Source organism: Limanda limanda, chromosome 21 (genome assembly GCF_963576545.1).
Source record: "Limanda limanda chromosome 21, fLimLim1.1, whole genome shotgun sequence".
NCBI classification, from domain to species: domain Eukaryota; kingdom Metazoa; phylum Chordata; class Actinopteri; order Pleuronectiformes; family Pleuronectidae; genus Limanda; species Limanda limanda.
Genome location: NC_083656.1, coordinates 5,061,853 through 5,205,262, shown reverse-complemented (window position 1 = coordinate 5,205,262; position 143,410 = coordinate 5,061,853). Strand labels below are relative to the sequence as shown.

General features: G+C 43.5%; 6 protein-coding genes and 1 non-coding gene across 7 annotated transcripts in view; 5 read left to right on the top strand and 2 right to left on the bottom strand.

Moving 5' to 3' along the window:
- gngt2b (guanine nucleotide binding protein (G protein), gamma transducing activity polypeptide 2b) overlaps nucleotides 1-293 on the top strand; it is a 383-nt gene extending 90 nt beyond the window's left edge. Inside the window, exon 2 of the mRNA XM_061095572.1 lies at nucleotides 165-293. Within this exon, the coding sequence (XP_060951555.1) occupies nucleotides 165-293 (129 nt within the window). The remainder of the gene's footprint in view (nucleotides 1-164) is intronic.
- A 1,863-nt stretch (nucleotides 294-2,156) lies between these two features.
- si:ch1073-13h15.3 (inactive all-trans-retinol 13,14-reductase) lies at nucleotides 2,157-12,062 on the top strand. Its single transcript, XM_061095385.1, has 12 exons — nucleotides 2,157-2,313; nucleotides 3,340-3,522; nucleotides 4,020-4,261; nucleotides 4,359-4,554; nucleotides 4,961-5,158; nucleotides 5,250-5,369; nucleotides 5,470-5,608; nucleotides 5,954-6,063; nucleotides 6,249-6,415; nucleotides 6,574-6,733; nucleotides 7,025-7,175; nucleotides 11,948-12,062. The coding sequence occupies exons 1-12, from the start codon at nucleotides 2,157-2,159 to the stop codon at nucleotides 12,060-12,062; spliced, it is 1,938 nt and encodes a 645-aa protein (XP_060951368.1).
- Nucleotides 12,063-32,171: 20,109 nt separating this feature from the next.
- Nucleotides 32,172-47,145, top strand: col1a1b (collagen, type I, alpha 1b). Its single transcript, XM_061094509.1, has 51 exons — nucleotides 32,172-32,366; nucleotides 33,782-33,970; nucleotides 34,557-34,585; nucleotides 34,809-34,844; nucleotides 35,420-35,512; nucleotides 35,946-36,017; nucleotides 36,165-36,209; nucleotides 36,423-36,476; nucleotides 36,752-36,805; nucleotides 37,057-37,110; nucleotides 37,321-37,374; nucleotides 37,464-37,517; nucleotides 37,627-37,671; nucleotides 37,785-37,838; nucleotides 37,965-38,009; nucleotides 38,151-38,204; nucleotides 38,821-38,919; nucleotides 39,037-39,081; nucleotides 39,167-39,265; nucleotides 39,379-39,432; nucleotides 39,519-39,626; nucleotides 39,933-39,986; nucleotides 40,090-40,188; nucleotides 40,287-40,340; nucleotides 40,442-40,540; nucleotides 40,703-40,756; nucleotides 40,850-40,903; nucleotides 41,037-41,090; nucleotides 41,198-41,251; nucleotides 41,542-41,586; nucleotides 41,677-41,775; nucleotides 41,930-42,037; nucleotides 42,446-42,553; nucleotides 42,687-42,740; nucleotides 42,865-42,918; nucleotides 43,056-43,163; nucleotides 43,290-43,343; nucleotides 43,432-43,485; nucleotides 43,597-43,758; nucleotides 43,850-43,957; nucleotides 44,179-44,286; nucleotides 44,417-44,470; nucleotides 44,585-44,692; nucleotides 44,783-44,836; nucleotides 44,943-45,050; nucleotides 45,148-45,201; nucleotides 45,402-45,509; nucleotides 45,608-45,887; nucleotides 45,970-46,160; nucleotides 46,284-46,526; nucleotides 46,623-47,145. Exons 1-51 carry the CDS (start codon nucleotides 32,285-32,287, stop codon nucleotides 46,767-46,769), a joined length of 4,350 nt encoding a protein of 1,449 aa, XP_060950492.1. The 5' UTR covers nucleotides 32,172-32,284; the 3' UTR covers nucleotides 46,770-47,145.
- A 2,664-nt stretch (nucleotides 47,146-49,809) lies between these two features.
- sgca (sarcoglycan, alpha) lies at nucleotides 49,810-53,960 on the bottom strand. The gene is made up of 10 exons (XM_061095235.1): nucleotides 53,909-53,960; nucleotides 53,529-53,657; nucleotides 53,239-53,390; nucleotides 51,984-52,050; nucleotides 51,693-51,891; nucleotides 51,443-51,611; nucleotides 50,812-51,020; nucleotides 50,675-50,701; nucleotides 49,953-50,135; nucleotides 49,810-49,840 (listed from the first exon to the last, which is right to left on the bottom strand). Exons 1-10 carry the CDS (start codon nucleotides 53,943-53,945, stop codon nucleotides 49,810-49,812), a joined length of 1,203 nt encoding a protein of 400 aa, XP_060951218.1. The 5' UTR covers nucleotides 53,946-53,960.
- Nucleotides 53,961-56,037: 2,077 nt separating this feature from the next.
- Nucleotides 56,038-75,943, top strand: ppp1r9bb (protein phosphatase 1, regulatory subunit 9Bb). The gene is made up of 11 exons (XM_061095234.1): nucleotides 56,038-56,052; nucleotides 56,166-57,538; nucleotides 67,558-67,690; nucleotides 68,842-68,962; nucleotides 69,416-69,520; nucleotides 70,763-70,895; nucleotides 71,924-72,076; nucleotides 72,189-72,242; nucleotides 72,351-72,580; nucleotides 72,666-72,771; nucleotides 74,306-75,943. The coding sequence occupies exons 2-11, from the start codon at nucleotides 56,216-56,218 to the stop codon at nucleotides 74,354-74,356; spliced, it is 2,409 nt and encodes an 802-aa protein (XP_060951217.1). The 5' UTR covers nucleotides 56,038-56,052; nucleotides 56,166-56,215; the 3' UTR covers nucleotides 74,357-75,943.
- Nucleotides 75,854-81,024, bottom strand: LOC133028040 (histone-lysine N-methyltransferase PRDM9-like). The gene is made up of 7 exons (XM_061095233.1): nucleotides 80,914-81,024; nucleotides 80,565-80,702; nucleotides 80,378-80,470; nucleotides 78,873-79,150; nucleotides 78,713-78,780; nucleotides 78,323-78,513; nucleotides 75,854-78,156 (listed from the first exon to the last, which is right to left on the bottom strand). Exons 2-7 carry the CDS (start codon nucleotides 80,665-80,667, stop codon nucleotides 76,085-76,087), a joined length of 2,805 nt encoding a protein of 934 aa, XP_060951216.1. The 5' UTR covers nucleotides 80,668-80,702; nucleotides 80,914-81,024; the 3' UTR covers nucleotides 75,854-76,084.
- A 242-nt stretch (nucleotides 81,025-81,266) lies between these two features.
- Nucleotides 81,267-81,337, top strand: trnag-ccc (transfer RNA glycine (anticodon CCC)). Its single transcript has one exon. It is a non-coding gene; the product is annotated as a tRNA-Gly (tRNA).
- The last annotated feature ends 62,073 nt before the right edge of the window (nucleotides 81,338-143,410 follow it).

The window sequence follows — 143,410 nt, the reverse complement described above, 5'->3', positions numbered from 1 at the left end:
CAACACAAGAGAATTTCATATTTTCCTTGAAATCAGTTGTGGGGAGAAAAAAAACTTTTTCTGTGTTTTAAGGCATCAAAAACAAAGCATGCACGTTTAAATGTTTCCTGCCTTGTAATGATAATAATAATGATAATTTCTTGCTTTGGTTTCCATCCCTCCAGGTGACTTCAAACTGTGCAGAGACGATTGAGTTCGTGGAGGGACTGCTACCCAACGACCCGCTGATCAAGGGCGTTTCGGACGACAAGAACCCGTACAAGGGAGACAAGGGAGGCTGCATAATAACATAGCACACAATGCAACCAGGGAAACGTCACACGGTTTTTATACGGGAGCTGGTTGCATTGCTCTATTTTCCCCTGTAGAGGAGTTATTGTGGATAAAGATGTACAGTAGAGAGCAAACTAAGAGAATACTGCCAGAAGAGAAATCCATCACTGGATTACTGTCTGTATCTGTCGATGTGAAAAATGTTCATGTGTCAATTTGTAATTAAAGCTTTGACCTGACCCGGCTGCTCTGATTATTGATGCACATTAGTAGATCTCACTTTTATTTCTCTTGTTTTATGGAATCGATTCAGGGTGCATGAAACTCACGGGTGTCACAGCACAGGGCAAAGTCAAAGGAGTCGTGCAGCTGCCGCTTAGTCTAATTCTTAATAGGATTTCTTTATCTGCAGCAGTCGGTGACACGGGAGCTGCTTCCTGTATCAGAGTCCTTAAGCTCCTTGCCTTTCGAGCTCTGCATCCAATTAGTGTCACTTTCAATCTGGTGCAACAACAAAATACGCCCTCGAAGAATATAGCGACCTACTTACGGGTCACTTATCATTTAGAGGTCGAAGGTGATATATCAGTGTTTTACCACTGGGTTAAAGTTTGAGCTGGTGAGGACAGATTACACATCAGAGAGCAGTAATCTGAGATTCAACACACACACAATAAAATACTTATTCCACAATACATGAAGATAAAAACCACTGGTCAGGAGGTTTTGTGTGATCCTGCAAACTAAGAAAAGACACACAGAAGAAAACATAACCACCTTGATGGAGGTAAAAATGATCTGAATGGGTTCAAATAAGATAATATTCTTGTTTATATTTATATTTAATTACTTTTGTGAACATTTTAAAGGAAATTAAAAATGAACAAACTTCTGCAGACCTCTCTATTCCCTTTAAACACACATACTTAACTTACTTAACCTTAGAATAACAGGACCCTGGCCTGGTTACAACTAAGTGAGACGAATCCATCATTAAAGAAAATGATCAGTTACAGCAACTTCCGCCCAGTTTGACAGGTTTTAATATTCACTGTTTCCGACATAACAGCTTCTTCTGGGCTTCATGTTATCTGTGGCTCAAAGTCAACTGATGAAGTGTTTCACCTGAACGCAAAGTCCATGCAGAGATTACACAAAACAAGTGTGTTCGGAAAACAAAGTTACAACAGAGATCACATGAGCTTCGATTCACGCTTATTATTCTTTTTCACAAGAAACTGTTTCAAGATGTGTCTGATTATTGCTTTCTGTGTAATTGTATAAATATTTTAAAAAGGAGAACCTGAATTTCTTGTTGTAATAACGTCTGAAATGTTGAAACTCTCGTTCAGGTTTATGTCTCTTGTAAAGTTATAAAACCGGACACAGTGTTAACGCCTCGGACATTTAGTTCATAGTTTATTCTTTATCTTAATTGTCTTATCTGATAAGAGCATTGGTGGATATCTCTAATCTATTGAAGTAATAAGCTCCTTGGAATCAATGAATACTATTCATACAACATACGGGAGGAAAATCATATTTCATAACCTTAGTGGGGATGTGCCCATTTACTTAAAATTTCAAATATTAGTAAGCAGATTCCTTACACAATTGTTTTTCTATAACTGTACATATCCTGGTAAACAAGTGAAAGGTTAAGTAATGTTTAAGGCGGACGGCAGTTAGCAGCCTTCATCTATGCAGTTTCATAACAAGAGAAAATGGGTCTTTATCTTTATTACTCATCTGAACATTAAATCCCTCCTGTCCTGCAGACCTTTGGCTCTGGGCATTATAAAAGGAGCCTTGTGAGGACAGTACAGTTCTGAATCTGCTGTGTTCACTCTGCTCTGCAGCTGTAGCAGAGATCTTCCTCCACAATGTGGCTGCTGGTTTTCTTGGTGTGGTTGGTGATATGGGCCGGCGGGACGTACTGGTACCTGTTCGGGACACCGAGCCCGTTCTCCCTGGAGTCGCTGAGACCGCCAGGACCTCGAGAGTTTGATCAGAAGAAGCGGGACAAAGTCATCAAGCAAGGTAAAAGGATCCCAGTCAAACACATCCCAGTGGAAGTGATGTAATGATTTGATATATGTTGTTCTACAAGTTAAGCCTGGTGAGCTCTGTGGGAACTGAATTTAACACAAAATAACATAAAATACGTCAAATATAGTATAAATATGTTGTGATATAAATTCACAACGATAATCTCAAAAATCTTAAATGCTTTCACACTTAAACTTGAGAAAAATATCATATCTACTAATTGTTTAACAGTTAAAATTCTTATAGTTATCTGTAGTTATAGTCATAGCAAGAGTTTTAGTTTGAGAAGGAAACATTTCATGGAACAAAAACCTGATATATTTTGAGCCCTTCATTAAAAAAAGCTATAGAAATCACCGGTGTGTTTGAAATCTCATCATAATTTTTTTTATATGTAGCAGCTGTAAAAGTGTCTATGAAATCAAATGTAAGACTTCATTTCTGTCATTAGTTACACTTCAGTCAAACATGTGAGCTGTGGGAAAAATATTTCAGATAAAATTCCTGAGGTTTCGTGTCTGTTTCAAAGTGCAGCTCGACCAAATGAAACAAATCAGATATAACATACTAAGAGGTGAAATTTACAAATAATGAAAGTGTATGAATGTGTTTCCAACTATCTTAAAACTTAAATTTGGTTAAAAAAATTATACTTTTATAGAAAAACTAACTCACTCTCGCTCTTACAACAGATCTGCGCTGATACGGTTTTATCTAAATTACCCTGTTAGCTGCACCATACGAGCAAACAGGTCATTTAGATAAGCAGAAGAACAGTAATTGCTTTTCATGTGTGTTTATCTTAATTGGATTATGACTTGAAGATTAATTTAGCATACTAATATACTTTTTACAGCCGGCATGGAAACACAGGTGTGCAGAGCAACCTTCAGACCGAATTGTGTCACCCAATTATGCAACACATCTAATAATTATAATCTTATTTATAATACTTTATTTGAAGATATCTGGATCAGTTTGACCATGTTTACATCAGTTCTTTTTGTTTCCGTCCAGGTTTCAGCCTTGACAAGGTTCCTGAGGGTCTGGACGTCATCGTCATCGGCAGTGGGATCGGCGGACTGACGGCCGGCGCCACGCTCGCCAAAGCCGGGAAGAAAGTTCTGGTGCTGGAGCAACACGACCAGGCCGGCGGCTGCTGCCACACCTACATCGAGAAAGGCTTCGAGTTTGATGTTGGTAAGAAAACCTGGGATGTGATACAGGAAGCAGCTCTTCATCTTTCTTAGGCTGCACCAAATTTCACACACTAATAGATAGAATTTCCCTAAATGTGCCTCTTTATTTCATCAAGACCTATGAAGACCTTTTTTTAATTAATGGGTTCTTCCGTGACCTTTATCACAACCTTCCTCCAGGTTTCATGACAATCCCTTAAGTTTTTACATAATTTTGCTTACAATCACACAAACCAACAAACAAATGGACAGGGGTGAAAACATAACCTCCTAAAGGTTAAAAAGAAAGAAAGAAAGGAACTGCAGGTAAAGAATTGAGAGGATGCATTTACAAGAGGTTTTTAAAAACACAAATACATTTAAACATCATCTTAATGAGACATTCTTGCTCACATATGTAATCATGGGTTTGATATGTCAGTTGTAAAGACTATTTCTCTCCCTTGTTTGATTGAGATAAGAAACACCTTCATCCCTTTCTGCCTGTCTCTCCTCCAGGGCTTCACTACATCGGCCAGGTCCATGAGAACAGTCTGCTGCGTATCGCCTTTGACCAGATCTCTGAGGGTCAGCTGGAGTTCACACAGCTGAACCCCCACTTCGACACCATCAAGATCGGCCTGGGCGAGGACAAGCGCGAGTACACCATGGTGTCTGGTAAGACGGAGATGAAGGAACATCTGAAGAAGCAGTTTCCAGATGAAACCGAGGCCATCGAGACCTTCTTCAAAATCATGAAGGTACAACGCTTGATGAAAATTGGTCTGACGTCCGCCACCAAAGGACAAACCACAGATTTGAAACCTCCCTTTTCAAACTGCCTCCATGTTCCCACAGATCTCAGCGAAGAAGACTCACTACCTGGCGACGCTGAAGCTGATCCCTCAGTGGGTCGCTCTATTCCTGCTGAAGTCGGGCATCGCAGACCTCTTCTCCGAGGTCTTCCGCCTCTCTGGCACAGGCGCCACCGGTTTAGTGAACACACTGACGAAAAACAAGGACCTCCACATCATGTTCTCCTACCTCTTCTACGGTGGGTTCCACAAACAAGCTGCTATGGCAGAAAGTACAGTGCAGACGGAAAGTAGGACAGTGACAGATTTGTGCTTGAACTCACTGAAATTGAGATGAAACAGTTGACTATGGGCCAATAAGGTGTTGTCTTATAGTTTTGATTTGGGGATACTATAGACCATTTTTATATACAGTCAGGTACATAAGTATTTGGATAGTGACTACATTTTTGTAAATATTCCTCTGTACACCACCACAATGTATTTGATTGTGGATTTTATTTTGGATATAAAATCACATAGAAGAGTGGAGGGATAACCTAGATTTCCATTTTATTCAATCAGTTTCAAAAAAGTTGTTGGAGTTTATTGAGCAACTTAAACCTATGCTAAATGAATAATTAAGTATTTACTCTCTGTACTCAGGCGTTCCTCCGAAGGACTCCAGCGTTCTGATCAACGCCCTCCTGATTCATCACTACAAGCGAGGGGCCTACTACCCCAAAGGTGGTGCCAGTGAAATCGCCTTCCACATCGTCCGCACCATCCAGAAATACGGAGGGAACTGCCTGGTCCGAGCTCCTGTCTCCCAGATCCTGGTGAATGAGAAGGGGACAGCGTATGGTGAGAACCATAGCCACTTAATTAACAAACAAGTTAGAGGTAGAGAGATGTCGTCCAGGGAACTGACCCGATGGCTTCATCTCTGTGACAGGCGTGAAGGTGAGGAAAGGTCAGGAGGAGCTGGAGGTTCACGCACCTGTGGTCGTCTCCAACTGCGGAATCTTCACCACCTTCGAGAAACTTCTTCCACCCGAGATTCGGGTCAAACACGGTAAGAGACAGAAATCCCCTAAATGGATAAATTCTCAAAAATAACATAGATTCAAAACAAATCAAGATGCAGTAGTTTGATTTATTTTTCTACATTTTAGATATTCAGGAGCGACTGAACATGATGAAACACGCCCGGGGGTCGTTCTTGGTCTTCAGCGGCTTCGATGGGACTGAGGAGGAGTGTGGCCTCGAGTCCACAAACTTCTGGCTGTTCAAGAACAATGATATGGACAAGTCGTAAGTATCCAGAGCAGTGATCTCCCTGGCGTTTAGTAACCACAAGGGGGCGCTATTGTGTAAGCAGAAGCGATACATCTGACTCCTCAATGAAGACCAGGGGCATTGAACATAATTAGCATTTCTGATAGGGGCCACATTTAATGTATCAGTAGAGAAACAAAACATTGTAACTTACGATTTAATGTAAATATTAAATAAAGGAACATGTTGTATTTGAAGTAGTTTAATCAATGAGGGAGTTAAAAATCCCCTTTTCATCCTCTAGATGGAGTCGAGGATCAGATGATGATGATGATGTTCTGACTTTGGCATTTTCATGTTTAATTTTACATTTGTTTTTAGGATGGACGACTTCTTTGCACTGAGCAAAGAGGAAGCACCAGATAACATCCCCATGATGTTCATCACGATGCCGTCCGCTAAAGACCCAGAGGCCCAAATCAGAAACCCAGGTACAAACAACACCCATCATAATAACATAATTCATCATAATTCCCTAATTAAACATGCTTTAAAGCTGCACTGCAATTAGAATATGTCCTCACCTTATGTATTTTGATATGATCTGACATGAAAACAACACATCTGAGAGTCTACATGGATTAAATGTGACGCCTTGTGTGTTTCGTGTTCACAGGAAAATGTTGCATGACAATTCTGACCATGGTGAAGTACGAGTGGTTCGAGGAGTGGAAGGACACGACCGTGCGGAAACGAGGCGACGACTACCACGACTACAAAATGCGGTTTGCGAAGAACCTTTTCAACTGGGCCTGCACGCTGTTCCCGAAAATCAGAGACAAGGTAGATGAGGCAAAATCTCAAAACTAAGCTCTGCTGTCTGTGCCTGAACATGACAATGATTTAAAACATCTCATGTACTTACACTAATCTTTTCATTAGCTGTGAGAGATTTGTTTGTGTTTGAATATGAACTGCATTGTAACTTTTGTTCTCTCCAGCTGGTTTTCCAGGATGTGGCGACCCCCTTGACCAACATGCACTACCTGGGTGCCCAACGTGGAGCCATGTATTCTGCAGAGCATAACCTCGAGCGTTTCTATGCCGAGGCCGTGGCGAGAAACAGGTGCAACACCCCCGTCAAAAACCTCTACATGTCAGGTATGGAGATCTCACACTACTGCACATGCATTTGTGTTTTGTTACTGAAGGTGTCCGAGGCATAGAGACGTCTCAATGAGGCCTCAGATTGATTTGCTTGAGTTGGGACGGTTGATAACTTTATGAAATGCAGGAATTTTCAAACTAAACATTAAGGAAATTGAATTGTTTTTTGAGTTTGTGAAGAAACATCATGAGCTAAAGGGAAACACAGACAAGAACCTGGGTCCAGGTCCAGATATACATGTATCTTCTCTCATCCAGTAAATTGTATGTGTCCCTCTGTTCCAGGTCAAGACGTGTTCAGCTGTGGGATAGCAGGAGCTCTTCATGGCGGACTCCTCTGCGCCTCGACCGTGTTAGACCACATCGTCTACCTCGACTTGTTGCTTCTTAAGAAGAAGCTGAAGAGGAGGAAAGCCAACGAACTGAAGAAACTGCAGTGAGTTGGCTCTGTGCTTCCCCTGCAGGACATTAGTGAAACTGCACAAACCTGATGCAGTAGGACCCTTGGTTATGATGGGAACACACTTCCGCTGTGTCCTAGTTCTATACGACCTATACGTCTGTGCATACTTTTCTCCAAAGACACTTTTCAAACAGGGAACAGATGTGATGATGAACACTTTGGACATGACAGCTCCCAAAAGTGAAGCCGAATCATCTTGATCGCCCCCTAGTGGCTGGCTGCAGTGTTGATCACAAACCTAATTGTGACTAATTGGAAATGGACCAAACGAAAAGTTCTGTTAAGTTAAGTAAAGTTCTTATCACACTGATGTTTGTTCGAATGTCACGTTTCCCTTAAGGTTTGGTTCTTATTAGTTATTTGACGATATGACAACGGGGGAAACACTTTGATTGACAGCTGAGACTGACTCGTGATTGGTCGAGAGCCTGCAACTTCAGGAAGTGGAGACATGTTGTCCATCTTTATTTTTAGCCTATTAACACTGTGCCACTTTCTATGCTTACTACCTGATATGTTTATCCTCTGTTTACGTTCCTTTAAATATTGTTTTTGTAATCATGTGCACATAAATACAAAAATTATGTGGAAAAACATTTTTCTTTATTTTACTGACCTATGTAAGTTTTATTTTCTTAATGTACAGTAAATCATTTTGCTTTATTTTTGTTTTGTGCAAAATACATTTGCATTCTTGCTCAATAAACTTTAAAACATTATAATGTCTAAATGTTGAGACTATTTTTCTGTGATAAAACTAATCATATTGTAGCTTCAGGGGTAATAGGTGAGTATTTTTTTACTAATTGTTTATGTATCAGCTACTGGTTCAGTGACATTTTAAGCTCCTCAGGATTTAGTTCCCACCTATGTTGTTCTGACCCTGCCTCTAACCCTGCTGTTGTTTGGGTAACTTCTGGAATCAAACGTTCGGGGGAAACCTCAGACTTCCTGCACTAAGTGAACATTTCCTCAGTAAACGGCGAGTAGATTTGCCGACAAACTGTGGTGTGTCGGAGACGACCAGGGGGATCCGAAGATATGAATGCCCCCTCTGTCCAGGCTGCCGGTGGGACGCCAGTACCTCTCTCGCTCTGCTAACCTCCATCCCTCTGCTGTGCAAACCCAGGGAAGGCTCTCTCTGCCTCAGATGCTGGTTGCACACGTTCGCCACCAGAGCCTGAGAAGGAAAAGTTAAAGCGCCGAGGATCAAAATGGGAGAGAGAAGTTAATTATACTGACTTTGCCTGGCTGGAACTTCTAGCCGACCAAACCGTATAATTACCATTGCATGATAAAGTGCACAGCTCCACCAGAAATAAACGTGACATCCATCCACAGTAACTCACTTTCCTGCGCTGTGCCTCTGACTGACTCTCAAAGCAGTAAACAGACGCACCTAAACCCGGTAAAACCAGCTTTTAAGAAAAGAATAAAGTCAAACCCAAACCATAGAAGTCATGGTAGCCCTATTCGGAAATATCTACCTAACTATTGGATTCAGTGCAACAGGAATTTAACAGGTTATCTCCTGTCTTCACCTCGACAACCATGAGGTTTTTATTTTTATTTTGATCACCGTTGTCTGTGTATCTGCAAAATAACTCAACAATGATTGGACAGATTTTCACTAATCTGGGTAGAAACATTACTTCGGGAGGATATCTCCAGATGATTAACTGTTGGAGCAGAACAAGTTCAACGTCAACAAAACTATTGTAATTAAGACAATTCATTTATTTTCTTCACATTCTCCACAAACAATAGTGTTAGACAGACAATATGAAGGTTATATATGATCTATTTTGATAAGTTGTAATGGTGTTTTTTAAATCCTTCTAATAATCACTGACTGAAGGAATCTGTTGATTACTGGTTGTTGTTTCTTTCAGGGAAATTGTACAAAGTAAGAACAGAGACAATGAACTGAAGAGGAAATCAGTGATTTCACAAAGAAAGACGTCAAGGTTGAGGAGGAAAAGTTTTTCTTGACCAGCACAGGCACAAACTCAACGCCCCCCTTCCTTCTTTCTCCTTTTACAGGCGGCTCCCACATGTTTAGACACGCTGTTACATCGAGAGAGGCCCATAGGGTCGGATCTCAACAACAGCAGCCCACTCTTTCCATTGGGTTTTACTCTCTCTCTCTCTCAAACAGACAAACGCTTTTTAAATCAACTTCACACACTTCATCGGTTCAATGCTCATCCGAAAACACCGGCATCTGAAACCTTTAATTCACCTAAAGTGAAGTTGCAAACACTCTGGCAGCAGCAGTGGCTCAGAGAGCAAAACCATGTCGCTGCGCTCTCGTCTCTGAGTCTCCGCCAGCTTTCCTTCTTTTCCAGATGTTGAGGCTCCTCCCTGCTGGCCGGCTGCAGCCTCCCACAGCAGGAACCCAGCCAACAGCCACAGCTGCAATCAATCTGAACACTCTCAGAAGAAAGTTTCAGACAATCCAGATGAGAGGAAGACCCAGTTTAAAGAAAGCAGCCGGGCTCAGACTGGGTTTACAGGCCCTGAGCAGGTGATGGAAAACAACTAGATACTCAATGCCCTTGATTGGTAAAAACCTATCAAGGGTATGGAAAATGAACGAGAGAATTCTTCATGTCAAACTGGAGATGTTTTCCTGCTCTGCACAGATAGCCTCGTCTCCGATGTCGGCTGGAAGCTGCAGCTCCAGGCCAACTTTCTGTTGAGCTCGATGGAAAATCTAAGAAAAATGTCAGCTTCCCCGATTCTCTGCTCTTCTTTGGACAGTCTGAGCACAACTGCTGGTCTCAAAGATCAGACAGCAGCTGTGCACTTTGTGTGGGTTAGATCTTTATTATCTGCTCTACAGTTCAGTCTGTCATGTTGTTGTTAAATGTACATAAATGAGCATTTGGACTGAGCTGAAACAATGAGCTGATTAGTCTATTGGCAGAAAAACAAGAGCCAAATATGCAAATTTTAGTGAGAATCACTTTTTCAAGCTAAAATGGGAAATATTCAATTTCCCAGCTTGTCAATTGAGGAGACTTACCACTTTTCTTTGGTCTTAATAATTTGTTTTTAGAGTTTTTTATTTATTATATTGTATATTTATTATATTGTCAAAACAGTTATCTTCTGTAGCAAAAAACAGGGCTAGCAGGAACAAGCTAAAACAATGCAGTGAAACAATCAACTGTATATATACCTACCATATAACTAAACCAATCTTAAGTCAGTTTCAGCTGTAGATCATAAAGTTTCATCCTGTTTGTATAGCACCAAATAAATAATTAAAAGCAAACATATGAACTATTAAATATGACAGAAATAATGTATTTGATGTTTGCTTGAACTTTTTTAGTCTAGTCCATGTGCCCCATCCATTAACGTGGAGGAGGAGGAGCTTTCAGGGAGTTTGTCACGTCGTCCATGTTTATGAGGAGCCTGTGGCAGAATCTCACTGTGAAGCTGCAGGTGATAATTCTACCCTTTTAAAGTGTCACGTTGTTTTCACATTGTCATTCTTTAAATTTATTTAATGGCTCTGCAGCTGAGGCTAAAGGGAGACACACGTTGTTATAGAGACAACAAAAGTAATCACCACCCACTGAACCACAAAGCTACAACACTGTATTATGTGATCTTCATAGTTCATTGTGTTTCACAGAAGCTTTCATCCAGTGTGAGGGAAAAGAATAAAACTGAAATAATTGTGCTTTTATTTACCTCGCATATTAAAAAAGGAAGAAACCCACATTGAACCAATAAGAACCCGAATGAAAGAGTTAATCTCTTTGTTTTTTCACACCCATCTGCACTATGTGAGTGCAGCTCCTCCTTCCAGCTTCAGACATGATCCAGAGGCTCACATTTCACCTTCTCCCATCCACCTCCCCCCTCCACGTTCTCCCCATGGAATAAGCCCACCCTTCCACTGAGTAATCCTCATCACAGGAGACGCATCCGCATTCGTCATCGCCGCTCTTTGCTGTGTTTACATGGCGAGCCAGCTTGTGGAGATGGGGTCGAGCCTAACTCCGGGACGTTGTTCGCTAGAGGGGGCTCTTCTGTGGGTGCAGCTCCAGGCCAACGCTCACAGGGAGATGACTCCTCAACACATGGCTCAGATACAGACAGAATACCGTAGTTCTTTACGTGGCGTTTTTCTTTCCCGACCCGAGACTGTGGTGTTAAATGCGTTACAGGTTTTTGAAACATCTCTGGGACAATGGGGCTGTACAGATTTCAGATTTAAAAACAAGGGATGCAGCTCAAAACATGAAGGAATTCAATTTCTGGGAAGAAACTTTCAATTGAAGCAAAAATGTAGAATTTAGAGTAATTTCTTTTTTATTAGCTTTTGTCTCTTCAAGCGCAGTTTTCTGCTCTGTCCACATGTTGCAGTGTTTCACAGTTTGCTGACACATGCTTGGGTCCTGATCTTCACACACTAACTGTTTACTTTTCCTCTTTGCACCGATATGAGAAGCGCTTGGACACAACGTGGCAAACCCACATGTACTTTGTGAGCGTAATGTCAAAGTGCTGCAGCTAAACCTGACTTTTGAACAGGAGACACTTCACCTTCCTTGGATTTCCCACTTTTGCAACTTTAACACAACTAACAAACATACAGACACTGTTTCTTTTTGGGGTGGATCTGATCTGTTGCCCCCTGAGCTCCAGTCTCCAGCCGACTGATGTAAAATCCTTGGTCCTGATCTCCTGTGAAATCTCAAGTGTCGGTTCTGCTCTCCCATTGGCAGATGCTGTTTTCCTGTGGGCCTCTGCTCTCTGGCCCCAGGTCTCAGGACAAGGCCTCACAGGGCGATGATCTCACAGGGGTCGTTTGACTTCAACACTGAGACGTTGGTGAAGTGACCTTTCACTTGAGACAACATGTGAGGTTTTCCAGGTGTCAAATATAAGGTTTACAGGTTTATGAACATTTATATTAAAAAAAACTTTCCTCTCTACTGCAGACAGAACGTGAAAGAGGAGAGACGGCCGGTGATTCATCCTCTGAACTCAAATGTCTGGTCTTCCATCTGGCTGCATGGTACTGTCCCAGTGAGACGACTGTACCAAAGACAAAGATATTAATTGGACCACAATGAGAATTTCAGCTTGACCTTAAATTGTCAAGAATCCACTTAATAAGATACAAAGATGAATTACCAATAGAGACAATATTCGCAAAATAGAGAGAAAGCCGTCTGTGCATCTATAGCTGAGCTGAGTGTGAGTGGGTGAAGTATTCATGGCTACAGGTGACAGGTGAGGAGGGAGACTACTTGTTATGGCTTGCACTGCCTTAAAGGTACTGAAGCAATAAACAGAGACTGCAGGAATCACACTCTCTCTTTCTCTCTCTCTCTCTCTCTCTCTCTGTCTCTCTCTCTCTCTCTCTCTCTCTCTCTCTCTCTCTCTCTCTCTCTCTCTCTCTCTCTCTCTCTCTCTCTCTCACACACACACACACTCACATGATGCATCTCCACTTCTCCCTTGGTACAGAAATTAAGCTAATGAACCCAGATACCGGTGCCACCATAAAGCCAGTTCCCACCTATACATTTGCTCGACCAATCACTGGTCAGTCTCCGCTGTCAATCATGACGTTTCATTCAGTTTTGAAGGCATCAAGTCATTAATTCAAACTGTAAAATTCACATTTGAAAAAACATCAGTGTGATAGAACTTCGTGAAAGGACAGAAACCATCTGAGGAAAAAGCTGAATCATTTGGAAACAATGACGTAATCTCTGTCCTTTCCTTCCTGATTGGTTCTTATCAGTCATGGTCATGGACAAAAACATCCACTGTGATATTTAAACCTCATCATTGTTTTAGGTTAGTTAGATTACTGGCTATTCGCACAAAGACATTTGCCCTGCATAGTTTTATTGGGTCTGTTTTCAACTTGTTCATTTATAAGTAATGTTGGGATAGTTGGGATCAATCACTGCACAGTTTTGAGCTATTATGTGTCTGTTAGTCACAATAAAGATAAAATAAGAGGCATATACCGACCATACACTTTATTTTGTTAGTACCTGAAAAACCTTTTACCCTCCAGAGTGACTGTTTCAGGAGTGTTTTCATTTTTCCTCCTTAAGGTTTTGGTTGAGAAGCTGAAGTCACAGAGCAGAGCTGAGCGTGATGCAGCCAGCACTGCAGCTCTGAGTGATTCCAGATGCTGAAAGAATTGAACTCATGTGCAGAGACAGAACAAAAAGATGTCCGTCCCCCCCCCACACCCCTATCCAAACGATTCTCTGTAACTTTCATCTTTTCCTTTCCAGCTTCCAAACAAACCCACACACACAGACAAAGATGTTACCTGCGTTTTAGGGGGTGCACACAACTTACAGTCTTCCCTCAAGCTGGGATATCAGATTTCAAGAATATAGAACAAAAAAAAAGTTTGGAAAATGTGGAACAAAGGCAATCCTGCTTGGAAGTGGGCGGAGTGTCACAGGGCTGTAATCTTTTCTGAAACTTTACTGCTGTGAAGGAGAAGGAGAATCACAACCAACGCTGCATCTACTTTGCATAAACAACCTCTGTGAATTTGAGTGGCAAAAAGAAAAAGGTTGAAAAACATATGGATAGGTAAAGCTGAGAGAAGCTGGGTGGGGCTGGGGCTGGGTTCAGCCGACGTGGGAGAAGGTGGAGTCTGACACTCTCATGTCCCCCCGGGGTGGCAAGTCTTTTTAAGACTGGGTGCTTCTCCCCCTCCCACTGCATGAGGGACGTTTAATAGGGAGAAGAGGGAGGCAAGGGGCGGGTGGGTGGGTGGGTGAGGGGAAGAAGAAGAACTGAAGAGAGAGGAAGAACTTCAGAAATGCACAAAGGCAGGTAGAGACAGGAGAATTAAAGGAGAGAGAGAGAGAGAGAGAGAGAGAGAGAAGGAGAGGGAGAGAGAGAGAGAGAGAGAAGTCAAAATGTGTTGCAGAGGTGGAGAAGGAAGATGTGGCCGACAAAGAGAAACAGATGAAACACGAAGAATCAAATATGAACCAACTCGAAGACTGTTTTCCGTCAAATTGCTGGAAAACGAGCAAATAAAAGTGCACATACACACAAACACACAAACACACAAACACGGCCTCATCCCAACAGATAGGACCGGACATTCGATATGAATCTACACATCTCCTGTCGCACATGATGGGATCAGCAGATTTAGTTCTGTAACGGTGTCTTGTTAAGCGACGGCTGAGCTCCAGGAAAAAAGTTGGAGTAGGAATGCAGACTGTTGAGTGTCTCGACATGTTGAGGGAGAGGCGGTGGGCCGAGAGAGGGAGAGAGAGAGTCCGGTTCAGGAGGGTTTACATCCTCCACTATCTCAAGGGTAACGGGCTTTCAGCATTAGAACGACCCGGCACCTTAAGAAAACATGATGCACGTGAAAATGCAATTAAACAATAATCCTTAAAAGCTCATTCTGTCACTGAGCCGAACCAAGAGCCAGGTGGGCCCTGCAGCCCGAGTGCAGTCGTTAGAGTCGGGGGGGCTGGAAGGGGCAGGAAGTGTCTTAACTGTGGGTGGCCACTGTCATTATCAGGTTAAGTATAACCGTTAAAGATAATGAAGAGTCTCGCCTCGGTAACTGCCAGTCGCACACTGAAGTGGTTCTGACACAACTTCAGGCGCGTGTGTGATCGGGACAAAACACATATAATATATAGATTATTATATTCTATCATAGGACAATCAAATTCTTCTCCTGAGCTACAGAAAGTGTTTGAACTGAGACCATCTGTTTCACATGAAGTCAGATATTTGGTGCACTGCCATGAGATGAGTCATCCTGCTAAGACCTTGCCTCACAAAAATGTTTCCTTCATCAGGAGCATATTTCATATACAGGATCAAGCTCTGCTCTTCTCTTCTCATCAGATTATTTTATTTCATGTACATTTTCAAATATCCAGAATTGAAAGAAGTTCTATGTCTGCATCTTGGTGCAGGAGCAGTGGCAGCATCACCAGCAGACACTGGGTCCATGTGTAGGTTGAATTGTGTCACGGGGTTAAAGTATTCCTCCACCCTCACCATACAATCTCAGTTTTACCCAATTGAACTGCTCCTCCCTCCTTCTCTCCCCCCCCGACCCCCTTGTGGTGGATTCGTACATTTTTCGTCTCGATGCTGTTTTTGTTCCTCCTCTCTCCTCTGCACTTCGGCCAAGTGCACTCCCTTTGTTGATGTGGCAGGCCTGGGAAATGAAAAGTTGATGCTTCATGTCAGGCTCAGAAGAGCACCTCCTCCTCCTCCTCCTTCTCCTCCTCTTCTTCTTCTTTTGTTTTTTTTACTCTTTTGCTTGCAAACGTGGACAGATAATTTGGGAAAGCAAGAACAGTGACACAGAATGTCGAGGTTTGATGAATGGCTGGTGGCGGCCTGCAAACACGGGCCGCGGCCAGGCCTGTCTGTTCTTGGTTTGTTTAGTTTATTTTTGACATATTTCTATCTATAACACGGTGATTTTTGGAAAGTAAAAGTGGAAATGGGGATGAGAGAGGGGGGTTGAGTCTTTCATCCCTGTACAAACACATCAGAGCTGGTAATCCCTAGTAACCCAGACTTCCTCTTATCATTTAACTCTGTGTGGCTACAAGGACAAACAGATCATTTAAGTGTTAGAGATTTATTTATTTGCTTTGTATCTACATCAACAATCGCAAGCCAGGAAAGAGAGGAGTAAAACACCCATGGCTTTTCCTCCTCCGACATTCAGATCTGTCCAGGGAGAAGTCCACTAATAAAAGACAGAGCAGAGTGAGTCTCAGAGCCAGTGAACGAGCTCCCAGTGAGTTTCCATGATGTGATGTGGAGCGAGAGAGCAACCAGACATCTTGCCTCTCATTCCTAAAGCACAGCTGAACACAGACCAGGGAGGGACGCTGATCTAAATATGGGCAACTGGTTCTGTCCAATCGGGAGCTGAGCATCCACTACCTCCCGCCCACTCCCCAACTCGCCCTAAACTCTCTACTGGTGCTTATTGTAGTTAAATGTGTGACGTGGAGGCCTTTCTGCTGCTGTTTGGCCTGTTCTCTTCTTTTCTGTTTGTCGTCCATGGTATTTCCTCTGAGGAGTCAGTCTTAAAGTCTGTAACGCGGTTGAAACACTGAGGCAAGGACAGTTTACAACGATGTCTGCAGATTGCTTTGTGCTGTATCGCGACATCTTGCTCCGAAATGTATTTAAATTCACTTATGCATCAATCAAAATCTATATCTGACTTTCTCCAGGCTCAGAAATGCTAACTGCTGAACAAACAACCAAACATTTACAGTCAGTGTCCTGGACGCTTCTACTGGGCCGACCTGACTGGAGCTATCAAGTTAAATTCTTGTCGTGGGTATTTAGCCTTTAAGGTGTTGTCCCATCTAATCACAGCACCCCCCCCCCACCCCGAAACGTGATCAGCTGCCAGCTTCACATAAATTGTTTTTCCTCTCATTACCTACAGAAGGTGTTTAGACCTCGGGCTTCTAACGTGGTTTGATTTGGACACAATCTGAAGGTGCTGGACACCAGAGCTGCTTTATAGTCTCAGAGTTTGTCTTACACAACAAGTAGTGACAGAAGCTACCTGGTCGTGAGGATGCAGTCACGTCAGAATCTCATAAAGCTTTATCACCAGCTGTCTATGCTCCACATATGGACCTGCAGCCCCCCGCCCACCCACTAGAGGTTTCTGAAAATTAGGGGGAAGGGGTTGTGTGAAACTGTGTTTAAAACCTGTACACCCATCTTGTGTACCCCTTGTCTCTCTACCTGCTGTATGCTCCCCATTAGCTGAGTGGAGGACGGCAGGTTTATGGGACTCCATCACCAGGGGGGCCTGATCCTCACTTAACTCAAACTGCTGAATAACCACCGAAAGCCCGGTGGCAACAATCAGCACTTCTGGCTCAGGTATAGAAACTCTAAACATTATTTTTGTTAGATTTAATATCCGTCAATTAGTCAGAGTGCTGCTCTCTTGGTTTGAGGCTAAAACATGGATGTCAATTAACTCTTATGTTCAATTAAAAAAGGGTTGGAATGAACTATTATTTTCAATATCTTCCATGATCATTTTCTGCTGCTTAACAGTCCTTAATAAGAAAACCCAAAGATATTAAATGTATACCTACGTGAGGTGAGGAGGAAGCAGAGAAGACTCATATTTGAGAACGTGAAACAAATTAAAGTTTGGTATTTTTCACTAGAAAAATTAATGAAACCATTTATCTATTATCAAAAGAGTCTTTAATGTATTTTCTTTTCATCGACTAATTGTTGCTCCTCTCAATTTAGCCTCATTTGTCTTGACAACTGTGTCCCAACAAATGAAACCTCATTCTACAAATATCTGGTGACATGATTTAAACAAAAAATTTCAAAATAATTATATCATGTGAAAGCCGTTGCTTGAAGTGAACCCAGTGAACCCACAGAGAACCATCACGTCACTCAGCTCAGTGTTTTGATGCACTGCACTCCACCTGAAGTGTTTTAGCTCAGCACTCTTTTAGTGTTGAGCAGCAGGATGCAGGGATTTTTTCTTTCCTCGACAATAAACCAACCGCAAAGTTGATGAACGCAGTCGAGCATTTAGCTACTGGAACTAATTATATTAAGTAGAAAGGCTCTTTCATCAGGAGCTGGAGGAGAGTTAACTAGGGAGCAAACATTAGACTTGTATTAATCAGGGAGACACAAACATGGCTCTGGAAATGTTAACGTGTGGCTACTGCTGGTTTGGTGAATACCATGACAACAAACTTTAGATCTGAAATGATTTGATGATGCCTGTTCTTGAAAATAATGCACTAAATGGCTATTGCCACTTTATTATTGCAAAGTGGATGGTATATTTATCATAAAGCATCAAAGATACAGTATATGAACAGTCGTCGAAGAAGAGAGGATATTTTTCCATATGAGTTTTCCGTGAACATTAAATTAAGCTCTATAATAGCTCTCAGTCGGGGCCTTTAAGACCATCACCCCTGCTAGTGTACAATTTGCAAGGGCCACAAACTGGTTTCTGGCTCCTAGTTAAACAACAGAAGCACTATAGCTACTGTAAAACACCCAGAAGTGCTGAAACAACTCAAGTAAAAAACCCTCAATCTTCTCAGTTAGTAAATAATGAAGGCAGCGGAGAGCCTCTTTTAAATGTGGACTGTGAGGGCAGATATGACAACAGGATTTGCAAATTTTGGCAAAACTGAACGGCACAGGATGTATATTGCAGTTAAGTTTTTACTGAGGAAGATTTCCAGCAGGCCACTTGTTTGACTCTGAGTGTCACACAGATGTCTGCTGCAGGGACAATGTTCGCTCAGGTTGCAGCAGCAGCGTCCAACAACATCTGGCTTTGTCACTCTTGGAAACATTCGTGGCTCAGCCGTAAGAAAAAGAATTTGATGGAAGAGAAATCCTGCAGAGGATACGGTGTTTGGAAAAAGATCGATAACATCCAGCACTGGATGGAACAAAACTATGTTTGTGTGAGTGAGGAACATGAAAACAGTTTCTGTTTAGTTTGTCGTATTTCCAGCCTGTCAATGGACTTCAAGTCCATGTGATCGATGATAAATCCCGACTAATACCTACAGCAACTAAGAGAAGGGAGCCCACAGATTCCAACCTGGATTCTATGACTCTTCAGGTGATGTTGCCGACCTCTGACCTCCGACAGAGAAGCATGAAGTAAAAGCTGTTGGTCGGACACAGCTAATAAGCTAAACTATCTTTCTCCATTTTCAACTTTCCAACAAGCTGAGTTCAGCACAAATAATCCACTTAAAATGGAAATTCCTCTGATATGAATCGATTTTGCTTCAAAATGTCCTGTCCGCGAGTCAGAATGAACTATTTTGGATGTTTGGTATATTGCCTGGTTTTGCTAAAGAACTGTTCCTACACAAGCGCTTGATATGCGAACTGAGTTTTTATGTACACTTTCTAAATGTTAGTGTGGATTGAAACCAGTGTTCTAACAAAATGGCTGCACTTGAACACCTCCCAAGTTTTCCACATTACTCTGTCATTCAAACCTTGTTGTTTAAACACTGAAGGAGGCAGTACAGCCGCTCGGTCCCTTCCCTTCCTCCTCTCCCTGTCATTTTCTCTGTCTTCATCGTTGTCTGTCTATCCCTGTCTCACCTCCCTTCAGATTCTCTCCTTCTCTCCTGTCTTGTGTCTCTCAGACGTTTTCTCTCTTGTCTCATCCAGGCAGCAGACCAGGAATAATAGGAGACAGGAAAGAAAGTGCAGAAACTTCTTGTGCGTGGGGCCAAGAACCCAGCCCAGTGGCCTTTTTTCCTCCACTCTATAACCCTGTAATTTTGTGTGTATTTTAGGATGAGAGTTTATTGAACTCAAGTCACATAGTGCAATGCAAAAAGCCTGGGAGAGATATTCACTCACTGTCCTCTCGTGGCATTTGTGACTTTCTCGTGAGGACAATGATTTTCAGAGCAGTTTATTTCAAGTTGTGATGTTGACGATCAATGTCTGGTAGGATAAGAGAAAATGAAAACATTGGCTCAAAGACAATGCTTATTTAGTCTAAATCTATCGCCACACAAAACCGTTAAGGGACGACTGAATAACTTGAAATTGTTACCTGTGAATCGAACCATGTTAGAAACTGGGTGCGAAAGGAGAGAGTCTTTTCTCTTTATGTGACCTTTTAACAGATGCAGTTAAATGCAGAATTGCAGACTCACGCTACAGTAAAAATGGCCGAACCTGTACGGAGATCATCCAGCTCCCCTGGTTTCAGCACTATCCAGGTGTCCGTGCATCAGAAGTGCATGTGCAGGTGCACAGAGCACAGCAAAAAAATTATAGTGGGGTGTTTTAATGACAGCACAGGGCTTCAGTGGGAATGGCCCGAGCCCTTACTGTCACTGGGGAAGAATAATGGGAAGAAGCATCATGTGAGCTGTCATCAAGTCATCACTTAACTTTGACAGACACCCGGGCAAAGCTCAGTGTTACTTGATTGCTTTTTATAAAGATATAGAACAGAATCCCTGCTCGTTAGAATGCAAACTAAAGCAATTTACAGTCCTGCTCTGCTGGAGAGTCTTTCCTATTTCTATTTTTAAAGAATGTAGTTAACTAATATGTTTACTGCAAATGGGACAAAGACATACAAAATAGAATTTCAAGACAAAATACTGTTTTCACAAGTAACATCTCTAATTTTGTTCACAATGACCATAAAGGCATTTATTCTATTCTATTCTGTTCTATTCTCTATGGAGACAACACTGACACAACTACAAAGTTCAGCTTAGAATATTATGCACATTGTTGTTGTTCCATCAAAGAAAGGGAACTGTAGTCTCAACAAAAACTTATGTGATATTTAAATCTATCAATAAGCAAACATGACACATGAAAGAATAAAATGTTGTTAAATGAAATGAAAACCGAAACTTTATATGATACAATATAAGTCTGAAGGTTTATCACAGCCGCCACACTTCACTCCAGACTCTGCTGCCCTGCTGCCATACTTCTGCTTGTCATACTATGAATCATCCAAATTTAAATACCTACATTAAAACAGATAATTAGTTAACTTTGCGAAGCACAATCCAAACACACACATCCCTCTAATCCCAGCTCCACCATCCTCCATACTTCCTCGGCAACACACATCTGAAAGCTGTTAGTCCTGCATTTTCAGGGTGACACAGGAGGCAAGCATAAATCTAAACTCCTCCTCCTCCTCCAGCAGCAGCAGCAGCAGCGGGCTGTGAACATGTGGCTGCCTGGCACCAGGACACCTCAGCAGGCATGAAACCTCTCCTCCTGAGGCCTCCACGGTAGAATCTCAACATGACACTATCAGAGACACTAACACCACAAAAGCAATTAGGATGAGATTCAGTTTTTGTTGAGGCCTTAGGTTGCAAAAATGTCAAATGGTAGGATTTATACCATCCTGTGTGTCTCTCTTATTAGTTGAATACGGCTATATTGTGATTTATTGAACTGTACTGTAAATGAGTAAATATCTGTTACAATACATGTTCTCTTCTTTTAAACTTTCCCGTGTTCCCATTCCTGTAAAACCCAAAAGTAAACAGGCTAAACAGGCGAGGAGGAAGATTATCAAGGATCATTTTCACTATTGCAAGCACTAATTATGCACAAACCCTGAAAAAAAGGGAAGGCGAGGCGAAAGGAAGTTAACGAGAACTGCTATCAGGACGTGTGATCAGAATCTGTTTACTTGACCGAATGAGTTGGTATTTCCAAACCCTCTGCTGAGACTGAACATATCAACAGAGCTTGAGAGTAGGCAGAGCGTCTGCCATACGTTGGTGTGACCTACAAAGACGAAGCAATAATAGCTTGTGTCTGAGTGTGTGTGTGTGTATGTGTGTGTGTGACAACAACATGGGAGCTTTGTCTTTTAAAAAAAACTCTTTGTAGCCTACAGAGAACAATCGCAGAAAGGAAGAGAAAGAGAGAAAGCCTTTAACGTGGCAACTTTACTCGCATCCTCCCCATGAAAAGAGGAGGTGAAAATAAGGGAGGAAGAGGAGAGAGGAGGGAGACGCAGGCGGCTATGTGGCCATTTAAACGTCTCAGTCCGTATACACTCCCTCTGCTAAACAGTGGGTTGAGAGAAGGCTTTTTTGGATGTTAGGGGAGGGAGAACCGACCACATTGCATTCTTCTGTACTGAGGTCACTTTTTTTCTTCTCAACCATTCTGAAGTACTCAGCAAACGTCGGGCCGGACTCAGAGCTCGATCTCATGGAGCCGTGAGGGATCTGCTGCACATGCTCAGAGGCAACGTCTGCCGGCTGCTGTTTCCTATTTTTCCGAGCAGACACAGATTCCAGAAGCATTCAGAAGAATAATCAATAAAGAAGCTGAACTTGGTGCTAGAATTATCCTGAGAAAAACTTATTAGAGACTCAATTCATCCTTCATCATTTCAGAACAGTAGCTTTTGAGAATTAGGGTCAAACTGCTTCAAGCACCACTTTGAGTGTTTTTCAGGATATTTTCTATTTTTCCTACTTATTTCAGAAAAACATATTCCTCAGGTTTGCTGGATGGTGACAACACTTTGCTCAAATCCTTTACTAGATGTCTACACGGGATCAGTTCCTCTGAAAATACTCAAGAAACTTATTCTGAGGCTGAATTTATCAATATGAGGCCGATGCCAAAATTAGGACGTAAAAAATGTCCAATATCGTTACAAAAATTAACAATAGTTCCCACGGTTGTCCTTATCAAAACCTTGTGAGAAACAAATGTGAATGAGGGTATCAATTTTAAAGTTTAAGCAATGTGTTTATCCTGCTCACTGAATAATGAGGAAACCCATTACAGTTTTGGGACAGTGATTAGTGAGGGATAACTTAATTTGCTCACCAGCCACGACACTGCAACCATAAACACACAACTTTTTCTCCCACAAATAACACAAACAAACACACCGAGGGTCGTTTACCTCCGCACATCATTCCTGTGGTTTCCTGCTCGGCCCTAGAGGGAGTCCAAGCCGAGGGGCATCGTTTCATCCTTTGCTGCCATGTGCTGTTGTGATGTCAAGTGTTAGGACCTCGGGGGCCTTGGGCAAACAAAGTGGGGAGAATGTGAGGCGAGGGTTCCATCAGGTAACACTGATTCACAGCCTTGTCATAAGATGAGAGACATGTTCCCATGAGAAACAAGGACATGTTCAGATCTTAATTCATTAATATACTTTCCTAGTTGAGCATTTTCAGCATTTCGCCTCATTTTTTCATCTCCTTACAGTTATACTCACATTTGTAATCATCACATATGGCGCACAGATGAATGTCATTGGTAGACATCGATAGACACTTTAGAAACTTAGTCTGTGCATTTAGTAAAGTTAAAGTAAGGAGACTCGTGTAGGAATATGTTACCGAGGCTGCAGCAAGCGAAAATAAAAGGTTACACTTAATCTTTAGCTGTCACTCACTCCTTAAGCTTATACACCCAGTTTATTTCAGTGATTTATTCTGTTTTATTCCTGTAGCTACTGAAATATGTACCCACCTGCATTTAATCTAAATAAATAATACACTTTATCCACTGCTTTTATCACTATAATCATTGCACTGTATATTTAAACGATGTGCATGTAGTTGTTGATGACAGTTTTATATCGCACTTTACATTTGACCCGTCTGAATGAATGTATTTACCACTGGGTCAGTCAAGTTGACCTTATCTGTCTCCTTCACTGAAAGCAGGAATTTAGCCTTGTTTACAAGACTTCCACAAACCAGACACAGGTGGGAGCTGATGGGAAGCTAACTATGCTAACTGCTCCTAGTTGCTGAGTTAAGCTAGCACAGCTAACACATGCTAACAATGTGAACGACCTCCTGGTCCAGCTCCCGGTGAGAATTTACACCTACACATTAATACAGTTTGTGAAACAGTATTTAAAAAATATGGGGTGGTGTAAACTTTATATATATATATATAGCTTCTTTCAGATATGAAATGCAGCCCCAGTGCTTTTGTAACAATTAATTTAAATAAAATACAGTAAAACAGGCAGTTAATGTAAAAACAGTTGTGGAAGATTAATGGAAAATAAAACCCTATCAGAGTTTGAAAAGTCTGAAGAATAAAAAACAGATTGATAAGGATGAGATGAACATGGCATATAAATGAAGTTGCAAACAGTACATAAGCTCTTTATGTTGAATTCAATAGAGGTTAAAGACTTTATGGTGTCTGTAAGCAATGTAGTAAATAAAGTTAAATGAGTGAAGAGGCCTCTTATATCTCAATATGATTTATTCTTGCACCTTCCTGCCCCAGATTCAAATTAAACAACTGTCTAGTTGAGTACATGATGGAGCAGTGTCGGTCGATTTGAGCCTCTCACAGACATTTTAGTGCGTTTGTGTTTGCCAATGTTTTAAAGCTTTTATTTAAACCCTGCAGAAAAGACGTGTAAGGAGTCAGTGGTTAAACTGCAAAACATCAACGCTCACATAAATGGTAAATGGATATGTAAAAGTCACCTTTATACAGTGCTTCTATATGCAAAGCTACCAGAATATCAGAATTTGCAATTAAAAATCATATGAATGTTACGATCTTTAAGTATCTTTCCTTCTCCTCTCTGCAGCTAGTAGAAAACACCAGAGATCCAGTGTGTGGACGGCGTCTGAGCCAGGTAGACTAATGATTTCACCTTCTGCTCGTCTGAATGGGAAAAAGTGACTGAGAGGGAAAATCTTACATGATGCACATCGCCAAGACTGAGATTACATGACAGCTTGTATTTTACTGTCCTGCTGTATAAAACCTGGGACAGGTAACACAGGCCGGACATTTTCTTATCATACAATCAGAAGTATTAACAGGTTTTTATTGATATGAACTCATCTTAACCCCAAAATACAAACACCCACATTCCATCTGAAGTCTTTAGGGTAACACACACTACAGATGGAAAGTGCTTCTAAACTTTAAGTTGTAAAGATGAAGAAATATTTTAGTTTACATTCGTATTCTTAAAATATTTGTCCAGAATATCATTGTCCGAGCAGAGAGGAAACTGGGAGCTAGTTAATTTTCGTTTCTGTGGCCGAGGGGAGAGAATGAGTCATCCAACAGATGGGATTTTTTCCCCCACATAGTTACAGGCTTCTCTATTTTCATCTCCAGTCTTCTTTAGTTTGAGGTTACCTGCTGTCTGCCCTGTCTTTCTTTCTATCTATCCCTTCTTCTCCTCCTTCTTCTACTTCTTATCCTGCTCTTCTCTATGTGTTAGTTCTGTAGAAGTAATGGAGTTTTATTATAGAGAGTAAAACTCCCATTTTCGCTTTGAATCCCCGGCCTCCTCCCACTTAATTTTCCTCTCTTTGCCTCTCTCTGTTTCTCTCTCTCCCTCTGTCTTTCTCCTTCTCCACTCTCAGCTGAACCTCCTACTTTCCCCACCGTGTTTCCTCACATGTGAACATCTCTGTAGGCTGCAGTATTTATGAGTTCTTGCAGAGGGAGGCAGGGCAGCTGGAGTAACGGCAGCATTTCCAGACGGGATCTCTGAGCTCATTCCCCCCCCCCCAAATCATTCCATGCAAACTCACGTTGGGACAGAGTCTGACTTTTGCCTCAAATTATGCTTCTGAGACACTGTTTATAAAGCAGAACTTCACACATTAAACATTAAAGTGCTCAGCAAGACTCAGAGATTCACAAAACACAGAGAAAAGTGGATTATTCCGAAACTTATGCTTTTATCAACCATTTGATTTGCTGTGCAGATAAAGCAAAACGAGGAAAATTTAGGACAAAAGGACAAGACAGCGAGGTTTAAACACTGGCTAACTTTCCCAGATGCTTGGAAAAACTGGCGTGAAATCATCCTGAAGAAACTGCAGGTCATCTGGAATCTACATTCAGAGAGGAAAAGGGGCGGAGACTTTGCCTTTCGACTCCAAATAGTTGTTTGTCGTGAACACGTCAGTGAAAGCTTCAGTAATAGCAGACATTTCTTAAGTTTTAACTAAGATTTGATGATTCAAAATAGTGAGCATAGGTATCCTGTTTCACACACACACACACACACACACACACACACACACACACACACACACACACACACACACATACACACACACACACACAAACACTCAGATGAAAGCTTGTATCACTTTTTCCTTTTCCTCTGTGTGTGTGTCTCCCATCCAGAATTTAATATTCCATCCCGACATCATTGTTTTAACTCGCATGCGCCGCCTGCGTTGCAGAAGCTCCTCCCACAGCTCGAGCTCTTGTGGCAGGGAAACATGACACCCACAGGCCCAGCGGGGGTCTCTGGGGTCTGTGCTGGGGCCTCTGACGCTGCGCTAACGTGTAAATAATCAACATAAAGCGTCGTCGCATGAAGGGTCACTCGGAGGGTTTATCCTCTGATTCTCCAAAATAATACAATGTCAGTGTTGCATTTATAGGGACAAGTTGTTCTGGAGCTTTTGCACGTTAATAACCAGGTGGTAACAAAGAGATTCTATTTGAGTTTGAGACGTTTAACCAGGAGAAAGTGGAAACTCTCTTCTTTACTTTATGAGATACTAAGAGAAACATCTCAGAGTCCGTCCTGCTCTTTTCCTCTCAGAGCTCCCCCTGTTTTTAGTGGTGCCACGCTCGCCAGCAGCCTCGCACATTATCTGAAGCCAGGGAAGGATCCAGTCATATTTTCCATCCGCTCTCTGTGTCTGACTGGATGTCTGCACTGGTGGTGGAGTGGAGGGATGGGAGAAAATAGAGCAGGCTGGGAGGGAGCGAAAGAGGGAGGGATGGTGGAGAGCTGGAGTTTGGACGGGGTAGGAGGGGGTGCTGGGTCAGTGGAGAAAGCCAGATGAGCAGACAAGAAGAAAAGCAAACCAGGACATGGAGAGAAAAATGGGCTTTTGCTCGTATTCTAGTTGTTTGAGAGAAGCGAAGCCAACAGATAACTGTGCAGCACGCCTCAAATCAGAACCTGTGTCATCTGCGTATAATAAAAACCAGTAGTCTCACCTTTTTAACATTTAACAGTTTATTTTTAGAGTAAGGAAGGACGTGGTGCCACGATGGGGGTTATGGGTTTGTGGGTTTGGGTTCTCTCACGCCCCAAAAGGGAGGTGATGTGTCATGATGGGTGGAGTTCATGAACCACTGGGTACGTTCAGAAGCTAAACTACTTAAATACTCTGGCATCCATTTACCCTTTACCTTAATTTAAGGAGGCTGGGCTATCTGTAAACCATATAAAGAATTACATTTGATATAAAGCTGTCCAGTAGCTCTGATAATACTTCCTGGCCACTTATGATTATAATAGTGATAATATCCAGCGATACCAAATAAACTGTGTATTTCAAAAAGTCTATAGCATCTTCTATCTGATCTATACAGTGTCATACAGTTGCATTCCAACTGTGCATTCCCTGCTGGTGCAGAAAACTACTGTCTTCACAGTAAATAAGTGAAGACAGTGGTGAGCTTGGTCCTCAGCCAGCGAGCGAGAACGCCAGCCTGGAGACTGAAGAGACAAATGTCAGGCCTCCATGAGATGATTGCAGTTCACATAGGGATCTGCTTGAAGTAACAGTCAGAAGTGGGCTCAAGGCTTCACCCTGTAATTGAGCGTTTTACCCATAATGCCGCGTGGAAGTTCCTCTTTTTTCATTTTCTTTTTCAATGGATGCTGCTGCTTTGAATGAACTTGCAGAGTCTGGAAAGTTGACTTTCATGCAGGCGACTGTTGGAGTCACACTAGTTATTTGCTCGTCTGTACACGAACACGGCAGAGTCTCACTGTCCTGACTGTGAATGAGGAAATTATTATGAGATGCTGAGAGTGGAGTCTGTAGACTAATGTCTGTAATAGCTTTTTTGCTTTTGGACAAATGACCATAAACTGTAAATTTGAGATGTGTTGGGTAACAAAACAGTAGTTGTTATCACTTCCATTAACAACATGTACTTTTACAAACATGAAGCAACTCTTTTTTTAAGATTCTTTGTTTCACTTTTTATAAAGATGGATTATATGTGTCCACTTCCTCCCACCATCCAGAATTTAACCAAACCATCCCAGATTCCAATCCTGCCATCTTAAGCATTTGGAGCTGGAGCCTGCGCTGTAGTGATGGGGGGGGGCTGGATCCCACCAGTACACCGATGGCGAGTCAGTCTCAGCTGTCAATCATGATACAACTCTGTTATTAAAGCATCAAATAACTACTTAAAGCAAAACTGGAAAAGTTAGCACTTCAACAAACATCAGTGTGATAAGAATTATCAAGAAACCATCTTTAAGAACAGTTTATTTGAATTCAGAGTATTGTCATGAGCAAACACATGATTTGGGGAAACTGTCCTGATAAACAGTATTACGGTTTGTTGGTACACTTGAAAACAGCCATTTAAATTTTAAAGATACACCGTACAGTTAATGATTTTATTTGCGATACTGTACAATTTACCTCATCATACCCTGTAATTTGTCTGAAGCAGGTGGGCCTCCAACGGGCTTCTACCTAAACAAAGAGTGAAATGTCTGTGCAATAACCCATCATTGAAAACAATTAACAAACATCATAAACGCCCCGAGAAATGGTTTTAAAGCAAGTAATGGTGGCCCTATCGCAAAAGGAGAGGTTGGAGCTAGAGCGAGACCCAAGCTACCGACAGATAAATGCCCCCATGGCACCTTTACGTTGGGCGGAGGAGAACCATGGCTACAGGCAGAGAGAGAGAGGGACACGGAGAGAGAGGCTTCGGCTTTGCAGAGGCTGCAGAGTCTTACAAGTAGAAACACGTGGACAGAGCCAGGCAGATGCTACGTGTTGCTGGCTATAGCTCAGAGGCTTGCTGGGGAATGCACAGTTTAGACCCTTTCAGTTTCAGTGTAAGCTCCGGTGCTGCACGTCGGCATACTTACGCAAAGCTAGGCAGAGTTGGTAAGTTGTTTCTAAAAACACATCCTCCTCGTGGCCTGAAATCCATCAATAAACAGATATGTCTGAGTTTGTTTGTTCTTTCAAGTGCAAAGACATGCAGATTTGGTTTAGATTAATTGGAGACTCTTAGTTGACAGATATGACGATATGCTGGAGACCAAATCTCGCCCGGTATCAGCGAGATTTGGCGCTAGCATCCTCTGCAACTCTCAAAGGACAAGCGCTAACGGATTGATGCTGATTTACTGATTTGTCTTGAGTGTTTCTGTAGCTCCACTTGCACCAATACAGGACCCACATGAGTTGACCCCTCCTCAGGGGGCTCCACCTCTTTTTACCAAAGATGTGTTCTTCCTCCGCCATGAAACAGCTTCAGTTTCTGCTCCTGCAATGAGATGCCTGTCAACAGAAAAAGAAAGTCGTGGCAAAAGCTGTAGCAGTGGGTGTGGAGACACCTTTTTCCCACAACCTGTTACATCTTGGGCTCGTCTACGTCCACAAGCTGCCAGTGACAAACATGGAATTTCCTCCCCCGAGCTCGTGGCTCTAATTCAGTTATTTTCCTTCTCCTTCTGCTGTTGTTACACACTCACTGTCTGACAAGGATGGATTTCTAGATCTAACCTGCACGCGCTGACAAAACATTAGAGTTGGAGAATGTCTTGACAGTAATATCTCATCTGCTCTGTGCTAAATATCTTATCCACCAGTCAGGAAACTCTGAGCTTCAAGGAGAGTCAAAGCATATTTGAATACAGCTAAGCTCCTTTTGAGCACTTCCACCCAAACCACCAGTTTGAACACAGAGAGAGTCGCCACAGAAAAAAATATATTATAGATTGCAGCAAGTTGAGTCCAAAGCAAACACCAGAAAATTACCGGTTCTATTTAAACACCGTCCTGAGCGCTTCGGCTTCATTTCACTCATGGAAAGTCTTTCTGAATGTGTGAGCTACTGCCTGAAAGACTTAAACTGCAGTGAGAATGAAACCAGTGGATTATATCAGTTTGTTTTTAGGTTAAAATCACAGTCAGCAGGCACAGGTCTTATCAAATGACTTTTCCTCTTAGACCAACAGCAGCACTCTGTGAAACAGGACTTCCTTATTTATACTTCCTTCAAAGCACCGTGAAGACATGAGATATTCTGGACTTTACAGTTCCCCACTGTTTTCTTATCTGAAATAAAAGTCCCTCAGATGGTGTCTCTTGTCTTGAAGCTCCAGTGCTGCTGGGTTACACTATTGTTGCAGAATGCATGAGCTGCAAACAATAGCTTGAAGCTTTCTCCTAAAAAGGATATCAAGATAAAAATGTTCATGTCGATAATTTTAACAATATTACTTCAGACTGGTCTTTAGCTCCAAGTGAAGAACGATGAGAAACTGACATATCATCCATTTTATATAGAGTCTATGTGCATATTGATATATGGTTTTGTATACAGTTATACCTCCTCAATGTGCTTCAACAATGCATTAGCATTATATCAACATATTGATCTTTTGTTATATTGCTATTTATGAATATTATACTGCAGTAATTGTTGATATTATTTTATGTCCCTGTTCACTTATCTCCCTTTTTTAATAATCAAATAGCGAAGATGCTGGACAGTTTTATTGCTATTATTAATTTGCGAAGAAGATGCACATAATGCACATATCCGTGTACATTACTTATCAGTATCATCTTCTTGTTACATAAGACTCCCTGAGACAGAGGGTGAGGAGAAACATGTGTAGCGTCGCTGAAGTGAAGATTGACAGCTGTCTCTGTGTTCCTCAGGTGTCTGAGAAGAAGTGCTGCTTTCATTAGATGAGCAACAGGTGCTCAAAACCAAACTAAAAATACCTACTTAGTGCAAACAAAATCACTAACAACACAGTTTCTTCCCCTGGAGACTATTCATTTTCTCAGCTACTAACTAACATAGAGAAGATAACACAAAGTTTGTGCTGAGTGTGCACACGTGGAGGAGACAAACGTCCACAGGGAATTCTGTGGTTGTTTTAATGATTTATTCAAATCTGAATGAGTTTAGTTTGGTTTCTTTTCGGGGGTTATGTGTATCTTGGTAGAGATGAAGTTGTGATAATTTGGCAAAGGATAATTCTCATTGCAAGTATGATGTTTTTATGCAAACTAAAATGCATTGCCTCCAATTTTTTCTCTTGCAACTGAGTTTCTTCGTTCTGAACATTTCCTGCATTTTTCTTTCATGGTGTTAATGCTTCGTTGTTGAATTGCAATACTTTCTCCATTTTCTTAAATGTCTACTGTCCGAATCCTTCATTGTTCCCAACTAGTGAAGACAGGGAAGCGTCATTGGGTTTGAATGTCAGGAGGAGACGGCAGCAGAGGTTAACTCAGAGTTCGAATCAGGCCATTCTGTAGTTGTAGAAGCTGCAACGTGTCCACAGTGTAACCAGAATGCTTTGTGGATCTGCCAGATTTTTCTTCTCCCTTCTTCCCTCCCTCCCTCGCTCCCTGTCTCTAACATCATGGGATGGCCATGCCTCTTTTGGAAAGGTGGATTATTGCACAGGTTGACGTACAAGGTTTTTGAAATCTCTGTTCTGTGTGCTTTTGGATTATTGTTGACTTTATAGGGATTGACAGAAATTCTGAATTATATCGGCACATTTTATTCATTAGAAAGATGAAAGTTGGTAGAAGAGGGTTCAAATGGAAAACACACAATATATGAATGCCTTGGGAAATGTTTACAATTCATATTGACGTCTGGTTGGTAGATTTTATTTGGATGCAGTGGTTGTTTGACATGATGAATCTGCAGCTGGTTGCAGGTGAATGACACCAAGTAATTCTGCCCTGAAAAGAAGGTTGATATGTTTCACTTGTATATAGAAAATGATTTAGTCTTAAAACACTGGAGCTTGAAATGCTCTTGGCAACGTTTTCATCTCCATCTGGTTTCCTCCCTGTGCGTAAAATGCGCAAACATCATTCTGCATCACCAAACTTCGTTCTGATCCCTTTCCTCCTTTTTTTAAAGAAACCATTAAGTCCAAATGAACATTTCATATAAGCTTTTAAAACAAAGAACATTCTGCATAACTAAAAACCGCTTCTTTTGGAAGTAAACCCGATATAATCTGCAACTGATGGGCTGCGTAAAACAAAAACCATCCAGTGCCGAACGATAGAAAATCAGCTCAGCGACACAGTGTCTCAGGTTTGAAGCCGAAAGAACAAAAGTTTAAATTATGAAAATCCACTGCGAGCAGGAGGGTGAACGAACACGTCTGAACGGAGGAGAGCCGGTGCGTAAAAGACGAGTGCGCTCATCGTCCACGTCTGAGCTGAAACGTGAACTTGTGTGACTTGGTTTCTTGAGACGGCCCCTCTCTCTGATGAAGGAGGGACTCTGCCCCTCGAACATGTACAAGTGATCTGCTGCTCCGGGACCTCCCCAAAACTTCTGGGCATATAAAAGCCAAGCTAAGTCATTTGTTTAAGCAGTAGGGAGTTTCTGCTAGGGTCTGGATTGGAGTTACGCAAAGACCGGACCCTACCGTACATGAGTGGTGTCTGAGGAACAAAAAGGATTCCCCCCTTATCTCAAAGAATCTACATGTCTAATATTTAGACATGTTCAGCTTTGTGGATATTCGGTTAGCGCTGCTGCTGAGCGCAGCAGTGCTTTTGGCGAGAGGTCAAGGAGAGGATGATAGTAAGTATCACTTTCACACTTTGATTTGACTTGTTTTGGGGGTCTTGTGGCCCCTCGAGATGTGGATAGAGCTCGGGGATGCTGCGCTGGTTGCTGGGACTGGTTGTCCTCTGATGGATCCCTGGCTCCAGTGATGGAGATGAGGTGTTACTCAGTGAGGCTGCAAGCCAGTAGGAATTCATTGACTTGGATTTTGTTCAGATGGGCTTGATGCTCTCCCCCCCCCCCCTGACGTGCAGACCCGAGGGGAGCAGTTCTCTGAGGTGCACTGACAGGACTGTGGGTTCAGGGAGAGTTGAAGCAGAGCACAAGCATTTAAGACATCTGGGGGAAAAAAGGGCGAAAATGCCTTGAATGAAATCTTGATTATAGATGTATTTGGAAATCAGGTTTAGAGAAAGATTTCCCCCCTGTGCCAATATGTGCCCCGAACCCCCCTTTGGTCCCTGGCCTCCCAACAGCTTCACCTTCATCAGAAAGGGGAAAACAAAAGTTTGTTGAGGAACAAAACGTGACAATGGAGACTGTTGCTGGCTTTATAAGGCTTTAAACGTTTTTGCAGAAAAAAAGCTTTGGGAAATTATCAAACACAATCAAACAACATTTGTCCTGTTTGCATTAAACTTGCTGGAAAAAAAGCAGCAATGGAAAAATCGCTAAAGTCTGACGTCGACAGTGAAAAAAGGTCTAGACACCAATTAATCACCAAGCAGGAGAAGAAGGGTGCGGAAGACACAGTTCTGTGGGCCAACAGCGCAGCTTTGTGGCCACTCCTGGAACTGTGGATCCATCGGTGCTCGCTCCTCAAAGGCCTTAAACTCCCAGATTGAAATGTAATTATGCCCAGAGTTATTTTCCACAGGAGCAAGTCCTTCACTGCAGTCGAGCAGATGTTGGATAATGACTTGTGGTTCCTTCTGCTCCATGAAGTTCTGTATTCTGACATGACGCAGGCCCAGGTTACTTAGAAAACAATCCCTGATGTTAAACTTCCATAGAAACTCTGTGTCTGCTCACAAATCCTCCAATAAACGTGTTCCAGGTGAAATCTTTGTGTGGCCTGGATGACAGTGATCAAGGGACAGAAAGGTCAAAGGTTGCTGTCTGCAAAAATAGACATTGGCCAAAGGGTCCGAGCTTCATGCCAGATGTCAGGACTGTACATCAGCGTTCATTGCAAATACAATATTGAAAAAGTGACACTGATAAATCAATACTCTGCTGAAATTTAGGTTTTCTGTGTCACGTTGGATCCAAGCAGGTCTAGTTATATGAGTTTAAAGTTGTCTTGTCTGGTGCAGGGACACATCAGGCTCCCATAGGACTTCAAACCCAGTTGATCACTCTGTTTTTTGGGGAGGGATATTTACTCTGACTGTTACCAAACTCACCGCGGTTCTCTCCTTTCCTTTCAGTGTCATTCAGCAGCTGCACATTAGAAGGACAGCAGTACAATGACAAGGATGTATGGAAACCAGAGCCCTGCCAGATCTGCGTCTGCGACAGTGGAACCGTCATGTGCGACGAGGTGATCTGCGAGGACTCCTCCGAGTGCGCCGACCCAATCATCCCAGAGGGAGAGTGCTGCCCCATCTGCCCTGATGGTACAGCGCCTTGATCCTCCTCAGCCTTTTGTGTGGTTAACGAGCTCTGTGGCGCCACCTAGTGCCTTCCCACCTTGTCTCTGACAAGCTGAGGCTCCTGGGCCGTGAATGGACTGAGGCCCTAAGCCTGCCTGCTTGCTTGAGGATATTCAGTCGCTTTGGATTTACCTCATTTCAATTTCAATATGCATTCTTTTAACAACGGATTACACCTGCTCTTTCCTGAAGCCTGGCAGTGAATTTTTTTATTTCTCCTCATCATGCTTACCTGTGCAGGCTGCGACATGGCCTACACATGTCTCATTTCTCCCAAAACAACCTCTGTTTTCCACTTATTCTTTTGCAGAAATGATTTTGAATCAAAGAGGTTGACTTTTGATTCACAATCACACTGTATTTCATACTTGAGTCAGCACTGACTTCTTCTTTAGACCCGCTGTAGATAGCTTAGAGCTTCAGTTTAATGCTAATCCTCACCCAAACACCTTTGCTGTCCTGTTTTCTTTTGTAAATGTTCATATTTACGAATGTTTCTCTCATAAATGTTCAAGAGGTGTTGACACTTTCTTCTCCGTTGGTTCTGTAGGGATTGAGGAAGAACAAGGAGTGCTCCAGGTATTTTGTCCCTTTTTAACCTTCACTGATACTGACATTAATGTGTATTTAGGTTTGCTACTCGTGTCTGAACATCATAATGATCTCTCTCCCTGGAGAAGCCGACATGGCCCAAATTTGTTGGTCATTACGTCCGCTTGTATTTGAGATGAATTCATTTGAGATGCTCTAAATGAAACGTGACTACGACGCAGTCTAACTCCCTTTTTCTGTTCCTCCGTAGCCTGAACAGGGAGAAAATGGCGAGAAGGGAGACAACGTAGGTTCCAGTTCACTTCACCTCTCACCATCATTGTCTGTCTTTAAATGCAAATGTATAATTTTAATAATAATGAAAGTATTGTCCTTATGGTACCTATAGGGACAGATAAGAGCAATGTTTGGACAGATGCATTTGTTGCATTTCTTCTCAGTTTCTGTAACTTGTACAACTTTGGCACAAATCAGGCCACTTTGATGCTCTGCACATGCTTAATTATTAGAAATATTTTACTTTGTTATATCAATTTATTGACTAAAACATGTCAAACATGTGCTTTGTATTGATAATTTCCTGAGTGAGCCCCTTCACACTGATAAAGCTGCTGATGACCTTTGATAATTAGGTCAACAGGTCATTAAAAGTTCAAGTCATGTCGATCAAGTTAGTTTAGAAAATAATTAAAAAGAAATGATAAGAAGACACAAACCCTACAAATTTAAAATGAATATTATTATTGTATTCATTATTATTAATATGAATAATGTTAATATATTTTTTTAAAACTTTTGGCTTCAAACAAACATATAATATAATATCACCAACACTCATGTCTGCTTGGCTTTTGTCTACAGGGTCTGCCTGGTATTCCTGGCAGAGATGGATTCCCCGGAAACGACGGTCCTCCTGGCCCACCCGGCCCCCCTGGCCCCCCTGGCCTTGGCGGAGTAAGTATCACAGAATCAGATCATCTATAAATGCATCTGGGTTTCATCTGAAGTGTAATCAGAAGCTTTGAGAATCTGGGTTTGTGCTCAGTTACCAGCAGCTTGGTTTATCTCTTCTGTGTGCATCTCAGTGCCGGGAGGGCACACAGCTCCCTGGTCCTTAGGGTTTAGGTTTGGGGAAGGTGTTGAATATCTTAGTGTTATTAACATTTATACTATTTTAACATGTAGACCTAAGAATCTGTGCTACAGGCTCTAACAAGAGGGTAGCGTTAGCACTTCTTACTCCTCTCCTGAGGTAGAAGACATTACTATAGGATTTACACAACTAACCAAGTCACAGCAACCGTATAAAATAACACACTGAACAGTACTTTTGAATTGTGGTTCCACGAAGCTGAGTTACTGACCCTTTCTCTTTTGTCCTCTGCAGAACTTCTCTCCTCAGATGAGCTACACTGACCACTCCAAATCAAACAGTGGCCCACCTGTTCCCGGCCCAATGGTACGAAGCATTTTTTGCTTTACTGCTAAATATGGAGCAATAATATCCCAGTTTAGATATTTACATTATTGTCAGTAGTAGACTTTTGAAATCCAGTTCCATGTTTGGTCATTTGTTAAGGCTTTATTTGTGTGTCTTGATCAACAGGGTCCTATGGGTGCTCGTGGTGCTCCTGGATCATCTGGTTCCTCTGTAAGTGTTCTCTTATCAAATACGTGACAAGCTCAGTGATTTATTTTGGCAATGTGCTGTAATTATTTGACAAATTTCCAAAGATATTAAATATTTGAGACTGTCATCAATTTGTACATTCATCTTACATCAGATATATGAAACAGGATAAATGCGTAAAAACGAGAGAGAAAGAAGCTGTTGGATTGATCTGTTTGTCTCATTGTCTTTCAGGGTCCTCAGGGCTTCACCGGACCCTCTGGTGAGCCTGGTGAGCCCGGAGCTGCTGTGAGTATATCAAATCAAAATAATAATTCAATCTTGGTTATGAGGAAGTTGAGTTTGACTGAAAAACATAGGCTTTGTCCACATTAACAAGAAAACCATTTATCTACATTACTATTATTGATCAATAAGATGTTATTTACTCTGTTTACATCCAAGTTTCACACGTTACTTCCTGTTCCCTCTCTTACACTTCCTGTTACACACACTCTCCCCCCCAGTAAATATTCAGCATTAATTGATTGATGCTAATAATGTAATTTATTGTGTATTTGTAGGGTCCCATGGGTCCCCGCGGTCCTGGTGGCCCCACTGGAAAGAACGGAGATGATGTAAGTGACTTATTGATTATTTCCTTCCCTGTCTATCCAAATTTAGTTCAGACTTAACCCACAGAAAGACAGAGCTAAATGTGTCTTAAATATGTGTTTTACTTTGTTCTGTTGTTCTAGTCGTTGGCATCATTTGATAATATTTCATAAACTCTACTAAGAGACTATTCATTTACTTATTGTGGATCTCTTGTTGATTCTTCCACATTCCGTTATCGAATACTAACCTTGTGTCTGTGTGTCTTCAACAGGGTGAGCCTGGCAAAGCTGGACGCCCCGGTGAGCGTGGAGCTGCTGGATCTCAGGTGAGCGATTCCCCTTGAGGGCAAAGGTCAGAAGGTGGTCAGCCAAAAAACATTAACCCAGTATTGGTATATATCTCCCATATGATCTGTTTTTAAGAGTCATTTTAAATAATTTCCCAGCATTAGTTCTTCAAAACTCAGAATAAATCCTCATAGTAAGATTTATTACATGAATATGAATCTTATATGAATCTTGTTGTCCTCCTGCAGGGTGCTCGTGGATTCCCCGGAACTCCCGGACTCCCCGGCATCAAGGGACACAGAGTGAGTGCGGAAAAGCATCAAAGACCTGAAATCCTCCTTTTTCAACACCTGTGCTGAGCTTCATGATGCTCATTGATTTTTGTCCACAGGGTTTCAACGGTCTCGATGGAGCCAAGGGAGACGGCGGACCTGCTGGACCTAAGGTGAGATAGCAGGATGTGCTCTACGTGACAAAATCCACTCGTTTGTTTAAGTTCGATCCACCAGGTTACAGCCGTCTAATCTCTTATTCCCTCCTGTGTTTGTCCACAGGGAGAGCCTGGTTCCTCCGGTGAGAACGGTATCCCCGGTGCCATGGTAGGTTTTGGTTCATGTCAAACAATTTGTTGATTTGCATATAGAAAAGCTGATATGAAAAATGTCGTGGCACTGTGAAGTTAATCTTGTTCTGTTTATTTTGTCTTTTCCAGGGTGCACGTGGTCTCCCTGGTGAGAGAGGCCGCCCCGGACCCCCTGGCCCTGCTGTGAGTAAACTCATCTCTTTACTGAAACACCTGTTTCTGTCTGTCTCTGATCTCTAGCCACATAGATGTGTTAAAGTTTAATATGTCATCATTTGACTCATGTACGTTTTCCTTCCTCCTCCGCAGGGTGCTCGTGGAAACGATGGCAACTCTGGTGGCTCTGGACCTCCTGTGAGTTAATATTTCATGCAGGCTACTTCGAACTTTTTAGTGACACTAATGCAAAATGCTTCTAGGATGATAGCGCAGAATTCGTTGCACGCCTTTGAGGGTCAATTTTCTCTGCTGACATCATGCATTGTTATTTTTCAGGGACCCACTGGACCCGCTGGTCCTCCTGGATTCCCCGGTGGTGCTGGAGCTAAGGTAGGTGACCTTATACTCCAGACAACTTTTACATCACATCCCAATAGACAATTGGCTTAGTATGTTAATTATCCATAGATCCGGTGCAGCAGTAACTCTCTGCTCTCCTGCTTCATGTCTATCAATTATCAGACTACTTTGTGGTCTGCCTCGTTAAATCTTTTTGCTAATGTGGTTATTGATGAAACCATATTTTAATTGATCAGGCCCTCACTCACTTTGTCTCAATGTCTCATCATCTCCCTGATTATGCTCATTAGGAGGAAAATTATATTAAGTGCAAGTTCGGTTAATAAATGACACCCCTGAGGCTCCAAAGTCAGCCGTGAGGAAACACAAAAAAAAAATGTGTCGGCACAAGATGACGTCAGCTGACCTGTAAAATGGACCTGACTTCCTGTCGCCTCCTCTCTGCTGCAGCTGCTCTAACTCTCACCTGTTATTCAGTCACACACGTGGACTGTTTGAGGAGCCAAGACAAAAGCTGGGCTACGATGAGATGAACTATATATTTGGAGAGAACTGTTTCCGATTAGTGTTGGGACTATTTTACTGTCATTTGTTTTATTTTTATTATTAGTATCAATATTAAAGAGCCTGTTGCTTCCCTCCACAGGGAGAGTCTGGCCCTCAGGGAGGCCGTGGATCCGAGGGACCCGCAGGATCCCGTGGTGAGCCCGGTAACCCAGGATCTGCTGGATCCGCTGGACCTGCTGTGAGTTCACACTGGACTTGCTCAATGCACTCTTCACACATTATCAAATCAATATCATAAATTAATAAATCTAGTATTATTCATGTTTAACACTTTATGTCCTTCTTCTTTCATCAGGGAAACCCCGGATCTGATGGTGCCCCCGGTAACAAGGGTGCTCCTGTAAGTCTCATGCCCATTGATCACATTCACGACACTTATCTGGTGTATATAAGGTTTTCTAACTTCTTGATTCTCCATCCCACAGGGTAATGCTGGTATTGCTGGTGCTCCAGGTTTCCCCGGAACTCGTGGACCTGCTGGAGGTCAGGGCGCCGTTGGTGCTGCTGGTCCCAAGGGTAACAATGTGAGTAGACAACTGTACATTTTGAGTTTTAACATACATGGCTCCTCAGTGTTATAGAGATCCTGGATCATATGAAGACTTAAATGAAAACGTTTCTCTGTTTCTTCCAACAGGGTGACCACGGTCCTTCCGGTCCTAAGGGAGAGCCTGGTGCCAAGGGAGATGGTGTAAGTTTCAGTAACAACATATTGATATTGAGAAATAACCAGAGATGGAAGACCTTGGTTTTCGATGACCTTCCTGTCTCTTCCAGGGCCCCGTTGGAGTTCAGGGACTCCCTGGACCCTCTGGTGAGGAGGGAAAGAGAGGAGGCCGTGGAGAGCCCGGTGGAGCTGGAGCTCGTGGACCCAATGGAGAACGTGTACGTTACCCCCTCGTTCTCTTCAACATCTAAACTTCTGTCACATGCTGTAGTTGCCACTGATTTAAGGAGGAGTTTGAAATGCATCATGGGCCAAGTGTTAAGAATAACATTTGTCATGGCCATGACACTTCCCTTTTGTATTGAAATAACACAACATCACATCTCCTTCTTTATATCCTGTTATCAATGCTCATACACAGGATTTTGCACAATTTCACTATGCTATATTCCCAAGGGGATTTACTGCTGAGAATTAACAACACAGTTAGTGACATGGTCTGTTGTGTCTCTTCTTCCTGTCAGGGTGGCCCTGGAGCTCGCGGTTTCCCTGGTGCTGATGGAGCTGCTGGTGGCAAGGTGAGTTAGTTGGCCTTTCCAATACAAGTAGTAAATCTGTCAAATATAAATTTGGACATAGACTTATCCCACTGCTTGTCCTGACTCTTCTCTTGTTTGACAGGGAGGCCCTGGTGAGCGTGGTTCCCCCGGCCCAATGGGATCTCAAGGAGCCACTGGTGAGTCTGGCAACAACGGAGCACCTGGTGCACCTGGATCCAAGGTGAGTTCAAGTGCATATTCCTTCATTTGAGTTGATGAAACTGAAACTCAGTTGTTTTTCTTTATGCTCAGTGAATCTCATATCCTGTTTATTTATAGGGTATGACTGGTAGCCCAGGAAGCCCTGGCCCCGATGGCAAAGCTGGACCCTCCGTAAGTACTGAGTCATTAGTAGAATCTGATATATTTTTTTATTAAATGAAGAAGATTGCAGCTGTGATCAATTATTGATTTTGTCTTTCTTCTCCTGTTAGGGCTCTCCTGGACAAGATGGCCGCTCCGGACCTGCTGGTTCCATTGGATCAAGAGGACAGCCTGGAGTTATGGGATTCCCCGGACCCAAGGGACCTGGCGTGAGTAAACACAGCCTCTCCACTTGTTTTACTTTCAAATGCAAAATTAAAATAAGTTTTAAAATAAAATATAAGATCACAAACTGGAACTAAAACTACAACTAAGCTGATGTAAAATCCTCAATCAGCAGAAGTAAGTGTGGACTGTGTTCTTGTTAACAGGGTGAGGGTGGAAAGCCCGGCGAGAGAGGACCTGCTGGTGCTACTGGACCTCTTGTAAGTATTTGTAAATTTATTTAAATTCAAAGTAAATGCCAATCAAGCTGAAAAGCTATTGATAATTGGTTTGGCTCATGTTTTTGTTCACAGGGTGCTCCTGGCAAAGATGGTGACGTTGGTGCTCCAGGACCTTCTGGCATTGCTGTATGTTTTTCATCTGCTTCATTTAGCCACATACTGTCAATGATGTTCCTATTGTTTATTTTATAGGACAAAATTCACATTTTAAAGAACGTTCCAGGGTTTCTCATTATTGACTTTGCTTCTTTTTCATCAGGGACCTGCTGGAGAGAAGGGAGAGCAGGGACCCGGTGGTTCTCCTGGATTCCAGGTCGGTTTCTCTGCAGCCTGACTGTAAAAAATGTTTTATTGTGTTTCTGAGCTTTGTCACAATTCTACATATTAATCACAAATTTGTCTTGTTCATTATTTGCGCAGGGACTTCCTGGACCCCAAGGCGCTACTGGTGAGACTGGCAAGCCTGGTGAGCAGGTAAGATTCACAGGGAATTGGTTTTGGATCTGAACTAGGCCTTTGTATATAATGTAAAAATCTGTTGCTATTCATAGATCTCATACAGAACCAGATATAAACCAAATAAAAACATGGATATAGATAACACACACACACACACACACACACACAACATATTTTGTCATTATACTCCTGCCATTTTTTCCCCCTTTACTTTTTGGAGATTCAGTGCACATCAAGCTGCTCAAAATCCATCACAGTAATTCAGAATCCATGATAACCATCTCCATTTCCCCTCTATTCTTCAGGGTGTGAACGGTGAAACTGGACCCCCTGGCCCATTCGGACCCAGAGTGAGTATCTCCTCCAAATGCGATCACTGTTCCTCAGTTTCTCTTTAGCCTAAAGGCTCATGACTGATGCATCTCCTTTCTTTCCTTCAGGGCGACAAAGGTACCCCTGGTGAGAGTGGCAATCCCGGCATTGTTGGCCCAACTGGAGCCCGTGGTTCCCCCGGAGCTAGTGGTAACGATGGAGCTAAGGTTGGTTCATTAAAAAAAAATATTAACAGCGTTTGCACATTTACCTGACGTTGTTTTCCGCTGCTTATGTCCAGTGGATACTTGACTTGCTGCGGATTTGATCAATCGACGGATAAATACTGTGATTATTGAATGTTTTTGTGTTTGATTTCAGGGAGAGCCCGGTGCCGGTGGTGCCCCTGGTCCCGGTGGTTCCCCCGGTATGCAGGGTATGCCCGGTGAGCGCGGAGCTTCTGGTCTTTCCGGTGCCAAGGGAGAGAGAGTGAGTTTTGCACAAATACAACACTTAATTATTTAGGTTTATCGTGACCCAAACCAAATGAGAGACAGTTTAATATGATTGGTCACAAGCGAGATAATCTATCTCACTGTGTAGTTTCATCTGAAACAAAAGATTTCCTTTCTATCACATCATTTCATCTTTCAGATATATAGTTGACTTCTCATGGTAGAAAAACACATCTTATATCTCCAAAATGTGGAAAACAGGAGCATAGACCACATTAATTCAGAAAATATGAAGATTATTGAGGAATACCATGCTAGTGGTACACTCATTTATCTAATCAGCAAAATATTATGTCCTGACATATTTAGGTTCTTGTTATGAATAAAAACTGGCTAAACTATATCATCAAAAGTGACCTTCATAACTTTGTTCTCGTCTCAGGGTGATGGTGGTGTCAAGGGAGCTGATGGTGCTCTCGGCAAAGACGGTTCCCGTGGTATGTCTGGTGGTATTGGAGTTCCTGGACCTCCTGGTGCTCAGGGTGAGAAGGTGAGACCGGACACAGGTTTTCTCTTCTCCTGCAACTATGACAGATCCAGGTTCACGATGCCTGGGCTTTGTTATGTTATCACAAATGATTTGTCTGCTGACCTGAATTTTTTCCTGTCCCCTCTGGTTTTAGGGTGAGGGTGGTGCCCCTGGTGGCGCTGGATCCAGTGGACCTCGTGGTTCTCCTGTAAGCTCTTCTCCCAGCACACACCTAGCTTCAGACTAAAAACCTAAACAATTGAAACTTTATTTAATTTCGACTCACTTACATCTGAATGACCCCAAGACCTCTTCCATTATTTCTCCAACAGGGTGAGCGTGGAGAGGCTGGACCTTCAGGACCCGCCGGATTCGCTGGACCTCCTGTAAGTAATTTGATAATTAGATTTCAGGTTTTTCTACAGAATCAGATGCTTGCAACTGTGTGAAATTACACCTGAGATCATCGCCGGATTAAGGAGGCATGTGCTGACTTGTGTTGTCTCTTGACCTCCGACCTCAGGGTACTGATGGTCAGCCTGGTGCCAAGGGAGAGTCTGGTGACTCCGGACCCAAGGGAGATGCTGGTGCCCCTGGACCCGGTGGACCTGTTGGAGCTGCCGGTCCCCAGGTAGACCCACAAATCACATGATACTTACTGTTATTTGCATGTGGTCCCACTTTTCTTATTTTTAAAATAATTTCTGATAAATGATTGGATGGTTCTTCTTTAACCTACAAATATTCCCGTCAACAGGGACCTTCCGGACCCCCTGGACCTAAAGGTTCTCGTGGTGGTGCTGGATCTCCTGTGAGTATCCCATCGACATTTTAACATTTAGCAAAGTTGCTGGTAAAGTTTCATATGGGATTTCATTTCTGTGTATGTGTGCTTTTAGGGTGCTACTGGTTTCCCTGGACCCGCTGGCAGAGTTGGACCCCCTGGCCCATCTGTAAGTACCATCACAAACAACAGATGATGTTGACCTCAACCTGTTTGTATATTACCATCATGGTCTTCAGAACAGTTTGGCTCAATATCTCGACTCCTCTTTCGATTCCAGGGAGTTTCCGGACCTGCTGGACCCGTCGGACCCGTTGGCAAAGATGGAGCAAGAGGAGGCCGTGGTGAGACTGGCCCTGCTGGTCGCCCTGGTGAGGCTGGTTCTGCTGGAGCCCCTGGAATGACTGGAGAGAAGGGATCTGCTGGTTCCGATGGTTCCCCTGTGAGTTGCGGCTGTGACTATGCACTAGATGTTCTGTCAAGGTATTTTCATTTGTGTGCCTGCTAACTGGTCGCTGTGTCTCTTTGTGCAGGGCTCCAGTGGTATTCCCGGACCCCAAGGTATTGCTGGTAATCGTGGTATGGTCGGTCTCCCTGGACAGCGTGGAGAGCGTGGTAACTCTGGCCTTTCTGGACCCTCTGTGAGTAACCTCTGGTTAAAGTGCATCCTAAACTGTCTGTGAGCTAAATTACAGCAAAACACAGAATATTGCTAGAATCTTTATTGTTTCCTTTGCATAAACTCAGTCTTGCACACACAGGTATAGGAATGTAGAACGAACTTCAGCTCATAATTGTATGAGCACATCATTATTTCTGTCCCCCCACATGCAGAGCACTAACCTCTCTTGTGTCTCTTCAGGGTGAGCCTGGTAAGCAGGGACCCTCTGGAGTCCATGGCGAGCGTGGACCCCCTGGACCTTCAGGACCCCCTGGTCTGTCTGGTGCTACCGGAGAGGCTGGTCGTGAGGTACGTGATATTCTCTGACAGGAGGGACAAAACACTTACTAATGTATTGGCTAAGGATGCACTGTGTTAGCTCGGATACCAAGCAAATGGTTGCTGACCATCAAACCCTGTGATGATTGCTCCTCCACAGGGATCTGCCGGTAACGATGGTGCCCCTGGTCGCGATGGAGCTTCAGGCCCCAAGGTAACCTTCCTCTTCCTCTTTCAATCTTAACCAAATAATATCTGAAAACATAAATATTACAGTTAGCTTTAAGCCGCCTAGCATTGTGTGACTGGAGGTTTGCTCCCCCTGTAGGGAGACCGTGGAGAGTCTGGAAATGCTGGAGCCCCTGGAGCCCCTGGTGCTCCTGGAGCTCCCGGAGCTTTCGGCCCCTCTGGCAAGAATGGTGACCGTGGAGAGTCTGTAAGTTCAACTTTACAAAATAAATGTAAAAATTGTACATTTGGAACCTGACTGAGAAGTTAACTTTCCCACTCGCTCTCTGTCCTCCAGGGTCCCGCTGGTCCTTCTGGTCCTTCTGGTCCCGCTGGTGTCCGTGGACCTGCTGTACGTTCATTTCTACACAATACACATCATTTAAACATATTGGCATAATTTTTTAAATAATGCAGAGCCTGAGATGGCACCTTGACCTCCTGTTGTCTCTGTTCAGGGCCCAGCTGGTGCCAAGGGAGACAGAGGAGAGGCTGGTGATGCTGGAGATAGAGGCCACAAGGGACACAGAGGATTCACCGGAATGTCTGGTCTGCCCGGTACCGCTGTAAGTAACTGTTTACAAAATTACACAAAAGCAAAAAAAAAAAGTTTGTAGATTTCAGAAACAAATACTTGATGTTGATGTTTTCATCTGGTTGTAGGGAGCATCTGGAGAGAGAGGACCCGCTGGTACCTCTGGACCCGCTGGACCCAGAGTAAGTACAACTAGTTTCTCATTTCTCGCTTTACTGGTAGTTTACTTTCAACACAGAATAAAAATGATAATAAAGTTTTTTGTGTAGAGCTCATGGCCACTAATAAAACATAATTCAGGACAATATAAAAATGACTATCTTGACTGTTATCAATTGATATTGTCTCTTCACTTGCTCATCATATTGCTTTTACTCCATAGGGACCTGCTGGATCCAATGGTTCCCCTGGTAAGGATGGCATGAACGGTCTGCCCGGACCCATCGGACCCCCTGGACCTCGTGGTCGCAATGGAGAGATGGGACCTGCTGTAAGTTGCGCTGCTGTCTATATTATATCCACAGATTTGTAAAATGTTACACCTCGAAAGTAACTGCAGCTTGTAAACCCCCTGGTGCCTCAAAACAGGGTCCTCCCGGACCTCCAGGCCCTGCTGGACCCCCTGGTTCTCCCGGTGGCGGATTCGACTTCATCAGCCAGCCATCTCAGGAGAAGGCCCCCGATCCCTTCCGTGGAGGATACCGCGCTGACGACCCCAAAATGATGCAGGATCGCGACATGGAGGTTGACACCACCCTGAAGACCCTGACCCAGAAGGTCGAGAAGATCCAGAGCCCCGATGGTACCCAGAAGAGCCCCGCCCGCATGTGCCGTGACCTGAGAATGTGCCACCCTGAGTGGAAGAGCGGTGAGTGCATGGCAGGGACCTTTAGATAAAGTATAGCATGAGGATAAGCTCTGATTCACAATGTTTAATGTCTCTGTTTCAGGCTCTTACTGGGTCGATCCCAACCAGGGCTCTGCTCTGGATTCCATCAAGGTCCACTGCAACATGGAGACCGGAGAGACCTGCGTCTACCCCAGCGAGTCCACCGTCCCCATGAAGAACTGGTACAACAGCAAGAACATCAGAGAGAAGAAGAACGTCTGGTTCAGCGAGGCCATGACCGGTGGATACCAGGTGAGGAGGTCAAGGGAATAAGAAAAGAGTCAAAAAACCTTCCAGAAATCCTCCTCATCCACTGACTGACTGCAGGAGAACGTTTACTTACTCATGCTTTCCTCTCCTTCCTCCACTCTGCAGTTCCAGTATGGCACCGATGGAGCTGATACCGAGGATGTCAGCATCCAGATGACCTTCATGCGCCTGATGTCCAACCAGGCCTCTCAGAACGTCACATACCACTGCAAGAACAGCATCGCCTACATGGACGCCGCCACCGGCAACCTGAAGAAGGCTCTTCTCCTCCAGGGCTCCAACGACGTCGAGATCAGAGCCGAGGGCAACAGCCGCTTCACATACAGCGTCAGCGAGGATGGCTGCACGGTGAGTTCCTTCAGGACAGATTTCCCTCCTTGTAGCATTTGTGTACATGTAATCAGAGCTGTTTCTAACCTTCTCTCCTCCTCTTCCTCTCCACAGACACACACTGGCTCATGGGGCAAGACAGTCATCGACTACAAGACAACAAAAACATCCCGCCTGCCCATCATTGACATTGCTCCTATGGATGTTGGTGCACCTGATCAGGAATTTGGCGTCGAAGTTGGCCCCGTTTGCTTCTTGTAAAAAAAGAAAGAAATATGGACATGACATTGTTGTTTTTTTTTCTAGCGGTCATCTCTAAATCCTTTTTTCTATGCATTCAAAACTCATTCGGCTGCCATTGGTCCACATGCTTAAAACCACTCTACTGAAGACGGTGTTACTTCAACTGAAACCAACCACAAGGACACTTTAAAAAGAAACGTTTGTTTCCACTGGCAACAAGAATATAATATATACTTGTGTAAAATGTCCCCCTGGAGATTGAGAAAAAAAGAAAAAGATCCCACAAGCAATGAAACACAGGTGACTTTTGCCATTTTCTACCGGTGCGGAAGGACATTGAAAACAACAAGTGATATGTACCATTTTTCTGGTGTTAAATAAATTGTAAAAAGTGTGAAGTGTCTCCTTGTTCTAAATTCACGAAAGAGAAACACCCGAAAGACAAAGAAGCTCACAATGCGTAGATGGCTACCTCATAACAAGAAGTCACCCCCGTGTTTTGTTTTTTTCTTAAACGAAAAGGGTATATTTTACACAAACAAGTATTCAAGGGAGTAGAAAACATTCAAAGGTGCTATAACTAAATCAAAGAGGTCCAGTTATTGGTGTTTGATGGTGAAACTAAAAGCCGTCAATACTGTAATCTCTGCCACTAATGCCTGCAGAACCTTTGGTGCTACTAAATTGATTTGTTGTCTATGCAATGCAATTGTTTTCTTCTTAAGTGTTGGTTTGACGACAGAGGTCGATGCAGATGTTACGCATGCAAAATCATGTCTCTGTAGATACAACAGAAGCAAGTGACTGGTTCAAATCTCATTTCCCTGCCCGTGTGTTCAGTGTTGATCTTTTCTGTCTGTTTGCCCCTGTGGAAAAACTAAATACCAACCTCCTCTTCACTAAAAAAAACAGCACACTTCATCCCACCCTGTTGTTTATGTTGTTTGTTGATGTCTTTTTTTCGCAAAGGGTTTCTTAAAAAAGAAATTTGAAGCAGACCCACTTTTCATGGTTTAAAAGAGAGATTCTGTACTTATTTTGTACATGTATAATAAATCGAGATGTTTTTAATTATTTTGGGTGCTGAAATAAAGCATGTGAAGTGGTCTACTCAGAGGCGGAGTTTTCACTGTCCCGTTTGGCAACTGTTGTGAAACTGAACAAAACTAAACAAAAAATCCGGTGTTAAGGATTTGGTTTAAAAAACACTGTGCTCCTCACTGAAGCTGCAATTTTTAAACATTAAAAGAAAAGACGGTGCATGTTCCGGCTCGAAAGCAAAGTAGATATCAACTGTTCCACAGCAGTTGCACTGAATGTGTTTTCAATGAGCAGCAGTGAAAACGAGGCCAATGTCCAATCAGGCGTTTTCCTTCAACCAATTACAGCTAAAAATGTTCATCGGACATTTTGTCATCTCCGTTTGCATGTGGCTTAAACTAGGGAAAATATGGAAATAAATGTTCACCTTTAACAGGAGAGAAGATGTGTGTGTTAAACTCCAACACATAACCAAAACAGAAGAACTACACCAGTGACCTCTTCTGGACTCCCAGTGCAACTACAGCAACTTTCAATCAACCCTGAACCAAACAGGATCAGAAACCTGCTGCTGAGCTGAAGGTTTTTAACCTTTAACTTTCAACCTTTGACCTTCACCAAACGGCAAAAGTGGAAAATGTAAAAGAGGCTGAGAAAAGACTGAGGAGGTGTAAAGAGTGTTGTTCTTCTTCTGGAGTCGTCTGAGTATTCAGCTCTCAGGCAGAGAATCTTCACAGATGTGTTTATATCTTATAACACCTCTTCTTCATCGGAGGGGTCCGGACCCTTCATTGAGAACCACTTGGTTTGGCCCACATCCCACCTCCTGTTTACCAGATCTGGGCCACAAGTGTCAACCAGAGGTGCAAGAGGCGGCCGAATTAGTTTTGTGCCATTTGGACCATATTCACCAATCACCACATGGCCCACTTTATGTTCACAGCCAGATGACACCTTGCCCAGAGAGCTGCCTATTTACCACAAGTGGCCTACATCGGTTTTGGGGTATTTGGGCCACATTTGCTTTTTTACAAGTTGGCCACTTTAAACTCACATCCATCTTGTCTGAGCCACAAAAAGACCAGAAGGGCCTCATCAGGGCGCCAACATCCATTGTGTTGTGGGTTGAGGCTAACACAAATCCATTCATCATCTTTACCAATTAGCCTAAGCCCCAATCTGCATGTCTGTGGGAGAACCACTCACATACATTTAAATGCAAGTTGAGGCTGAAAGTGTCTGCCACACCTCCTCAGAATCAACAACTCCTGAATCCCATCAGGTCGTCAGTGGAGCAGCATGTAAACTTCCTCAGTCGCTGCTCCTCAGATGAACCGGTTCTGTGGCTGTTGCTGCGTTTGGTGTTTTTCTCATGTTTTTATGGAAACCTGATGGAGATTCTCCTTCGTTTCTGTTGCTCTGAGGTAGTTTTGTGTTTCATTTTCAGTTAACGTGGGTTTTTGTTATTTTGGCTTCAGAGACCCTGACGGTTTGAGGTCACATGGTACAGCTACAGGTACGTCTGGCTCCTACACGACACGAAGTTTTACAAAAGTTTGGAAACCCTCCTGACCTCCATTCAGTTTGAAATAAAATATTGAGCCTTGTAAGTAAGTAAGTCTTTACACAGTGTATAAACACACTGTGTAATGTGTAAACTCCTTCTGTAGCAATGAGCTGTGTGAGGCATCTGAAGAATGGAGGGTGTGGATGTTAATATACCTAAAAAAGGTCAGATTACAAGTGATGGAATAATGACTGAGTAAATTAGGCTTTTGATATATTTTTATTAATAATCAAACAGGGTGGAATCACGAAAACTGCACACTTCATATATTTTTAATGGAGGCAAAGAAGAAAAAACACATTTCCCACAGCAAAGATCAAGAACTGTGGCAGCAAACTGGTGCATGAACGACACGTTCTCTGTCCTTTTTCATATTATCTGCAAAAGAAAGGAAAGGAAACGCTTTGAATCATCAGTAATAAAGAATGGGAGGAAGTCTGATGAGTGTGTTTACCTGGGCAGCGTGTCGCAGTAAGGGTCACTATACAGACAGGAGAGGGAAAACAAATATGTGTTAGTTGATCAGCCGACGTCTCTGAGGTGAAAGTGGCAGCAGTGATCAAAGTGGGAGAGTCAGTGGGTGAGGGTCTTACTGCTGGGCCATGATGAGGGGGATGGTGGGGCTGTCGGACTGCAGGGACGGAGAGGCCCTCTCCCCGGTGCGGCTGTTGAACATGGGCAGCGTGGACAGAGGTGGAGAGACGCCGCGGCTCCCCGACATGTTCCTCAGCTCGTCGGTGTTGCCGTGAATGGTGTGGTGGTGGTAGAGCTGGATCCTGCAACAGACAGAGGATCACTCACTGTGAGGTGGGTTTTCTAAAGGCTTCATGTGAGTTTTAAATAGTTTATTATACAGAGATAGTTTAATATGAGACTGAAACAGCGATTCTGAAAGTTTGGGTTGTTTATTTTACCATGAGAATGACGGAAAAAGTCACATGTCAGAGTGTAAATGACCTCATGTACTTTTTACTTAAGTACTTAACTTGAGGTACTTTACCTGAGTATTGCTTTTTTATTGTTACGTTTTACTGTATCGCTACTTCATAAAATTGCAGAATATTTGAATATTTCTACTCTGACAACTAACTAATTAGTTATTTTCAGATCATTCCACCCATCAATTATCAATATTGCTCATTTTTCTCGTCAATTTAGTGGAGTAAATAGTATATTTCCCTTTAATCAAAGTACCTTCAAATTGTACTAATGAACAGTAAATGTAAATGTACTTAGTTACATTCTACCACTGCAAAAATAAAAAAGTCTGGTAACAGCAAATGTAAGAAAACAATGAAAAAGTTATTGTACTCACTGGTTCGTTCTTGCATTCCTCTTTTCACTGTATTAAAAACAAAAGAACAATATGTCAAAGTTCACTGGGATCAATGAAGAGTTTATAAAGTGTCTCCCTGTAGTGGGGGGGGTGGAGGTAAATATACGGATACATACACTCCCTCTCGTCGGCCGTACATGATGTAGGCGAGCAGCAGACACAGGATGATGGCGAGGATCAGAGGAACGATCACCGTCACCAAGTAGTCCGGGAAAAAGTCTCTGCTCGGGGGGGACTCGGGGGGGATGAAGTCCACATCGGCCTCAAGGATCCCGGAGCCGATGGTGGGAGCAGGAGGAGCCGGCTCCCGCTTCGTCAGATCAAACTGTGGAGGAGGAGGAGAGAGGAGAAGGGATTAGGAGAGAGGAGGAGGCGAGAGGAGGAGGAGGAGAGAGGACGAGGAGGAGAGAGGAGGAGGGGGAGAGAGAAGGGGAGAGGATGAAAGAAGAGAAAGAGGAAAAATGAGGAGGAGAGAAGAGGAAAGGAAGATGAGAAGAGGTGCAAAGAGGAGGAAAGGGGAGAGAGGAAGATGAGGAGAGAGGAGGAGGAAAGATGAGGAGAGATGCGGAAAGAGGAGAGAGGAAGAGAACAGGTTAAAGGTAAAAAGTCTGCGCTTTAAATATTATATGATCTTTTATATTAAGAGATATTTACTAACTTTTCCACATCTTATATTTTAAGACATCTAGTAATCTTGTGTTTTATATTTTCATTCACTACAAGTTTTCAGATGTGAGTCTGTCTCACCAGCTCCATCTTGCACCAGCTGATGCAGTTGCTGGGGATGCTGCAGAAGTTACAGCCTCCAGGGATCTTGACCTTTGCCCCCGACGTGCACTGCCTCTGGTACTCGGGGGTCAGGGCCCTCAGGAGACAGTCTGAGAAATACTGTTGGGAGCCCACCTTCACATACACACTGACACAGAGAGGCAGGGGTTTTAAAACCAACGCACATTTCAGTCCAACACACTGAGGCTGCAGGAATCTGTGGGTCTACCCTTCGAAGTGTCCGGCGAGGGGGAGGGGGACTCGGCCTCCTCGGTCCAGAGCGTTGGTCATGTTGAGGATCTCCAAGGCCTCAGTGTCCCACAGCTTCTGCAGATCCTGCTGTATCTCATCCTGGACAGCAGAGGGCAGCACCTTCTCAATCTCCCTCAGCTTGATGAAGAATTCAGCTTGATAAGGAAGAAGCTTCTCTGCGCCAGACATGAGAATATACAAATTATAAATATAAAAAAACATTCATAATCACCAGTAGAGTTCATTATCTATGATATGATTTAAATACCCGCAACGATTTTGATGACGAATATTTGTCTGGTAGTTTCATAGTTCCTCTTGTTGATGGCGTAGACCTGTCAGAAAAGACATAACAGATAATCAGTTTATTAATCAACAGATTTTATCTTTTCATATATTGATATTTTACATAGCAATATTTATAATAATCATTACTATTAATGTTATTTGTTCTCTACCTCTGTATTTTTTCATATTTTCCTACATTTCCCAGAAAACCAGAAAACAGGTGTCCTCTCTGATTATGTTTTATAGATGGTTTTATATGGTTATATTTTATGATTCATAACTTCACACAGTAAAACAAGTAACAGTGAATTGTTTGTGCTAAACTTTCCATGAAAAAGGCCCAAAATGAGTTGGAATAAAGACAGAATGTCTCTACAACCTCGGACTGTTCAATAATAATTGTTTTAGTGACTCTGGCGATAAAGATTGGTGCATTTCTTGTAATTTTTCATGTATTTTTTTTAGGTATGTAGCAACTTTGTACAAAAGAAACAAGATGTTAGATTTATAGCTTCGAGTTTGTGCTGCAAAAGAATCTCATGCATGTGTGATGAAGACAGCTTAAAATTACCTGAAGTCTGAAGAGGGTAAAGGGTCGAGTTCTAGTGAACAGCTGTAAACTGAGGCTACACGTAAATGGAGCAGTGGTGGTTTTCAAGTTGTAATAAATTATTTTTCAGACTAAAGTGACACTTAAGAAATTTGTGTTTCTCTTCTTCAAAGATCAGTTTCTTGCTGAATTATTGATGAATCAGAGAGAAATTCAAGCCTTTGTCTCTGAGGGTTGAAATATAAACCTGATGTTTCTGATTTGCCTTCATTTTAGCTGCAGTAGAATCTTATGTTTGAGTCGTTAATGACAGGAAACAAGAAAAACAATATGTCAGAATGTAATTTAAGGTCAGAGGTCGAGGTTGAGGTGAGGCTTTTTGGGGACAGATGCTGATACTGAAGGGAAGTAAAATAATTTATTTTACCGATATATTGGCTTATAAATATGATCAAACCCTTATAATAAAGAAATTATTGATACAGTTTAATCATAAACTTGATCTTAAATAAGTATAAATAAAAAGAAAACACAAATTTAAGCACATATAAAGAACCTGAACTAAGAAAACAAGAAGTAAACATTTTTAAAATGTACATTTTTCTACACAGTTTATTACAGTAACTAGACAGTATCACATGTTTCCTGGTTGTGCATGTCTTGTCTTCAAATTATGACATCATACCTCGATTATACTTTTCCCCGGAGACGTTGGCGTGCCGTACAGGAAGCCGTTGTCGTAGGGATGCCTCTGGGTGAAGCGCAGCCACTCCGGGAGGTCGGGGTAGTTCTGCCTGTTGCACTTAAAAATCATGGGGTCATCATACAAGTACCCGGCTTCATACCACACACACACAGAGAGAGAGAGAGAGAGAGAGAGGGAGAGAGGAGCAGATGAATAAACACACACAATAAGAAACAATTGCACAGTTTAAGTTTGTCGAACGGTTGAACTTCAGCACTTTGGGGTCTCACCGTAGAGTTTGGACAAAGGTTCAAAGTCATTCTGGAAAGTTTCTCTCATCAGCTCGTGTGTGAAAAACTTCCCAACAGGAATGGTGAATTTGATCTCTGCCCCGGCTCCAGACAAACTGACGGCACACACTGGGAGGACGAGTAAGAGAAAAAGCACAGAGATGAATCAGAATGTACATGAAGTTTAACTTGACTTTAAACAGTTAAAAGACCCCCCCATGTTGGAGTTTTAACAGTTGGGCCTTTGATCCTTCCCTGCTGACATCATGTTTACACTTAAACAACCCACAGATCTGATACCAGAGCCGGATGGAGGCCTGCCTCTGTTGTGTTGTGTTCTCTAATGAAGTGGAATAATAGAATAGATATAATAAACTTGCCTGTGAAGAAGAGGACCCAGCTCCTGCAGCCTGCCATCTTGTTTTGGTTTTTGATTGACAGGAGCAAGCGGAGAGGGGCTTGGTCTCAGCCAGCGACGCGTCAGCTCTATTTATACTTCACTCACCTATAATAACATCCGGACGGCGTCAGTGTGAAATGTGGAGGGAATCAGAGGAGGGATTATTGCCACTGGTTGTATAATCAGTTATCTTTTTAAAGCTGGGGGTGAACTAAGATTTTTAATTAGAGGAATCACAAGAAGATGTAGATTTAAAGATAAAATATAATCTTTTTCTTGATGTATTTTCTAATTAAGAACCTAACCTGGATCTGAAAGAATGTATTGAAAACAGTTTTAAATATTCATATATCTAGAAAATAATTTGACTCTCTATTTACTGGAGGCTCAAGTCAATAAATAATAAACTTTATTTACACAGCACTTTACAGTTACAAAGAACTTTAAATGGTACAAACTGGAAAAGTTTCAGGGCAAATGAGGTAAATAAGGTCAGCGGGATTAAAATAATACAGAAATAAAACATTAAAATAATAGCAACACAATAATAATGTAATAAAATGTATGTACTCTGATTAATAAAGGGATTTTTCTAAACTCATATCTTATAAGTTAGTTAGTTAGTTATATAAACAGAAAAAAAACATTGATTTTATTCATTCAACTCTTTCACTCTCAGTCACTTTCCTCAGGTTACACATCATGACTTTCACTGCAGAGCTAGGTGGCGCTGTTGCCTCACTGACGTTGTCCCTGCAGTTGTGTCCTTCAGCCTCAGTGAGTCTCTGCTGTCAGACAGAATGAGTTCAGTAAACATGAGCAGTGTGTTGTTGTGTCAGTGTGTTGTGGTCTCAGTGTGAGACTCAGGGTGTGTGTCCTTGTGCAGGTGAATCAGTGGAATCAGTATCAAGTCAGATCAGTGTGAGAGCAGCAGGGGGGGGCTTTGTCTATGATGATACTAGTGCATGTGTGTGTGCATCTGTGCATGTGTGTGTGCATGTGTGTGCATGTGTGCTGACAGACGCAGGACGCAGGAAGCAACATTGTGTAGACGAACGGATGTGTTACTGGAGGTTTGACGTGAGGGAAGTTCCACTGGGTCCTAATGAGAGTCGAGTTTTTGGAGCAGCAATTCCTCTCTTATCTTATCTTACCATATTATTTTGCCTTATCTTATCTTAAATGAACTTACCATACCCTATTTAACCTAATTATCTTACATTATCTTCTCTTCTCTTACCTTATTCTACCATATTACCCCATCTCGAATAATCTTCCCTTAAATGATCTTGCCTTACTTTACCTTATTATCTTACCTTCAACTTCACTATATTTTACAATTAAAAGCATTCTTATATATATATACACACAAACACACACACACACACACACATATATATATATATATATATATATATATATTAAGGGCGTTGAGACTCCATAGCTTCACTTCATTCAGTTCAGTTATGAATTTTTTTTAAAAACACGACAATTTTGTGTGACATTAACAATTATGTCTCTCCCAATTTTGACTTCTTACATTATTGTTAAAACATCTTCTACCATCCCTTCCTTTTGAGCTCAAAATGAAGGCATTTCTTTCACTAATTTTAGCCAGTTTAGCCTCTTGCAGCTGTTCTTGTATCTATCATATGGTATCATTTCTCCTTTGTTTATCCAAAACTTTGCACCATTAAAACATGTTTCCTGTGTGTTATGGATGAAACCTCCCACAGCAACACATGCTATCAGTCGGTTCCTGCAGGTGATAAATGAATGAGTCTCAGTGATGCTGCAGCTGCAGACACAGACCCACAGGAGGAGGAGGAGGATGTGAGCGACGGGCTCTAGGACCCAGGGCTCGCTCCTCCATGCAGCAGCAGCTGTGAGCAGCAGCAGCAGCAGCAGCAGAAATCTGCAGCTTCCAGAATGAACAGATCAAAATGATGCTGCCTGGAAAAAGGGATTAAACGTAAGCGATCTGTCTCCAGCTGCTCCTCTTCTCCTGCTTCTCTGCTGGTTAACGAGTATTTGAATTCTCCGCTGCAGGTTCTCATCGAGCAGCAGCAGCAGGAGCCGCTAGTGACAGATGCATCGTGCACACTTTCTCCTCAGCGTCGGGACGTGAGTCGCAGCGGATGCAGACAGGGCCTCCACCTCCTCCTCCACCTCCTCCTCCTCCTCTAATGCGATCTGTTGTTTTTGTTTCTCTCCATCTGCCGGGCTCGTCCACACAGATTTCACCTCCGGGGGCTGGAGACAGGAGGCATGCCGTCCTGACCCGACCATGATGAAGACCGAATCCACATCCAAGAGCCCGGGCTCCGGCTCCGGCTCCACGCTGCGGAGCCCGTCGCCGCACCGGAACGCGTACGAGGCGGGGATGCAGGCCCTGCAGCCCGTGTCCTCCAACGGGGACATGCAGGACGGGCCCCGGGGCCGCAGGTACGGGTCCAACGTGCACCGGATCAAGAACATGTTCCAGCAGATGCAGACCACGGCCCCGGCCGACGCGGAGGCGGAGGAGCAGGAGGAGGACGGAGGGGGGGACCGGACCGAGGAGAAGTCCGTCCGGCTCTCCCTGCCCCGAGCCGGGAGCCTGAACGAGAACGTGGACCACAGCGCGCTCCTGAAGCTCGGCTCCTCCGTGTCCGAGCGGGTGCACAGGTTCGACCCCCCCAAGCCGGAGAACGGGGTCCAGCGGGCCGGGTCCCCGAGCTACTCCAAGCTGCAGGAGACCCGGCGCATGTTCGAGCAACAGCAGCAGGAGAAGCTGGAGAAGCTGGCCACCACCCGGGTGCTGCTGAAGAGCGACAAGGCCTCCGGCTTCCAGGAGGGCCGGCTGGACGCCATGGCCCGCTTCAACGGCTCCACGGAGTCCCTGGACAGCCTGGACACCAGCGAGGCCGTGTCGCCCACCGTCAGCCAGCTCAGCGCCGTGTTCGAGCGGGCCTCCGAGCTCCGGAACAACCTGCACCGCCTCTCCTCCACCCCCCCGCTGCCCTCCCGGGGGGTCAGCGCCAAGGTGGGCGTGCTGAACTCCAAAATCATCACAAAGAGGGTCAGTGCCTTCGCAGCAGGGGGGGGCCACCAGGACGAGGATGCGGGCTATCAGAGGGACCAGGAGGGGCCCCCGAGGACCCCCAGGGGGAGGATGGCCGCCCCTGCAGAGGGCATCAATGGGGGTCAGAGCGTTGGACGGGGGTCCCCAAAGTCCGACCGGCCCACTGTGTCGGATGCAGGTGCAGAGGTCAAACTGTCAGAGTCCTCCAGCTCGACCCAGCGTGGAGACCCCCGGGTCTCCCTGGAGAACGGAGAAGACCCCCAGGGAGGAGGGCTGCTGAGGCCGGACAGGGACCAGGACGCTGAGGAGGACAGGACGCTGAGGGACGACCGCTCGGGCCCGGACTCGATGGACATCAGCACCTACAGCGCGGTGGGAGAGGATGGGGAGGTGGACCAGGAGGAAGAGGAGGAAGAGGAGGAAGAGGAGGAGGAGGAAGACGACAGCTACGAGCCAGAGTCCAGCTGTGTGGAGATAACTGGGCTGCCGGCGGAGGAGGACCCCCCCGAGTCCAGGAAGATCCGCTTCAGCACGGACGTCATCAAGGTGAGGTCACATGATCCACACACACACACCACATTAACAGTTCTGATTCCAGGTTATGAAGATGAGGAGGTGAGACCCCCCCCCAGGAGCTGGATCCTGGGGGTCCTCTCTCTCCTCCTCCTGTGGTTGAACTTGACCTCAAAGTTCATCTCCGTCAGCTCTTTTAATAAACTCACTCTCCTCTGCCGGTGTCACAAGGATGCTGACCTTTTTGATTTTTCCAACGTGGCGGGTGGTGGGGCAGTGCACACCACTAAAACACCCCCCACCCCCCCCTCCCTCTCCGGCCAGTGCCCCCAGCTGCCAGCGGATGGTCGTGCATTCCTGCTGTGCAGCTGACACGGGCCCCTAAAGAGCTGCAATGTAGATACTTATCTGGAGCTGCTTCTGTAAATAATTGCCCGGTGGGGGGGTGCAGAGAGAGGAGGAGGAGGAGGAGGAGGAGGAGGAGGAGGAGGAGGAGGAGGAGGAGGAGGAGGAGGAGGGGGGGAAAAAAGAGGGCCTGGATAATTAGCCCTGTTTTTTAGAGGAGTGGATAGTGGACAGTGGATGAGGAGCTGAATGAGTAATGGAGTGTTATTTGTGTGTGAGCGATAGAGAGAGAGAGGAAGAGAGAAATCTCCTCTTGGACCAGTGAGATAGGAGAGGAGGGGGATGGAGGAGGAGAGGAAAGGAGGAGGAGGAGGTAGAGTTGATTTAAAGTGTCTCTGTGTGTCTGTGGGTGGTGTAATGATCCGGAGAGGAGCATCGGATCCTCTGCAGCTCAGACTCGCCGCTCTGCCTCGAGGTCTGAGCTGCTGAAGTGGGCCCTGACACTGAGCATCTCACACAGACACACACACACACACACACACTCACACACTCACACACACATTCCCTCACACAGAAACCATCCCAGTGACAAAGGGCTCCTGTCCCGTATCACGACCAGGCGAGTTGAGAGTTGCTCTCTCTCCTCCCGGCTGCACATTGGCTCTGCAGCTTCTTCACACAGCGCCAGAGCCTGAGATGTGTGCATCAGCTTAAGGTCTGTAAAGGAGACCTGAGCAATATTGTGTAGACTGATGGTTAATATTTGAACAGGCACATGAACGGACCCCCATCTGCAGGGGTCCTTCAGAAGTTCCACCTTCCACATTCCTCAGCTAAGTGTCAGGAGCCGCATCCTTTGTCCGACTTGATTAGATCGGTCGATTAGAAACTCTGGAAAGATGTTTTATCACGTGAGTACTTGCATATGAAAATGAATTTGAATGAAGAGCAATGTATTATGGGATATTTTGGGCCTGGGGAAGCCTTCGATTCTTGAATTGGAACAGTCTAGTCTCTCAGTTGCTAGGTCTTCAAACGCAGCCTACGAAGGATGCGGCTCCCGAATTAGACTTGAGAGACAGCTAATTGATGAGCATCGCCATGGCAACGGTACCAACAAATGGGGCTATGTGTGAGTGTCTGTCCAGAGTTATCATCGTAGACTGTAAACAAAGATGGACGACAAGACTGCTCAGCTGAAGTAAAGCCCATTGCATCTTCATCCCCTTCTTCTTGATGCTTATAAAATGGGGCGGAGCTTCATGATTGACAGCTGAGATGACAGCTGGCTCGTGATTGGCCGGGCGTGCGTCAGCCAATGATTTGGTCACGTTAGCTCGAGTAACTTCAACGGTAATAGTAACTTGCGTTCGACTGCAGTCCCTAACGTCTGGAGCAATCGGTGAAAGGGAGAGTAGCAACTGTTTCCAATAGCGTGTTCTGGGTGTGAGCATGAGCGCCCCCTGGTGCTGATTTGTATGAATAGTGTGGCTTGCTCTGAGGAGTCACTTTGTTTCCCATTGACGAAGCTTTGGTCATTTTGGTCACATCGATGCAAGAAATGTCGCAATCGAGCAGCTAGCAGGAGGAAGACGGGGGTGAGGAGACACTGTAAACAGTAAACACAGACGTAAACAATGAGAACAAAATTAGCTTTGTAAATGTTTGTTTTTTATGAGGAAGGAAATTCATTAAGCTGTTGTCGAGACATCAATGATGCACGAGAAACACTGGCTGTAAACAAATCTCCTCAAGGAAAGGAAGGAAATGATAATAGCTTTACAAATACATTCTTTTAAACTCCCATTAAAAAAGGAGAAAGAAATGCAGCTTTAAAGCAAATGAGAAATAAAAAAACCCTCCAGTACTTGTGTTGAGCTTCTGTTGAGCTCTAATATCCACACAATGATCTCTACCCCCCCCCACCCCTCCTCACCCGTGCTGAAAATCCCATAAATCCCATATTACTCTCTCCGGAGCTTTAGTGTCTCCGTCATTGTGAGTTTAAAGCAGGAGAAAATGAGAAAACAGCCGTTTCATCCTCACGAGATGGAGGAAGCTTTTATTTGTGCTTGCGATAAAGAAGTCAAATCTCAGGCTTGGATTATAAAAACTAAAAAAACAAAAAAGCAGAACTTGTTTGTGACACCGCTGCCGTCATCGGAGAACAAGCTCCCGCTGCGTCCCTTCACACTGTATCATTGTGGCCTTTTGTTATGGAGATTGATGCAGGGGTGGGTGAGAGTGGAAGCCAGAGGCGGGGGAGCGAGGTCAAATGGGAGGGGCGTTATTATGCAGCTCAAATGTCATGCGACTGTATAACGGCTCTGTCGCTCTGAAGTCACGGTGTCAGCTCCAAACAGGAAGTGGCCATTTGTGTCAGTGCATATTTCCCCCCCTTCAGCTCTTGGCCTTGGCCCTGGCTTGTTGTGGCGATGGCGGTTGAACGTCTGGACACATGTCTCTGTGAACGCTCGTCTCTGTCTCTGCTCGCCGTCTCAAGTCGGCAAAAAATAGCATCTCTCTGCTCCGGGTAGAGTTCACACTCCAGCCTTTGTCTGCTCCTCCTCGTTCTCCCTCTCTCTCTCTCTCTCTCTCGCTCCCTTCTTCTCTCCCTTCTCGCTCTTTGTCACCAGTCTGCTACCGTTAGTAAAAATAGCAGCATTGTTATCGTCACACAGACCCGCCTCGCCTCTCAGGGCCGCCTCCCCCCCCCCAGTCCAGTGCAGGAAGACGTCTTATTTATTCCCTGTTTGTTGTGGCTTCCTTCTCTAATCACTTAATGTCGGTGGATGGTAAAGTTCATGTTTTGGTTCCCTGGTTTGTGGGGATTTGTATTTTTAGTATTGGTTGTATAGTTCTGCTGGTGGTGGAGACGGGTTTGTGTGGAAAAGATGAAATAGATAATCTCCCCTGGATTGACACTGTGTTCCCTCCAAACCCAAAAATAATCTGATTTATTTTTTCCGTGCACCTTAATCACCTCGCTCTCACTCTTTGCCTACTCTCACACTCCCCTCAATCAACACCACAACACACACACACACACACAGAGACACACACCTGGGTTCCTGCTGCCTACGCGCCTCTGAGCAGACGCCACTCCACTCGGCTCAAAGAACACCTATCATTTTCTTTCACACTCTATCATTAGCACAAACCCATCGCTGTTCTTAGATTATCATAAACTGAGGGTGTTGAAATCTGACAAACGCACAGCGAGGAGGAATTGCTGTAAACCGTAAAAGAAAGAGTACCCACAATGCAGCCTTTTGGTGGTTCTGTGTTTGCCGCTGGGGTCAGCCGGTGAGCGACGGCCCCAGGGGGGAGAGGCGATGCATCACCATATGTCAGAGTTATCCTCAAACCGTCTATTACTTAGACTCGGAGGCGTTTTCGTACAGTGCATTACTCTCAGCCGGGGTGGGGGGGTGGGAGGGAGGGCAGACGGATTACCAGCAAGGTCGCTGTGCCCCACTTCTCTGCCCTGCAGTGGTGGTGGTGCTGGTGGAAGTGGTGGTGGGCTGCGATTCGCCCACGTTCGCTCATTTTACTGCGACAAGCCACATTATGCAAGGTCTCACTCATGATGTCTGAGAGCCGGTTCCATCTCCTCCATCCTGCCCTCGTCCTGATGAGCTCTTAAAGAACAAAAGACTCTGAAGTGATAGAGCTTCGAAGACTTTACATCTATTATGGTTAAGATACTTTTTGACTCCAAAGGGAGAAATTAAAAGATAAGATATTTTTCTTGCTGCAAAGCGATCAAGATTTGTTTGACGATACTTCTCCCGATTTATGTTGAAGCAGTTCCCCTGTTATCCAGTGCAGCACTGTCTCACTAGACATCTTCACATGCAAAACACTTGGATATTGTAGAGATATTATTTAAATTATGATGTTTACATGAGTTGCTAATAGAATATTTTATTCAGAACCCCATTTACATCTTATTTAGTCCCATTATGACTCATGATGTATGAGTGCTGGTTCCATCTCCTCCATCCTGCCCTCGTCTTGATGAGCTCTTAAAGAACAACAGACTCTGAAGTGATAGAGCTACAAAGACTTTACATCTATTATGGTTAAGATACTTTTTGACTCCAAAGGGAGAAATTAAAAGATAAGACTGATGCTTTTCTATATTTTTCTTACTGCAAAGCGATCAAGATTTCAGAATCAGAATCAGAAGTATTTTATTGCCAAGTACGTTCACACATACAAGGAATTCGCTCTGGTTATTAGTGCAAACAATGAACATAGAAACATAAAAACGCAATAAATACAACATGCATAGGAGAGCAATAAAAAATGGGAAACCAGTATATATTTACTCACTGTTTACTTCTTATTTACTCACTTTTTACCAAGATTTTTACCAAGTAACATTTATTTTGAGATAAACATTTCTGAATAAAAATATGTAAAAAATATAAAAAGTGAAATGCTAAATGCAAAACAGTTAACTGTGTCATATTGCAATATGCAATGTAATGCAGTATAATACAATATGATATGATATAATGTGTTTGTTACGATACTTTTCCCGATTTATGTTGAAGCAGTTCCCTTGTTATCCAGTGCAGCACTGTCTCACTGGACATGTTCACATGCAAAATACTTGGATATTGTAGAGATATTATTTAGATTATGATGTTTACATGAGTTGCTAATACAATATTCTAGTTGTATTCCCATTTACATCTTATATGGTCTGATTATGACTCATGTCAACATTACATCCTGCTTAGTATTTACACTCCAACCCAGGGTGTGTGTTGTCAAGCGGTTGGTAACTGTGGCGCAGAGGAATAACACAAGACTGTCGGTAAAGTGTTAGAATTTTTAATTTTACAGCGACACAAGGGATCTACATAGAAAGATGGGAAAACAAATATGTGCAACAATAAAACTGCAGAAAGACCCTAGATCAATTTATGTGACGATGAAATGCCTCTGCCAAGGCCGAGCAACGATTGTCTAGCTGTGATTTGATGGTTTAACTTAAATTATTAATGTGTTTATTCGTTTTATATATACTAAGGTGTCCTTGGGTATGTAGAAAGGCGCCAGGGAATAACATGTATTATCATAATTAACCTAAATTATTCATATCTTGTCAAACAACATGTATAGAAAATAATGTAGTCGTTAGTCGACTACCGAATATAATGAAGTATAATACAAATTACACAAATAATACTAGTGTATCTAGATAAGTATTCATACAGTGATGTGTGCAGTATAGTTGTAAAGTCTCAATCATCCAGATACAATCCTGCTATTGAGTCGTCTGTGTGTGACCTTATCCTCTTGCTGTCATGTCTGTCCCCGGGAGTCAGCGCTAAGCCGAAAATACGAGTGCTGACCAAACACTGTCCTGCCAAAATGGATGAACCCTGGTGCCATGCAGCCATTACGATGACAAGCCCACTATATCCATTTTGTTGGCCAGGGGAGAGCGGCCCAGCGCGGCGGCCACGAGGGGCGGCGTCCTTATTTCCTCTCTGCGCGTCGTACATCTGGGATCTGGATTAACCCCTGATTTCAGGAGGATTTGGAAGCAATTACCTGCCACTTCTGGTCATGTTTGACCTGTGGTCGTTTGGGAAAAGCAATTAATGGGGGTGTCATAGGGCCGTTAAGAGGAGAAGTGCTTCTTTTGGTTTGCATTTGTCCAACCAAACAGCGGGAGCAGCCATTTCACAGAGCTCCCATCACGCTCGGGAATTACCTTAAAAACCCTGCAGCGTTTTAAAGCAGAAGTGGAGACCGGCCGAAACAATTGCAAGAATAGAAAGTGTAATAAAAGTTGGTGGAAAGTTGGGAGACTGAGCGGAAAGGAGCTATTTCTGTTAGGGGAAAACAACCAATGGCACCGCCCCCTCACTTCCTATTGGCTGAATCCAAAATAAGAGAGTGCAGAGGGAAAGAAACATGGCGGTTGACCTGCTGCTGTGGGCGGTGGGGTGTGGTGAGGTTTGGGGGGGTGCGGGGGGGGGGTTGTCCTGCTGGTTAAAGCACCACAGTGTTACATCACACTGTAGCCAGAGGTCCATCAACATGCAACCACGCTGCCGGGGGGGGGGGGGGGGGGCCCAGGCCTCCGCTGCAGCTCTATCATTTAGCCATCGCCTGTCACGGCAGCTGCATTGTTAAGTGTTAGCTGTCACACATGTGGGTTGTGTATTATACTCTTTACCGTCCCGAGCGGGCGCCGGTTATAGATGCAAACACACGATCTGTGAGCTGGTGTGAGTCTCCAGAGCTGCTCGCCGCTCGCCGAGCTTTAGTAGGACATCCCATAGCGACTGGAAACGGAGGGAGGGAGGGAGGAAGGGAGTTTCCTGGCCATCTGTTAGCTCCTCTGACCTACTATCTGCCACAACTGGAACAGAGGCCGTCTCCATCCCCCCCCTCCCTTCGCCACCCTGCCTTTAATCCCAATGTTTGTCTTCCAAAGATAGCCACCTCACCATCCGAGGAGTTCTTCTTCTACGCCGCTGGCTGGATGTGAGGTGTAATGTTGCGTCATGCTAGGATCCAATTAGTCCAGTCTGGCCCCAGAGTGGGATAATTGTCGTCAGGAAGTGAAAGTGTCCGAGAGGCCGAGAGTGACGCCCGGCCTTCAGCACGCCGCCGGTGGACTCGCTCAAGGCTGCAGGTCACATGACGCGCCCCCACATTGTGTTTCCAGTGCCACGTTAGAACGCTGCAGAGCCTCGTGGTCTGATCCTCTGCAGCGTCCTGGCGGTGGAATGAGGGCACGGGGGGGGGGTCCCAGCTGTGGCCCCTTGATCTTTAAACCCAAGGAGCGGTGCACTGGGGCCATGCCGGCTTGGCGTGCGCTGTTGTTGTTTTATGCTGTTTCACTGAGGATGCAAACACTGTAGTTTGATCGTCTGTAATCCACATTCTGCTAATCCCTCTAAATACAAAGGTAACCTAAATCAGAATCCACTAGACGTCAGTGCTGCTGCTGCCGTGCGATCTGTCATCTGCAACGGGGTCAGGGCCAGTTTGAGGTCGGAAACTGTGATTTAAATCGTGTCAGTGGGGTCGTTTTTGGAAGTAATTATTATTTTCATTGTGGATAAATATGTCGATTCCCTTTCTGATTGATTAAAGATAAGGGTAAAATGCACATTTCAAGTGAAAGTCTTCAAATCGTTTGTTTTTTTCCAACTAAAATCCTCAGATATTCAGTTTTATATGATGTTAATCAGAAACTGGACCTGAATCCACATCTGAGAAGCTTGAAACAGTAATTTGATAATTCAGCATCTTTAAATGATGGATTTGGAAATGATCAGATAAAAAAATAGTTTTGGCTTTCTTGCCTAAAGTTAGATGAGCAGTTTGTTACCTCTGTTGTGTTTGTATAGTTGCTATGAAGATGAGACTTAGGCTCCACCCCCTGCCCCTTTTAAATCTGTTTAAATAAGGCTTAGAAAACAACAGTTCATTAATCAATGGGAGCTTTAGTTGCCACTAGATATTCGCTTGAGTAGTATTAAAATGTATTTAATAGTTTGACCCCAGTCGAACTTTAGAGTAAATGTAATATTTAAGCCTCAGTGTGAGAAACATTCACGCTTCGTCACCACTTGTGTGATCACACGGTGATGAAGAGATGAAAAATATCTTCACCTCTGCTCCTGTGGGTGATGGAGCCTTGAGAAGTGGAAACAGAAGCGTGTACAGTGTTCGACGAAGCATGAAAACACAACCGTGCTGAATGGCTGGCGAGCGGAGGGGCTGGTTCCATTTCAAAGCCGCTGTCAGGACTGACAGGCTCTTTACTGTGCGGGTTGCCATGGAGACGAGGCCCGAGCGAATGGAGGAGTCGCCGGCGAAGCCTCGAGATGCGAGCGTTTGTAACGCAGATGGACAAAGTGAACAGCTGAGGGAGCAGCGAGAGAGCAAAGTAAACAGAGAGGAGAAAAAAAGTGTTAGAATGTGGCAGAGGAGAGAACAAAGGGATGAGAGGAGGGAAGTGTAGATATAAAATAAATAAAGAATGTGTGAGAGAAGAAGGAGAAGAAGAAGAAGAAGAAGAAGGTCCGGCTCTGAATCATTGAGGCTAGTGGACCGTGCAAGGTGGTGCATGCATAATCACCTCGGAAGAAGTGAGGGCTTTTAAAGATTCAGCTCAATGTGTGTGTGTGTGTGTGTGTGTGTTAGTGTGTGTTAGTGTGTGTTAGTGTGTGTTAGTGTGTGTGTGTCAGTGTGTGTGCGCAGCTGCAGAAGGCCTCCATTAGCATGCTGGAGGTGGTTATGTAAACTGTCATGCTGTTAGACCAGAGTGAATGTGGGAAGCCGGGACCCTGGAAACAGAGGCCTCCCTCTCTCTACCTCCCTCTCTCCCTCTCTCTCTACCTCTCTCCCTCTCTCCCTCTCTCTCTCTTCATGGGAGCAACTTCAGTGGCTGTGATTGATTTTTCTCGCCACAGTGTTTTCGGTGCACATTACCGCTGTGAAGCGATACGGCTCCGAGGCCTGGAGGAAACGCTGCGGCCTCCTCGGTCGAGTTGGTCGATGAATTTCAATTGAATTATGTCTGTATTAACAGCGGTGGCGAGTTATTATCAAACCACGAGTCCGGCTCGTCTCGGCCGAGTCCGACTCCCAGGATTTGGTGTTAATTGAATTTAGTATTAGATTCATTTTTTTTTCTGAGTACACAATACACAGACTGTCAGGGAAGAAGCAATTTGTGAGTGTGTGTGGGAATTTGATGCTGATGCGAATAAAAATCAGGATCTAGTGAATTTCAATGCGGTTTCATGAGGACAGTCATAGTTGCTGGAGCTTTCACTTGTTTAAAACTATTTTTAAAAACCACCAGACTCTCTAGAGAAGTGGTTTTGTGTCAAGTTGTTCACACGAGTGCTGAAAAAAACCCTCATCGAAATGAAGCGAAATGATAACAAACCAGTTTAAAACTAAACTAGTTTCTATTTGTTGAAAAATACGTGAAGATTTAAATGTGAACATTCATGCACAAACAAGATTAATATGCAATCTACAACATTGTCTGTGTAAATGTGTTTTTCTCTTTCACCTGTTGATCCACACAAGTGATTCAGCGTTTCCCCGCGGTGCACAGGAAGTCGAGTGTTTTTTCTGTTTTCAGTAGCAGTCGCTATATTTGGAAACAATCCAAGAAGAACTGGGTAGTAGAACAAAGCAGAGATAAGTCAGCGCGGCTGCGGAGAAAAGAGAGGAAACGCACATTTCATTTTACCGCAGGTTTGACCTTTGCTGGTTGACCCCTCTGCCGTGTGAAAACAAAGCAGTGAGAGTCCGAAGGTACTTTTTTTTTTAAGGAGGAGTTTGACATTATCGGACTTGAACTTTGGAAAATCTCCAGAAAGTTGGGTCCGGATGTTGAAGAGCGTAGCAGGAGATTGTCAGGGTCAGAAACATTCAGGGAAATACATGTCTGAAAGCAGCTTAACATTGACAGATACGAGTCTCTGCGTCTAACTCAAAGCAAAGTGTCAAACTGTCATTTCAGGAAATCCCCAAAACTATATATTTATATCTATCTATACAATGTCTGAAAGCAGCTTTAAGCATTATCTCGAAGCAAAGTGTCAAACTGTCACTTTTAATCCAGGAAATCCCCAAAACTATGAACAGATAAGTACTAGGATGTCCTGGTGACTCAGTCTGACCCGGTGTCTCTCTCTCTCCTCCTGCAGGTGTTTGCCACTTACCCCAATGAGGACTATGACCGGCGTAACGAGGACGTGGATCCCATGGCGGCGTCTGCTGAGTACGAGCTGGAGAAGAGGGTGGAGAGGCTGGACCTGTTCCCCGCGGAGCTGGAGAAAGGTACTAAACATAATGATTACTCGCTTTCCAGTCCCCTGAGTCTGACATTGTGAAGTGCTGTCCAAATGTTTAATTATAATTTGTATACCCCATACAGTGCATTCATTGTATCCCATAACGCATCGTGAAAAGTCGTGTGTAGCCGATGGACACAAACCGAGCACTCAAGCTGAATGAAAGAAAAAGCCCATGTCTGAATAAAAAGGAATTAATTATAGACCCTCAGATGTGACTCAATAAAAACATTAGAAAAGAGAAAAGCCTTGATTGAAGGACCTGGAAGTTTTATTTCTCCATGAGGGGAAATTCTCTCCTTATATGAAGTTTGACGTGACGTGTTTTAACAGTTTGAACAATGACGCACGAACCGGTGCTGAGAAAATGTGTCTTATTTAAAGTGGCCTTCAGTGTTCACACCCTGGCGTCTGTCAGCCCTCCTGCTTCCCACAGGGCAAAGACAGTGCAATGGTTTTACCTTCTCCCCAGTGAGCCACACCACCACCATCATCCCTGCAACATTATGGTGCATTAATATATTTATAGAAAGCTATATTTAGAATTGTGTAAAGGGCAGATTACACAGGATACCATATGTTCTATATACATTTATTTTCTGCTGTGTGTCCTGGCTTTGTTAATTCACTCAGGAACAAACAAAGGCAGGAGTTAAGACCCCTGAAGCAAGAGCTGTGATTGGTCGGTTTGGTAGCATCGATAGCTTATACTCCGATAAAGGCAGAGAAGGAGAAGACTAACAGCAAACAAAAATGGATATAAACAATATATGGTTATAATAGTGAAAAACTGTAAATGTTTAACCAGAGTAGAAATGCGTCATCAGGCTTCGAGGACACACATGTATTATAGTGAGAAACAAATATAACTTGTAAATTAAACTTCAGCACCTTTTCATTGTGTTCTCTTCCTCGTTAAAGCACTGTATCTTTGGTGCAGGAAGCAAAATAACAGTCTTTCAGCTCACGTTTGAAATGAGTCACCAGCCTCAAGTAAATCATGTAAATCTCGATGGTGATGACACCCACACGAAGTCACCGTTTCACACTTGTAAAGTGTAATTTAACCACAAACCTATGAAACCTGGATAACCGTGTGCTAACGGCAGGGCTGGCGTTCCTCTTGCTCTCTTTCAGACGGCGATGGCCTCGGCATCAGCATCATCGGGATGGGCGCCGGAGCCGACATGGGCCTGGAGAAGCTGGGCATCTTCGTCAAGACGGTCACGGACGGAGGAGCAGCACAAAGGGATGGCAGGTAATGATGAAGAAGATGATGATGATGATGATAATAAGACGAGTGTGGTTAAGTGCAAGATCTAGTTAAAGGCTGAAGTAAATACAAATGTTTTCTCTTAAAGACATTTACAGAACTAGCTTCTCTGATATCTACCAGCAGTCTGTTCCCATTTTGGTTTGTAAAATTCACTTTCCTGTAAAAAATGAAATGTCCTTGTTCGAACTCTGTGTTCAGCCTTTGCTTTGCACACACACGTGAACATGAGGTGAACTATTTCCAGGAGTGGACGCCTCACGGTCTCGTTTTTGTTCTCGCCAATTGCGAACGCGGCTCCCTGCCGTGCACGAGGACTTTATAAACGTTGCTCGGTTTGTGTGGGCGTCCGTACAAAGAGGTTTCACTCGGTTGAATAACAGTTGAAGCCCATGACTGTATAATCCTTAAAATGTCTCCCCTGGCGCTCTCCTGCAGGATCCTGGTGAACGATCTGATCGTGGAGGTGGACGGGACCAGTTTGGTCGGAGTCACCCAGACTTTTGCCGCCACTGTACTCAGGAACACCTCAGGAACCGTCAAGTAAGTCGTGCTTTCAATGCAACAACACTGATTCACTTGAGACACAAATAACCTCAACACCGGCGTAGAAACTTTAGTTATATCGTTATTCTTTAGTCAAATTAAGTTCCCCTTAAAACTCCAGAAGTGTTTTGTGGAATCAAACACTTCACCCACCCCTCCAGCGTCATAGTGGTGAGTAGATAATGAGATAAGTTTCATTTTTCTGTGAACTATCCCTTTTAAGAGCCGTAGCTGTGACTACATCAACGTCCTTTAGTTTTGCTGCCCCAGTGACACACAGCATTCTTGCTCAAAGAGGTGGTTTCCTCTCGATATCAAACCGAGTCAGTCTTTACACGCTGGGCTGACTTCGACCACATCCTGCCCATTCAGACTGTAGATGTGTATCTCTCGTCTCGCTGGGTGCCGGTTATACCCTTCAGTGTTGAAAAGCTCCTTTTGGACACATTCAGATATTAAGGCCACAGGAAACATCATGAATAAACACGGCCGGCATCCAAAGTATTGATTTGAAATGCCAGAGGTCTATTTGTAGCCTCTCTGGCGTTTTGGGAGGAGCGGACCGTTCCCTTTGTGCTGCTTTTGTCAGCGAAGCTCATTCATAATTCAGGGTTTGGTGGTCAGCGCTGTAATTATTAGTGTTGTGTGACTTGTGAAGATCAGAGGCCTCTATAGATGGCTCATCCATTATGGATCCGCTGCAGAGGTGGCGAGAGGTACCACAGGGCTTCGGCCCTATTCATAAAAACAAAAAAAAACAGAAAACCATCAGGGAGACGAAGAGACAGAAACAGGAAGTGAGCTGGTGAACATTTAATTACCCGTTGGTGCAGCAGAAATTGAAAGGCTGCAGCTTAATAACCGTCTTCATGGTGATTCACTGCACTTCCCCCTGCTTTACCGTCTATATATATATATAAATATGATACAGATTCAGGAACATGTCGCGTCTATAATGAGCCAGAGTGGATTTTAATCGTAGATGAGGCCGAGGACACAGAGACGGCCTTTGTTTACCTCTGAACAGGAAGCTCTGTTCTGCAGTCAGACAGCTCGCACGCTCCTGACTGCGTTAACACTCTAGGCAGAATATTATATATGAAAAACAGTGGTCCTCATGTATTATTTATCAGTATTATACCACGTCAGATGTAGGACTTGGCCCTTTTGAGCATGATTTGGGTTTAGTGGCTTATCGGGGATGTGGTTTTAATGGTGATTTTCTTTTTTTAAACCCAGGTTTGTGATCGGGCGAGAGAAGCCGGGCGAGCAGAGCGAGGTGGCCCAGCTCATCCAGCAGACCCTGGAGCAGGAGCGCTGGCAGAGGGAGATGATGGAGCAGCGCTACAACCAGTACATGGACGAGCAGGAGGTCAGTGCCGGCCCCTCCCCCGACACTTGCTTGCATACACGCATATTCCCTGCCATTGATTCTTAAAACAGATTCTGGAGATTTTTGCAAGACAATAAAAACCAAACAAAGCCTGTGATGAGCGTGAATGTTCTGCAGCTCAGTTGTTTTGTTAGGGGATTTAATCCAGTTATCTGAATACATTATCAACCTTCAGAGTGAGTATATGAAACGTTTGTCCCGCATAAGCTTCTTGGCAACAGAACAAAAGGCTTCTCTGTATAGTGTTAAAGTTTACGTAACATTTTCAACCTGTTTAAGCACAAAAAATGTTGCCTTGGAATGAAAAACAAAGCTGTGGGAGGCGGGTTTTTTGCGATCATTCGTTGGCCACACGTGTCCTTGGTTCCCCTTCAGGATTATGAAATGTTACTCTGCACCATTGTGAACAGAAGTCTGGTGTGGCTGTGTAGTGTGTGTGTGTGTGTGTGTGTTTGTGTGTGTGTGTTTGTTTCTGGCGCGAAGCCACACCGTTGTCCGTCCAGCGTGTAGTATCAGTCTGATTAAACCATAAGCTGAGCTCCAAAACGGGGACAAATCAGGACGACTCAAATTTTGTGACGCAGGATGTTTGCTTCGTTAATCGTTGTGTCTCGGATTTTTATTTCTCTCCTTTTCTTTTACTGAAACAGAGCTTGAGTCCAGAAAAACACAAGTAGCTTCATTATGATGATAGAGGAAGTTTCCTCATTCATGAACAGGGGCTGGTGGGTGGTTCTTGAAAAGCGGTTGGTTGTATAATGGAAAGAACAAGTTTGCTCTTTGGAGTTTGGCACCATCTAGTGTCCTCATACTGTAATGTCAGATATCTGTCTGTTAAAGCAACTTCCTATTTTATGAGCAATAACAAGTCAATATCAGGAAATGGTAGTTTTCTTATCTAGTACTAACATTATAGGTGTTAAAACAATCAAAGTTGCACAGACAACATTCACACAACCTTAATTATGAGATGGTGGCGATCACCTCTGTGACCTTCCTCCCTGCAGGGTGCGGAGTATGGCACAGATGAAGAGGAGGATGATGACGAAGAGGCCAGTCCGCCGTATCCCAGCGCCATCGAGGTGTTCGACTTGGCGGAGAACGAGGACATGTCGCCCCTGGAGACGGACCCTGAGAAACTGGCCCATAAATACAAAGAGGTGAGCGGACGTCTCCTGATTCAAACTGGAACGTCTCACCTGTAATCACAGCTCGTTTCCTCTCATGTACCTAAAATTAACACGTGTATTTAAACATGTCTTCTCGCTGCAGCTCCAAATAAAACATGCTGTGACGCAGGCTGAGATCCAGCAGCTGAAAAGAAAGGTAAGGTGTTCAATTTAGATCATATTTATTAATTATCTTAAACTAGATTATATTTAATACTAGTCCAAAAGGATTATTTTAAAGTTCAGAGGTCTGATAACTTTGCAGCTGCACCACGCGGAGCAGGACAAGCAGCGCTGGCGCATGGACAAGGCTCAGCTGGAGCAGACGCTGCAGGAGAACAAGGAGCGCATGGAGAAGCTGGAGGGCTACTGGATGGAGGCGCAGAGCCTGTGCCAGGCGGTGGACGAGCACCTGAAGGAGACGCAGTCCCAGTACCAGGCGCTGGAGCGCAAGTACAGCAAAGCCAAACGCCTCATCAAGGATTATCAGCAGAAGTAAGAAGCGGGGATTATAGAGTTCTGTGATATATATGTGTTTTAATTTGAGTTGAGCTAATGTGTTGTGTCTTGATTTCATCAGGGAGATTGAGTATTTGAAGAAGGAGTCCCAGCGTTCTGCACAAGTTGGGGAGGAGGCCTCCCTCCTGAAAGAGGAGTCAGGACAGCTTCAAGAACAGGTACTGCAGGTAACACAGTTCGAGGCTGCTTCTACAGTGCACGTAGCTTTTATATACATGGATATAGTCAATGGGCAAATTTGCAAATAATCAACTACAAGCAAATGGACAGTAAAAAAAGAGAGATATCAAATTCAACCTAATACTGGGCACCAGGTAGTTAATGCATCATAACGGAAAGAAACAAATATTTGGTTATATTAACATTATAGTCAATACTTTTCATCTATATATTTGACTCTGTGCATGTCTTAAATTAGTTTGCTAGAATGCAGCTTCAGCTCGAGGTGTTTTTATTTTGCAGCACTTGTGAGAACAACTTGACACGACAGAGCTTCTTCACTACATCCTGTGACATTTCCACAAGCTTTAGAATAAGTTGTTCAATGAGGTGAAAGCTTCAGTGATAACCACAACCCCCGAAGAGGATCATATTGAGTCACTTTGTGGTGCTGGTTATTAAAACCCTGATGTGACTCACACAGTTTAGTCTAAGTGTTTGTATAAAAAATAAATGATGATATATTTAGCCTCATTAAAAAGGTGTTCGACATCAGCAGCAGCAGCAGCAGCTCACGCACTCTTGTGACACAATTGTTGTATGAAGAGACCGATGTTGAGACGACGTGTCTGAGGACATGAAGGAGCAGCAGAGGACGAGGGACATTGTTCGTTTTATGGTTTAGTTTTAACATTGATTTGAGAGAGTGCGTAGATTCCAAGACGGTTTGAAACACTGGGTGACATATGAACCATGTTCAACCTATGATGCTGTTTTATAAATCAAACCCCCACCTTAAGTTCAGTCTGTATATAAACTAGGGACGGGAATCGGCAGGGACCTCCCGATACGATACTATCACGATACTTAGGTGGCGATACGATATGTATTGCGATTCTGTAAGTATTGCGATTCGATATTACGATTTCCTGGGGTTTCTTTTGGTTTTAAATACTGGACCATGGAAAAATGTTGAATCATTCCTTCAAATACAACACAGTCAAATTCACTTAGAGCTTTACCAGTTTCATTTCAAATATTAACATTAACTTAATGACTGCCGGGCAGCCAATAGAGAAAATAAATAAAAATGTTCCCTATTATTGTAAAGCCCCTGTCAACTGCACACAAACTGACAGATTAAGAAATGTATGCCACTTAGGCTTCTTTTAAACAATAAATAAAAGATAAATTAAATAGAATGAATAAAAGTTTACTTAAAATATAAACTTTGAAATAAAAAAAAAGTAGGCTATTGTTGTTTGCATGTAGCCGATGCAAAGCTAGTGCTTGGGTGTATTTAGATTCTTGTGCAAAAACAAGAGCTGGTCAACATGCTCTGGGGTGATGTTGCTCCCCCAATATATCCCCCCCCCGTATAAACCAATAAATATGTTTAAAAAAAAAAAAAAATCGATTTGGGAGGCAGCATATCGTTTTATAATCGTCATTCACAAGAATCGCGATTTGTAATTGAATCGATTTTTTCCCCCATCCCTAATATAAACCCTCCTCCTGACTGTGTGTGTGTCTCCTCTGCAGGTGGCCGACCTCGAGTGCCGGGTGGAGGAGCTGAAATCTGAACCTTTATAAGCCTTTTTTTTCTTCTTCTTCTCCGTCGTGTGTCTCCGAAAAAGCAGAACTTCAGCAGATGAAGTAGACGATTGTGTTGTAGTACTTGCAATGAACCGCAGGGTATTTCATGTCTCCAACCTGAGCTTGGTTTCCGGTCACATACTGTATATGTGTTCCTCCTCTCCCCCCCCCAGCCCAGGCTTTGTATTCACCCTTTGGAAACATTGTTTTCTTGTTTAACATGAATTCGAACGTGAAGAACGGATCTTTATCATCAACGAATACAGACTCTGTCGAGCTCTAGATGTAATGTTCCTTTTTTTATAAGTTCAGTATTTAATCCTTTAATTTGTGGTTTTGTGACAGACCATGCTGTCGCTTTTTAATTGCCAAAAAAAACCCAACCTCCTCTCTTTCTTTCGACTAGTTTTGTGACCTCTTTGTTTTCTGAGTTTGTACAGCTGTGATACTGTGTGGTTTAACAATCAATTTGGTTTGTACAAATTTTTATTATGTGTATAACATTTAACATAATATAAACTAATGAGATTGAGGATTGTTGTGTATATTTTATGTGACGAAGACGTGTGAAGTGGACGGAGATTGCACTGAAGAAGACATCCCACCCGGTGCTTCACTGGAACGGAGGAACAAACGGGAACGAGACGTTGTTTTGGATTTTATTTTTCATTTTTTTTTGAAGTTGTACAAACGGTAACCCAACCTTCATAGGGGTCTTGTCACTTAACCTTGAAAACCACCTGCTGCCTACCTTTCAGAAGTGTTTGTGTATTTTTTACACATAAAGACTCAGTAACGAGCGACCGATCCTCCAGTTTCAACCCCTCGCTTCTTTGAAAATACAAAAAAAAAAAAAAAAAAAGGAACAGGACCACCGAGACGAGCCTCCACAACTGCTGTGCCACAAATCAAAAATGGAATCTTCTTTTTTTCCCCGTCTCCCCTTCTAAAAATGGATGTTGTCAAGGACTTGTGTAACTGGTATTAGTTAGGACTACTGATATGAGAAACATTACTGGATTACTGGGGTGTTAACGGAGCCGTGACCAGCAGCAAAGTTGCAGATTTAAAACAAAAACAAACCAGCAGCTGCACTTGACACCGCTGTGTGTAGCACATGGAAAACACTGCCAGGTTTCTACCTGTTTCAATTTACGCACAGTTTAAAAATGAAACTCCAGTCAACTTGTGACGACCGTCATAAACCAGTATGTTTGTATAGTTCAGGTAAGACTGAAATATTTTACGTAATATTTATAATATAGTCCAGGTGCGAAATAAGAAAGCTAACAAGGACAAAATCTTTACAAAAGCAATGTTCAATAGACAACGTTATACTGTGTCATGTAAAACAAGTAGTAGATCTGAATGACGACAAAAACAAAGATTAACAAATTGAAAAAAAAGGCATGGTTATGAGTATTTTCATAATATTAAGGCTTGTACAGTGCACATGCTTTGCATTGTATGTTTTGTGGAATAAATGGTCAACAGTAACGGTCATGATGGTTTTTATTTCAAAGCACGTTGACATTGTGAAACGAGCATTTTGTTCATGTGAATGTGCATCTTCCTTTTCTTCAGATCAACAGAATAAATTGAATTGGAGAATCCTTCTTGTACATTATATTCTTGATCTTTACGCAAACTCGAGTTTAAATAATATGTACAGAACATTAAACAAACATCTGTGACTCTTCATGTTGAACCGACTGTGTGACCTGATCACATGTGCATCTTCTGGTGGTGTCTCCTGAGGTGGTAGTTTCTCGAGAAGCTCTTTCCGCACTGGGAGCACTTGAACATCTTCTGTCCCATGTGGAGCAGCTGATGAGCCTTCAGACTCTGCGGGCGGCTGAAGCTCTTGCAGCACTCGGTGCAGCTGTGGGGCCTCACGCCCGTGTGCTTCCTCTCGTGCCGCTTCAGGTCGCCCGACTGCCGGAAGCTCTCCCCGCAGTGGGTGCACAGGTAGGGCTTCTCCCCCGTGTGGGTCCGCAGGTGCACGTTGAGCTGGCCCGTGTACGAGAAGCTCTTGTCGCAGTGGCTGCAGCTGTACGGCTTCTCGCCCGTGTGGATGCGCAGGTGCTGCTTCAGACTGTAGTGGTTGGTGAAGCCCTTCCCGCAGTCGGTGCACAGGTACATGACCTTCACCTGCTGGAAGCACGTGTGGCACTTGAGAGCTTTGGCGCTGGCGCAGCTCTTCCTGCAGTGGGGGCACGTGTACTCCTTCTCCCCCCCCGGCTCCTCCTCCAGCTCCTCCAGGAGGCCGTCCGACTCGCCGTGAGAGAGGAACTCCTCCGGGTGGTGGCGCTTGATGTGTTTGATGAGGTAGCTCTTCAGGGTGAAGGAGAACTGGCAGAAGGAGCAGGAGAAGGGCTCGGACGTGCAGTGGTACTTCATACACGTGTTGCTCTTCTGGTGCTGCTTCAGTTTACTGGGCGTGGCGAAGACCTTCTCGCAGCGGTCGCAGCGGTACGACTTTGCGTTGGCGTGCACCGTCTGCTCGTGGCGTCTCAGGAAGCCGGACTTGTTGAAGGTCGCCCCACACTGACCACACTTCAGCGGCTTCAACGTGCACTTGTGGGCTTTGAGATCCTCCGGGTTCCCGTACGTCCGTTTGCATTTGTTGCAGCTGAACCACTTCCGGGGGGTCGGTGTTTCTGGTTCACTGCAGCTCTTCTCGGGCTGAGCGCTGGCGGTCGGCTGCTTCTTCTTGCTGCCGTCCGCTCTTCGCTTTGGAGCGATCAGCTTGGTGATGTCAGAAATCCTCGCTCTGGCTGCAAGTCGCTGCGGCCTTTGAGAGGGCTGCTTCTGGGCTGCTTCCACCGATTCAGCCACGGAAGGAGGTGGAATGAAGTCGGCGTCGTGGCTTTTATCGTTCTCCACATCGTCTTGAAGTTCCTCCGCGGTGTTCTCCGAGTGCTGCTCACTGATGTGCTGCTGAAGGGAATCCACCGAGGAGAAGGTCAGGGAGCACTCGGCGCAGCTAAAGGGCAACGTGGTCGTTTCCTCTGCAGACTGACTTTTCGCCTCTTTCCTGTCACTTTGTTTCTGGTGAAGCCGCAGGTGCCGGGTCAGGTCGTGGTACTGGCCGAAGCACTTCTGACACACGGTGCAGACGTAGGGCCGCAGCCTCTCATGCACGGTCATCTTATGCTTTCTGAGGGAGGCGTCGTTTCTGAAGCTCTTCCCACAGTCTGAACAGCTGGACTGAGACGTTTCTCCCTCTGCTGCGGACGTATTCTCAGTTTCAGTTACATCCAAAGCTTCTTCTAGATTCTCACTAACATTCATTTCCTTTGTTTCATCGGTTTCAGGTGGATCTGCAGATTCAGAGAGCTCTGAACTCGTCCTCGTCGAGGTCTCTTGTGTCTCACCGTTTTGATCGGGAGCTTTTAGCGCAGTCGGCTTCCTGTGAACCAGCTGGTGTCTGATGAGGCCGGACGCCTGGCTGAAAGAGCGCCTGCACTGTGAGCAGCAGTAGGGCCGCTTGTTGGAGTGGACGCAGAGTCTGTGCCTCCGGAGGTGAGGCATCCGCTTGAAGATCTTCCCGCAGTCCTCACATGTTTTGCCGTCAATGGGATCGACAGATAACACCACCAGGGAGGCTACAGAGGAACCGGGGTCGGCATCGGAACTGGGATTCCCAGGTTCAGCCTCCTCAGCGGTAGGCGTCGCGCCCCCTGCAGGCTGTGTGTGGAAGTATTCTGTGTGTCGCTGGAGAAACGCCTCTGTAGTGAAGGAGAGCTGACAGCTGAGGCACAGGAAGATCTGAGATGTCGAATTTGTATTATTCTCTGAAATTAAGGAGAGAGGAGGAAAACGTTACTGTCACGCTTTGATTTGACCACATATGAAAATAATGACACTAAAAGGACACTAGTGACTAATTAATAGGAAAACAGCCAATGAAATCCAGGTAGCAAACTCATATATATTCTTGGGACTACTGTTTGATCGTACCTGCTGAATTTAACTTCATGAGCCACATCTGGGTCCAAGCTTCACTGAAGAGGGTGAGCAGCTTGTCGCTGGGCCACACCGTGAGCTCGTCTCCCGGGTGGATGGTGCGACAGCAGTGATACAGGATGCTGCCCTTATAAGGAACTGCCAGCAGATTGCTCTCGTCTTTGATACGAGCACAGTTGACATACCTGTGTGAAGGAAGAGGATTAGAAACATCAGATTAGAACATTTCAGATTATCACAATCATTGCAGAAATGTTTTGAAGAGAAACTCAAACCACCGCGTCTGTATGTCTGTAAAAAGCAAGTGTATCAGTGACTTAACAACCTTCACTGTCCGTCTATCTCTTATATTGTGTATTATGAGGATGAGGATGTGTTCTTTACCTCATCCAGTTCGAGTGTGATTCCCTGGCAGCATCAATGTACTCAAACTCATGTTCTCCTTTGTAAATCTGCAGAAAAGGAGAACAAGACGTCGTAAGAAAGACACTAAACCACAAGGAATGACTCATGTTCACTCTCAGTTTGGCTTCTCTAATCTCACCTCCCAGGAAAAGTCACTTTCCAGTGCACTTTCACTTGTTGTCACTTCCCCCTCAAATGGTCCAAAATGCATTCCTGGAGACACCGGTGCTCCGTGATTCATGACCCCGACGCCGGCCCAGGGAATACTGGACCTGCCTATCATCAGCCCATAGGGCAGAGTGAGGAGCGCCCTCTGGGGGACGCCCACGCTCGTTGGGAAGTCGAGGATAAAAGATGGGCCGTTAATGTTTGCGGGATCACTTTGGTCCTGGAAGAGAGGGAGACACTCCTCACAGTCTGGGGAATATAAAGAAAACAGAAGAATGCAGTCAGTGATCTTTATACATGTCTGCTTTAAACCACTATACAATTCCTCCTGAATATTGTGCAGGTCTGATCTACGCTGCTGTGTTTGATTGTACATTTTTTAGGTTAATTCATCCACAGTAGGATAAACAAGGTATTAAATCCATGGGTTCACTTACTTTTCCCACCTTACATCTCTGTGGATGTTTAATGGGTCTTTTCACTTTACAGACATGATGTTCAGAAAGATTATAAATGTTAGAGTGTCGATTACTTTTGTGTGTAACTTGTGTGAACTATAAGGTTCGGTTGGAGCCCTTACTGTGAATACCAAGACACAGAGACAAAGGGTGCTTTTAAATATAAGTTGTATTTTTCTCAACAACAAAACAATAGTACGACTCCTTTAACAAAAATAAATATCTCAGTTCAATTAATTTCACTTCAGCTATACAAGGTCAAGTTAACAACATGATTTCCGGTCATTCAGATTAATTTCATTTATGCACATTATTTCAGTTCAGCTGTATGATTGCAGTTAATCAATGTCTTTATTCCTTTTATGACTTGGTCCCTATGTGTGTAACCTATATATGGCAGTGGTGGGAAGTAACGAAGTAGAAATACTTTGTTTCTGTACTTAAGTAGATTTTTCACATATCTGTACTTTACTTGAGTATTTCTTTTACTGACAAGTTTTACTTTTACTAGTTACATTTGAACAAAAATATGTGTACTTTCTACTTCTTACATTCTCAAACTGGCTCGTTACTTGAGCAGCGGAGGCTCTCTCTCTCTCTCTCTCTCTCTCTCTCTCTCTCTCTCTCTCTCTCTCTTTGTAAAATTATACATTATATACATTATATTCATATTGTTGTTATAATTTTTCAGTCAGTTGAGATAAATCTTGAGGAGAAACATTTTGGATTGTATTGTGTCTGTATAGACCTACTATAAAAAGCACTTTGCATTTTTAATTTTGGTACTTTTACTTTTGATACTTAAGTACATTTCAACACCAGATACTTTTGATACTTAAGTACCTTTAATATGAGCTACTTTAAGACTTTTACTCAAGTCATTTTCTGACGGGTGACTTCTACTTTTACCGAAGTCACTTTCAGGTAAGATATCTGTACTTTTACTCAAGTATGGCTTTCAAGTACTTTCTACACCACTGATATATGGTGAAATGTGTGTCAAGTATCTTGAACTCACAAAACCCATCATCAGCCTCTGTGGTTTCCTCTTTTCCCACAGCTTCCAGTAACTTCTGCACTGGTTCTTCTGCTTCATCTGAAACAGGAATCACTGCAAGAAGCAAACACACACATTTTAGAAACACGTGTGGGGGGGAAATCACATCAGGTCTCTGGGTTACTTTGTTAGACTCTAAAATGGAAACCTGTTCCTAGTGGGGTGTTGTCATCAGGGGGTAAACACTCCTCGAGGACCACCACCTCCTCGGTGGTCTCGACCCACTCCACCTCGTCGCTCCTGACCGACATGAGCTCAACCTCTGTGGGGGGGATTTAATCCATATCTGTGGGGAAAAGAATTTAGACAAACACGTAGAAAAAAGACAAGATAAGCAGCAGCAGCTAGCGTTAGCATGGGGGCCCAGCTAGCATCACATTTAGCTGCAGCCACCCTCAGGCTAACAGAATTAGCTTGTTTATCACAGTGTTGCTATAACACACAGAACAACACGTCGTACAATTTATACATTATTATAAAAACATGTTTGCACCTACTTCTGCAAAGAGGCTCTGTTCCAGTTGTTGTTTCGCTAATTAGCGTTAAAAACAACTAAATAGCTCAAATCAGGCAAAACACCACAAACCCGAGGACGCTCCCCCGGTAGTAAATACATGTCCCTTTCAGCGTAAGGGCTCACATTTCCGTTCTTTTTCCGAAATAAAAGAGGTGACGCAAGAGCTGCCTCAGCTGTTTATTCACTAACTCGCTTTCACATCGATTCAAAACAACAACACACACAAATCTACAACCACACAACAATAAACACAAATCAAGGAAGACAATTCTTACGTTTTTGTGCATTTCCTGTTTATCTATATAAAGTGTAAAGAAAGGCTAGTGATCATCTGCGCCGCTGGTGTAGTGGTATCATGCAAGATTCCCATTCTTGCGACCCGGGTTCGATTCCCGGGCGGCGCACTGTGTTTTGCTCCCAGTTCTACAGGTTCATCTGAGAACCTGTGATTTTCTTGATTCCAGTGATCATGATGTATATTTGTTGGACTGACAACTCATGTAATAATCTGTAAGAGTCTGTGATCTTGGTGATGAGATACAAGTATTATGCTCTATATCTTTTTGTCTTATCAAAAAAGACAGTATAAACCATTTGAATGTGATGTCAATTAGAGTACCTGAATAACCTAAATAAACAGATTTTGTTTGAAAAGCCCGTAATTCATAGACTATATTAAAGTCAACAACTATATCAACAGATGGGAGAAATAACTAAAGTTTTCAAAAATCTCTCCAATGCACGATGGACAAAAATGCTCTGAAACTTTCTTTCTTCTATCAATTACATTTCATTTGCATCGTCCATATTTGATTTTGTGTATTGTTAAAAAAAAGGGAAGACAATCCTTTTTAAAAATTACGAATCTAATACTGATGTAGGCAAAACATTTTTGTACACAAATGTAAATTGCAATATATGAAATGACTTTCTTACTCAACTCAAACAAAGGCTGTGCCATGAATGTGTTTTCATATTATAATGTGTCATCCAAACTCTCACGACTGCACAATGGGGTGTTTTGTTTTTTCAATCTTCAATAATGTGATGTTTAATCAAAACTCCTCTAGGGGTCAGTATTGTATCATTTTGTGTGGTTTCTGGGGGTATTTATGTAATTTCGGTTTACTTTACTTCCTTCCTACTTCATTATTTCAGAGTTTAAGCCTAACTTTTAGGTTAGTTAATAATAGTTATTTATGTAGACGTTTTTTCTGAAGCTGAGTTTCCATGTAAAGATTCAGGTTATGATGGGAAAGAGGACAGATTTAATTAACAGTCTTTTGCAAGTTTAGCTCGTTTCCTTTTATAGTTTGATTAATGATTGCATGAAAACTTAAAATAAGATAAAATGGTAGTATTTTCATATTTTTGCAGTATTTATTCTATTATAAAACAGATGCTTTTTCAAGCATGTTTTCTCATAGTCCAACAGATATAGTTGTCTTAGCTTTCTTCATTTCTCTCAAAAGCCTATTCTGATCCATATATTTTCCCTCCGTCTTCACCACTGAAGCGACCACAAATCTTTCTGGACTTTTAACTTGTGCCGTACATCAAACGAGATGAGTGAGGTCGTCCGAGTGTGAGGAGTCTGTCCCGTCCAGGGCGACCTTTCCCCCCCCGCCACCTGCCCTATAGCCCCGGTGCCTGGAGGGCATCATTAGGGCCGAGGAGGTTGAAGATCATGGAGGGAAGGTCCTCTGCTCTGACAGCAGCAGCAGCACAACAGCTGGGCAGCTCCGAGGAACAAAGGATTATGAGGAGCAGTGACTGGGTAAGACGTCCCACTTCAGACAATGTCTTCTAGCAGGACACTGCTGCTAATTTGATTTGCTCGGCAGAAAACTGGGGATAATAGCATCGTTCCTCACCCCGCCCCTTTGTTTTTGTGACGTAGTGAGACAATGCCACCACCTCAGCTCAGCTTCATCAGGCAGCACAGTCTCGTCCAGGACAGGCCGAGCTGCAGGGGGGGAATGAGCGTGAAATCAAAGCAAAGTTAGAAAAGGGAAAGTCTTCATAGAGGAATGCTCTTAGACCTCATGCTCCTTGCATCAGGCCCAAGGGTTCAGTCGGGGAGGAGGGTGAAGGTTTACTTATGCATGAGGAGCAGCTTGAAAGAAGTGACAGTTAACCCCCCCCCCCCCCCTCACGGTGCAGGTTTAAGGGTTGGAGGTTGGAGGTTGGGGAGAAGGTGACAAAGGGACGATTGGTTACGACCCGGCCGACCTTTGAGGAACATGGACCTCCAGCTTCAAAGGCTCATATTTGCATCATAGTTCATATTGTCAAATAAATGTTTCAGTTTTCGTCATGCTGTGTCAGCAGCATGCGTGAACTCCTAACACGCTCTTGACTAGCACCGGGCCAGGTCGGTCCACGTCAGTCATGGTGCAGAATGTGATTAACCAGATTCTGATCTGCATTACCTTGTATTTGCATGTCACTCAGACGGCGGCTGCTTCGCCCGGAGCTGTTCAGATATCACACCGTCGCCAGGTCTAACGAGACGGGCATCAGATGCAGAGGCTCAGTGCATATGTAAATCCCAGCGGTCTCAGGGGGAACTGACTCACGATAAGAACAGTGACTGAACCTCCCCATTGTGGAACACGTGCTCTGATAGTCACGTGCAGCACTGTACCCCCGGACCTGTTGGAAGACTGAGGCCGAAACAAGGATCCTAATGAGCAACGAGAGCCGACAGACGAGTGCCTTGATCTGAGGACAGAGCTGTTTCCAACCTTAGCCTGTTCGGAGTCATCAGGGCTGGAAGACGTCACGTGACTTTCTGACCTCATTTGCCGATAGAGATCAGACGCACAGAGGGAATATACAGCCACAACGAAGGGAGGCAATTAACAGGAACACCATTACTGAGATATGGGACTGATTAACATCCACATCCAGCCGAAGCCAACTAGATAAGAGGGAATCTGATTGCTCATTGATTGGGTCTCGGTGGATGACGCTGCAGCCGGCAGCTCCTTGTTTTCTGGAGTTGGACCCCGTTGCGTCCAAGCGCCTCTTGATTGAGCCAGAGAAACGAGTGAAACGGCTGTGACCACACATCAGGAAGACGATCAAACAGGCCCAACGCTGGCTCCTCGGGAGCAACACTAACCCCCAACAGATGACAGAGGGAAAGTTGTTGCTCATATGTGACTCAGAGCTCAGTGTCAGAGAGCAATGACACGAGCTGGAGAGCTGACACCTAATGGTTGATGTCAAAGAGCCATTGTGTAACTCAGCTGTAAAGACACAAAGATTTGTTTCCCCCTACTCTTGATTTTGTTTGTGTTTGTTTCATTAAGTTTGAGCCGCTTTTTTCTGCATTTATGACTTGAGTGATTGTGCCGAGAGACCATCTGTCTTTACAGCCTGACATCTGGAATTTATTTTGATAATTGCAAAGAGATTATTCTCCATCTGCAAAACCTCGTCTATACAAAAGACCTTTAGAAAAACAATCAAAAAGCTAAATTAAACACATCGGTGCTTTAACACCTGAGGCAGTGGCGTTTATTGTATTTCAAGTTGGATGTCACTGTGCCATTATTCACAGGCTGCACTTTGGTTTACATTTTGTCCTCTAGGGGGCGCACTATAACTGTTAATAGACCTGAATGAGTCAAGCAATCATCTGCAGTTTCTCATCTCCTTTTCTGTGAGTCACGTCCCACTATTATTTATGAATAATCTAGTAATTCTTGTAATTTGAATGTAAAAATAATAAGTTTTTCTTTCTTTATATTATTTAAATCAAAGGCTCATAAAAGACATATACGCTTAACTTCAAACGAGTATGAAACTACTCTAATAACTGGCTTTAAAAATCCATTTGAATACTGTATCTCTTAGTTTTTTATGGCAATGCATTGTGAGTGTGTTGGAGTGTGTCAGTATTAAACGAGGAAAGAGGGCGTCACGGATTGACCCCGAGCTCTCAATGGCCCCCAGTCTTTCCCAGAGCAGCTCCAGACACATGTAGGCGACAGTGTTAAGTGTCATAATTTCTCTATTTTCTCAGACATAAATACGGGGACGTAAAAGTCGAAGGTCAACTGCATAAACTTCCCTATTTAGGGGAAGGTCAGTAGACTCGTATCGTCTGAGGGAGGAGAGGGGGGGGGGGGGGGCGGCACCTTTTGGAACAAGCAGGCAATTCACGGAGGGAAAGTTACGGCAAACGCCATCTGACTCGACTTCCTGCCACAACATGAACAGAAAATGAATTGTAACGAGTCCAAAGGTCTCAGTGCACGGCAGAAGAAGAAGAACAAACCACTTGAACAGGACCAGAGCTGCAGCCGTGGATAAGAGACACAGTTTGACTTACGGGACAATAGTGTCTCTGACTTCTGTCCTAAACAGTAAACGTTTGACTGGCAACAATACCAAGTGTTTCTATTTAAAGTGCTCGCTGACACAGTGTGGGAGAGGGCTCAGGACGCCTAATGGACATCTCTATCAGTGCTCCTCCTCATAGTCGGACTCATGCACTTAATCGCCGTCTCTGAAACAATTAGCCACTCGCTCAGGTCAAGTACAGATGTTTGGCTGCTTTGAATCCTGAAAGCAGCAGAGCTCTTGCTGTTCGGAGGGGTCATGGTACCTGATAAGCAAAGGTATTCATGGCTTGCGGTGGAAACACAAACACACAGTTACACAGTTACACACACACACACACACACACACACACACACACACACACACACACACACACTCAGAGAGCATCTAAGTTTTAAGGGGTCTTTTGCATCTGAGATGATGTGTTTTATCGAGTGAAGGAACTGAAGCTTGAGATGAGCTGCTGCTTCCCTTGCATAACAATGAATAGGAATATTGATGGATGTTGTTGCCCAGTAAGTGATTCAATACAGAATCTTTCTACATTCTTAAAGCAACTTAAAACAACCAATAAACAAATATCTCAGGGTGAAAAAAGTCACATTTGGTTATAAGGGTCGATGCCCGGACAATATCCTGTGAAAGTTCGTGGAAGGTCCGAAGCCATTTCCGGAGTTCGTGTCTGAAAATGTCTGCAGAGGTCGTATATGTGAGTTTCAAAATTCTCCCGATCCTAAGTCACTGAACCATCTAATTGATTCTGAAGCTGCTATTTTTGCATATTGTTGCATTAAAGCAGATCCCACCCAGAATATTCAGGCTACTTCTAAAAATGTTGATTGCTCTTTTACCCTGCTGCCGAGTGCATCTCTCTGTAACCCACCAAACAACAGTCACAACAAATACCACTCTCCAGACATGATAACTTGACGGCTGTTTGTTCGGTCAACGCTCTGTGGGACTGTTACTCTCTCTCCTCACTTGACCCCCCCGGCCCAGGAAGAGCCTTTTTTGGAGCCCACGAGAACCAACGGGTGTCCTGGTCTCGATATCTCACAGCTCAGCAGGCTCTCCACCGTGTTGTTACAAGTGCTGGGGAATCACATGCAGCCTGGTTGATTCATGCCTTTTGTGTTTTTCATTTAGTTGTCATGTGCAGATTTTTCCTTTTAGCTGGAGACCTGGGGATAATACTGACCCGTATTAGCAGCAGATGTTTTGGGTCATGGAGTGAAGCGTCTGATGTGCTGTTCCCAGGGGCTCATGTGGTGAGAGTAGTATCGGTTGTGGGTCCACCAGAGTGTGTTGTATGAGGAAGACAAGGATTCTGCACCTCCTGCTTAACAAAGAAAAATTGATAAACTATTTTTATCCCTGTATTCCATTGAAGGATTGATCTTGTTGGTCTTGTTTCATTGACCGGCTTTAGATGAAGTTTGGGCCAACAGGTGATTAGCTCAGTTAAGCATTAGGATTGAAATGACAGGTTAACTGCAATCTTGACTGTCTTGATCTCCCCCTAGTGGCTGGCTGCAGCATAGGTCATAAACCCTCCCTGTTCCATGTTGGTGGACGTGACATTGGCAAAGCTTAAAAAGTTAAAGGACACAAGATAAATTACACAAGACGGGATATTTTGCCTACTACAATCGTACTACACAGCTAGGCTAGCTGTTTGCCCCATTCCCAGTACTTATGCTAAGCTAAGCTTGCCCACTTTAGCTTCATATGTAGCACACTCACATGAGAAGGGTGCCAGTCTTCCAAACTGACTCTTGGCACTACTTCAATACAAATACATACACCTGTCAACTGTCAAATGCCTTTTAAAAAGGACTTTATATATTGAATGCTTCACATTCACGTGAAGATGTCCCGAGGTTCGACCTTTCTGAGGACAGCTGTGCCAAAGATGTGTCGGCGTCTGGAGGAGAACAACTCAGATGAACTCATCTCACTGAACCGTCGTCTGGCTCCAGAAACCGACGGCTACGTCAAGAACTCTCTTTTCTGACTGGTTTGATATTGACACGTACCTTTTTTTCCCTCCTGTCATCTGTGACTGAGATGCTTGTAACTATTGTGATAGGTGTCTCTCCTCTCTTGTCATTGCACGATTCATTGAGTCCCGCAGCTTCTCGCCCTGCCCCCCCCTCCCCCAGTCTACAGCTGTTAAAACACCCCACGTTATTCCCATAATTGTTTCCGCGTGTGGGCCGTTACTTTAATGTGCCAAGCTGGATGAGTCAGGAATCGAAAAACTGTTTGCGGTACAAAAGGCGAATATTTTCTGACTACTGACATTCCTTTGTCCCTTCTGACGTTTGGACTCATTATCAGGTGATTACCGTTCGACTTATTGCTGTAAAACAAATAGAACCTGACACAAGCAGGAGCCGCGTGAATATTCTCACTGACCCTCAGACTCGGGTCCGCTGCGTTTAACATTCCCGCAATATTTCTTCTTCACATTATTTCAGTTGGACTGTGATAAATCTGTCGGGTCCCCGGCTCACATGGCTGATATGCATTTCGTAAAGTCTGAAATGGATATGGAGGGAGAAATGAAGTTATCGTGAGCGTTGGCAGTTTTTCCTCGGGAAATGATGACGGAATTTTATTGACTGATATGAATTAACAGGTTCTCCAAGATAGCTATTTTCTTTTGGTATCAGTAACGAGGTAGTGTTGCATATCTTTTGGGTTTCAAGTAAGGCTGGAAACAATACAAAATATAATTTCTTTCTTTGTTTTTCTTTTCTTTGCCCATAAATAAGAATTAAAACCACAATAATTGCCACTGTTTTAACAATTTAATCAGATTTTACGTTAACTTAAACTTGAAATGAATCATGATAATCACCTATATCGTTTGTTACAATTTTTCTTTTCATATCACCTCCCTTAGTGTCAAGTTTTTCAATTTATTCACATTTTTCTTGTTTACGCCAGAAGCAAACAACAAAAAAACCCGATTTGCACCGGTTTGTTTTGAGGTTTTCTCAGAAGAGCCTTCTTATCCTTCAGTGAACTGTTTCTCCGGTAGACTTATTTAAGTCCACATTTTATTCATTCTTACTCCTGTTAAAAGGTGTTTATGTAACCCTAATGACTTCATCAAAATTAGTGATTTAACTAGAAAGGTTTAAACCATTCCTCAAATTGCCGTGTGCCTGTAAGTCTCTCTTTCTTTTTCCCCGGAGAACCTTCACTCTGTGCTTTTGGCTTCTTCCTCTCTGTTGCATGTAACCTCCCCCCTGTCGGCTTTTAATAATTACACCCGCTTTTTTCCCCCTCCCACGTCTGTTAACAGCTGTGAGAAAATTAATTTGAAGCCAGTGTGAGAAAAAGAGAGATAAAAAACACAACACACACCACAGATACACAAACACCACAGATACACAAACAGTCGCTCTCAGGCAGCGCAAAGCCTGACAATTTATAGTTCTCATTGCAAAACGCTCTACAAGGTGAGATAAAGAATGTAACTGATCCTCGTGCAGCTGCAGCTTATAACAGTTGTGAGTGTTTAAAAGGTGCTCCGCCGAGCCGCCCGGGTCACTGGCCTGTTTTTCCTCACCAGTAAAAGAGCAAAGTAGGAATGACACCGCTGGAGTCGTCTTTCCCACACAACCCGGCACACAATATCAATTTAGCATTTCACCGGGCGTAACGAGTGTGTGTTGGATGGGGCCTGTCATCCAGTTACGGCTCCTCGCTGGGGCTGTGAGAAAGTGAAATGTCACGTTCAGTGGTTTGCGATGGAAAGTCAGTTTATTACATGGAGTTGTTACACACTCCCACGCCTGAGACACACACACACACACAATGTCTAAACAACAAATCGGAGGTTGCAGAGAGGTACAGATGGAGAGGGCAGGAATTAAAATTACAGGAAGTATGAAGGATATCGGTTTGAATCTTTTTGGCCGAGGAAATAAAAGTCCACTGCGGTTTCACTCAGCTCTGTCCAAACACCAAGCCACTGCACATGTACACAACGGAAACCCGATGCCACGTGATAAGTCGTGTTGTTTGTGTACTGAGGGAGCCGACGTGACTGCACCTCATCTTTACCAGGGTTTGAATCGGAGGCTTGGACTCTGGTAGGCAGCTCATGTGTTTCGAATCAGCCGGATTCACTTAAAGCACTCTGCCAAAGAGGCGGTGGAAACAATCTGCCGGTGTCACAGAGGGAGAAACGCTCTCCTCCTCTGATACCGCAGTGGTAAAAGGTTGTGTGACATACCTTTGAAACAAAGACATTACTATCAAAACGTTCACAAAGGAGACAGATTTTGCACATAGTCAGTTTAATAGTTATATTTTGTGTTATAAAGAAGGTTTACAAGCTGTTAAGTTCAGAAAACACATAACTTTCCTCAGATTGACCATCGCTGCAGCTCCTCTTTAAGCCTCTGTCTGAAAAACTTGATTATAGCTCCTGTCTCTTTAAGGTCCGCCCCCTCTCAATAAATCCCAGTATACTAAACTATACTATACAAATTTCAAACACGACAAAAACATGAGAGAAATTATTAGCAGCTCCTTGTTTTGGAAATACAACCCCTGAGTAACGATTATACTTCAAAAGATTCCATTGGTTCACTGATGATCATGATTCTCTCAAAATCATGAACCTATATACATTTTATGGAAGAGATATAAGATAATGTGAATGTAAACGTATAAGAATAAACACGATACAGACCTAACAAAGTAAAGCATCTTAATACGAGCCTGGGACCTAATGATGTGACAAAATCGAGACCACAATAAAACAAATGATGTCTTTTAAATGATAGGATTGAAAAGATGCTGTGGAGAAAACAGGACAAATATCATCTGTCACCCGCTGAACACAGGACGTCAAACAGCCACTTCTGCTAATGTGAAAAACCGTCCAACCAGAGAAGTGACATCTGTTTTTAGTCTCTGACTTGTTCATTAAAGAGGGGGTGGAAACCGTCCATCACTTCAGGGCAACGGTTTGATTTAAAGCTCCAGAAATCAACGGCAATGTCTCAAACTTGGAATAAAAAGTTCTTACCTGCGAGTCACTAGTTCATCTGAACATTTAAACTTAAACAAACAAAATGTAGAATTAAAGTTGTGCTCTTCTAAGAGCGGCGACAGACTTGCACTGGATTTATTTGCTCTTGTGTGTAAAGCAATTTCTCTCAACTCTAATTGGCTTGTAGACAGCGTGCCATCTGAAATTACCTTCAGCAGGTGGAGAGCATATTTAAAGAGCAGAGGTGATTTGCGGAGCATGTAAATATTTCCATAAAACCAAACTCCGCTGCAGCACCAAGTCTGGTTGGAAAGTAATTTCTTTACAAGTGATAAGAGCGAGAAAATACATGCTCTGGTGCTGTTAATTCAATTTTCACTTTGCTGAGCCGTGTAGCCTCAGTCTCACACACAAGATGTACACACTGATGCACACACACACAGACACACACACACACAAACACACACACACATACAGTATGCGACACATGGCCCAGCAGCAGGGATGGCCCCTCCTTTTCACTAATCTGAAATAAAAGCTGACCTCAAAGGGCAACAGTGCGGCTCGGTGAATAGGGAGTGAGTCACTTTCGAACCCATCGGAACTGCTCTCCACGGCTAATTAAAATAAACCAGTGGCCTGCAATCACCGTTCCAGTTGGCACGGCCCATATAAACAGCGCGTTCGCCTTGAAAAGGGGGGGAAGCCGTGGTTCTTAGGACCCAAACAGTGGCGTGTGTCCCAGACCGGGTTGGAGTGAGAGCGCCGGACATCTGGGATCGCTGTGTCGTGAAAAACACTCGGGAGATTGTTGAGATATCCACACAAAAACAGGCGCCTGGAATATTTCTCTAAACATCCACGTGCATATTCCGTATTCGGCTGGCCTCCGCACGGTTCTGTGTTTACCTTCTGGAAATGTCTTCTCTAAAGTGGCGTGAAGACGTGACAGCGGCTTTTGGCACTCGGACGTGATCCGTCCCATTTGGGCGAGCCATCAACGTGACAGTAGGTGAAAACAAATACCCCTCAAATCTCATGTGAGGTTAAGTCTTACCACATGGAAAAAAGGACATTCTGGGAACGACTTGCACGGCTTGAACCATCCAACCTGAGATTTGGGGAGCGATACAGTCTCCTGGCACATCCTATCTCCTCCGCCCCGCCCCCCCCCACTACTGGACGGGGTCTGCGTCCACTGAGCCATGAACTTAATTGCTCGTAGTCTGGTTTCTATGGAAATGTACATGAGTTATTGCTAAAACCTTTGTCTTTCAACAGTTTACCCATTTGTTGCCATTTCTCCTGCATAGCTGCAAGTAGTCATAGACAGAATATACACCGAAGGACAAGCTAAATATTCAAGGGCACTCCCAGGCACAGGGTTGGCTCGCTCTCAATCTTTTCCTGCACAATTTGCTGTTTTTGGTCAAAGGCTTTATTGAACTAGCTCGATGTACCTGGCGCACCCCCCCACTCATTCCTTGCAACAATAACACGGCCGTGCCAGGAAGTTCCTGTTCTCAGTGGCTCGGGCTTTGCCAACGGGAGGAATGAGGCGAAGCCGCGAATTCTCTTCATGTGCGTTGAAGTGATATTTGCGGTTTTCATTTTGTTTTAAGAAGGAAAAGCGCCACATCCACTTCATGCTCCATCGTCAACATGGAACCTTTTTTCCCCCGTCGGCAGGAGGAGGCGAGCGTTTTCAAAGAGGAATGTTTATCAGCTCGCTGGCTGCACATGTCATTCACTTCCATACGGCTCTTGCAAGTGATGTGGCCTCGCTGGGAGCCAACTGAAACAAAGGGTTTTTAAAAATTTTTTTTTATGTTCTTATCATTTTTTTATTTATTTTACCATTTGCCCGGTGGTGTTCTGTCATCTGCGTGGTTCAAACAGGCAGGCAGAGCAAAAACATATATCAAAACCACAGTGGGAAATATACACGACCAGGGTGAAGGATAAGAATCACTTATCAGGCCCGTTCTGACGTGTAAACAATCCGCTGTAGGTCAGTGGCTGCAGCTCTTGTGCTCTTGCAGAAAATATAAACACGGCTGGGATGATAAAAAAGGTGCTAACAGACCCCAGGGCATGAAAAGAATAATAAAAAATACTTTCTTCATCTTTACAGAGGGCAGAACGTTCACGTGGAGAAATCATATTTGACGTGTACAGCTTTAAAAAGCACATATCACAAACAGCAACTAAAACATTCATTCACCGTGTTTCCCAAAAGTGGGGGTTTTCCCGAAATGGAAACTTCTGTCACAACTGTCAAACGTCAATTTTTGTAACTTTAAGAAATATAATATCTGACAGTCAGGGCCACCTCTTCCTGAGTAGGTCACTCAGCAGAGTTTCAACTTCTTGTTTTATTCTTCACACAGGTTCCATCAGGGTTGTGTGTGTGTACAGCTGAGTGCAGTACAATGAACGCCTTTAGAAGAGACTCATATCCCTTCCAGGTAAAGAGACGGGAGGCGTATTAACACTTTGGGCTTGAGACGAGTTCGGACGGCCCTCCATGAACTGGTCCTTTTTATAAACATCCCGACACCTCAGGGTGGTTTCACGCCTCACCTGTTTGGTTTGGCTATCAACCTTGGTTCAATACCCCCCCGTTCTGTTCATCTGTACTGGAGTCAAAGCCGTCAGATGAACTCTGTCTATCTGTCCTACGGTGGGAAAATGCTTTTTGTCCCGAAACTCCTCTTAATCAGCATTTCTGAAATATAAAGGGGCCGGTTGGAGTCTTAACGATTAAAGCAATAATGTGGGTCGTGACCCGTCAGTCTCCGAAAATTGCATTTTCTCATGAAAATGTGCTGACGTTGCAGAACAGTTAGTCCAGTTACTCCTATTTTTGCCCTTAGACAAAGTCAGTGCGAGCATGCAGTAGAAAAAGGCTGAAAGGAAACCATCTTAAATTTCTTTCCTGGGTCTTGAGAAAACTACAGGTGTGAAAACATGTGGGTGCCATTGACTCGATGTAAAGATGGACGAGATGACAGCTCCACAAACGTGAAGCCAAGCCACTGTGAATGGCTGCTGTATAGGTCCTGAGCCCCACCTCATCCGTGTTAGTGGACGGGACACGGGCTGCTTCATTTTTGTTCTACAGGAGGATTTGTTTTCAACAGGAGGAAACAAAGATGCATCGTCTGTCTTTGTTTCTCAACGTACTGGAAGACGTAACTGTATTTGTTAAATGTCAAGCTCTCAGCCAAGAACGGCAATTTTCATCCAGCTACAGCGTGAGGCCTCCACCTGTCTCTGATCATCTCTTTTGAAAAGGTCTCTGCACGACACTTCTCAAGTGCTCACTTCATGGTTTGTTTCTTCAGAGATATTCAGCCCACAAACAGAACCAAGCAATCACTTTCTGAGGGAACAACACATCAGGGGGAAGCAAAACAGCAAAGCCGACCATAAAATCAGCAGCATAAAAGGAAATTATATCTGCAGACCCACAAAGTGCGGCTAGGTGATGAAGTGGCAAATGAAAACTGCAGATAGCTGCCATGGCAACGTGGACCTTTGAGCGGCACAAACAAACAGCAGCGTGGCGGAAATGGAGAGGTTGAGAGTGAATGCTAATTCCACGATTTTCTAATGCACTTCCTTGGACTGAGAAAATACAGACGTGCTCTTTAGACCGACCTTTGTTTGCAGCGCAGTGAGGACTGGATTTATAATGTGTCTGACTCTCCTCTTAGGGACGGAAAAAGTGAGGTGGTGGAGGAGGAGAAGTCTGAAGAAGAATCGGCGTGAGATCCTGTTTCCAGCTGCGCTTCACGCTCATCTGGGAACACAGATCACAACCTGAAGCCAGAACCCGAAGCCAGAACCTGAGAGAGTGATCAGGAGATAGACCTGGAACGTTCGGATGAAGACGATCAGGTGCGGAATGCAAAGAAAAAACCCAGGTCTTCAGTTAGCCACGTCAGTTTGAGACTTTCTTGGTCTCAACATACTTTAAAAGCAATCTTCCCTCTTGCGTAATCATTATCTTTAGTTGCCAGGGTGGGCAAATGCAGATTTGGACCTCGTACACAGTGTCCTGGAGTTAAGACGATTTTTGTGTGTATGTATGGCGCCAAGCCTTTGAAGTACAAACAGAACTCTGGAGGAAAAAACCACGAAGCCGCCAGAGTTAATACACTTTACTGCGTGTGAGAGATATCAAATGCTTATCGACGACCAACAGCCAACGGCCAACACATGCCTTTTTAAATCATCTCTTCTTTGACAAGAATGTTGGTTTAAAAAATAAATAAAGTGACTCTGTGAGTGTTTGCAGCCGTTTGTTTGTGTTGAATCTTTATTTACCTTTTCAGTTGCTCAAGAATCTTTCCACTGAGTACTCCAAGTCTCTTGATTAGCACACGGATCAACCTGGTTTACTAGTGTCTGCACGATATCACTCATTCATAGTGAATGAGCACAATAAACAACTCTAAACAACTATAAACCCACTAATTTACCCTCTAAACAATATCTGGATTTGATTGAATTTAACGAGGTTCAGAGTCTTAATTGGTGAACTTTAGAAATGCTAGTTGACAGATTTCATCACCTTTTACTTAACTATGTTAGTGTTGTGCCAAACTATTGCATCATAGTTAAGAGGCTGCATTTAAAAACTGATTGCATCTCAATCAAATTCATAAACCAGTCCATCACATTTCGGTTCAACTCTTTGGCCCCTTTTTATTCTCTTTTTTTGGGTTCCTAATTAAACTATTTTCCCACAAAGGAAATCTGTGTACGTCCTTGAGCATTTCTTAGAGTCGATGGAAAAGAATGGAACATGGTTATTGCGGTCGGGTTCCCATATGTCAGTGTGAGCTTGTGGTGGGATATCCCAGCCCCGAGCCACCTGTGCATGTGAAGCACAAATGTGATTATATTTACTCCACGTTGAGAAGGAGCTGGTGAATGGGCCTCTGTGTGCCTCGGAAATCTTGAAACTGGATGCTTAGCGGTGGTCGAGGGTCCTTTAGCTGCCACGTACCCCCACAAAGGTTGATCCCTCCACTTATCATTCCTCAGCCATCAGCAGCTCCACAGCGGTGCGACACCAGAGCCCGCTGCCTAATACAGTACAAACACGGCGATGACAACAAGCGCTGATGAATAGGGTCGCAGGCCGCGGAGATTAATAGACGTCCCATCGTGACTGTAATTCATGTCGGATATGTTTGTTATGTCTGTTTTTTTTTAGCTATAGTACAAATTGTCATCTGATTCATGACTCTCTGGTGTGTGTGGGAACATGAAGCTCACTTAACGGGTAAATTCCATATGTCTTGATTCCTATAGCATTTTAGTCCAGAGCTAAAAATTGAAGTAAGGGCGTGAGACTGTAAATAAAGATGGACGACAAAAGTGAAGCCAAATCATCCGGATGGTCCCCTAGTGGCTGGAGGCAGTATGGTCCTGAACCCTACTTCCTCCATGTTAGCAGACGGGACATCAATGTACATGTCAGATCATTTTTTAGGTAATTTTAGGTATTTCTATCAAACTTATGTATGTTTAAGTGTTTTTCTGGCAAGTTTTGTTTTGTTATTTTGAGGTTAAAGGGTTGAAACTTTATGATTTTATGATTCAAAAGATGTAAGCTCCTGCATCTGCGATATTTTAGCTTCATTTTTGCAAAACAGCGGGAGGTGGAGACACTTCATCCATCTTCCTACACAGACCATGGTAAAGGCTTAAAGAGTTAAAGACATTTTGGCCGCTGTCTTTCTATCTCTGTCTCTGTCTCCATCTTGTTGTGAAAGTCCCAGCGAGCTCGGAGCCTTTCAGACGTCTCGCACCGTGGCAGAGATCCAGAGCGTCTGCTGTGACCATAAACTACTCTGGCTCCGGCTAAAAGGAGAGATAACCCCGTCTTTTTATAGCATTGAAGTACGTCTGCTGAAGAATTGAAGCAGTGGTAAGAAGAGGAGTTTAACTTTGAGTTTGTCTCAGGCACCTCGTTCGGGGAGGAAGTGAGGATGAAGAGAGACAGGAGTCCAAGTAGTGCGTTTTGTGCGTTGATGTTTCGGCCCAAATTGAGTTAAAACTGTTAAATATTTTACAGGATTGTTGTTTGGCAACGCTGATGGGAGCTGAGCAGATTTGTAACACTCGTAATATTTCAATTTGAGACTCTTATGGAGCAATTTCCAGGTGTGACTATAAAAGTGCCTGTAAAACCCTGAAATATGCTTTTGGGGAAAGTTGGCCTGGATCAAAAGAATGCTTCAGGAGTAACGCTGAACAGATTCACATCAGAGCCAATAAGATTAGCAGGGGAGCGAAGGGAGAGTTTGACTTTGTTTCAAATTATTTTCACGTCGAGCGTCGGACCCGGTTCATACATGTGACATCTCCCCGTGAAGTGGCTCCAGCCGGTGCCACGTACAGACGGATCTTTTGATGCGGCTTCACGGGGCATCGAGTCCTTTCCAATATTCTGGGGATCGAGTAATTTCAGAAAGTGGCAAACTGTGGCGTCTCCGTCTCGCAGAAACTACGCAAATGCACAAGAACAAAAAGGACACACTGAGGTTTCTCTGTAGTGTTTTTTTTTGTCGCCCCATGTTTCAAAGGTCATCTTTAAGAAAACATTTTATTATGAAAAATGAATCAGCAACAGAGGAATTTCTTGGAGCCCTTTCCTCTCCCAGCCTCCATCTTGCTGAGGAGACCAGTGCGATGGCAGAACATTCGGCGTCACACATTTGTTTGGTTTTGACTTAATTACAGTAGAAACTGCTGAAGGGCAAACTGTTGGGTGACGGAGCGAGGGGACCGGGGTCACGAGGTCAAAGCCCCGACACCGTACACGACCCTAATGAGACCGCTAACTGATGTGTATACACTGATACAAGCATACACACACACACATACATACACAAACACAGACTTGTACTTTTGGACCCTCGTTGACATGTACATTTACTTAATTACTATAAACACTTCGCCCAATACTGTACTTCTTTACTGCTCTGCTTCCCTCACGTCAGCCTGGCCACCAGCCAATTTTGAATTAATGCAGTCTGGTAATAAATTATAATATGAAAAATATACAGTAAAGCTGTAGTGAGTATTTTTTACATTATGAACTGTTTATAAAGATGGACGACGTGTCTCTACCTCCTCCCGCTGTCCAGAAATGACGCCAACACAGCTGATGTCATTCGGAGTCTGCACAGTAACAAGCGGTGTCAAGATCCAGCTGTCAATCATGTTGTGCCCCCCCTTTACATCAGTGAGATAAGAAATATATTAAATGACAAGAAACATATTTGAGAAAATTGTCTTTGTCGTGCATTTATGACATTTTAGTTTTAGGCTCAAGTCCCATCCATTAACATGGAGGAGACAGGGTATGTGACCTATAGACGCTTTTGGCTTTCACCTTGTCACCTTTGCATACGTCTACTATCTAATCATTAGAATACTTCCCCCCCCCCTTAACCTACCCTTGACCTAAATCAAATGTGAAACCTAAAACCAGTTCTCGAGCCTCCAGCAGCCGTCCTGATGTGGAGACTCGGCCAGGTAAAGAATAAAAAACTGATTTAAACAGAACTCTGTGTGAAACATGTGAGTTTTAAATGTTGATATATGGGGAGAGGATGCTTCATTAACTCGAAGTCACGTGATTCACCTTGTTGTTGTCACTTCGTCCTGTACGTGTCGTCACTCAAATCCACTGTAAAGTGCGAATGATGCACCAAACTGTACCAGAATATCCACCAGGCTTCAGACAGTATAACGCCCGCTCTCGGACAAACCTCCAAACCGTATATTTTACAGTCGATACCGTAGACAGACCTGTGGGGTCCTGACAAGGCGGCGAGACAGAGAACATACCTGTTCCTGACGGAGGTTCATGAGGAGCACCAGACTTCTCCTTTCACAGCGTGACTCCCCCTGTCTGCTGGTGACACGGGAGATGAATGGCACCGCTGCCCGGGCCGGCGCCGGGGTGTCAAAGACAAATGAGAGCCAAGCCCACCAATCAGGGACGAGACACCCCTGTCGTTGGGGGGGAGTGAGTAATTTGTTTCAGGTTTGAATATATATCACCGGGATTGACGTGAATGTAAGTGGAGTCAAAGCGTTAGAGCTTGAGGTTTGTATGGACTGTGGTGAGCTCACTTTGTATATTCAAGATGCTGCGGGAAGAACCAGGAACCGTTATTAATGAAATATGAGACGGAAATGGAAAAATTCAACAAATCACTACATGTAACATAAAGCTGCTCTGATATCACTTCAAGGGCAAACTATGTATGACGAAGGGAAACCCGCTGTTAGTCACTTAGCTGCTGTTTTCCTTCCACTGCAACGTCATCAAACCCGAAGGTGAACAGGTTGAGACACTTCCTGTTTCTTCTTCATGCATCCGACATGATCCACGGAGATCAGCCCCCCTCTGTAACACTATCGTATATTCTGGGAAGCCGAGAGGTCGATGATGTTGAAGGAAGAATTCTCCGCGGACCCAGAACTTGCTTGTATAGTTTAAAGTTTTATTACAAAGAAGTTCACAGATCAGGACGGGCATCTAGATACCCGGAGACACCACAGCCAATAGTGAAGTCTGCCTTTGCAGGAGTCAAGCCCACATTATATCGAGAGGTTGCGACCCAAGGCAAAACAAGTGTCCAAGCATCTAATGTAAATGAAATGGTGTATTCATAAAACCATGCCTCATGCTTAAAGACAAAGACCCATGTTATATATTCATCCATTAACAGGTCAGTGATCATTCCCTAGAGGAGAGAACTAACTAAAAATAGGAATTACTGATCATCTAAAGATGAGGGCTGCATGCTTAAACATGTGATTCTGATCCATACCCAGGTTACAGGGATCTATTTAGCTGAATTTACCGCAACACCATCCCTTCTTTACTTTCACCAACTCCCACAGAGTCTTTATAAAAGCTCCACTTACAGGACACATAAAGGAGGACGAGTCTTTTTTTTTTGGCCCGAGTAAAGTCCCCGTACCCGCTCTGCGATGATGTGTATATTTCTGCGGACGTTTATGACTTGTGTAATGGATCGTGGCCCGTTAAAGATTCCCCTAACTGCTCCTCTTTATTGCCGGGCGGATTTGTGTCTGGCTCAGATCTCCTCTCTCTTGAGAGCAGCATGGTTTCAATTAAGTGCCACGACCAGTTTCAAGTGCCTCCTAACCTCGGCTTTTCTCTCCGGTATGTCTCGTTTGTGCCTTTTTTCACATTTGATGAGTAATAGTAACCCCCTTCCTCCTCCGCTCCCCCCATCCTCTGCCTTGATAATGCTCTTTTGGTATGAAATAATATTTATTCTGTATTGATTTGGAAACAGAAATTCTCCCCCAATCTACACCACATTACTCAAAACGTCTCTCAACCAAACAAAGACCTGCTCTCTTCGTTCATTTGTTCACTCAATCAAGGGCAAACACCCAATTTGCTCAAACCAAAAAAAACACACCTTCTCTCATGCATGCAAATACTGTATGTCCACACACACACACCACGCAACAAACACACACACACACACTGAGCACAAAGGCCATTCATCTGTTTGTTTATATCAATAATTTCACATAATTACAACTGTTTTGTCAGGGTCTGTAGAGTTGGAGAGCACACGCTTGCTTTTGGCTCACTGTTACATTTCCCATTCCAGGAGGGGAGTGGGGGGTTAGTGAGAAATGGAGGGTTCATGAATAATGCCTCTTGCCGTTGGCGCAACAAGGACAAGATTAATCCCCACCCGCACAAACACCGAGCCCTTTTTTCTGATTAATTTCACATTTATAATTCAGTAATTGCGCGACTCAGACAGTTGGATATACAGCTGATGAGATTTACACACGCTCCCTGGACCCGGGTCTCTGCTCGGCTGTAAATATTCTTTGAATCGAGCGGAAGGTGAGTTCGCCTTCATTCAGAAATGTTTAGGATTTCATTGTTAATATGAAGCCTTGTATAGAGGAGACGTGGTTTCAAGTATTTTAATAACAAAGCCGTATAATGTAATAAACTGTTTAATCAAATTGAAGTAAGCTAATATTCATCTACTTCACACTAATGCACACCGACACTGTAATTTATCTCGAGTCAATCCCACATATATCATCCTGCTGCCTTGAATAATCAGCAGACGACTAAATGTGTATTTATCCACCGCTGAAAATAAGCCACAAAAAATGAACATTAGCATTTGATAAAAAATTACAATGCCCAGTAGTTGCCTGGGCTTTTTTCTCAAAACGGAAACTATATATTTTTAAGGAGTTCCTAAAGATCTCTATCGCTCCAGCAGGAATCCTGGGCCCGAGGCTGCAGACAGGGTGGAGAAGTCAGAACGTGCTGAGTGACAGACTTACACATAATTGGTTTTGCTCTTTCTGTAGAATTTGTTGCCAATGAGAATAGGAGCACCAGTGTTTTGCTAACATTGGAGCAATTGCTCAGTTGGCCTTCGAGTACATGAGACTTTATTTAATATCAAGTATTTTGTGTCCTTCAATAACAAGAAAAACATGTATTTACTTAGTTTCAGTTTAGACAAAAAATCAATTTGCCTCAATTTTGCCAATTCCAGTTCAACGGGAGAAACATTTCAAGGCACCGTAACATTTCATTCCTGCTAAACGACAAGAAAGCTTTTTCATTTATGTCAATCACTGGAGGGGTTGGGGGAAAAAAAACATGGAAACTTTCACGTGGCATCCATACATATCAGTCAAAGCCTTCGAATGGCAGATTTTCTGGCACTGCCGAGTCCCACATTCTCGTCAAGAGTAGACGTGTTGTTTTTATTTTCACGCTCCAGCAGAAGACAGGGGAAGTGAGGGGAGAGGCGGTTGAAACGACCGTGACCAGAAGCACACGCCGTAGCTGTGACTTTCACTGCCTGGCGGATCACTTCAGAACTGTCCAAGAAAGCACTTCTCCTCGGACACGTTACCCAGTCGAGCAGACTTTCATCTCCTCCTCTGCCTGACATCCCTTGTCGGGTTCTGTCCAATCTGGATTTCATTCTGCTCGATGTCTCCTCACAGTGAATAATGCCTTTGTAGTCACTCCCTTCCCACCACACACACACACACACACGCACACCACACACACACACACCACACACCCTTCAGGTCCAATATTTAATATGTACTAAGTGACAAGCCAAGGAAGTAACCAAGAATGTTATTCACTAGTTATTGGCCCCGAGAACCAATATACAGGTCAGAGGGGTCGGGACACTTTTTCGGAGCCGTGAACCAACACATGGGGAGAAGTCGTGTGTAAGAATGTCATTGTCAAATTCACAAGACTGTAACAAGAACCTGAGTTGAAACTACGACCCCGAAGGGACCGGGTCGGAGCCAAAGTGCATTTTTACCAGCAAGTAAAAAGCCAAATTCACAAAAAGCCTGCGAGACAGAAACGTGAAATACGTCCAGTTACCGCCGAAGCCTCGGTGCTTACTGGTTTATCTGGGAACAGCAGTGATGGAAGCGAGTTCCCATCTCACACATCTGGTTCACATGATCAAACACAGGCCGTTAATTCTCCAGTTTCCAAAGGAGGGAGCGAAGTGGTGACACGTTAATGTAGAAATATTAATATTGAAAGAAATAGGACATTAGAATTCAGCATCACCAGATCTTCTTACTTTCCTTCCTGATTGAGAAATGCTTTTCTGCTCTTTGAAGGATCACTGAGGTCGATCACAGTGTCTGTCGGTTAATTTAGTCTTCGTCAAAGTTATTGCTGAGCTCCAGAAACCTGGTGACATGGAATGAAGCACAGAACAGACGGGTTGAAAACAGGATGAAGGGAGACAAATTATCTACAACAGTAGTATCAGCCTTGAGGTGAAAATTTAGGTGAACAGAAAGTGTAAAATAAGATTTTCTTTTTGTTTAAACTGGTTTTTAACCTCTCTCTGATTATCAGACCACTTCACGAACCATCTGACCTCTATTTAGAGATTCCACCAGTTTTAGAATTGGCGAGTCGTGCTTTTAGGAGCGATAGGAACAATTTCCAAACCTTGTAGACTGTATATAAAGACGTTGGGTCTTCACTTTCACCCAAGATCCAGAAATGAAGCCAAAACATCCCGGATACAAACACTGCCGTCTTGTGCCAGTTGTGTAATTGTGTGATAGGAACAACCTCATGACAGAAACCATCTTTGAGGAGTTTTTGGTGTAGCCCATATTCCATCTGCTAACAAAGGAGGAGGCAGGACTCATGATCATTCAGACGCTTTGGCTTCACTTTAGCTGGACCTGGCACATCCTCCATCTTTAACTACAGTCTAAGGTCCAAACCAGCCACAGAGAGAGAGAGGCAGGATGTTTGCAGGGTGAAGGAGAACATGTCAGAGCCGTGTACATCGTCCGGAGATCCTTGTTGAGCTAACACACATTGAAGCCTAGCGTGTGCGAGTCTGTGTGGGAGACCACGCGTGAGCGAACCCGAGGGAATGAGAAAAGACAGCGGAGGAGACAGAGGGAACTTTCCAGGAAACTTTGGTCATTGCTAACTCGCTTACATCCGTAAACACATCCGTGAATATGGCGTCCGTGCTCCAGTCCAGTCTGCATGAGGGGGAAAAATACCACATTTATGGTCGGGGGGGGGGGCAGGAGAGCCGTGGAGGAAATGGTCTGTTACAGCTTGTCCTCGTTGACTTCTTTTTGTGACTCAGTCCCCGGACGAGCCAGAGCACATTGTTAAAGAGTGGACACATCATTAGCCTGACGTGAGGATGGCCACGCTCCACCGCCCAGGATGAGAATATGTCGAGGCGTGATGGACCACACATGTTGCCTCCGACCTGCACGGCACAGCATGCAGAGCAGCGGCAGCCCCTTTCTGCTCTTCATCTCTTTCTTGCTTCCCTCCTCTTCGGGACACATGCCCTTGCACCAACGCCCTCTGCAGCAGACAGATACAAATGGGATTCAGAGGACAACTGCCGTGATAGACAGAGATTTATATATAGGGACGAGTCGGGGTAAAGTGATGGAGTTGTCTACTGTAGATTCAGTCCCCACATCTGTCCGGTTCTACTTGGCAGCACTTCTGAGCAATTCAGTTGGGAGAGAGAGATATGCAGGTGTTTTTTGTTTTTTTTCCTCCTTCCACAAACAGATGCATCAAGCTAAGCCGAGCCGAGCGGCAGACGGACGGCTGTGTCAGATGCAGGAAAGAGGAAAATGTTTTGTTCGGGCCCAAGCTGTGCATGTGGGGAGAGACGTGCTTTCAGAAAACTGTTTCAACAAAGTGGCTGTTTTGCATTTTTTTGGGCAAAATAGTCCGTCGTCTTTTGTTTTGCCTCCGCGGTGGAATCGAAACACCTGAAACTGTTGGGAACAGAATTTGTTTTTCTGATTCATTACATCTATGATATTTGCCGCCATCTTGCACTGTTGAGATCATTCAGGACCAGAATCTTTGCAGTAGTGTTTGTGGTGTTGAGCTGCGATATCAAGATCCTTCTGTTACACATCACATCAGGCTGTTAAGTATGACCTTTGACCCCGTTTTTATGGCGTCAATTAACTAATTGAACCAAATTTACTGGAAAAATATGCTTTTAAACATCAGTGTGAGAAGAGCTTTCTAAAATAACAGAAAACATCTTTGAGAAAAATGTATTTGATTTGTACTTTCCATCCCATCCACTTACATGGCGGAGACAGGGTTTATGACCTATATTGCAGACAACCACCAGGTAATAATAATAATAATAATACATTTTATTTATAAGCCGTACAACAGTCAACAATACAGTTAAATCAAATTTTTAAAATGCACAAAGCAGAGCAGCAGCAGAACAACAATTTCAGCAGACAGGAACATTACAATTTATACGCCTGCCTAAACAGGTGGGTTTTGATGTTAGATTTAAAAAGAGCGATTGAATTTGGGTCAATGTTCCTGATGTCAGGGGGGAGGGGGATCATGGTGTTTTGTTGTCCTTCTGTACTTACATATGAGTGTATGTTTACTTATTTGCTGCTTGATTTGGTGTGTAATATATAATATAAGTGACTAAAAGCCACGTTAGCTGCCACTTGCATGCCAAACCAAACTGTTTGCGGTTGAGCGGCATTGTGGGTAATGTAGGTGGCAGGTTTTGATGGGGAGGAAGAATGTGTGGAATAAAAACACAAACAGAAAACAGATTTGGGGGTTTGTTAACAGCAGTTTTCTCTAAATAAAGCTCTTAAATAGCCGACCCCTGTTCTCAGCGCAGCCAAGCTGAAAAGACAAGGTCACTATATTTTGTTTTTTAAACATTCCCAGCACTTCACACCCTCACGGCGTTCGCTTCCTGCAGCAGCGATCTCCCAAACACAGACTGGCTTTGTTCTTTAACAATGCTTCCTGCCCACTAAAACCTGGAGGCCGCGACCCAGCGAGATGCTGCTCTCCACGTTCCCCCTCCCCGCTGGGCTTCAGTGGGAAGTCGTGTAACTGCCTCAGAACGTGAACCTGACTCTGCCGCAGGAGAGGAAGCAGGAAATGCTCGCCATGGCAGCGCGGCTTTGTACCCGATGGGAGATAATGGGCGGCGTGCAGAGAGACAGGGCCGCGCTCCGGGCCGTGTTCCACCTCAGCACACCGCAGCCCGTCCACGCCGTCTGGACAGGAAGCAGCCTGTACTGTCATCCACCTCATCACTGTGTGTCCCTGCTCTTATAACCACAGAAACACTCTCCTCTGAATGTGTCCTGGTGTGTTATTGTTGTATAGTCACAGTGAATAAGAAACATTTAGACAAAGTAATCTATTGAGAAGCTGGCGTGTCCGTGTGCATTGAATCAAACAATGTTATGCTAATCAGCGGGAGATGGACAGAACCATAATAAACCAATAAAAGGGGGGGTCAGGGTTTCATTATCTCTCACCCGTACGACAAACAAACACACATGCGTGTCATGAATTATAAATTGTGTTTGTATTCCTCATATTACACCTTGACCTGCTCCCAGGCTTCTGCTCAGCGAGCGCCTCGGCCCATTTGTCACGCAGCCGTCAGACGAGTGTAATCCACGCTCTGATCTCATCAGCGTTACAGCAACAACAAACAAATCCAATGAAGAAAGCAGCTGCATCCCACACGGCTCCAGCTACTCGCATTAGCAGAAGCAGCCCGGGTTCTGCTCTGGTCTTCCAGCGTGGAGAGATGCGTTGTTTTTTGTGTAACGCCATTTAGGGTTGCAAAATCCCGGGAATATTCAAAGTTGGAAACTTTCCATGGGAATTAACGGGAATAGATGGGAACTAGCGGGAATTAATGGGAATAAACTAGAAGTGTTGTGGGTAATTTATACTAACTGTGTTTACCTTGTCATATACAGACATAAATATCAACATTTTGTTGTGTAATAGGCTGATTTGAGCCCTGAGGAAACTTTGGGCACTTGACTATATGCTTCTGCATCGTTGTGTCATTCTTAACATAGGTCTTTGCACAGTATTTGCTAATGTACACAGCCTTTCCTTCTACATTGGATGAGGTGAAATGTCTCCACACATGAGATAGTGCACGTGGCATTGTTCTGTAGAATAAGATGAGAAAAAATCTCTGGCATTGCATCTAATGCAATGCCAGAGATATAAAGAGTTAGCCAAACAATTGGAATAGTCATAATTGATGGATAAATGAATGGAAATAGGCTAGATGAACAGATGAACAATCCTCAATCAGCATGCTAATATATTTCCCCCAGTAATATTATCGAAACTTACCTGACTAGTCCTGCACACTACAGCAGGCCTCAATAGCCCTGCTGTAGAGTGAAGGATGCTGGGAGTTATCTGTGCATGTGATGGAAGAATGCACAGTGGAGGGTTGAAACTCAACGTGCAGCGTGTGCTGCATTCCATACATCTTTTAAATAGAGTTTTGAATGATGTTTTAATTGCTCAGCGTTTAATTTGCATCGTTTTTTTTTTTTTTCAAAATTCCCAAAATTCCCGAGCTTAATATTCCCGTGGAAAGTTTCCGGAAATTTACCAGAAACTTTCCGCCCCTTTGCAACCCTAACACCAAACAAATCCAATGAAGAAAGCAGCTGCATCCCACACGGCTCCAGCTACTCGCATTAGCAGCAGCAGCCGGGTTTCTGCTCTGGTCTTCCTACGTGGAGAGATTGCGTTGTTTTGTGTAACTCCATTAGTGCTGAACGCAAACAAACACAGGTGATATCTGATTCATAGTTTCATCAGAACATAAGATCGGGATCTCTTCAGAGAGACACGACAGCCTTGCTCGACTCTTGCTCTGCGTGTTTTGACGTACGCGCCATTATCTCACAGAAGCTCCCCGGCAATTAAATGTTTCAACTGTCGACAGTTTTATTCTCGAGCGTTTAATAAGTTTAACGTCAACCGCATGCTGGTCTTGTCTAAACAGGGCTGTTGGATAATTGCTAATTTAAGGCTTCTATGGTCCTTTCTCATGATATGGCACATCCTCTTTTCTTTTTTTTATATCTCAAATGGGAGGAATAAATCTGCCTGGAGGCTCCTGACGGCTCCTCCACCACAGCTATGGAATAAATCTTATTTAAAAACACTTCTTGTGTAAAGAGGTTCTCACACTGTCGGGCTGATCAGTCTCCCGAGTTCTTCCACTGTCAGGAAAACCATCATAATGTACGGAGCTCGACATTCAAGGTCACCAGTTGGTGTTTTTCTGGCGGACTGGGCGAGTGAATGGTTCTTTCTGTCGAATACTTTTATTTCCACGGTTCTAAATGCTGTGATTGTTGAGGTTAATTGTGGGGCTTAGAAACAGGAATGCAGAGGCAGGTAGTAAAAAGTAAAACACGGTTGAATCAACATATTATTCGAAAAGTGCTTTGCAAAGAAAGTGTAAATGGACTGTAGTTGTAAAGCGCTTATCGACCACTCAACGCACTTTACAGTACAAGTGGCCTTCACACATTCACGCTCACATACAGCACAGTCTACATGCAATGCTTTTACTATGACTCACCATTCATACATTGTCGGAATAGCCGTCAGGCAGGATTCAGCCGTCAGGGGAATTAATGCTGATCGATAACAGGAAATCAACCGAACAGGGCCACAGCTCCATGTGTTTTTATTGTGTCCAGGTTATATTGTGGCTGGGGGAGTTGGCAGATAAGGTGCTGTCGATCCTGAAGCAGATGGAGAACAGGTAGTCAGGTGGTCAAAGAGCAGAGGTCCAGGTCTGTAATGGATCTGTGACCAGGGGCTCATTGAATGAAAAGTTTAATTTTAGGAACTTGTGGTGTCACTCGAGAGCTCATCTTCAACACGTCTCCTGTGCTGTCACGGCACGATAAATAAATAAAAAAATCTCCACGGACTAAATGTCACTTCTCACTACCAGAGAAAAGCTATGGACAGGTTTCATAATGGCTGAAACCACAACACAAGAAGAGAGAAGATACCAGAGACTCTGGTTTATAGAAGAAAAGTAGTTGAAAGGACACATATTAATTTGGACCCCAGCGTCCCAGAGCTTTTATTAGATTATATTGTGGCATTTACAGAGATAAGTACTTTTCAACTCTTTGACTGCAGTGTGTTGGACCGATGGTTAATGTTCACCTGGCTCGCAGCCACAGCTTCACTCTTCTGTGTTGTCTAGACGTAGAGAGATTTCCACACAGATGTTTACGGCCCCTGACCTGTTGCTCCTGCTCTTTTTTTCGAGGTTAACTAATCAAACATAATGGATTCCTGCATTCTGAAGTTTTACTGGTCGTTTTTCTCTCTTTGATATTTTCGTCAAACCCGATCTTTGCGGACGTCTCGGAACATTAGCGAGGCCGGTGCTGGTGCATCCTGATGCCAACGCCGAGGATCCTTTAAAATGCGAAGTGGAACGTTCCTCACCGTCGTGATGTATCGCCCGAGCGTTGCATTGAAATTCCTCTGCCAGTGTTCCGCCACCGCAGACTGAGGAGGAATGTGATGAATGCCTCCTCACGTCACAGACAGAACTGCTCCCATAGATTACTGCAACACATCGGACACCGGCTGACACAAATGTGTTTCAATGACGGCTCATCTTTCCTCACGCTCGTCTCCCTCTCTACTCTTTTCTCTTTTCCTCGATATGCCGAGAACCCTCTGGACAAACAGGTTATAAATATCGTCCTATCAGAGTTTTGTGAGGTGAGAGACGAGATTCATGCGTTGAAAGTATTAGCAGTGCGCTGAAGAAACCGGGAGGGTGAAGATCTAGCAGGGCACATGAAACTCACCCACCTTGTATGAACAGAGACGTCCCTCTGGGGCAGATCTGGCTCTTGCAACAAGGCGCCGCTTCAAACACGCCGCTCGGGTCGTCTCAGAGGGATTAGGAGATCGCGGCTCCTCCACACCACATCAAAACAAGAAGATGCACGCAGGGAACGTCTGACGGCAGCCATCTACGACTTGACTTGTCAGCACAGTATCACCGAGTATCACCGAGGAACATTTGTTCACACTCATCATTTGAAAATAAATAGATCCTCGTCTCCTCTATCACAAGGAAGGGGAAAAGTCCGGCTGGTATTTTAAGTTTGATGAGTGTCTTGTGCACGTCTTGGCTTCTGAGGCACGTCCTGACCTCTGTGATCCAAGTCCTTTACTGTGGAATACAACCTGGAGCAGTGTCACCTTTAGATGAGTTCTTTAGTTAACACAATCTTGAAGTGACATTCTAGTTAAGTCACATTAACTGGGCTTTCTACATTGCATGTGTTTGTAATTAGGGAAAACATGGGGCTGGGTTCGGACACAAACAGAATGTCTCTCGGGTTTGGGTCGGCTCCGGTAGTTTCCTCTCAGGCTTGGACGGGTTCGGATCCAAAAATCGACCTTCACTCATTTTCATATTCTGGCTTAATTTGTGTACAGTGGGAAGAAGTGGAGACCCCTCATCTATGTTTATTTACATTCATTCATTTAACCATGTTACAGTTACAGAACTCTTGAGTAAGCCGATTTCTTTAATGTCATGTAAATTAGAGACAGTTTCAGGGATTACAAATAAAATCCAACTTTTATCTTGCAAATTTCAGTGTGTATATTATTATTAGTACCATAAATAGTTCTCATTATCTTTATACTCAATAAACTTCATCTTTGCAGCTATTTTAAGTAATATAACTCTCTCACTGTTTATTTTTCGACCTCGTTTCCAGCCTCCTGTTCTTGACTCACTATAAGCACAGGAATTATTTTACTGACACCATACATAAGCTAACAGTTTAATTATTAATTTCTGGGCATGTGCTGCCAAATACTAAATGAAAGCACATGTTGCTTTATCTACAAATCTACGATACGTGACTAATCTGTCAGATCTGATCATATAAGTCTATATTTCTTTTACTTCACAACATAATGGGGAAAAAAAGCTTTGTTATTTCACTCAAAATATTTTCTCACTGCAGCAGCGTGAGCGGCGGCCCACCCGGCATCAGCTCGGGTCCAGGAACTCATCAGCATGACAAAGCAGGAGCTGAAGTACAGCACACATCCTACTGCTGTTCATTACACTGGGAGGAGGAGGAGGAGGTCTGTTCTAATTACAAAGAAGGGCTGACGAAGCCAACGCAGCCCAGAGAGCAGGAGGAGAACGAGGACCTCCCTCTTCGCTCTGCGGTTTGGCTTTAATGAAGACCCACTGACTTTGCCCCCCCCACAGAACCTGCCGGCGTGTGCGGTGGCTGCCGGTGCGACCAGGTTCCAGTAAGCCAGGAGCACACGTCCCAGTTTAAAACCCATTATAACCTCAGTTTGGCCATGGCAGCTGTTTTTCAGGCCTGTGGTCGACATTGTTCAGAGCAAAGTGCACGAAGATCAACTGTGGACAAACACAGCTTCCTTTTATTGCCTAGTGTACAAAGGTTTACTGATAAATTACTTTGAGCTGTCACGATTATATCAAACAGGTTTAGCTTTCTGGAATCTGGAGAAATTTGAGTATTTTGAGCTGGAAAATGAAATCTTTTGTTTGCATCTCTGCAATTTGTAAGAGTGAATCATCAAATGCGACTTAGGTGGTAAATGTTGCATCTGATTCACCATCCTGTTGGCGAAGCATTGGGAGCAGTTTGGGGTTTGGAGTCTTGCTCAGGGACAGACGAGGACACTGGACACTTTTTTTCCGCCCCCACACCCCTAAGATGTGTTAAATTAACCCATATTACATTATATATATATTATACTGTATTGCATTGCATATTGCAATTTGACACTGTTCACTGTTTTGCTTTTTGCATTGTGCATTTCACCTTTTACTTCACTTTTTATATCTTTTTTATATTTGTATATAGATATATTTATCTAAATAAATGCTACCTTGTATAAATATTAGAAAAAGTGAGTAAATAAGAAGTAAAGAGTGAGTAAATATATATTGTTTTTTTATTATTATTATTGTTTTTCCTATGTGTGGTGTATTTATTGTGTTTTTATGTTTCTATGTTCATTGTATGCACCAATAACCAGAGCAAATTCCAGGTAGGTGTAAACCTACTTGACAATAAATACTTTCTGATTCTGATTCTGGAGGACGAGTCGACCGCTCCACCTGGATTATTTGCCCATACGGCCGTAAAAGAAGAATAACTCGGATGTAGCACCTGTCGGTTTCTCCCTGTCGGAGATCATGTGACACCACCTGATGAAGAACTGGTCTTACAGACTGGTTTTGGTTTGGTTTAGTTTTAACTGAACTTTACATCAGTGTCATTCTTTACTCTTGTCTTCCTCGTATATATCATTCTCTCCGTACACCTCTTAATCTTTCTCCTTTCTCCATCCCCCCCTTCCCTCCATCTCTTCTCCCTGCCTTTCTATCTAACCAGTGGGACGTCGGTGCATTCCATCACCAGCTCTGTGATGGGGGGGGTTAATGGAATGGGGCAGGATGAAGCATTGTGTCTCGCTGTCGGAGATCTGCCATTTGTTGTGTGTGGGATCAATGAAGAGATCCGGGCCCGGTGCCTGCTGGGGATGATGGACTCGATGTCTCACCACAAAACCACAAGGGACCGTCAGTGGGGGGGGCAAGATTTTTATTTTCCCCTGAGGAAAAATATTTACATCCTCCCAGTTGATGCCCTTTGGATCTTTTAGAACTCTTTTATGCCACCAGCAAATGGAAGAGGAACAACGACAGATGTTAGGTTGATCCTTGGTGGGATGGAATCCATATTCCTTAATGGCGTTGGGACGTAAAGAATATTTCTAAGCATACATATTTTAACAATTCAATGCTGATGCAGTTCATAGCTGCAGTCATCATGCATTAACACCACGGCCTGGAGGTGAGACAGCTGCATGACACTAAACGTCCTAATTAATTGCTTCTGTTCGACTGTAACATCGAGTCGTTAACATTCACCTCCAGGGCTCCGGCCCGAGTGCTCCTGCTATTTTAAAGGGAAATACCACGTATTTATGAACCGGATGTTGTTATTCATTATATGATCTATTAGTCATTGTGACATTTAACCCACATCTGTTGAAGAAATCTGGAAAACTCCCACTCAGTCACAAAGTAATCGGTTCCAACTTGGATTTGCTCTGTAATTAAAAATGACTTTGTGGACATTTTGAAAGTGTGGATTTATATTTGAGTTTCTTTAGACTTGTGAAGTGTTTTACTTTGAGGTTTCATACCTTCTGTATGTTTTTCTTTTTTTACTTCCTGTTTTTGTCTGGTTTCACCTGGGCCCAAATATCCCTTCATCTCTGTACTGGGTCCTTGTGTCCCCCAGTCTCAGTTTGGACTGGTTCTGATCAGTCCTGTTTGTCCCAGTCATGTCCCCCCAGTGATATTTGTGTTCCTGAGCTCCATTTTTGCAATTTGGAAACATCCAGACACAACCCACCTCCTTGAGTTAGTGCCTCATGTCCTGTCTGCACACAGCCTAGCAGATATTGATTTGTGTGAATTGTCTGAAGTTGTTTCCATTCACACAGATTCTCTCCAAACCCGGAATGATAAATCAAACGCTCGTCTCTTCAGCCTCTCGAGTTCGGCTCTGCGCTGCCAACACGGAGATTTCACCACAACTTTCAATCGTGCACACGGCACAGACAGCTCCTGGTTTCCAGAGCTCTTCCAATGAGGTGGCCTGCTCCCACCTGTTCTCCCCTCCGCACGGCCCCGGAGCTCGGCCCAGCTGTCTGCCAGAGGCCGCAAAAAATCTATCTGGTCATGTGAGAACCGTGTCATATAAAGCAAAAAAATCAAAGAAACCGAGGGCCTGTGCTCCTCACCCCTCTGGGCTCCTCCGTGTCGGATTGGACACACCCCGGGACAGCCGGATTTCCTAAAGCTGCCGTGCAGAATCAGGATCCGCACGGGGCGCTGGAGCCGGCCATCGGAGCTCCTCTGGTTTGTTTACTTTATTTTGTCTTGCGTCATTATCTCATGCATGGAGACGCTCAGTGATGAGTAGCTTCTTGTCCTCCCTCGCACGCAATCAGCTGTCCCCATACTGTCCAACACAAACATTCTATTTGAACACTGAGATGCGTATCCTTATAAGATGTCCCCCCTCTCCTCCTCCCTCTTAACTCACATTTCCTCCCTTGAGCTCAGACAATTAGTCACACTTATCAATTTAGAACATTTCATCCTGGTGATGAACTCGGGCACCCTGCCATCACCTTGTAGAGCTGTGATTGAATAGAACGGTTCTCTCACCCCTGTCCCACCCCTTGTTAGGTAAAGTGAATTTTTACTTAATGCCTGCCCGTCGGCTAATGCATTCATTTACAAGGCTAATAAGAATAATGGCTCGTCATAAATTCTGAGTCATCCTGCTCTTATGAGACAAGCTGTAACTGACTAATGAATTATACCCACACTTCCTGTGCACTTACCATATGAGGGGGGGGGCTCACTCTGCAGCAGACGGCTGAGGGATCTGCAGCGCCGCACGTATGCATGAGTCTTTTCATATTTTCCAAAGTATGACAAGTTTTTCCTTTTACCTTCACTATAGAAATGGAAACAAATTACATAGGGTGTAATGGCGCCGGGATGAAAACGAACACTTGTGCACACACACTCCCACGCTCACACCCTCGGCGCTCCCTGTGTGCTGGGTAACTTTTGCCGAATGAGATGATGAGGAAAATATTTTTTTGTAATTGCTTTCAGTACGGACCAACCCCAGGATAACATGAATTGAGTCAGACCGGCCGAGTGGATTTAGGGGCTCGGAGAGAGAACAGATGAATTCTCAGATTGTGGAGAAGTCATTGAACACAACCCGAGGAGATCATCCATTTCTTTTCAATTAGCTGCTTGTCCTGATTGATAATGGGACCAAAGGAAATGGCTATTTGTTTATCAGGACAGAGCAGCTCCTTGGGCTGAAGTGAGAACTCAGGAGCGGAGGCGTCATTTGACATTTTCAATAGTGACTATTACACCAACGCTAATGCCGAGTGTAGTTTTGTTGTTTGCCTTGGCGGCCCTTAGCCCTAGACGTGGGATATTAGGGCTCAACACTTACTCTTTTATTCATTGCCTGGCTGCCTTGCTCTGCCAGCTGCGGCCGGCCAGAGGTGGGATTTGTCAGCGTTGCTTAAAGGTCTCGGTTTCACGAAGGGTAGAACTCTCCAACTCAAACACAGCCACCAGCCCACGTTTAACCATCTTGTTTTTGTCTGTCAGCCGTAATTTCACGTTGGCTCCGGCTTTTAAATGTCAGCCTCGAAGATTTGGGAGTGAGTACAACATCCCCGAATAATTTCACGCTAATCCCGTCTCTCATCTCCCGTTTTGCTGAGAAAACAGGTAGGTGAGTGATATTGGGAGAGTAACGCCACACGTCTCTTGACAATGTGGAGCTCCGAGCGAGTAAGGAATGTTGTGCTTGGTGAGCATCAGGCTGTGTTGGCAGCGGTGAGCGTGGCACCGCACTCCGGGCAACCAGCGCCTGGTAATGATTTCACTCACGTTCTCCCCAATCTGATCTCATACCAGCACACGGCCAAAGTGCTCCGAACACCTACATCCTCACGGTCCAGCTCAGAGCCGACACAGTCATTCCATAAGCTGCACTATCCAAATTGGAAATTATATATATATATATTTCCACTTAACCTCTATTGAGTTTTGTTTCGCCCAGATTGTGAGATATCCACCGCTGAGTTCTGTGCCACCACCTTGATACAAAAGCTTGGTCTTTAGTTGGAGGTTCTCATGGTTGTAAATTATTACATTTGCAAAAATCCAACCAGCCTTTTCCCACCGTGATAATTCCCAGACCTCACTGCTGGGCAAAGACCAAACCTCAGTCATTTCAGTTTTCTTTCCCTTACTGTACAAATTGAAAGATTTGCATGGCACTCTTTCGCCACTTTTCAGGAACCACTAACAAAACAGATAATGACGAGACTTTAATAGTTTGAAATAATAACAATAAATAAAGAAAATGGGCTGTTGATTTTTTTACATGGTATTTTGCAGATGAAGCCTCGATTGGATAGGAGATGGGGCAGAAAATCTGAAATCGACATGGTTACACAACCGGGGGTGCATCCAGTAGGCGATTTGAAGGGGGGGTTGAAAGGTCCCATCTCCTTTAAATAAAAATGACCCCAAAAACCATCCAACTTATTAACCTGCCAATTTGTACGTATTTTCTCAGGCGTGCAGATAAAGAATTTGTTTCAAATTAACAAATCACTCTCTGGCTTCATCACAAGATGTGTATTTAAGTTCATTGATCCCTTAAAACTGATGAAATAGATAAAATATTAAATATGTTTCTCTAAAACATCTTTTTGTTGAGAGTCTGCACAACATTCTTCAAGTTACTTAGCAAACTGACTGAAATAAGTAATAATGTGATGTGCAGTTGCTTCTCTGTTCTCGCTTGGGAACCCGATGAAACTACGGAGATGGCGAGACAACAAAGCCCCGACTCCTCTAACAGGCCTGTAATGAAATGAAGGATCTCTTGGGCCCATCAAGCTCCAGTGCTACTCGTCCCTGGAGGTCTGGACAAACAGGCCGAGCTGCCCCTCCATCCATCCGCACAGTTCAGAGGGTAAACCAGCAGAGAAACCGGACACTGGCTCGCTGCGAGTCTCCAGTCTGTTCCAGGCTCAGGAGAGCAGCACAGACGAGGGTTAAACCCGGGCCAGGCTCCCCTAATGTCGAGGAGTGGCCTTTGATTGCCCCCCATCCATGTGTAGTGTTGCTGCCGAAGGGGAACCCGACACTGGCGTTGTTATTGAAGTCCTGCAGGAGGGGCTGATAACTGGTCTCATCGGCACGGATCCAGTGGACGAGCTGCCTCCCAGGCCCTTTAAAAGACAGTGGCAGGTGTGTGACAGATCTGGGCGTTAAAGGACGTTCGGGACCCCCAAGAGATGACAGCCTCTTGGCCCGTCTCAGGAACTGATTAGGGGGCCTGGCTGCCGGGGATGCCCGAGCACGTCTAAGCCTCTGTCTTCCACCGCGGCTTTTCCATATGGCTCTGGTGCTCTTGGCAACCTGCAGGAACATTTAATTCCCTTGGTTTCTCATCCTCTGGGCGCAGCAATGCAGCAAATAAAAAAGGTGAATACAAAATCAACCCCATATGAGTCTGCACAGAACTTTAGATTCTTGGCCAGAGGTCTGTGGTGCCAATTAAACGTAAATAGCATCGTCAGTATAATCTCTTGAATAGCCTCTTAAATTTAATTTTTCTAAGAGGGCTTATTCTGACTTTCCTTGAAACATAAACCCCGAGAATCCTCAGGATAAACAGAGTCTGTTAAATCACCAGCAGGTTTTAGCACTGAAGGTTCCCTCACTGGTGACTTATTCTCAGCATAGTCATAATAGAACAATATGTCAATTACAGGTTAAATACTTTAATTAAAGACTACAAAACCCACAGAAACAATCATGCTGCAATAGCTGTTGTGAGCAGTTGGGTCCTGGGCTGTTAAACCTGCTAAAGGTGCTCATTTAGGACCAGTTTTCTATAAAACTGTGAATAATAAATGGTGAAACAGTCACTAAATTAGTATTTAGAGGTGTGACTGTATGATTGGGGTCTTTTAAAGTCACCAATTTACACTTTGGGAGAAGTTTGACCAGTAACAAACAGGAGTGTCCCCCAGTTCTCTGGCAACTGGGCGGGACATGGTTTCACACAGCATGTAGTAATGTAGAAATTATATTTGTGAGTTTGTGCAGATTCAAATAAAAACCTGTATGTAGTGAATTTAAATGTGGTTTCATAAGGGAACTGTTTGCGGAGGTCAGCTGTTCACTGAGTTCTTCTTTTGCTATTTTATTTCATTTTAATCCGATCGTTTCACCTACAGGTTACAACATCTGTTAGTAAATAAATAAATGTTATGTTTGCCTTAGTCTAAGCACTTGGTGGTTTTGATTACTGTTATTACCAGCATGATAATAATGTCAAGCAGAGGTTTGAATGGGGCTGCAGAGATTGGAGGAGGAGGAGGAAGGGGGGGGTTGAAATATGAGGGGAATGGATCCTTAAGTCTCCAACTCGACCACAAGTGGCATCATTGTCATCACCTTGTTCTGATTTCATTTCATCTCTCGGCGCCACCACTGCAGGCAATATCTGGGTATTGAGTTACAGGAGGCCCACCTCTTATTATTTTCATGGGAACTCAAGGACGGACCAGTCTTGTGCAGAGACGGGCGGGTGGGTAGGGGTGGATATTTATATGGATGCACATAATGTTGTGTTCTCAGTACTCGGGGACATTTAGCGCCTATCTGCGAATAGCATCAGAGGCTCTCAGCTCGACAGAGTCATTAATATCAGAAGGGTTTATGTGTTTCATATTGCCTCCACGCCAGCTGGGACCGCATGCCTGATGAGCTGGCGAGTGGAGCAGAGGATGCACCATTCCTTCTCATAACCTCATTCCTTCTGTGAACTCAGCATGTACTGCCGTCCAGAGATTATCACTTTGTCTCCATTAGGCACCAGCCAGTGGCCAAGAGCAGCCTTAACCTGATCATTTGCTGGGATCTTCTGGCTTAAATCTGGAGTGCGCTTTATTTTTTTTTGTCAAAAACAACTTGTTTAGTTGCCAGTTGATTCGATTCCATGTGAACCTGGTTTTCTGTTTGGCAGGTCGAGGCGCCTAGACGGGTCTGACTGGGTTAACGGCACCGGGCTGTGGAGGATTAAGACACGGCTGCGAACAAGGAGCGCACATTGTTGGAGTAATTGGTGAAATGTTGGCAGGTTAGCAGGATTGATAAGCAGGAGACAAGTTTCATTTACCAGCGGAGGCAAGAAAGAATAACGGATATGTGAAGGAAACCAAAAACCTGGCAACCCTGAGAGTTAGATAAACAAATAAATGAAAATCATTATGGAAACAAAATGTCTTTAGACAGGAGCTCTTCTTTGTTTCAAATGCAAATCCGTTCTCATTATTCCCACAAAATATTTCTCAGATTCTTAGAAAAGCTGTGAGGTTCAGGAATGAGACACGGGATTGTTTTTCAAATGCGAGAGGATTGTGACAAACTCAACATCTGCATCTTGACTTTAAGGATTTTAAACCTTGAACCTTCTTTCCTCTAACCCTGAGAGTTAGATAAACAAATAATCGTATTAAATGCAAAACATCTCTTCAGACAGGAGCTCGTCTTTGTTTCAAATGAAAAATACTTTCTCAATATTCCCACAAAATATTTCACAGATTCTTAGAAAAGCTGTGAGGTTCAGGAATGAGACATGGGATTGTTTTTCAAATGCGAGAGGATTGTGACAAACTCAACATCTGCATCTTGACTTTAAGGATTTTAAACCTTGAACCTTCTTTCCTCTAACCCTGAGAGTTAGATAATCAAATAATCGTATTAAATGCAAATCATCTCTTCAGACAGGAGCTCGTCTTTGTTTCAAATGAAAATCCTTTCTCATTATTCCCACAAAATATTTCACAGATTCTTGGAAACGCTGTGAGGTTCAGGAACGAGACACGGGATTGTGACAAACTCAAAATCTACATCTTAACTTTAAGGATTTTAAACCTTGAACTTTCTTTCCTCTAAAACGCTCTTCATACACTTTTAAGCAACAATAGTTTTTTTCTCTATTTGAATAGAGACGAAGAATTTAAATGCAGGTGCTGAACAACATCCTACAGGGGTCTGACCGGAACTAATGCCCCATAGGTCGGTAACCACGCAGTGCCGAGGCAGCTGCCAGCGTAACCCTAGCAACGAGTACCGTCGGGCCCTCGAGGGCTGCGAGCGCCAACGGGAGAGTGACTCACAGTCCATGTATCCCAGCATGCTTTGCCACTGTGTCGCCCTTCACCCCCTGACCTGCCATAATGGCGGCATGGAGAGATGAAAAGAGCCATGTGACGCCTCACGCTGCTCGCTGCCTTTTCAAACACAGCTCGCATGGAGAGAGCAGAGACACGGGGCAGCAACAGTCAACACAAACAGAAGTTGTGTTCTTTTTCTTTTCAGCCCCAAGTCGATAACTTACCTGCAACTTTTTAAACAGATTTTCTGCATCGTATTAATTTAACGCCTGTTGTCATTTTCCACTTCACTGGTGCGGGTTATTGCGACATCATTTTTAAGTTTTTTGAGAAATAACTCATCAGAACAGATTCATGGAGAAGTTTCACTGACCAGAAGGAGCCAAATGAGAAAAGCAACACAAAAAAACGAAAAAACCTCAATCTGCTGCATCGCACACTTTCACCTTTAATGTCCGGCAGCCTCGGCACACAACCATTTACCCGGTAACATTTACTGTGTGAAAAAAGCGCCATCTGCGCCCGGAGCCGGCAAACCGCCGCACACCTCCGCCATCATTCCTCCAGTCCCACTGCCCGGTGACAGTAATGGGACTTTAAATCAGTGGCTCGCACCCTCAGGGTTCATTACAAGGTGACAGCCCATTGTTGCTGCTCTGCGATGACAACAAGTGGCAGTGGAAGGGGGAGGGGGGTGGGAGGTGGAGAAAGTGAGGCAGATGGTGCAGAGGGATGACAATGGTGCCATTTCACAGCGTATCCTCCACCTGTGGCGTGACGGAGGCGGCTGTCGGGGGCTCTCGGTGCCTCGCTGAGATGAATGCAATGGATGAACATATCTCTTACTGACAGCCGCCGCGATGGAGACGTCTAGACGACCCACAACAGAGAGCGGTGGAAGTAAGACTTTGAGCGGCGTTGCTCAAGCTCTGTGAGAAATAGAGACAAAGTTCTGAAAAGAGTTCTTTGACTTAATTAAACTGGTGCAGTGCCAGTTTTAAACCGGCCTGTTGGGAAGGAGCTGTTGGTTTTGGCCTGTGGTGATGCTGGTTGTAGTTTTCTTTCTGAAATTGTAAAAGTGACCTGCAGGGATTGAGCTGTGGTAAATAATGACCGGCTGCAAAACCCTGAAGCTGCACCACCGCTGCTGCACAAAGAGCTGTTCACCTGACGTCTATTTATCCAGAGTTTATTAATATTGAACATATCACAAGTCCAAATCTCACCGAATTAAAAAACTGCATTTTCTTGGTCCCTCAACAAAACTCACTCCAAATGGGAAAACAATTGGATGAAGGGTTTTTGAAATATGCGTTCCACATACACACAGATTTCTGAAAATATAGACGGATGAACAAGGGGCCGGGATGGAAATAAAAATTGAAGTTACTTATATGCAGCTTTAATTTGAATAAAGCTAATAATACTGTAGGGTGACAACAGTCTGCATATATTTAAGATCGGATTCTTTTATCAGACAGTTCTTTTTTTAGTTCTGTCCTCATCTCAAAATAATTCAGAATTTATTTCCACTCCAATTTGCATAGTGCACCTGACGGGTAGAAGAAAGACGAGATCAGACAAATCGCCTTCGTGTAAACTTTCACGATGCGTCTGTATATGTACATGTGTGTAAAATGGGACATTCCACATTATAACATAAACAAAATGGAATCCTTTAATGTGGAGCTTCAACATGTGGAATATGAGCACACGAATAAAACCATCACAGTTGCCTGTGAGAAACACATGAAACAAGTCCTCATGCGAGCACATGTTTTACTGGTGAGCGGCGAAATGATAAAAAACCAGACAAGTTGTTTTAAGAGCGAGCAGGTGGTTCCCAGTTCAAAGAGCGAAGGGATGAGGTTGTGTTTGCTTTGCTCCAGCCGGGCACGTTTTCTTTTTCCTCCTCTTCTTTCTCTTCACGCGTCTGGAGATCCCGCCTCTCCGACTTCAGTTGCGTTATTATCAGAAAAGTGCTTTTAAATCCTGCTCCTGCTCAACACCAGGATGTCTCCTGCATGCTAATCCTCAGGGATACGGATCCGTCACTCCTCCTCCGTCGCTCTCTCATGCCGGGCATGCCGGAGACAGCTGGGAAAACAGTCTCTGCCTGAGGATCTGCATTTACAGTGGAGATCTCAGGCCACCACCGAGCTGCACAGCCGCACTCTGCAGTAGAGAGATGTGAGCTATACATGAACAACATGGGCTTTTCTGTGGAGTCAAGGGTTTGCATGCTTTGGACAAAGGCAGGTAAACAGGTGGATGTTGGTATTTAGACAGTAAAGTGACTGGGGGAGAGATAAGCAAAACCTATAGCTTTTGTTCTTACTTAACAATCAAGTCCTGGAGGCAGCTTATTCTTAGTCTACTGTTATTCAATTAACAAACTAAATTTGAAACGTTCAAGTTTTGATCTTGAGCTTTTCTCTATCACAAATATTATAAACATTTTATTCAAAAGAGTTTGCAAGAATTACATGCTGTTAAAATATCTCTACAAACTGTGACTGCGCTCAGCTACAAACTGAAATAATAAACATTAATACATCGTTATCAATTAGGAAATTGATGGGCAAACCTAATTTGTCCGATTCTTTTTCGATAAAAAAATCTAGAAATTAGTACATAAAGCATTAAGTACTCAAAAGGCACTTCTGGCAAGAATGAGGGTTATAATATGGGAAATATATTTAAGTGTGTATTTACAGACGTCAGTATTCATGATATCGATATTTATTCTTGTATCCATTCTGGCTTATTAAAATGTGCAATGCTGTCCATTCAAATAGAGTCAACCATTGAGCATCCCTTTGTTCGGTGGTTCATAGTGATTTAATTATTAGAGATTTTTGGAAATAGCTGATTAGCACTTGTTTCTCAAAAGGCTCAAAGTCCAGTTCAGCTTCCTCATCAAGTCCAAAGACAAGCAGATTGGCGTTGGGTTAACTGGAGACTCTGAATTGACTGTATTGTGTGACTGGGACTGGTAGTTTGTCGTTGTCCTTTGATGGAACGGTGGCCTGAACCTCCGCCTCTCATCCGATGTCAGCTGGGATTCGCTCCTGAACTTCCTGTGAGCCTCAGAGGACGAGCGGTGCAGATACTGGACGGATGGATGAGTCACTGAAAGCTGTAGATTTGTTTCCTCGGCAGCTTAGACACAAGTTTCCTGCTCTTTGAAGCAAACTGTTAATATACTTTACCTTTTTAAAAAGTTAAGGAAGTGTTGGGGATGAAATGGTGCCACATGAGTTCAAAGCGCTAATCTCTTCAGGACTTTGGAGAAGTGAACAGCCTCACTGAGACTGAGGCTTATTTTCCAGAGAGAGGATGATGGAGCGAGGGAGAGAGGGAGAGAGGGAGAGAGAGAGAGGGAGAGGGAGAGGAGCTACAAGCTACAGAGAGGAAGAGTGTTGGGGGTGTGGAAGGGGCTGGATAAATATAGAGAACAGTGATAAAGAGGTAATCATCTCCAGTCAAAGCATATTTTATCCAGTGGGGTTATTAGGAGGATGGAGATGAGTGAAATCCCTCACAGACGTCTCTCTCCTTCTCTCTCTCTCTCCCCCCTCCCTCTCTCCCTCTCTCTCTCTCTCTCTCTCTCTCTCTCTGTATCCCCCCCACCTTGATCCTCTCTCCTCCTCCTCATCCTTGGCACGCCGCCCCACTCGCTCGCTCTCAAACCAATTCACGCCAATTTCAATGTTTCACTGATTCACACTAATAGCTGATGAATGGGCCGGTTGCAATATGCAATACATACAAAATGAAGCAATGGGTTTTAATTAAAAGTTTCACTTAAGCCTCCTCCTCCTCCTCTTCCTCCTCCTCCTCTCTTCTCTCTTCTGTCTTATTTGTTCTGTTGCACCAGAGCTCTATATAGTTTTCAAATATAGGGGGCAGTGTTCTCAAAGCTAAAAGAGAAGCTTAAATCCACTGGAAGTCGACTTGATGATTTGAACTACAGGATAAAAAGCAGTTAGAGGGAGTTATTCATGCAGTGAACACTAAAGCTTATTTTACTGCATCCGTGCATCTGATCAAACTGAAATATTTTAGTGGATGATTAGACAGACTCTGAAGTGTCCAAATTGAAATTGGTATAATTAAAAATTGACAATGGAATGGATAAATGGTGTAATATCCCATCAACATATAGAGATATACATTTTCCACTGCCAGATAGAAGTCAAATAAAGTTTATTTAAAGCACGGTTAAAATTAGAAGGTCACTCTGAGCACGTAGAGGCCCAACAGTCTCCTTAGGAAACCACATTTCAATTCTCTAGATCCAGATTTTATTTGGATCTGCACCAAGTTGGAACCGACTCAGAATTACATGGAAATCGGTTGTGTCGTTTTTGAGCAACAAACAATATATAATATCTCTGCCAAGGCCTCACAGTCGCCCTGAGTTCAAATGTCACACACTTGTAGAGATCAGTCCCCTAAATGTGCCTGATTAATTAAATCGAGATACATGAATCATATCCTGGGATATTTGTGAAAATGTCGCCAAATTACTTATATCACGATGTTTAAGAAGGTGAAGAAAGAAATCCTGTATCCACAACAACATTTAATGGGCTCTTCCCTGATCCGTCCCACAACCTTCCACCAAGTTATGTCGAAAACCTGTCATGTTGTCTTTGCATAATCTTGCTAACAAACAAACAAACAAACAAACAAATGGACAGGGGTATAAACATAACCTCCTTGTCTATAAAAAACATGAAAAGACGTACAAGAATACAATCAAAAGTAGAATAAAATGTGAACGACAACAGCTTAAGGAACAATCTAAAGTGCAGACATCTGTTCCTCGCTCTGCTCATCTATACGTCCTCTTTTTATCGTGCTTTCTATTCTCGTTCATCCAGCAGACAGACCAGTGTCTCCTCCTAATTCAGCGCCGTCCTGAGAACCTGTTTGCCGAGTCCTGCATCAAGACGGAAATAGCTCTTAATAATGAAAGATTGATGTGAAGTAAGCTTGTCATTACATGCTGCAGTAGACAATTAGGTGCCTCCCAACGTACAGCTCTCTGATTTTCTCCTCTTCTCTCCTACATCTCTCTCTCTCTCTCTCTCTCTCTCTCTCCCTCGTTACTCCCTTCTTTTTTTCATATCCTCTACGCACCGACACAGTTGCTGAAGTCATTTGCCTAAATTTGTTTTGTCGGAGTCTGAAGGGGCCCGAGCAACAAGCTGCTGATTTATTCAGTGAGATGATGACAAATAGTTGACGGCCCCCAGCAGCAGCAGGATTCAAACTTTTTTCTGCTGGGACCAAAGCTCATTAAAATAAATTACACTCGTGGTCATGAGGGGACACACCAGACGTAAGCACAGCTGGGTTAAGAAACTTCCAGTAAACTAAAAATCTTCACAGTGGAGATCATCACACGAGAAGTCGGCGGAGAAGTTTGACACTTTGGAAATTGCACGGAGTTCAAAAGAATTTGATATCTGCTAAACATGAAGTAACAGCTAGACTAGAGGATGCTTAGCTTAGCTCAGCTCAGCGTAAAGACTGGAACTCTTTGCAACTCGGGCAGGAAACATCAGTAATTTCTTTTAAATCTCTTCTAAAGACTCTAAGACTTTTTTGACATTTTATTAGATTTGTTTTAATTATCTTATCTTGCTTATTTTGTTTATATTGTAAAGCTGATTGTAATTCTTTCGAAAAGTGCTGTATAAATAAAGTTATTATCATTATTATTATTTGGACAAAAACATCTTGGTCAGACTGGTCAAGCTGCAGCACACCTCAATATTTCCTCTTCCTCCCGTAAGGACTGAAAAACCAGAAAGGGTTGACGATATTTGTGCAGGTTAATCGTCTGCCTGTGTTTTCCATCGCACACGGACAGCGTGAGTTGGAATTTAACATTTCTAATGCCCAGCTCCACATACACCAGCTGTAAGACTGTCCCCCTCCAGCACACACAAACAGACACACACACACTACACACCCCTGGAACACACTTACAAGCCTTCCACTGTTTAACCCGGTCCCTTCCCCAGGTGTCCCAGCTACCTGCCCTCAGCCCGGCTGCCCTCGTGCTGTCGGGGGCTGAACCCGTGACAGAGCCTGAACGCTTTCACAAACACCAGGAGGACTGACGTCTCAATGGACGGCCTATCCCCCCCCCCCCCCCCCGCTATCAGCTTACAGCCTATAATTACCACCAATCATCTTGGATCAAGCATGTCTGCGTGAACGAGCCAACGTAACATCTGCTGCCCCGGCCAGCCGGCCGAGGAGGACTTTACTGAAAGGTGATCTAATTGTGTGAGGACGGGAGAGGGGATGTTAACAGGTACCAAAGCCTATTCAGGAGCCTACACACAGGGGGGGTGTTTTTCTTTCCCTGGGAGCAGGTGCCCGGAGGTATTTCTTATCTTCCTTATGCCGGTGAAGCATTTTTATCTTGCATTAGGAGATGCTCAAGGGCGTTGCGATAAATATCCGAGCAGTTATATTTGGAGGGCAATAAAGGAAATAGTGGATCTGCTCATTGGCCATGAAGAGCTCTTTATAGAGATCATAGCAAGTAGTGTTGAAGTTGTGAAAAGGGCTGTGCTGATGTCACCGCTGTGTGCTATAACTGTGAAGAGTCTGGTCATAGAAAGGACCGGCATACTTACATAAGTGTCGACTTTAAATTGGAGACCAAATAGTCCCCGTAGTGTTCAGTCCCTGTGAGGGAAGTGTCTACCACAGTCTACTGCAAGTCCCTTTTTTAATTTGGTTTGCAAATGGTGAAAAAGAAAATGATGTTAAGTTGCTCACGGGGGCCGTTAATCCTGGAGAAGACGAGTGAAGAAGAGCTGTGTCACGCTGACGGGATTTTGTACGTTTTATTGGCAAGTCTAATTTGTGGCTGGTGATGCAGGATTCGGTTTGTCTCGTCTGTAAACCCCCAAACCACAAGACAATATTCAGAAGGCAGGGCTTCAGCCTCGGTGGAGGATCTCACACTGACACCTCACAAACTAGAACGGCATCAGGAGAGCGTAAATCTCTGTCAGGGTCCCCGGAAATCACATCAAGCTGAACCAAATTTCACACACACCTAAACATATTTTGTCAAAATGATCAGGTAAACACAGGTTATTTGGGTGATTCACTCTTTTCCCATTGCTTGTAGAGTTTGCCTTTCTTGGGACCCGGGAGTGACTGGTGATCGAATCCATTCCCAGACAAAAGCCAGGTGTTTAGTTAGGCTACAGATATTTCTCATACTGTTAAAGAAAGTTAAAAGAAGTCCCTGGATGCGTCCCCCTGATCTGAAATCACACCAAATTTGAATGGGTTCTTCCCGGACGTATATCGCAGCCTTCCAGCAAGTGTCGTGGAAATCCCTCCTGTTTTTTGTTGTGTTAACTTGTTCACAAACAAACATACAGAGGTGGAAACATAACCTCCTCTCCTGAGTTATTAAAGTGGAATTTAATTGGGTTTGATGGTTTGATGGCAACATTATTTGAAGTCTACTCTTTATTTTTGTACTTTATTTTGTCATGGGAGTCACGTTGCAGCTTCAGAAATCACACGAGAGACAGTTTTGAAATCCTAAATGCTCTCTTTGTTGAACACACACACACACACACAAACTGTCTGAAATGATTTTCCAGCTTCACTCTCCAAAATGTGTCATATGACATGATCCAAAGGGAGAAGCAACGGTTGGAATGAGCCCCAATAAAGACGCATTCTGTTCATCTCTTTGCGCGTCCAGCTCGGTGTCTCCATCTGCCTCCACCCATTTCCGATTTTCTGTCTACGTAAACAAGTTAATCAGACTCAGAAGGCTGCGGGCGGCCTTCACGGCCATAAATCATTTCATTTTGGACTTCAGCGGAAAACTGAGGAAAACACGTATGGAGAAAAAAAAGAAATCACACCCAACTCTGAGCGTAGGTAGCTCATCTCTCCGCTGAGCTCAGCACCACAGAGCTGGCAGCAGCTCAACCAGCAGCCATACAGACCAGACGCTAGAAATCAAGAGTTTCTACTGGAGGCCGAGTTGAGAGATGAGCAGCGAGCGAATGTCTTCCCGCCACAGACACCGGGACAGCAGGAGCGACGCAAGCAGCACAAGTTTATGTTGATAATTACTGAGCTGATGACTGTGGGAAGGACGATCCAGGGAAAAAGTCCCAGTCACACTGATCCTCTCGTTTATTATAATCTGACTGGCAACCAAACTGTTTGGTTTAACAGTCCCTATAATCACTGGAAATTAATACAAGTTGTATTCTTGACTTTTTCCTCTTTAGCAGTTGTCACCTCTGCCAAGGAGGTTATGTTTTCACCCCGGTCCCCGTGTCGGTTTGGTCTGTTGCTCTGCTGGTTTACCCCAAATAAACGAATAACTTGATTTGAACAAAACTTAGAGAGATAGGACATGGGCCAAGGCAGAACCCGTTATATTTTGGTGTCGATTTAGATTTAGACTTTTGAAATGATATTTATGTATTGGTCTGGTTCAGTCAGGTTAGCTTGGTTATCTGCTTAATGCTGAACATGGCTGTATCTAGAACAGCAAGGGGCTAAGGACACAACCCTGTGGGGCTCCAGTGTCGAGGGTGAGGGGGGATGAGACATGGTTGCCCACCCGCACTGTTGTGGTCTGCCTGTCAGGAAGTTGTGGATCCATTGACACATGGACGGGCTCAGTCCCAGCTCCGACATCTTGGTGGTAAGTTTTGAGGTTTGAGCCTTTTTTCCGTCTCAGCATCAACTGAATTTCAAGAAGTATGTTTGTGCTTTTCTTCTGGAGGGAGTCTCTGCTCGGGTCCAGCAGCAGTTAAGTGGAACCTGGAGAGTCTCCAGAGTCGGATTCGGGCTTTTACTCTCTTCAGTGCTGGTTTTATCCATTGTTTTACTGAGCTGTGAAGTCGAACCGCTTTTGGGAACAGCTCTTATGAGAGAAGATGTTTATTATTGACGTAAAATGTGGAGGGAAATAAAGTCCAATTTTGAAATTCAAATATTCATTATCAGAAATATTATATTATATCCCCACCTTAGAAGGATTTAGTACGGAGCTAATTTCATTAGAGGCGTTGAGGCGTTGAGGCGTAAAGAGGGCGACTGTGATGGAGGTCCCCGGTCGCCTCTCCTTCTTTCTTGTCCTCGTAACATCCTGTTTGACCCCATGTTTAGTCTTAGAAGGGGGTCATTAAGGGCTTAGGCGGCAATGTAATGAAAATGTTGTGACAACAGCAAAGGAGCGAAGTAAAAACAGGCTTTGGGCGACAGCTGAGCCTCCACTCGGGGGACACACCGGAGGGTCCGTGCCGAGGGAGGCGATGCTTATCTGCTCACCCTTGAGACTCTGATATTAGCTCTGACACTCGCGGATGGACTTGACGATAACCCCGAGGCCTGTCCCAGTCCCGGGTGTGTTGGCAGGGAAGAGGTCAAGCCGGGGAGAAGTAGCTGCTCAGGAGGTCAACCAGGGCTTATTGAATATATTTTAATGAAGCGTAAAATCAAGTATGACGTGATATCTCTCACCAGAGGAGAGACAATTATAACAGCCATGCGAGAAATCTCAGAGGAAATTTGATCAATTTGGCAACAGCGGTGATTTAATCTAATATGAAATGCTCTGTCCAGTCGAATGAGACCAAATCCACAGATTGTATGAAAGCAGCTTGTTACGAGTTAGCAGACGCTTTCCCCCCCTTTTGACTGCATTCATCATAATCCTGCGGCTTGTTGTTTTTCCGCCGTGTGGTCGCTGGCGAGCTGGATGTGACAAAAATGAAGAGTAATGTGCTTTTGTCCCGGCTCCTTCATCCCAGTGCAGAGAGGCTGCTTTCTCTACCGCTGTTTGTTTCATTTCTCTTTCCCCCCTCTCTTCTTTTCTCTGTCTCACTCCTCCAGCTCCTCCAAGCCAAAAGCACTTCCACATGCTGTACTAGAAAATCCAACGCTCGGTGCCAGAGCCGGAGCTTCAGCCTCAGCTCTTTGGACTCCGGCCCGCTCCAACCTCGCTGTTTTGGAGAATCCGCACCACCCAGTACTTTTCAGCGAGACGACACACCGCAGGTATGCTGTACGCTGGCCGCTCTGCAGCGCCTCACACACCCAACGCGGACTTGCGTCAGAACATGACAGGGATTTATTGCCTTTGGGAAACTCGGATAAGTCGCCACACAGAAGTAATAATTGTTTTTGTGAGTCTATTTAACGACAAATTGATTGCATGCTGTTAAATTGCAGTGTAGAGAAAATTCACAGGGACGCACAAGTCGACTTGTCCTCAACACAAAGTCTACAAACTACATCAAGACTCTCATAACATTCTCTATTTTAATGTGATTAACTCTGAATCAACTCCCTCGGCTCTGTCGCCCGCAAAATCTCTGTTTATTACCGTCTGCCTAATTATCCCAGCGCTCGTCCGGCGAGTCGGGCTTGTGATGGGAATTTTGTATTTAGACATGGTTAAATGGAACAGATTACATTTATATAGAAAGAAGTTTACTGAAAGATGTATTTTGGTGGTTCAAGACTCATAGTCAGAGTTTAGCTCAAGTTAACACTATGCATAATACTCTTGAAGGGCCTTATAGACGTGGCCTTCTCAGTCTAGTGTGAACAAAAGGTTTCTCAACAGGGGCCAATTAAGTCTTCTGCAGCAGGGAGCTTCAAAGGCTAATAGGTGTGACCTGCAGAGACAGGAGATCTCTGAGAAACTCAACGGGTCTGGAACAAGATGCGTTTAGCATCTTGTTCAAACTTCAAAGAGACCGCCAGAGACCAATGTCTGGTCTTCCTGTAAACGACATGGAGAGAAGCTGATTGGACAAATGTATTTTACTGTGGAGAGGAGGGATCTGATTGTATAAATGGAGTGTACTTTTGAGAGCTCATTGCCATTGCCCTCATATCTGTCACCGTGATGTTTGAGCTCTGTGCCATTGAGGTCAAGTCTGTTGTCGTGACTTGACCTTTGTAAACCGTCCGCAGACGGTTTGAATTAAACATCCAGAATTGATAATTGCTTGTTGTGTCATGATATGTAATAATTTTTCCATTACATTTGGCTGTTGTTGGCAGTGACATCCACGTGAGCGACTCTGGCTCTCGGTGCTGAGGGTAGGTAATTGCGCCGGGGCAGTACGTTTGGAACTAAACCTTTATTATTTCAGTGGGCCTGATGTTCTGAGAATCCGGAGTGCTCACTGAGGTGGGCTAAAGAACCGACTGGGACAGGCAAGCAGTTTCATTCTGGTAAAGTATAATTCTTGTTTTTAGATCTTTTAAGGAAAAAGGTCCAAAGAAATTCACTCATTCAGGGAAGTGAGTTACAGACGTGTATATACTAAGGAGGTCTTAGAGACCGGTATAGGATTCACAATAAGCTTAATAGGTTAAGATTCTTTTCAAAAAAAGATCAAAATGTTAAACAGGGTTTAGCGAAAGAGTTTAATGCTAAATTACTTTAATATTGGGCGCTGCGGCATGCTCATAGTTATTGTAAACAAGCAGAAGAGTAGAATATAAATATATAATAGTATTATTATTTTGAAATGGAGGAAAAGCTGTGACAGAGAGACCTAGGCCAGGTCTGTATCGTCTCAGCATAATAATCTGTTTGAAAATCTGATAAATTCCCATACATTTTATACCTACATGTGTCTTGTTTAAGAGAAATGTGAAATTAAGTTTTCTCTAAGGCGATTTGATTCATGCAGAGTTTTAGAATTGTATTAGAGGAATTAAAATTAAAACTTAGTAATTACAAGAGGTGATTACAGTGGCAATATTATAACTGAAGGGGTTTTTCTCATTGTCTCTTAAAAAGTGTTTTGAAGGTGAAAGGTTACTATCAACGTTACACAAATGTTGATGATTTGATACAAGTAACATGCATGATTTGATGAGACTAATCTGAGAATTACAGCTGAAAAAGAAAAAGTGAGGAGTGAGTGAGAGAGGATTTCTTGGAATTCTCAACACTGGAATAAGGTGAGTATAATTTTAATCATATTTGGGATATATGTGTAAGTTTTAAAGGCTTATATCAAAAGAAAAAGAAAAAGATTCAGATCAATCTTAAAACGAATTTGAAAATAGACGTTTTTTTTAAGAAATAGGAAAATAATTGGCTTTAGAAATTAATTCTGAAACATTAGGGTCTTTTCCATATCAGTAGAACTTAAATTCCCAAAAGATTCGTATTCTACTGAATAAATCAGAGTTTAAATTGATAAACAACCATTACAGAGATGAATTTAGCACAGATTTCTTCTCCTACAGTTCAAGATATGGTTCTGAAGTATGGTCATTATAGTGTTACACAGTTTGGCTTGTGGGTAAAAAACTATGATTTTCCAAACACAGGGAACATAACTTTAAATCAGTTGAAGCAACTTAAGATCAAATTGCTCATTGAACAAGAACGAAGCAAAGAAGCAACAAGAGGGAGAGATGTGGAGCTATTTGTGCCAGACTGGAGAGCATTTGAGTGTTGGTTGACTGAAGTCAACATAAGAGACAGAATACAGGATGCTGTAACCGAAATAATCTCCAGGTATCAGTCTCTCCAAATAGGTTCTGATCTGGATACATTTCCACTGAGAGGGAGATCATGGAGACAGAGCAGCCATCAAGAGCAGACCATGATGGAGAGAGAGAAGTTCAACAAAACTTCATATAAGTAAGAACACAGCTGCAGACACCATGTGAATTAATGTTACACATAAAGCATATGGTTAACATTATTATAGTTAAATTAGAAATCAATAAAACTAATTGCTAAAAACACACAAATTAAATCTATTTTTAGGTTCAGGAACTAAAAGCACCAGTAAACATGTGTGAATAGTGTGATATTACTTTTAGAATGAATGTTATATAGCTCATAATGATAGAAAAACATATGCAAAGTTGTAGATAGATCCATTTTTATCATTGGGGTTTAATAATGTGGTTAGAGGCTAAATGCAAGACAAACATTTATCTCTGTTGTCACTTTACTGCTGGGTAAAATTTAGGGGGAAGATAGAATAGTATGCTAAATTTTAAAACAGCAGGGCAGTAGTGGAAGACAGAGTTGAATAACATCTGCATTTATTTAAACGAGAAAGGGGGATCTGACACAAGCGTATCAATGGATGATCCGAGACAAATTTCTCACCTCTAAATTAACATCCTCTTGCAAAGAGCAAGGGGAGAGATCAAATTAGAGCACAAATGGTATTTACTTAGATTTATCTAAACACTTGGTAAGACAAATTTAGTTTAAAAGGTTATATAGTAAGTAAATTAAGGATAAAATAAGTTTGGTTGCATTTACAATAGTAAATACGGTGTTGTCTCAGTAGTTTTTGATAGATACATTGGCTATAAGAAAAGAAAATACATTTAATCAAATTAAAAGATTTTAAAAGGAAGGTTTAAAGTTAATCGCAAACGATTTTCTTTCATGCTAAATCACATTGGGGTTTCTGAACACATTTCTGCATGAAAATGTATTTCTTTGATGTAATTGAATGACATTTTTAGTTTTGTAGTAAACATTATTGATTTTTCTGAGTTGATAACAGGTACTATCATGTTTGTGAAACGGACACATATATGATTTTGGTCTGATCAGAAGAGCAGACGCAATAGAAAAGAATATCTGAAATCTTCTTGTGGAATATGAGTAATCTTTTGTTTAAACAGAAAAAACTTTTTCCTTTAGGGGAAAAGCAACAGATGCAAACTTTCAAGCAAGTCTCAGAGCAATGGCAGCTTCTGAGAGAACAGAATAATGTGATATGTGTGATACTTTGAAATAAGACTCTACTAGTGTCATATGCTGTAACAATGATATTTGCTTGAGAAAATAACATTCACTTTTCAACAGCTAGGAGGTTCAGCTATGATACAGTATTGTTTTGGATGATAGACATTACTATTTACAAATAGAAAGTTTTTAACTAGGAAATTCTTAACTTTATCAGTAGAACAAATTAAGATTTAAATGGTTAACAGCTGATTACTGTGAAACTGAAGTGTTTGATGACAGGTTTTCAGCATCACAGTGTGATAACGAATGACAGAGGGGTTTTACGACTCTGTTTGAAACAAAGGAAAACCGTCCCCATCATTACATGCATGGACCAAAGAGATGCAAATATGCTAGTGGCGAGAGTGTCAAGATTTACACTGATAGCTTGTTTGCATGGGGGTTCTGCATGTGATTTGGGCTGAAGAAGACATTCATGAGATTGACTTCACACCATTGTCTTGCCTTGACTGTGTTACTGGTTGCAAACAGTATGCAGTCTGTAGAGGACATGGAAGGCATTTGAATGATTCTTAACACTGACATTTAATGTGGGTTACAGGAGCGGTTAGCAAGACTACATCGAACTAAATTTTTTTTAGAATGCAGATTTGGGTTTATTAGTTTAGGAATTAAGTAGTCTTGATAGACTGTGTTTTGTTTGGTGGTCGATGGACTTTTGATGTGGGATATGGATGATTTTGTTCAACCTGTGTATGTTTCTCATTAGGTTGGATTGACACATGACTGGAGTCAGTGTGTCAAGAGAGAGGAGTAACATATGCTGGATATAGATGAATTGGGTTATTGGGTGTACACAAGAAACACTCTAAATAATATTCAATAAAACTTTTTTAACAGAGTTATGTAATTTGAGTTACAAATAAAATAAGGACATCCAGATTCTACAAGATTGACATCCACCTCAAAACAAACGGTTTAATCATTTATAGAGAGGTTTAATAAAGATTAAGTTAAATAATGTAGGTTAGGGAAATAAATAAATACTGTTTTGTTTTATGACATGATTTCTATGCAAGCAGAAGTGTTTCCCAAACATCTAAACAGGATTCTCCAGCGGTGAAACAGATACTGTTCGGAGAACTCATTCCATGATGGAAGATTTCAAAAGGATGTCCGCTGACAAGGGTAACATATTCATAAGTATAGCTTTATGGATACTGGTGAGTATGAGTATCAACACAAGGCAACATCATGCCACATCCCGCCAGGGATGGGACAGTGGAGAGAGAAGGAAGTAAAAAACAAACATAACAAACACATTGAAAAACACATTGAAAAACAAACTGGTAGATATTGTTTTAAACTGTTTCCTGTACTCTTTAAAATCCACAGGCAGACGAGGAGATTCTATCTAAATCCATGGAGAGAGGACTGCGTGACCTGAAACCAGGAGACTGGATTGTGCTTAAGGACGTGCGGATGGAAGAAGAAGACGACGTCGATGGAACGAGTGCAAGCCAAATGCCTCTCAACACAGATGACAGGAAGGTCGCAGAGGTCAACCTGGAGATGAGGGCCAACGCAGGAGGATTTCCAGAGCCAGGGGTGGATCTACAGGACGGGAAGTGCTTTGTGCCAGTGTGTGAGCTTCAGTCTGAAATTTTTAGGTGTTGCGAGAAGATTCAACACATTTGAAGAGCTACACGCTGAACACAACCGCACCAACAGGAGATCAGCAACACATGATTATACGACTGAGAAGCATTCAAGGGAAAAGAGATGGTTTCCCTGCTCACGAATGCTTGGCAGGAACAACATCAAATTTCTGATCATCAAAGTCAGAGCATACAAGATGTCTCTGAAACAAGATGTTCTTCAACAAGGAGGTGTTCGACACACGATCAGGACGAAGTGTGGCACCAATACAGTGAACATTTTGATAATATGATGATCATCATGTTAATAATTGTAAAATACGTTATTGAAGTTTGTAGAAACTGATCATTTTCAATTGTGTAACTCTGTTGTATTGTTTTTGCACTAAGACTAGTGTTACTTCTTTAATTCACATATCCTGGAAAATTCCCAATCTAAATGATGAGATGTTATAAAGATGTTGATCCCAGATGGATAAAAAGGGAGGAATTGTGATGGGAATTTTGTATTTAGACATGGTTAAATGGAACAGATTACATTTATATAGAAAGAAGTTTACTGAAAGATGTATTTTGGTGGTTCAAGACTCATAGTCAGAGTTTAGCTCAAGTTAACACTATGCATAATACTCTTGAAGGGCCTTATAGACGTGGCCTTCTCAGTCTAGTGTGAACAAAAGGTTTCTCAACAGGGGCCAATTAAGTCTTCTGCAGCAGGGAGCTTCAAAGGCTAATAGGTGTGACCTGCAGAGACAGGAGATCTCTGAGAAACTCAACGGGTCTGGAACAAGATGCGTTTAGCATCTTGTTCAAACTTCAAAGAGACCGCCAGAGACCAATGTCTGGTCTTCCTGTAAACGACATGGAGAGAAGCTGATTGGACAAATGTATTTTACTGTGGAGAGGAGGGATCTGATTGTATAAATGGAGTGTACTTTTGAGAGCTCATTGCCATTGCCCTCATATCTGTCACCGTGATGTTTGAGCTCTGTGCCATTGAGGTCAAGTCTGTTGTCGTGACTTGACCTTTGTAAACCGTCCGCAGACGGTTTGAATTAAACATCCAGAATTGATAATTGCTTGTTGTGTCATGATATGTAATAATTTTCCATTACAGGCTCGTTGTTCGATTCCCACACTGAATCACGGTGAATCACTTTCTCCTTTCGCCTTGTTCCTCCTCAACCACACAGACGTGGGACTGACGGGTCCGAGAGGTGAGACAGACATGCTGCTTTGTGATGTCTACACCCTGTAGTAACCTACACCGCTGAGCTGGCAACTGCATGCATGCATATGAGCCACACACACACACACACACACACACACACACACACACACACACACACACACACAGACACACACACAGGTTGATGCAACCACCACTTTGACTCCCACCACCGCAAAACAAGGGATGAAATACCGCCTCACGACTGCCAGCACATGAATCATGGCAGTATGACATTGCTCGATGCCCGAGGCCAGAATCTTAGCTTTCCCCCCACCCCTTCTCCAATCTTTTCATCCAACACCACCACCACCACCTCCCCCCCCCACCTTTCCTCGTGTTCCATAAACGGGCCAGTCGGCTTCACCGGGAGCAGACAGGCAGCCTGGAGGAGGGACAGAACTATTATCTCTCTCGCAGCAGCAGCTCATGCAGGAGTTCCAGCAGCAGATAGGATTCTCACACAAGCTGCTGTCCTCGCTCAGATTGCTCTCTCTCTCTCTCTCTCTCTCTCTCTCTCTCTCTCTCTCTCTCTCTCTCTCTCTCTCTCTCTCTCTCTCTGTCTAACACGTCCCACTATGGTTTTTTAGTTTTTCTATGAGATTTTGTTGTGTATCCCCCTTCTGGGCACTCACATACCCAAACTGTGAGAGCATGTCTGACAGAACACTATATCCTGTTTTAGACAAACAACATGTTTGTTTTCACCAGAACGAACGAGGAGGGAAAAAAGTCCAGAGAATGTTGGTATTATATTATTTAAGGGTTTAAATCAGGTCATGTGGTTCACATTTCTCAGGTCTGTCACACACAAACTGCAGTGGGTTTAATTGCTTTTTGCGTTTTAATTGGTATTCGTGTCTGTACCTGTGTTCTCGTGCATTACAGTCACCTCCCTCTGTTTAAAATCTACATTCAACCATAAACGTTCACAACAGGTAAATCAACCCTGAGTCCTGAACTGTAAACTGAGAGCACTGTTTCCACCGGCTCTGTAAAGTTTGGATTCCTGAGTTTTTTTTCCAACTTGTCAAGTCAATGCAGTTTGTATTGATACAACCTTAAGACTTAAAAAGAGATGTGGGGATGTGGGAAGATAAATTATTTAGTTTTATGGATAAATGGTGATGATGATTTGAAAAAGTCAGCAGACCTCTTGAAAGAGGTGCAGCATTTCCCTGGTCAATAACTAGGGTTGCAAAGGGGCGGAAAGTTTTCGGCAAACTATTCCAATTGTTTGGCTAACTATTTATATCTCTGGCATTGTATTAGTGTTTTTTTACAAACTTTTTTCTCATCTTATTCTACAGAACAATGCCACGTGCACTATCTCATGTGTGGAGACATTTCACCCCATCCAATGTAGAAGGAAAGGCTGTGTACATTTGCAAATACTGTGCAAAGACCTATGTTAAGAATGACACAACGATGCAGAAGCATAAAGTCAAGTGCCCAAAGTTTCCTCAGGGCTCAAATCAGCCTATGACACAACAAAATATTTATATTTATGTCTGTATATGACAAGGTAAATACAGTTAGTATAAATTACCTATAACATTTCTAGTTTATTCCCGTTAATTTCCGTTAATTCACGTATATTCCTGGTTATTCCCGTTAATTCCCATGGAAAGTTTCCAACTTTGAATATTCCCGAAATTTTGCAACCCTATCAATAACCATGTTAAAGTTGTCAACTACACAAAAGATCAGTGACGTGACTTTTCTTTCTCCAGTTGTACAAAAGCAAAGCTACAATATCCCCGATCCATGTCCCTACAACGGGAGGAAGTGGAGATATGTCATCTTTATATACAGTCACCCCCCCCCGCCCCACTTCCCCACCTTTCTTCTTCTACCTACCAGACTCTCAGTTTATGCCCCATTACCTCCGATTACCGGCTCCCAGCCAGCACGAGTGGGAGGGGCCGGGCCCGAGGTTGACTCACACCTGCTGTGGCCCTCGACAGGCGGGGGGGGGGGGGGGGGGATCAAACTGGATATTCAACAGCACAAAGGATTTACTGTAACTGTTAGTGTTTTAATGGATGGACATTTAATATGAGACAGAACGGTTACTTCTCGGTGGAAGTGCAGGTGGAGAACGTGCAACACATTCATCATCTTTCCACTCTCGAGCCACACGGATCTGCAAGGGGAGAGAAAAGCACCTTGGCCGGGCGCCATCGCATTAAATGGGATGACTTTTCCAAAGAATTGTAAACTAGATGTCTGGGTTGTAATTTTCTTTTCACGGTAGAATCAATACATTCCGCTGCATTCTTGACTGAACCTGCTGAAGCGTGCTGCTCGGGCCTAATGGACCCTCAAGTTCCCATCTGTTGGTGAGAGAGATCTCAGCGGGCCCCCCCCCCACCTCCCTCCCCTCACAGCATCCAAACACAGGATACTGAACACCGGGTAAAAAAAAAAAGTGATGACTTCTATGGGAATTCCAGGAGAACGACTGGAGAACAAGTGCAGGAAACGCACGTGGCGGTTAACCTTCAACAGGGAGGAGCAGAAACATGGAGGCAAAACTTTACAGGACTCTCGGTTTTCTTTGTCACGACCTTGTTGATATAGATATCAAGGACAAGTCTTTCTACATTAATCAAATCCTTGCAGTGCTATCCTGTGTACACAAGATACATTTATTCCTATGTTTTGATTAAAGCAACATTATGCAGCTTTTACTAAGGAAGAGCGCCCTCTGCATCCACAGGTAGTAATTCATTCTGTCCAAGCGATTTAATTGTTTGTCATGAAGAGAAAGACACAAAGTCTATCAATGTGTTAAGTGGAGCTCTGACTGCTTAGTCCCAACCAGTGAATTGAAACAGTGGATATTACCCATGATCCCTCGCTCTAACAAAGTGTGTAAGAGATAAATGCTGTTTTTTTGTGACAAATTCTTCATATCGAGCTAAGAGGCTGCTATTTTCAGAAAAAGTTGCATAATGTTGCTTTAATTTGTTCCCATTTACCCGTTTTAATATGTGTTATCCACAGTCTTAGGCTCGGTGTCCTTAGTGTCCCGAAGAAAGACACTTCTTGCTGCAATGTTCTATAAAAAATCTAGGAAATGAAGGAGAAATGGTTATGTGTCCCATCTCAGTTGTGATACTTCTGTATGATTTGACCTCCAACCTGTAACATAAGTGTGTCTTGTTCCAAAAGCACTGAGGCCCAGTCAAAGTTTGATTATTTACACACGAGGCATGAAAAAACCCGAACCCGTCCGTCATCGAGCAGGAAACCTCTGCGGAGCCGAGCTGCTTTATTCCTTCATAGAATCTGTTGAAGTGTAGAAGTTCTTTGAAGGTCTGCACTGTTTATTTCCTTTCCCCCTTTTTATCCATCACGGCCCACTCGCCGCCCTGCTACACACAAACAATCCCAAATGCATTTTTTCCTCCGAGCTGCATTAAAACCTCCCGTGATGGCACATTATGAAACAAGATGGAATATCCCTCTGTGATCGGACTAATGTTGTTGTTGTCTGCTGCTCCGCTCGCTTCTCACGGGCTCCTCCCAAACCTCTTCTCCATGTAAATAATGGATGTCTTATCCCGGAGAGCGGCGGCTACGGCCAGACTTTGGGTATTTAACTGCACATTTAAAGCATTAGCCAGATACTTGGAGCGTTATGCCATCAGTGACCGAGGAGGGTAGCTTGAAGGAGGGAAACAGGAAAGGACGGAGGCAGGGAGGAGAGACGGAGGGAGAGATTAGACATGGGAAATACGTTGCGGTCGCTCATGAAATGGTGAAAGCAGGAAAGAAAACATGTTCCCTCTGACCGCACCAGGCTTTGATGGGACTTGATGAACTCTTGTGAGTGGGCGTGGGATGGAAACAGAGACAGAGAGGGAGAGAGAGAGGTAGGCACCGTGAGTGCTTTGGCCAAATTCATCACCCGCTTGGTTTAATCCAATGTGTTGCTTGGCGGCAGCTTTCATTCATCAGGCTGCTCCTCGCCGTGCTGGCGAACGCAGCCTGTCCACGGCGGCCGTCAGCAGGGACATGAGGCGCAGGAACCGGTTGATATTTTTCTCTTTCCACTCTTTCCACAATTCTGTTAACTGTCACTCTCCTCCACTCGCTGTCCTCATATACAATAGATCTTAAAAGGCAAAGTGAAATTGCAGATCAGGCTTCTCTTTTGTTTTTCTGGTTCCATAACGTGATGTGTTGTGATTGATCGAAAGTGACTTTGACTCGCTGCAGAACTTGTGATTATATTGTCTATTGTATAGTCAAATACTTATATTTATACCTCTACTATATATCATATTATATCATACTCTTTGTATATATAAGTCTATATACACATATTTATACATGTGTACATGTTATTATTGTTATTATTATATTTACTATTATTATTATTATATATACTGTTGCTGCCATTATAACTATATACTGCTATTATATTGGTATAATTACTATCATATATAAATATATATTATGTTATATTATATACTATATATACTGTACTATTTTTATATACTGTCTAACAATAACATTACCATCATATCATCAGTACTTTTACCATCATCTTGCCACTGCACCTTATCTACCTATTTATCTTGTGTTTCTGTTTTTATTCTTTCTACCTCAATATTTTTTATTTCATTCTATTGTATTGTATTTTATTGTATTCAAATATCCCGGCTGCTGTGACGACTTAATTTCCCTTCGGGGATGAATAAAGTAATCTATCTATCTATCTATCTATCTATCTATCTATCTATCTATCTATCTATCTATCTATCTATCTATCTATCTATCTATCTATCTATCTATCTATCTATCTATCTATCTATCTATCTATCTATCTATCTATCTATCTATCTATCTATCTATCTATCTATCTATCTATCTATCTATCTATCTATCTATCTATCTATCTATCTATCTATCTATCTATCTATCTATCTATCTATCTATCTATCTATCTATCTATCTATCTATCTATCTATCTATCTATCTATCTATCTATCTATCTATCTATCTATCTATCTATCTATCTATCTATCTATCTATCTATCTATCTATCTATCTATCTATCTATCTATCTATCTATCTATCTATCTATCTATCTATCTATCTATCTATCTATCTATCTATCTATCTATCTATCTATCTATCTATCTATCTATCTATCTATCTATCTATCTATCTATCTATCTATCTATCTATCTATCTATCTATCTATCTATCTATCTATCTATATTGGGGGGTGTTTCGCATTCAAGCACATCTCTCCTTCTCCTGATCAATCCTCAGCCCACTCTTCCCTTTCCTTTGAGCTACGGTTTGGTCTCCACCACCTCCTGTGGGAAATGATTGGCCCATTAGCTGCTAAACGCTGCACCGTGTTCACAAGCACAGTGTTTGTTTCTGAGAACCCCCCCCCCCGCTGGAAACACTGAAGCAACACAGAGAAGTTGTGGGCTTTAAAAAGAAAACAGGCAGCTGGAAGAGGCTAAACAGCTCCTCGTGGAATTGTTAATAATTATCTCTGCGTTTAAATAAGCAACCTCACGACATTGAATCCATTGTTGAGCAATTGATTTTACTTTTACTTTGCACGATTAAACAGATACTTTGGGATATCCACATTCCCAAGAACTCCTACACGTCATTTGCTTTCCGAGCTGCTTCCACTTGCTTCAGGCGCGACGGATCCCTCACCTCGGCTCCGTCGTGGAACGAGACACAAAACCCGGTTTGTTTGAACAAAGCTTTGCAAACAGGAAGAGCTCTCAATCGGCAAATAAGATAACTTGTCACAGATGTGCTGGTGGGCAGATTTGATGGTCAATTAATTGGAGGCCATAAAAAAAGGACCGGTTCCTGTAGGTTTCAGGCAGGAAGAGGTCATTGGTGTAATGGGATCAGTCTGTCCAGGGGAGGCGGTCAGATAATTCAGCTTGTTAATCGGATTTGGGCGTGTCTGGCCTCCGCATGAGTCTCCTCACAACCTCTGCCCTTCCTCACAACTACCAGGGAGCAGTGCATAACTTTTCATTTGGTCCCGACTCGCCTTTTATCTACAGTAGGTAACCGATACTCCATTATCCCCCCCTTGACCTTTAAATTTGGGACTACTCCTCGAGTAAACACAGTAATCAGGTTTCCCCGGGCCTTCAGCTGAGCCTAATTGAAGATACTCAACTGAGAACTCAATTGTGCGAGTGTGATTTAGTTAGTGCCTGGCCTAATTAAAGTCCTGGAAATGACCTCCAAAGTTCTGTGTGGCATTAATCAGCTAAGACACCTCATCAAGCCACCAGAGGAAGGTCTGCAAGAGCCCGCACCCACACAGCAAGGACTTGGTGTGTGTGTGTTCATGTGTGTGTGTGTAGCGAGACTGATTTCCTGGTCTTTAACCCCCGGCACGGCTCTGACAGGATCAGCCACACTGTGCTCTATTGACAGGCCCCTAATCCTACCTCCGTGTACGAGCCTCCATCGCCTGCCACCGTCCTGATACTGCACACGCTCCTAGTTTCCCCCGACATGTGGTCCGAACACAGGGACCCGAGTTGTTTCTAGAGTCGCCCCCCCCCACACACTCCCCCCCATCATCCCCGAGCTTCAGGGACCCGACTGGCTTATACGCTCACCTCCCGCCCACCCCTCTGCAAATGTTTGCCTAGATCTGCGGAGGTAATGCATGCACGTTCTGATTAAAGCGCTCCCTTATGTGTTCTGGCTCCGAGCTGCTCAACCATTAACGCCTGTGCCATGAACAAATGGATTGTGTGCCGGTGCCAGAGCTGCCCCCCCCCTCTCTCTCCTCCGTCCAGTGACACAGGCAGAGCTGCACCTTTTTAATGCCTCTTAATGTTCTCAGAATCAGAATCAGAATTCTTTTATTTGCCAAGTATATTTGCACATACAGGAAATTGCCTTGGTGTCATTGGTGCACTTAACATAAAACAACCATATACAAACAACAATATATAACAAAATAGAATAAAATAGAATACAAATATATACAGTAACAGAGTTATGGACACGTGCGGTGCTAAGGTGCAGTGATTGGTGAGAGTGCCAATAATATATAAGTTATAAATTATAAGTTATGTATCCATATGTTCAGTGGAGTTGAGCTGTTCTCAGGTCAGTGGGTGAAGCACTGCAAGTCTCCAGCTTGAGATAGTGACAGTGTCAAATCTGAAATGCCGGAATTATATATGATTGAAATTTAAATTGATTCCTTTTTGTATTTAATGTAAAAACAAGACTGTTTATAGAACCGTGCGTCAAAATCATAATGGTCCTGGACAATAATGGATTTTCTCTAATTGATAATCCAATATCATGTTTATACTCACCTTGAACCTGGTTCCAATAGAATCATGAACTCGTAAATCATCATAATACGATCAGTTTAAGACTCTGCCACCCCCCCTGCTTTTATTTTGCAAGATTTGTTGAAGAAAGTGTTTAACTAAAGCTAATTAATCACATTTTACCAGTTTCAATGCAATTTGGTTCCTGCAACAGTTCATAAAACACAATCTGTCAGGAGTCGCGCCCGGAGAGGTCCGTCTCTCCACCTTCCACAATCTGCTTTGTGCCCGGGTGCTGAGTGCAGTTGTTGTGTCTTATCACATTTTCACACAGTCCCCTCCGCAGCTCTGACGAATTTGAAATGCTGCTTTTGTTCGTGGCGCTTGAAAAGAGAGAATGAGAGGAACGAGGCCTCAGAGAGTCGCAGCGCCATCAGCGTTAATGCAGGCGCTCTCCATCTGCTGCGGGAAGCTGAGGCCGATGCCAAGGAGGCACTCGAATGGGGAAAGTTAAATGCAGATGTGTGTATGTGTGCACACGTTCATGAAGGTATTCTGCTTTTGATAAGAGCTAACAGCGTCTCCACACTTTGTGAAATCACGTTCAGCTTGACCACGAGCAGACCAGTTGGGAGTCAGCGTGTGACAGTCACTGGATCAAAGCATCATATCCTCAGGTGACCATGAATGACCTTCATCCTGGTTTTTCCTTCAGATCCTGCGTTCACCAAGATTCAACCTGTTACCGGCTCCTGCTCTTTGTGTGAGAAGTGAGAGGAGCAAGATGAATTGTGTGTGATTTGTGTCTCTACTGGCAGTATTCTGTTAGAGAGGCACAGG

Excerpts from the sequence above, each read along its gene's own strand:
- LOC133028040 (XM_061095233.1), bottom strand. The coding sequence starts at position 80,667 with ATGTCGGTCAGGAGCGACGAGGTGGAGTGGGTCGAGACCACCGAGGAG. Across the intron at positions 78,781-78,872 it reads AAAGTGACTTTTCCTGGGAG|ATTTACAAAGGAGAACATGA; the intron begins GTGAGATTAGAG and ends CCTTTTCTGCAG. Across the intron at positions 78,157-78,322 it reads CATGAAGTTAAATTCAGCAG|AGAATAATACAAATTCGACA; the intron begins GTACGATCAAAC and ends CCTTAATTTCAG.
- sgca (XM_061095235.1), bottom strand. The coding sequence starts at position 53,945 with ATGGCAGGCTGCAGGAGCTGGGTCCTCTTCTTCACAG. Across the intron at positions 53,658-53,908 it reads CTGGGTCCTCTTCTTCACAG|TGTGTGCCGTCAGTTTGTCT; the intron begins GCAAGTTTATTA and ends TCGTCCTCCCAG. Across the intron at positions 52,051-53,238 it reads CGGGGAAAAGTATAATCGAG|GTCTACGCCATCAACAAGAG; the intron begins GTATGATGTCAT and ends CTTTTCTGACAG.
- si:ch1073-13h15.3 (XM_061095385.1), top strand. The coding sequence starts at position 2,157 with ATGTGGCTGCTGGTTTTCTTGGTGTGGTTGGTGATATGGGCCGGCGGG. Across the intron at positions 4,262-4,358 it reads CCTTCTTCAAAATCATGAAG|ATCTCAGCGAAGAAGACTCA; the intron begins GTACAACGCTTG and ends ATGTTCCCACAG. Across the intron at positions 5,609-5,953 it reads AACAATGATATGGACAAGTC|GATGGACGACTTCTTTGCAC; the intron begins GTAAGTATCCAG and ends ATTTGTTTTTAG.
- ppp1r9bb (XM_061095234.1), top strand. The coding sequence starts at position 56,216 with ATGATGAAGACCGAATCCACATCCAAGAGCCCGGGCTCCGGCTCCGGC. Across the intron at positions 68,963-69,415 it reads GCAGCACAAAGGGATGGCAG|GATCCTGGTGAACGATCTGA; the intron begins GTAATGATGAAG and ends GCTCTCCTGCAG. Across the intron at positions 69,521-70,762 it reads AACACCTCAGGAACCGTCAA|GTTTGTGATCGGGCGAGAGA; the intron begins GTAAGTCGTGCT and ends TTTTAAACCCAG.
- col1a1b (XM_061094509.1), top strand. The coding sequence starts at position 32,285 with ATGTTCAGCTTTGTGGATATTCGGTTAGCGCTGCTGCTGAGCGCAGCA. Across the intron at positions 36,806-37,056 it reads CTGGAAAGAACGGAGATGAT|GGTGAGCCTGGCAAAGCTGG; the intron begins GTAAGTGACTTA and ends TGTCTTCAACAG. Across the intron at positions 39,627-39,932 it reads GTGGACCCAATGGAGAACGT|GGTGGCCCTGGAGCTCGCGG; the intron begins GTACGTTACCCC and ends TCTTCCTGTCAG.